Source organism: Ammospiza caudacuta, chromosome 18, assembly GCF_027887145.1.
Source record: "Ammospiza caudacuta isolate bAmmCau1 chromosome 18, bAmmCau1.pri, whole genome shotgun sequence".
Classification (NCBI taxonomy): domain Eukaryota; kingdom Metazoa; phylum Chordata; class Aves; order Passeriformes; family Passerellidae; genus Ammospiza; species Ammospiza caudacuta.
In genome coordinates, this window is record NC_080610.1 from 2,413,440 (window position 1) to 2,554,981 (window position 141,542).

At 53.2% G+C, this 141,542-nt stretch overlaps 1 protein-coding gene across 1 annotated transcript; it reads left to right on the forward strand.

Moving 5' to 3' along the window:
- Positions 1–7,773: 7,773 nt before the first annotated feature.
- RTN4R (reticulon 4 receptor) lies at positions 7,774–100,097 on the forward strand. The gene is made up of 2 exons (XM_058816870.1): positions 7,774–7,983; positions 98,128–100,097. Exons 1-2 carry the CDS (start codon positions 7,962–7,964, stop codon positions 99,552–99,554), a joined length of 1,449 nt encoding a protein of 482 aa, XP_058672853.1. The 5' UTR covers positions 7,774–7,961; the 3' UTR covers positions 99,555–100,097.
- The last annotated feature ends 41,445 nt before the right edge of the window (positions 100,098–141,542 follow it).

The following is a 141,542-nucleotide window of genomic DNA, read 5'->3' on the forward strand; positions in this document are numbered from 1 at the left end:
GCAGTGCTGCCCAAAGGCTCCTGGAGCTCTGGCAGCCTCGGGGCCGTGCCCATTCCCTGGGCAGCCTGGGCAGTGCCAGCACCCTCTGGGGGAAGAACCTTGCCCTGAGCTCAGCCTGAGCTGCCCTGGCCCAGCTCCAGCCATGGCCTGGGTGCTGTCCCTGTCCCAGAGCAGAGCTCACTGCCTGCCCCTCCTCCTGCCCAGGAAATTCCTCCTGTGGGCACCTGGGCTCCTTCTCTCTGTGGCACTTCCTGTGGGAGCTGAGGAGCTCTGGAGAATGATCCCAGAACAAGGTTCCACCTGCCACTACTTCACATCAACTGCTCATCATACAGTTATGTGTAAAATACCTGGTTTATATTGTATTTATATTTTATTTAATTTATATGTTTTATATTTGTATTTATATTTATATTTTATTTAATTTATATATTTTATATTTTATACATGTGTTTATATTTGTATTTTATTTAATTTATATAATTTTATATTTCATATATGTATTTATATTTATATTTAATTTAATTTAATTTATATTTTATATATTTATATTTATATTTTATTTACTTTATATATTTTTGTATTTATTTATATTGTTTTCTGTGCAGGTACGATGGTTCAGTCTTGGTATCTGTTCTGCTCCAAGAGTCCCTCTGCCAGCACAGAACTTCCCTGCCCACAGCAGTGCATCAGTGCAGGCACTGAAAATGGAGCAGGAGCTGCCCTGGGTGCCTGGACAAATCCTGTCAGCACAGATTTTCCCTGAGTGCTGCCCCGGCCCAGGAGCCCTGCTGATGTAGAGCCTTCCAGTGCCCCCCAGAGCCTCCTCAGTGTCCTCCAGTGCCCCCCAGTGCCCTCCCAGTGCTCCCAGTGCCCCCCAGAGCCTCCCAGTGCCCTCCAGTCCTTCTCAGAGTCCCCCAATGCCTCCCAGTGCTCCCCAGAGCCTCCCAGTGGTCCCTAGTGCCTCCCAGTGCCCCCCAGTGCTCCCCAGTGCCCTCCCAGTGCTCCCAGTGCCCCCCAGAGCCTCCCAGTGCCTCCCAGTGCCCCCAGTGCTTCCCAGTGCCCCCCAGTGCTTCCCAGTGCCCCCAGTGTGTCCCAGTGCCCCCAGTGTGTCTCAGTGTCCCCCAGTGTGTCCCAGTGCCCCCAGTGTGTCCCAGTGCCCCCCAGTGTGTCCCAGTGCCCCCAGTGCCCCCCAGTGCCCCCCAGCACCTCCCAGTGCCCCCCAGGCTGCAGGGGCCATGCTCCAGCTGCTGGAAATGCCCAGGACAGAGCCATGGCCTTGTACCCTTCACAAAGTCAGCAGGTAGAAGGTGTCAAACACAAACTCTGTCAGCAGGGCAGTGGTGGTGGCTCTAGAGAGCCTCTTTAGCTCTATAGTTGGGTGTGCCCTGTGCTGTGCCCATGCCTGGCCCCAGCGCAGGGGACACTCCTTTGGAAGGTGTTCCTGTGTCTGTGCAGGTGACTCTGCAGGCCCCAGCACAGGGGACACTCCTTTGGAAGGTGTTTCCGTGTCTGTGCAGGTGTCTCTGCAGGCCCCAGAGCAGGGGACAATGCTTTGGAAGGTGTTTCTGTGTCTCTGCAGGCCCCAGCGCAGGGGACACTCCTTTGGAAGGTGTTTCCGTGTCTGTGCAGGTGACTCTGCAGGCCCCAAAGCAGGGGACACTCCTTTGGAAGGTGTTTCCGTGTCTGTGCAGGTGACTCTGCAGGCCCCAAAGCAGGGGACACTCCTTTGGAAGGTGTTCCTGTGTCTGTGCAGGTGTCTCTGCAGGCCCCATAGCAGGGGACAATGCTTTGGAAGGTGTTCCTGTGCCTCTGCAGGTGACTGTGCCACAGGGGTGTCACACTGCAGCAGGTGACATCCCCAGCTGCTGCCTGCCCACATCTCCCCCTGCCTCCTGGGAGCACAGCAGCGCCAGAACGTGGCAGAGACTCAAGGCAGAGTGCCAGGATGGTCTGGGCTGGAAGGGACCTTAAAAGAGCATCTTGTCCCCCTTACACTAGAAAAACACTCCTGGTCTTTTGGTGCCCTTTTCTGCATCTGGCTTCTCTCAGAGGTGTTTTCAGGTGCTCCCAGCCCCATCAGACACAGGACAGCTGCAGCCACAAGGCCATGAGGGAGAAAGGTGAAAAGCCTGTTCTGGAGCAGAGCAAGATACACTGTATTCAATACTGGGATTCAGGAGTCAATTCCTTTAGGCTCTGCTAAAAAAGAAAGAGGTGAGTGTGTCGCAGACATCTTTTCATTAAAAATCTTTCTTGGGATTTTTTCTTTCTGAGAAGCTGAGACGCCTCAGGAAAAAAATGTAAACAATGATTATCTGCTGCTGTGGAATGCAACAGGTGCATCTGTGATTGGTCTCATGTGGTTGTTTGTAATTAATGGCCAATCACACTCAGCTGGCTCTCTGTCCAAGCCACAAGCCTTTGGTGATTCATTCTTTTCCATTCTTAGTTAGCCTTCTGATGAGAATTTTTTCTTCTATTCTTTTTAGTATAGTTTTAATGTAATATATATCATAAAATAATAAATGAAGACTTCTGTTACATGGAGTCAGATCTCCGTCTCTTCCCTCATCCTAAGACCCCTGTGAACACTGTCACAGTGGGTGTGAGCACAGCAAAGGGCAATGAATTCCCATTTCATGTGCCCTATTTCCCCACATCCACCTCCCTCAGTGCCCACAGGCCCAGGAATGTGCCCTAAATCGTTTGGGAGCCCTGTGCTCACAGCTGGAAAGAGCAGGGAGGGATGCCACTGTGCAAACAAGACTCCCAACGTGCAGGAAGAGAACTGATCCCAGTGTGATTAAGCATCAGGTAGAGATGAACATGTAATTATCCAGTCAAAGCAAGGAGGCTTCATCTCGAGGAGGCTGGCTGCTCTCCAGAGTCACTGCAACTGTGAGCGCCCAGCTCCCCCACAGATCTACTGCCTGGCACTCCCCTCCTGCACCACCTGCTGCGGGACACCCCCTTGCACACAGAGAAATGGGGAGCAGAGATGTCACACAGGGAAATGGGAAGCACAGGTGTCACACACAGCAATGGGAAGCACAGGTGTCACACACAGGGAATTGGGAAGCACAGGTGTCACACAGCAATGGAAAGCACAGGTGTCACACACACAGCAATGGGCAGCACAGGTGTCACACACACAGCAATGGGAAGCACAGGTGTCACACACACACAGCAATGGGAAGCACAGGTGTCACACACACACAGCAATGGGAAGCACAGGTGTCACACACAGCAATGGGCAGCACAGGTGTCACACAGCAATGGGAAGCACAGGTGTCACACACAGCAATGGGCAGCACAGGTGTCACACACACACAGCAATGGGCAGCACAGGTGTCACACACACAGCAATGGGAAGCACAGGTGTCACACACAGCAATGGGCAGCACAGGTGTCACACACACAGCAATGGGAAGCACAGGTGTCACACAGGGAAATGGGAAGCACAGGTGTCACACAGGGCAGTGGGAAGCACAGGTGTCACACACACACAGCAATGGGCAGCACAGGTGTCACACAGCAATGGAAAGCACAGGTGTCACACACACAGCAATGGGAAGCACAGGTGTCACACACACACAGCAATGGGAAGCACAGGTGTCACACACACAGCAATGGGAAGCACAGGTGTCACACACACACAGCAATGGGAAGCACAGGTGTCACACACAGCAATGGGCAGCACAGGTGTCACACAGCAATGGGAAGCACAGGTGTCACACACACACAGCAATGGGAAGCACAGGTGTCACACACACACAGCAATGGGAAGCACAGGTGTCACACACACACAGCAATGGGAAGCACAGGTGTCACACACAGCAATGGGCAGCACAGGTGTCACACACACAGCAATGGGAAGCACAGGTGTCACACAGGGAAATGGGAAGCACAGGTGTCACACAGGGCAGTGGGAAGCACAGGTGTCACACACACACAGCAATGGGCAGCACAGGTGTCACACAGCAATGGAAAGCACAGGTGTCACACAGGGCAATGGGAAGCACAGGTGTCACACACACACAGGGAATTGGGAAGCACAGGTGTCACACACACAGCAATGGGAAGCACAGGTGTCACACAGGGCAATGGGAAGCACAGGTGTCACACAGACAGCAATGGGAAGCACAGGTGTCACACACAGGGAATTGGGAAGCACAGGTGTCACACACACACAGAGCAATGGGAAGCACAGGTGTCACACACAGCAATGGGAAGCACAGGTGTCACACACAGGGAATTGGGAAGCACAGGTGTCACACACACACAGCAATGGGCAGCACAGGTGTCACACACACACACAGAGCAATGGGAAGCACAGGTGTCACACACAGCAATGGGCAGCACAGGTGTCACACACACAGCAATGGGAAGCACAGGTGTCACACACACACAGCAATGGGAAGCACAGGTGTCACACACACACAGCAATGGGCAGCACAGGTGTCACACACACAGCAGTGGGAAGCACAGGTGTCACACACACACAGCAATGGGTAGCACAGATGACACAGAAACATGAAGCACAGGTGTCCAGCACGGGCACACAGCAGCAGAAGCAGTTTCTCAGTTTCTGTGCCTTGTCCCACAGCCTGGGGCAGGACAGGCCCGAGCACACCCTGGAGCATCCCTGCATGCCAATGTCACAGCCCCAGCTGCCTCCCAGTGACCTCTGTGCCACAGCTGCTGGGGCAAACAGCCCGAGGAGGGGCAGGATCTGCAGCAAGAGCAGCCCCAGCCCTGTACAGATGTGTTCTCTCCATTTCCAGATTAACCTTTCAGAAATGTCAGCCAAACAACCGCTGCCTCCCTCGTACAACCAGGAATTTTTGGGCCTGTGACTAGAGCTTCAATTAACTCCTTCAGTGCTCCTGCTCACCTTCCAGCCCTCTCCCAGGAAATTCCAGCTCCAGGGCCCTTTCTTCTGCTGCTATTTTGATGCCCTGCACGTTGTGACCTCTCTCTCCTGCTGCACCACTTGGGATGGTGGAGTCAGAGGGCACTGCTGGAACAGGAGTGCTTGCAGGTGTGTTCAAAAGGGAGGAGCAGAACATTCCTAACCTGGGCTGCCACTGCAGCAAGAGCAGGGCAGGGTGGGATCAGCCTCCCTCCCATGAGATGTCCATAAACAGCAGAGTGTGCTGCACCACATTGCACAGGAATGCTCCTGCTCTCTTCCCAGAGCTCACCTCTCCTGGCATTCCCAGAAAACCCTGCTGCTCCTGCCATGGGCTGGCCCAGGCACCCAAGAATGACCCAGTGTTCCAGCTGTGGGCACTCTGCCCCTCTGGCAGCATGTTCATCCAGAGCTCTCCTGTTCATTCAGTACGTACAGGGCTCCTGGAAAATCCAGGATGGGCAGGAGGCAGCTGGGAGTTACCAAGAGCAAACAGAGGGAAGGGGGCAGGCAAGGCAGGAGGGGCAGAGGGGATCAGGGCATGCCTGAGCTGGGCTGGAGGTGTGGGAAGGAAGAGGATTAGGGAATCACCTCTGCACCTTGGCACTCTGGAGGAGCAGAAAGAGAGTGGCCAGAGGGAGCCCCTGCCCTCCCCAGGTGCCACCTGCCCTCTGCAGGCGCTGCAGGAAGGGGCTGCAGGCCCTGGGCTGCACAGAATCACATCTGCACTTAGAGGGGGTCTGGACAGCTCTCCTGGGTCATTTTCAGATGGGGTTTCAAGGACCTATTGAAGATAACCCTGCCCACAGCAGGGATTGGAGCCCAATGAGCCTTTAGGTCCCTTCTAACCCAGCCCCTGCTGTGACTCTGATCCCAGCACCTCGGGCCAGCTGAGGCTGTTGGCACAAACAAGGCCCACACTGAGTAAATCACCGCCAGCTGCCCCAAGTGTCCAGCTGGGTGCCTTTGGTGGAGTTTCTTTGTTCCACAGATGATTGTGGGCTGGGTCAGTGGGAGCACCCTCAGCCTCTGGTTTTGCACACAGGAGAAACTGAACCCTGGCTCAACTTGCAGTGATGCCTACATGGGAAGGTGGAAAGTGGGCAGGCCTTGGAGGGATGTGGTTGTGACGACAACCCCAAGGGCGAGCTGGAGAGATGGCCAATATTGGGGTGACAAACCCAGTGAGGAATGAAGGCTCAGTAGCATTTCTATACCCAGTGTACACAGGTAAAAACAATTACACACATTATAGAACCTCAGAATGGATTGGGCTGGAAGGGACCTTAAAGCCCCCTCAGTGCCCCCCCTGCCATGGCAGGGACACCTCCCACTGTCCCAGGCTGCTCCAGCCCCAATGTCCAGTCTGGCCTCGGGCACTGCCAGGGATCCAGGGGCAGCCACAGCTGCTCTGGGCACCCTGTGCCAGGGCCTGCCCACCCTGCCAGGGAACAATTCCCAATTCCCAATATCCCATCCAGCCCTGCCCTCTGGCACTGGGAGCCATTCCCTGTGTCCTGTCCCTCCAGTTCTTGATGAAAAGTCCCTCCCTGGCTTCCTTGCAGCCCCTTCAGACCCTGGCAGGTGCTGTGAGGTCTCCACACAACCTTCTCTGATCAATCCCAGCTCCCAGCCCGGCTCCCAGGGGAGGGGCTCCAGCCCAGAGCTGCTCCCAGAGCTCCCTGTCCCATATGTGGGGGCGCCAGGGCTGAATGCAGAGTCCCAGGTGGGGTTTCACATGGATACAGACACAGGCACACATTGTCCACGGATCTGGTGGCAGCTGAAGCTCTGCCTAGCAGGGACAGAGCCACCACCTCCCCATACCGTGGATGTTCAGCTTTCCCCGGTGCAATCCTTCCCTCCTCCTTTCCTCGCTGAGCAAATGAGTTCACTTAATAAAAATCCATCTTTCTGCTGCCCAGATGGGCCGGCTGCAGATGGGATCTGCCCGTGCAGGAACCAGGGAAGGGGCCGGGGGGCTCAGCAGGGTGGGAATCCAGCTACAGCGAAACCCTCGGGCTCTGTGGGTAAACTGAGGCGAGCCGCTGTCCTTGCTGCCCGCGGGAGAGGGATCCCCTAGGGCAGGGACGGCGAGAGGGCTCAGCCACAGGGAGGAGTTCTCAAAGGGCTCTCTGACATCCTTCCCTCGGGAGAGCAGCGGCTCCGCTCCCGCCGCAGCCGAATCTGGTGAGGAAGAGGAGGCAGCGCACGTTCGGATGTCTCTCACCGCCTCCCCGTGCGCAGATCCAGAGCAGGGGCAAACACCCGCCGAGGTCTCCGCTGCCTCCCGAGGGGCTCCGAGCCGCGGTGCCCGGGCGGTGCGGGCGCGGCTGCGGCGGGAGCCGGGGAGGAGGAGGAGGAGGAGGAGGAGGAGGAGGAGGAGGAGGAGGAGGGAGCGGGCCCGGTGCCCGCCGAGCCCGGCCGTCCCTCTCCGCCGCTTCCTTTAGGTGGCACCGCTCCTCCAGGAATGAGCGCCCGGCCCCGCGCAGCCCTGCCCGGGCCGCGGCCGCACCGCGGGGGCTCCGCCGCGCTCCGCACCGTCGGAGCGGCCCCTCCTCCCCTCGCCAGCCCGTGCCCGGCTCCCCCGTCCTCCCGCTCACTCCTCCAGCCAGTAAATCCGATCTAGGCTGATTCCTCTCACGTCAAACCACATGATCCCATAAAACATTCATCGCCTCTCCATCCCCGCTCGCTCGCCGCTCGCTCCCGGGATCCAGCGCAGCCGGCTCCGCTCCCCGCCGGGATCCGCCGCAGCCCCGGCCCCGTGCGTGCGGCGGGCGGGCGGGCGGAGCGAGCAGGAGGCAGCGAGGCAGGCGAGGCGAGGCGAGGCAGGGAGGGGGAGCCTCGCCTGGATGCTGACTCCAGCTCGGGGGCTGCTCATTCCCCCGATGAGCGAGGGCACCGGGAGCGCCCCCCCCTCCCCGTGCGCCGCCGCTCCCCGCTCGGGCTGAAGTTTGGCTCCGGGATCTGCCCCGCTTTCCCAAGGATTGTACCGCTGCCGCTCCACTTTGCGCCTCCGGACGTGCCTTCCCCGACCCCTAAGATGAAGAGGGCGATAGCTGAAGGTACGTGCGCCCCGGTGTCCCTCCGCCGCCGCGGCTCCCCCGGGCAGGGCACGGCGGCCGCGGCCCCAACTCCGCCCGGCGCCGGGAACTTCCCTCGCCGCAACTTTTTTCCCCCGTGGGGTCCTCGGGAGCGGCCAAGGTGCCACGAGGAGAAGAGGGGCCGGGAGAGGCGGCGGGGAGGGCGCGGGGGGAGCGGGAGCGCCGCGGCTGCGGGAGCGGAGCGGAGGCGAGGCCGGAGGGGGAGCGAGCCCCGGGCACGGCTCGGCTCCAGCCGCGAGCACGGCAGCGGCAGGGAACGAGGACAGAGGGATGGTGGAAAGGGAGCAGCGGGCTAAGCCCCCTCCAGCCGCCGCCTAGCCTGCCTTGGCTCAGATCGGCCTTGGGGTGACCGGGGGAAGTTGGTGCCTCCGGGGGTAGCGCGTCCGCACCCCGCATCCCGCACCCCGCACCCCGCGGCGGAGAGGCCGGGACGGGCGGCAGAGGGGATGGGGCAGCCCGGCTTGCCCCGCTCGCAGCCCCGACCCCGCTGCCCGAGCCCGTCCCGCTCCTGGAGCCGCCGCACGGGGAAGTTCCCGGAGGCTCCGGGGGCTCCGCAGGGTTCCGGGGTGCGGCGGGGGCTCCCCGCAGAGCTCAGGGTCCCGCCGGCCGCTTTGTGCTCGGAGCCAGAAGCTGGGAAGGGCTGGGGGTGCGGGGCTGGACCCCCTTTCCTTTCGCCAGGAGACAGGCACGGAGCTCGCAGCCTGGCACGGCCGGACTCTGCCCGAACCTTTCCCATGCTCTTCGGCGATAACCTTCGCTTCCCGGCCCCGTGTGCGGGCTGGGGCTGGGCAGGGCTGGCACAGGGGCCGGGGCTGCGGCGGCTCCCGGAGCTCCCCGGTCCCGCCGTGCTGTGGCCGCTTGGGCTCCGGGGGCACCGGGAAGCGGCCCCAGTTTGGAGGGACACGGTGCCGGGCTCAGCCCGCTGGAGCAGCAGCGTGTGCCGCCCAGGTGTGTTCGCTGGGAGCCAGCCCAGGTTTGCAGTTTGGAACGGGAGGGATCAGCCCATGGTGGAGCTCCCGGGCTGGCCAGGGGAGGTTCGGGCGTGCGGAGCCTCTGCCCGCTCTGACTCTGCTCCGTGCCGTGCCCGGCTCGCTTCCCGCTCCCGTCAGCGACACAGATACCATTCTCTTTCCCTTTCTATTTTGGAGGGCACTCTGGCTGATTTATTTGTGACGATCAAAGGACACATCCGAGCTGTGATCCATCCCGCACGCTGCCTCCTCGAGAGGCTTTGTGTCGATGTGAAACGCGAAATGGCCAATTTATTGCTGTTTGGGGAGCACCTCGGGAGCGGGCTCGGCTCTGGCATCCTCCCCCCGGCCCGCAGGGGATGCTGAGAGCGGAGCCTCCATTTGCCCGGGCTGCCGTGGGTGTGAGCCCGGGGCTCGGTGCCCTGCTCGGCCGGTGCGGGCTGTGCCCATGGCTCGGTGCCCGCTCGGCCGGTGCCAGGCTGTGCCCGGTGCTCGGTGCCTGCTCGGCCGGTGCGGGCTGTGCCCGGGGCTCGATGCCCCGCTGTGCCCGTGCCAGGCTGTGCCCGGGGCTCTCTGTCAGAGCCGGGCAGGGCTGGGTGTGCCCGATCCCCTCGCTCCATCCCCGCTGCTGCAGCGCTGCTCTCCCCACGCACCCACACTCGCGGCTGCCGCCAGCGCCGTGTGGAACAACACAGGGGATAATGAAATATAAAAACTGTGTTACAACGGCTTTATTTATAGAACAAGGCTTGGAGGAGTTCGGGGTTGAATTATTTGCTTTTCTGCTGCAGTTTATGAATTGCTCCTGTGAGAGGCTGCCTTGCTGGCAGGTTTGGCTGGAAAGTCCTCACGAACCTGGGGGATTCTGTTTAGCTGAGTGTCCATCCTGCTGGATCTGGACTACATTTCCCACTGTGGGCTGCCAGGATGCTTCAAGTGCCTTGTAAGCCAGAAATAGCCACCAGGGGCAGTTGGACAGGCAGAGCTTTCCCTGTTCTCAGCACTTGCTGCCTTATTAACACGATTCATTTTTACTGAAAAAGGGCTTTCTATGCTTATTCTTTTTTTTTTTTTTTTTAACCCGAATACAAACCCGTGTAATATGAGAACCTACATCAACATCACCGATGGGAGAGCAGCTCCTTTTTTTTCCTCTTGAGAGAAGAGACCATTCATTGCATTATTCTGTATTTCCTGTCTTTATAATGTAAATTTTTTATCACGGACCCGCTGCATTTTCTGGGCTTTGTCCCCCCTTAGCCAGCCGACGGCAGAGAGCTCAGATGTGTATCCATGGGGCCATCAAGGGCTGTGTTTGGAGAGGTTTTCTAGGGAGGAATGTGCTTCAAGAGGAATTTTAGGGCAGAAAGGTGGAGGTGCTGTTGCACCACTTGGTGCCTGGGCATTGAACCGGTGCAGACATCACTGTTCCCTGCTGGATCTGGGATGTTTTCCCAGACAAAGCTGGGCCAGAGGAGGAGTTAATGAGAAGCAGTGAGAAGTGTGGAGGGCTGTGGGCAGCACGTGAATTCCCTCAATGCTCAGGAGCTCCAGGCTGGGCTTGGGAAACCTCCCGGGAGCCTGGTGTGTCCATAAAGGAGTGAAAGGAGAGGGAGTGGCTGGTGGGAAGGAGCAAGGGGACATTTGGCGCACAGCATCTCTCTCTGCTCTGCCCTGCTCCCTGCCCTGCTCTGCAAGGGCAGGAGAGTGGCTGTGGCTCCATCCGCTCATCTTGTGGAGCTGGAAGCTGGCAAGGGCCACGGGGATGCCCAACTGAGATCCCACATTCCCTTTGCCCGCTGCCACAGGCCCTGGGTAATCTTCTTCTGACCCCAGCAATGACTTGGGCCTCAGCTTTCCAAAGGAACAACCAGAATCCAGCAGCACAGATGGGAATTTTCCACCTTTCATCTCAGAAGCAGTGAGGAGCCTGTGAGCTGGGGGCAGGGCAGGGGAGGATGCTCTGAGGCTGCTGCACACACAGCCTTACTCAGCCCTGCTCAGCCTTGCTCAGTCCTGCTGCCTGAGGGTACTGGGGCCCCTTCCCTTCCCTTCCCTTCCCTTCCCTTCCCTTCCCTTCCCTTCCCTTCCCTTCCCTTCCCTTCCCTTCCCTTCCCTTCCCTTCCCTTCCCTTCCCTTCCCTTCCCTTCCCTTCCCTTCCCTTCCCTTCCCTTCCCTTCCCTTCCCTTCCCTTCCCTTCCCTTCCCTTCCCTTCCCTTCCCTTCCCTTCCCCCAGGATCCACCTGCAGGGCCAGGGAGGAGCTGCTCCCTCCAGGCTCAGGTGTTTGTTTGTCCTCTTCCCCTTGGATTTGCGATGCTCTCTGCCGCTGTCACCTTCAGTGAGACACATCTCCGAGTGCCAGGCGCCTCTTTGGATGTTCCTCAAGAGGTTTTTTCTTCTTGCAGGAGGCACAGCCCCCGTGGAACAAGGAGCACCCACCCTGCAGCACTGCACAGGGGCTGGCACAGGCAGCAGCTCAGCCTGGGGCCTGCCAGGGCTGGGACTGAATTTCTGGGAGTGTTTGTCCCTCCTGGGACTTTCTGGGAATGCTTGTCCCTCGTGGCCATGTGGGCAGCTCTGTGCTGCGTCCCAGACCAGCCGGAGCTGTTTGGGATTTGTGATGAGCAGGGTGTCAGGGCTCCTCCATCACAGCGCTGTGGGAGGGAGCAGTGAGGCTGATGAGACACAAATTCCACCTTCTCCTCCCCTTTCCTGCTGTGGCTGCAACTCCTGGAGGTTTCCAGAGGCTGAGGGAAAAGGGGACAATTGTACTGGAAAGTCTTAATCAGCTGAAAGAGGCTGAGGGTGGATCCTGCTGTGCTTGCGTGGAGGTGCTGGGGGAATTTGTGCAGAGTTTGCTCAAATGTGCAAACTCACCCCAGCCTGAGCTGTGTGTGCCTGGCACTGCTGGGACACAGGGAATGGGCTCTGGGGGGGCTGCTCACCCTCTGTGGGGTGTTCAGAGGGGTGTGGGGGCTCAGGGCAGGTGACAAAGCTGGTTCCCTGGGGCTGGGGGCAGCTCTCGGCCAGGCCCTGCCTGTGGGCAGAGCACAGCTGTGGTAGGGGACAGGCAGGGCACAGCTGTGGTGTGGCACAGGTAGAGCACAGCTGTGGTGTGGCATAGGAGAGCACAGCTGTGGTGTGGCACAGGAGAGCACAGCTGTGGTGTGGCACAGACAGAGCAGGGCACAGCTGTGGTGTGGCACAGACAGAGCAGGGCACAGCTGTGGTGTGGGACAGAGAGCACAGCTGTGGTGTGGCACAGACAGAGCACAGCTGTGGTGTGGGACAGAGAGCACATCTGTGGGGTGGCACAGCCCCTGCCCTGCCTGCTTTGCTCTGGGAGTTCTCCTGGAAGGCCTCTGCAGTCTGCTCTTGTTTCTCCCTTCCTGGTACCCTTGCCCAGGTCACTGAGCCTTTCTGTGATGTTGTCTCAGCTCTTCCAGCCCTGTCCTCAGAGTGATGCTGAGTTCTGTCCCAGGGGACCCAGGGGACGCTAAACTGAGCCCAGAGCTGAGTGTGGAGCTGGGCAGTCCCTGATCACCCCCTCAGCAGTGCCACAGAGGCAGTGACAGACTGATGATCCCCTGAGGGCTGCTGTTGCATCCACAGCAGGTTTGTGTCTCTGGGCTGGCCCACCTTCCTCCCACCCTTCACTCTGCAGATTTCACAGCGTTTATTGTCCCTCTCCTGGAACCGGGAGATCAGCAGAGCACTTGAGTTTTATTTGGAATCCTCCCTGGTTGTCAAGGAAAGCAGAAACACTCCACAAGCACATGCAAAGCATCCAGGAGACTGGAAACAAAGCAACACAAACACTCCAGTGCTGGGGTTTTAGTTCAGTTTCTGGAGAGCTCAGCAGTTTGAGGCATTACCCTGATGGCTCTCAAGGAGCAGAGCTGGCTCCTGTCTGCAGGGCTCAGGCAAGCCAGGCTCACAATGTCTGCTTTCATGAAATCATGGGATATTTTGGATATTATAATCTGGATACACCTGGAGGGATCTAAAGAACCTCTTGCTCAAAGCCCAGCTGGTTTCACAGCCAGATCTGGCTGCTCAGGGGCTTGGATGTCTTCCCAAGGATGGAGATGCCCTGTCCCCCTCCACAGCCTGTCTGCAGCCCAAGCCCTTTTTCACCTAGCTTGGGTCACACCATGGGTGCTCCCTGTCCCTTTGGTGGCCTGGAGGTGCCTGGCTCTGTCCCTGGCTCTGTCCCTGGCTGGGGCAGGAGTGATGGGGAACTTCGTCCTAGGTCCCTGTGAGGTCAGAGCAGGGGCTGCAGAGGTGCCAAAGAGGGGTAAAAGCAGGGGTGACAGCCAGGTGCCATGGCAGGGACACTCAGGGTGGCAGTGGGACACTCAGAATGGCAGCAGGGACACTCAGGATGGCAGTGAGACACTCAGGGTGGCAGTGGGACACTCAGGTGGCCAGCAGGGACAATCAGGTGGCAGCAGGGACAATCAGGGTGGCAGCAGAGACACTCAGGATGGCAGTGGGACACTCAGGGGGCCAGCAGGGACACTCAGGATGGCAGTGAGACACTCAGAATGGCAATGGGACACTCAGGGGGCCAGCAGGGACACTCAGGATGGCAGTGGGACACCCAGGGTGGCAGTGGGACACTCAGAACAGCAGCAGGGACACTCAGGGTGGCAGTGGGACACTCAGGGGGCCAGCAGGGACACTCAGGGTGACAATGGGACACTCAGGGTGGCAGTGGGACACCCAGGGTGGCAGTGGGACACCCAGGGTGGCAGCAGACCCTTGCAGACATTGTCCTGTGCCCGTGTTTGCTGTGTGGCTGCTCCTGGAGGAGCCCCTGGCCTGGTTCCAGCCCCCCAGGCTGCAGTCCCTCATCAATGGTAATTACACACAGCTGCCCTGGGGCTCTGCAGCCCTCAGATGCCCCCTGTGCTGACACCCTGCAGGGACAGGGACCTCTCTGGGGACACACAGAGCTGGCCAGACCCCAGAGCCCTGCAGGTGCTGCGGGAGGCTCCAGAGCAGGGCCATTGCACCCCAGCTCAGCTCTGTGGGGATTGCTCTGTCCGGGCTTTGGAAAGCCCCAGTGATGGAGCCTTGCTGGCCTTTCCCATGACTGGAGCTGATGGAAAATCTCTCCTGATGTCTGACCTGAAGCTCCCAGGCTGCAGCTCGTGGCTGTGGCTCCTTGCTGTGTCACCTGGCACACCAAGGTGTGCTTTGCTCTGCCATCCTTTCAGCTGCCAGCTGGAATTAAATCTCCCTTCACCTTCTCTCTGCCCAGCCCAACCATCATAATTCCCTCTGCCTGACCCTGCAGGACATACTGGGACCTATATGGGGAATTAGGAATTGTTCCCTGGCAGGGTGGGCAGGCCCTGGTACAGCTGGGGCTGCCCCTGGATCCCTGGCAGTGCCCAAGGCTGGGTTGGACATTGGGGCTTGGAGCAGCCTGGCACAAGGGCTGGACATCAGCTCCTTCTTCCTTCCAGGAGCTGCATCCTGAGAGCTTCCAAATCCTTTTGGTGCTTGTTGGCTGGAGCTGACTCCCAGGAACCTCCTTGTCCAGCATTTCTGTCCTTGACCCGTGCTCTGAGAGCCTTTAATGTCAGCTGTGCCCTGATCCCACCGCAGCTGCAATTCCGCAGGGGAGCAGAGGGATCCAGGGCAGAGGGAGGCTCAGGGCCTGGATGGGAGTGAGTTTCCATCCCAGCTTTTCTCCTGCCTGGTTGGAGTTTCCATCCCATCCCAGCTTTTCTCCTGCCTGGATGGAGTTTCCATCCCATCCCAGCTTTTCTCCTGCCTGGATGGAGTTTCCATCCCAGCTTTTCTCCTGCCTGGATGGAGTTTCCAGCCCAGCCCATCTTTTCCCGGTCCCGCTGGAGCTGGCCCCGTTCCCTCCCTGGCTCTGGGAGCCCTGGTGCCTCTCCAGCGCTCTGTGCTTTGTTTTCTCTCTCCGTGCTGCACCTTCTGCTGGAAACAAAGGGATGTTTGCATTCCAGAGGGACGCTTCCCTTTCCTCCCTGAGTGCAGGGGATAATTACAGTGCCTCGCACTAATTGATCCCTTATTAGTGCTAATTGTGATTTACGTGGTGCTTTAGGAAGGGGCATTTCTGTGGCAGGAGTGATGCTCTAATGTCACACTTGTGATGTGTCACCTCATCTCCCGTGAGCTGCTCGTGGGGGAAGCGGGTTCACTTTTATTTTTTTGTTAAAAACCAATCTTTTGCAAGAACCATCTGGCTGCTAAATTCTCCTCCCGGAGCTGTGCGGTTTGCAGGGAGTTCATTTGCGTCTGTAGCTACTAAAGAGGAAGTAAAAGTGACTGATTAGTCTGAGACTGGGACCATTCACATCAAAGTGACAGATTTTGCGAGCTGGATTTGGGGAAGTGTTTAAAACCGGTGTGTTTTCATTAAATTTTGAAGGCTGTGGGCAGAAGTGTGCTCTGGGCACTGCAGCTCAGGCTCAGCCCTGCACCCTGGGTTCTCCTGTCACTGTGAATTGTGGGGCTGCTCAAATTTCCCTCTGCTTGTTTGGTGACTTTAAATATTGATTTTAATTGTGCCTCTTTCTTAAGGCTGTGGGTGATGGTGGGAGCCATGGACAATGATCCCTGAGCACAACACAGCCACGTGCTCTGGGAGAGGGGAGCTCAGCCTGGCTCTCAGCACAGGGGAGAGAGAAAGGAAAATCCTGTGGAGCCCCCAAATTCAGCTTTCCCTGCTCCCATGGGGGTTTGCAGGGATGTGCCAGGAGCTGCTGGCCAGGCTGGGCTCTCAGGAGCCCTTTGGGGGTGCTGGGGTAAGGCTGGCAGGGCTCCACGCTCTCCTCTGTGCAGAGGGGTTGTTGGAAAGCCTCAGAGCAAATCCAGAGTTTGGGAATGTGGGATTTACCTGTGCACAGACAAATGGGCAGTGGGAGCCGGCAGGACCTGTGGGACTTGCACTGCAAGGATCTGGAGGGACAGGACAGAGAAATGGATTCAAACCGAGAGAGAGTGGGTGTAGAGTGGATATCAGGGGAGATCCTTCCCTGCTCAGGGTGCCCAGAGCAGCTGGGGCTGCCCCTGGATCCCTGGCAGTGCCCAAGGCCAGGCTGGACACTGGGGCTGGAGCAGCCTGGGACAGTGGGAGGTGTCCCTGCCATGGCAGGGGTGGCACTGGATGGGCTGTGATGTCCCTTTCCACGCAGCCATTCTGGGATTGCACATCCCTGGGGCACTGGCATGTTTTCAGAGCAGTGGGAGCTGTGCTGTCCCTCTCCCCGTGCCCAGGCTCCTTCCCAAGCACAGATCCTGATGGATCTGGCCCTGATCAATGCTCTGTGGCCGTGCAAACACGGTTAGCATTGGCTTTACACTAGAGGGCTGTCTGTCCCTTTCCCTTTGAGAGCAGCCCTTGTGCCGGGATCCCAGTTTGATCCCGGGGTGGGGAGGCTGCAGGCTGGGGTGTGGGCTCAGCTCTTCTCTCTGTGCTGCTCTGCCCGGGCCCTCTGGAGCTGTTTCTGGTCAAGTGGAGATCTCTGGCTCTGCCCCTGTCCAGAAGCAGCAGTTTCCACACAGGATTCCTTCCCCTCCTGTTCGTCCAGGCCCCTTTTGCTGTCAGCAGTCGGGCACTCTGTAGTACAGGGGTGCTCTGGGTTCCCAGGAGTGTGCTGGCATCTCCTGTCTCTGCCCTGGTGAGGATCTGCAGCCCTGAACATCTGCACAGCCAGCTTGGGGTCACAGACAGGAACTGCTCTGGAAACGGCTCTGGGGGCTGGAGGAGCCTTCAGTGTCCCAGGGCTGAAAGAGATTTGGTGTGGGAATCTACAAAATTAGAGAGTTTTGGGAAAGTTGCAAAAGGCAGGCCTCAGAGACAGTAGAAGTGTGATTAGAGCTAAGCAGCAGCCATGAGATAGGTCAGCAGAAAAATTCCTTAAACTGTAGAAAAGCAAGGACAAATAGAACAATGGTCTGTGTATTAATGCTTGGCTAGAATAACTCCCTAAGCTACAGAAAAGTTTATCTAGCAAGATATTAAGAAGGTTGAAGCTTAATAATGGAGCTCTGTGCATTGTGTTTAAGGCTCACAAGCAGGTGTTGTATTTGAAATAAGCAAGCATTGTTTAACCAAAGGTGCTTATAGTGGTTGGATAGAATGACTGTCAATACTGTCAATGCTTTTGATTTGTGTGATTAGTCAAGAAACTTATAAAGTGAGTTGTAATATTAAATTCTTTGTCTGCTGCTTAAGATGTGAGCTGGTGGCACCTTCCCATTGTCATCACCATGTAATGAGACTGATGCTGGAGAATAAAACAGCTCAAGGCACGTTCCCAGCAGTCCTGTCCCATTTATGATTTGTAAATAGCCCCCTAACAGTGTCATTTGGTAGCTTTTGTGTCGTTATAGGACACAAAATAAAATTATGTGGACACAACATTCTCCACGGTAGAAAAGAGAGCGTTTAATTTCTGACTCCAACATTTATAGATTTTCAAAAGTGACAGTGGATTGGAGGGTGACAGTGCCACCTCTCCAATGACACTGGACAGACCAACAGTCCATCAACTTTCTCCTCCATAAAGGAATGCAAAACAATGAGTTATTTACAGAAAGTGTGTGAGAAAGTTTGTTACAAGAATATAAACATCAGAAGCTTAGAAAATCTTAAAAAAAACCAGGGTGACACTCAAGTGCAGAGGGTGGTTCTCGGGCACAAGTTGGTTTAGGAGCTCCAGGCACTTCTCTCCCTCCCTCAGTTTGTCCCTGATGTGTCCTGAGGGGTGAATGATGGTGGTGCTGAGGTCTGAGGAGTGGCACTGACCCCAGGGATGGTGGTGGGACACTGCTGGCTGTGGGGACCAGGGGTTGGACTGCTCTGCATCCACCACCCATGGCTGGGGCAGCAGCAGTGGCAGCACAGCAGCAGTGGCAGCACAGCAGCAGTGGCAGCACAGCAGCAGTGGCAGTAGAGCAGCAGTGTCCCTGCAGTCCCCAGGGCTCAGGACAGGATGTCCTCAGGGTCCCTTTGGTGCTCAGGGTCACTGCTGCAGGCAGCATCCCCTGCTGTCCCTGCCCTGCACCCAGGGCACAGCTGGGAGCTGTGGGCAGGCAGGAGGGCAGAGCTGGCCCTGCTGGCACAGAGCCCTGCCAGCTGGGCAGCTCAGAACCACAGAAACATGGAATGGGCTGGGTTGGGAGGGACCCTGAGCCCACCCAGTGTCACCCTGCCATGGCAGGGACACCTCCCACTGTCCCAGGCTGCTCCCAGCCCCAGTGTCCAGCCTGGCCTTGGGCACTGCCAGGGATCCAGGGGCAGCTGCCCATGCTGGGCTCATGGGCTGCACCTCTCAGCCCACCCTGCTCCCCCCACTGACACAGCCCTGGGCAGAGCTGCTGCATCCCCCCTTGGCTGGCTCCATTTCAGGCCACAAAATGGATCTTAGCCCTCCTGGGGGGGGAAGCAAAGGGATTGTGTCCCCCCAGCCTCTCTGGACATGGCAGGGGGATCAGGCTCAGCCCTGCATGATTGGTGTTCCAGGCTTGATGTTCCAGGCTTGATGTTCCTGGTTTGAACCTTGATTTCTGACATCAAGGGTGAAGGGAGAGGAGGCTCCAGCTGGGCTTGGAGGCAGAGCCTAGCTGAGGGGCGCAGCTTCATCTTCAGGTGACCTCAAAGACCACACCCTTGGGTTTGATGCCACCCACAAGCCCAAGGAGCCATTTCTCCCCCTTTCTCCCAAGCTTTTACCAAGACCAAGCTTCTGCAATGACACAAACTTTGCTGCTGAGGCACTGGGGGCAATGTGGGGTCTGGAGATCAGGCAGTGCTTGTTTAAACATCATTTCCACTATTCCTGTTTTCCTGAGCCTGTGTCTCTGCTGGGTGCAGAGAGGTCCCAAAGCCCTGGGAAGGGGCTCTGGGAGGGGCTGGGGGTGCTGCTGGCCCAGGATTGTGTTCAGTCCCTGTCCCCTTCTCTGCCAGCCAGGGAGAGACATTTGTTCCAGTGGCACCATAAATGACCCCGAGCTGCCTTGGGGAGCCTTTCCCTGCCCATGGTGTTTCATGGGAAATGCTTTGCTTTCTCTGTGTTTATTTTTGGCTTTCCTGGAGTTTCTCAAGGCTTACAGGTAATCCTGAGCTTTGGGATGGCCAGCTGGGCTGCAGGGATAGAGTCTGCCTGAGAATACCGGGTTTGCCATTTCCTGGGTGTGCTGGGAGCTTGGAAAAGTTTAACCTGGGGACACCTGGGGCAGGTGCAGAGTGCTTTGCATGGAGACACAGCTGGGCCAGGGGAATGTCCCTGCCCATGGCAGGGGTGGCACTGGATGAGCGTTAAGGTCCCTCCCAAGCCAAACCATTCCAGGAGTCTGTGATCCTGTTTTTATGGTCACGAGGATCCCCCAGCCCAGTCTGTGCCTGCTCCAGCCCTGCCCCTCCCAGCTTCAGGTGTTGGAAAAGAAATGAAATTTAGCAAAATATTTAATTATAGTGAGTTGTGTGTGAACTGGTTTGTTAAAAAGTAGTTTTGTAGCCGTTGAAAAGTGTGTTGAGTTTTGTGTGTGTAACCTAGCAGGTAGTCTTAGGGATTTAATAAATAATTAAACTAGTGCAGGAAAGTAAGAATGCTAACCTGTCTGGAGGCAGCATACAATGCTCTTAGAATAAGATAAGCAGAGGATTAATGATCTTGTTTGTGAACCAAGGAATGTATCACAAGGGGTCTGTGACCAGGCAAGGGGAACGGGGAAACTGTTTCTTAGAGACTTTGTTGTGAATTGCATGTATAAGAGGGAAGCACCCATATGCGAATTCGGGGGCTCGGATTTTGGGACATGAGTCCCCCAGTTCCCCGGGCCCTTAATAAAGCACCCACAAAACTTATCTGAGTTTTGTGTCATTTATCAATCGGGCAACACAGGTGCCACCCAAGGCAGCTCCTGGGTGCTGAGCTGTGGTTTCCTGGTTTCACCTGCATTTCTGGCTGTTCTAACCTGCATTTCTGGCTGTTCTAACCTGCATTTCTGAGTTCTAACCTGCTCCTCTCCTCCTGAAATCAAGGTTTCACTGTGGCCCATGTGAGCCCATGACTCCCTTGCTGTGACATTTGTGTCCAGCCCTGCTCCTGAAGCCCCCCCTGAGGCTGGGGTGGGAGCCCTGCTGTGACAGCCCCCAAAGCTCTGTGGGATGTCTGGGTGTGTTGCACCCCTCTGCAGGTGTGGGATGTGCTGGCCCTGGGGTCACCCCTTGGGACAGGGGCACGGCCAGCCCTGCTGTCCAGACCATGGTTTAGTGACAGAGGGGCCAGCAGCCCCCCAGCACCTCCACTGTGTGTGACAGAGCATGAGGCCCCCCTGATAATCCCTGCCAGCTCATCCCAGCCTGTGTGCCTGCTGAGGAGGGGACACCAGGCTCTGAGTGCCCCTGCTTGGGGTGAATGTCCCCAGGGGTCACCTGCTGCCCTGTGGCACTGCAGGGACAGTGAAGCAGCTGCTCCAAACCAGGGGCTGCAGCTGAAAAAGCCCTGAGAGCCCTCCCTGCTCAGGGCTGGTGTTTGCTGTGCTCTCAAACCCAGAGAGATCCAGAGTGAAAGGTGAGCCCAGCACCTGGCATGGGCACAGAGAGGATGATATTGGTATCACCAATATTGCAGACAGGACGTGTCTGAGCTTGTCTGGCCCTTGCTGCTGAACCAAATCACACCAATTGTGGTGTTTCACCCCACAGACACTTTTGGCTGGCTGGATGTGTGGTGTTTTACCTCACAGACACTTTGGGCTGGCTGGGTGTGTGGTGTTTCACCCCACAGACACTTTTGGCTGGCTGGGTGTGTGGTGTTTCACCCCACAGACACTTTGGGCTGGCTGGGTGTGTGGTGTTTCACCCCACAGACACTTTGGGCTGGCTGGGTGTGTGGTGTTTCACCCCACAGACACTTTGGGCTGGCTGGGTGTGTGATGTTTCACCCCACAGACACTTTGGGCTGGCTGGGTGCTGCATTGGGCCCGTGGGGACAAGTCCAGGCCTGCAGGAGCTCTGGTGGTGCTGGGATGGAGCTTCCCCCCATAACAGGGGCTGCTCCTCAGGTTTCCCTCTGGCAGAGAAGCTTTAAGGCAATGGTGAAGGAAAGGAGTCAGTTCTGATGGAGGGTTTGGATGCAGAGCTTTATTCTGGCCCTCAGGCCTCTGAATGCAGCACCAGCTCCAACAGAACTCCCTGAGCCTGTGGTTGCTGCTCCTTTAACCCCAGGGAGAGGGGAGGGAAGGGGTAGGGAGCCACCAAGCAGGGACAGGAGGGGAGGGACAAAGGGACAAAGGACACCTGGATGACCCAATGTCCCCCAGGGGTAGAGGGCATCCTGTCAATCTGCCAATCACTGGATGCCCTTCTGGAATGCCAGGACTGACAGTCCAGTGCTGGGAGGGGAAAGGAGAGGTGACTGACACACCTGGGAGGGAATCTTAGGGGAGAGACCCGGGACTCTGAGGTAAACCCTGAGATCACACTGCAGCGGGAAGGGATGGTGGAGCCAGGGCTCTAATGGCACGAGAATTGTCACCGTGCTGGGAGCCAGAACCTGCTGGGTGTGCAGAGAGGACAAGGAGTGAGCAGGGATTGCCAGGGCACCCAGAGCTCCTGGGACAGAACCCTAGCCAGCTGTGGGGCCACCCTGCCAGGGCAGATGCCCTGGTGCCCTGGGAGGAGCAGGGATGGGCACAGCCCCTGGCCAGGCCAGCACAGCCCCTGGGGACCAGCGTGGAAAAAAATCACAGAGCAGGGACATGCCAGGCTGGGGGACACTGGGATTGAGTGTGTGACACTGGGGCTGGCTGTGGGACACTGCACATGTAGGGCTGGGGGTGTGACGCTGGGACTGGCTGTGTGACACTGTTCCTCCCCCTGTGAGCTACCCCAGGGGCTCTCCCTGTGCTCTGGGAGCCTCAGGCTGAGCCTCAGTGCTGTCCTTGCTAAGCCAGGACCAGCCCTGCCCTCCTGGATCAGTCACTCGAGTGTGTGACCACCCCAGGCGTGCCATGGGAGCTCTGTGCTCATCTGGGCCATTTGGAGCTCTGCTGGGCAGGTTTCTGTGGCTTTGGGGCCTCCCTGGAGTGCTGCAGTCCCAAGGGCACCATTGGAGCAGGTGTTGTGTTAGGCAATGCAGAGGTGGCTCCATGGCCTCCACAAGGTGCATTCAGGCTGTCCCTCCTTGGGGACAAGGAGGTGGTGGTGGCTCCATGGCCTCCACAAGGTGCATCCATGCTGTCCCTCCCAGGAACAAGGAGGTGCTGCTGGTTTCCTCCTCCCTGCCCTGGGCTGCTCTGCAGAGGCAGGGCCACAGTGCTGTCCCTCACTGCCTGTGGCCCTTTGCTTTGCTCCCTCCCAGCACCAAAGGCCACGGTGGAAAGTCACAGAACCATGGGATCATTAGGGGTGGAAAAGATCTCCAAGATTATCAAATCCAACCTCTGATCAACATCCCCGGCCACCAAACCATATTATGAAGTGCTAGGTCTGCTCACTTTTTTAAACACCTCCAGGGATGAGCACCTCCAGTTGATAAAAAATCTCCAAACCACATTCCAAAGCAGCAAAACACAGGAGAAGCAATCAGATAATTATTGTTTTCATTGACTCCAGCTGTGACTCCAGCCTGTTCCAGGGCCTGACCGCCCTTTGAGTGAGGAAATTGTCCCTGATTTCCAGCCTGGAGCTCGCTTGGAGTGCAGCCTGAGGCCGTTTCCCCTCTCCCACCTGCCCAGGGAGGTGCCTGGTGCCCCCTGAGCAGGTCCATGAGCCCTGCTGGCACAGGCTGGCACAGCTCCTCCTGCCTGCCTGGCTCTCTGGAGCAGCACAGGGAATATGCAAATTTAACCTTTGCATTTTCTGTGCTGTTCTTTTCCTGGGAAATGTCACGGGGGGCACCAAGCTGGGATTGCCTGGCACTGGGGGAAAGAGCAGCAGTGGTGTGTGCCTGGCTCCTGGGGAGGATCCAGCGTGGGGCTGGCATCTCCAGGGAGGGCTCTGGGGGCTGCCCTGCCCTGCCTTGATGGCTGCAGGGATGGGGACTTGGTTTGGAAAGACAGGATTCTGTTAAGGAAGGCAGGAGCCTCCCCTGAAATGGAGAATGTAAACCCTCCCCACCCCTCCCAATTGCTATAAATTTTAAATTAAGGGGCTCTCAGGCAAAAATATGGGAGCTGGAAATAACAGCTCTTTAATAGAGAAGTAAAAAAATAAAAGGATAAAATAAACAATGCAGTACACCAGAACAACAGTGACAGAGTCAGAACCCAACCTGGCACCCTGTGGGTCAGGGTGTTGGTGGCAGTGCCATTGGAATTGTGGCTCAGCCCTCCTGCAGTGTCAGGGGTGGTTCTGCTGGAGCAGGGATCCTGTAGAGAAGGATGTATTCTTCCTCTGAAGATCCAGTGGGAGAAGAGGCAGCTGCTGTTCCTCTGGGGAATGCAGTGCAGAAGCCGTGCTGGTGTCTCAGAACCTCTGGATTATATCTGGGTAGGAATGCTTGGCTCCTCCCCCTGGGCTCACATCTCCCAGTGGGATGCTGTAGTTCTTATCAGCCAATGGGTGACTGGAGCCAGAGGGAGGTTGTGTCCCCCGTGTCCCCAAGGCTGGGGGAGCTGCCAGCTGTTCCACATCTCCTGCTGCTGCTGGGCGAGGCTTGGGAGGCAGTGCTGTGCTCCAGGGATGGATCCAGAGGCTGCTGCTGTGGCAAGAGGGAGCTTCCTGTTTGCCTGGAGAGAGGAGGGCAATCCCAGCTGGCAGAGGCTGATGGCACTGTCCCAGCTCAGCCCAGACTGAGGTGAAGGGCTGGGATTATTCCTGGAAAGCACCTGTAGGATAAACAAGAGGGGGTTGCAGTGGGGGCAGGACTGACTGACTGCAGGAGGGAGAGGAATTTCAGCACCAGAATAAACAAAGCCTTTATTAACACCCCTGAAGGTGCTGCCATATTGGCTTTGTGGCTTTTGGCAGCCCCTGCTGGGGTGGATGTGCTGATCTCTGCACCGTTCTCATGGAATAATTCCATCATTCCACTGAGGAGCAGCTGAGGGAGCTGGGCAGGGGCTCAGCCTGGAGCAAAGGAGGCTCAGGGGGCCCTTGTGGCTCTGCACAGCTCCTGACAGGAGGGGACAGCCGGGGGGGTCGGGCTGTGCTCCAGGGAACAGGGACAGGAGCAGAGGGAACGGCCTCAGGCTGGGCCAGGGGAAGGACAGGGTGGATTTTGGGAACATTTCTAATCACTGAAAGGGTGGTCAGGCCCTGGCACAGCTGTCCAGGGCATGGTGGATCCCCATCACTGGAAAAGCTCAGGAAGCTGTGTGGGTGTGGGACATGGCTCAGTGCTGAACGTGCTGCTGCTGCCTCAAGGGTTGGAGTCAAGAATCTCAGGGGTTTTGTCCAACCCAGACAATTCTGTGATTCCCATGGGCTGTGCCAGCTCCAGCTCTGGGTTCTGTGATTCCCATGGATCCACATGGGAAAGCTGCTGCTCCCACAGGGCATGAGCACCTTCCAGAGCCTTGGATCTGCCAGATCATGGAATATCCTGAGCTGGAGAGGACCCACAGGGATCACGGGTAGCTCTGGAGGGAAGGGCCCGTCCTGGGGCTGAACCTCGGTGCTGTCAGCACCACCTGAGCCCAGCCATGGGGCTGAGGGGCTGGGAGATCTCCCCAGGCTCTGTCCTGGGGCTGGGAGCAGGGCAGGGATGATGGGTTTTCATTGCTGGGCAGCGCCAGAGCACCTGGCCGTGGGACACTGGGACAGGCTCCTGGGGACAAGAGGGACAGAGCAGGGACAGCCCAGGGTCAGGAGGCTCTGCAGGGTGTGGAGTTATTTACAGCCAGGGGAACGGCCCCAAAGGCACCTGGGGACTGGAGCATCACAGCAGGGGCTGATGGGGGAACATTCCCTGCCCAGCACTCAGAAGAGCAAGGCCTGGGATAGCCACAGGATTTTCTGGTGATAGCCATGGGATTTTCTGGTGACAGCCATGAGATTTTCTGGTGACAGCCATAGGATTTTCTGGTGATAGCCATGGGATTTTCTGGTGATAGCCGCAGGATTTTCTGGTGATAGCCGCAGGATTTTCCTGGGCCTATCCACAGGAAACAGGGAGAACCAGGCCAGCTTTTTGATGCCTGAGAGAAGAGCCTCATTCCAAAGATGAGAGCAAAATTTATCCCTTTTTTTGTGTGAACCATTTTAAGGAGCATCTTTAGGCTGTGTGGCAGGTGGGAATGGCCAAGGCCTGGTTTATTTATTCTTCACTCACAGGGTGGGCAGGCCCTGGCACAGGGTGCCCAGAGCAGCTGTGGCTGCCCCTGGATCCCTGGCAGTGCCCAAGGCCAAGCTGGATATTGGGACACTCTGGGACAGTGGGAGGTGTCCCTGCCTTGGCAGGGGTGGGAAGGGATGAGCTTTAAGATCCCTCCCAACCCAAACCAGGCTGGGATTCTGTGATTCTGAGCTCTGGGGCAGAGCTGCTGCTTCCCAAATCCCTTCAGGAGCAAAGGTGGGCTGCTGGTGCAGATGTGGAGCTGCCCCTGGCAAGGGAGGCAGCAGAGGGTTCAGAGGCACTGCCTGCTCTCCCAGCCGGGGATAAGCATGTCCTGGTGTAATTGCCTGGCTTATTTGGAAAAAAACCCTCTGTAGTTCCTAGAAATTCAATATTGAAAGCACTGAGTAGGACCCTCTGTGGATTAATTTTGAGGAGAGAAGAAGAATGAGGAATTTAATGCTCACTCTAATGAATGTCAATCTTCTCTCTTAATGAATAGGAATCACAGTTTGCTGCACATTGTTGGGAAATGAAAAGCATCCTAAGTTCCATTCACTTCCTTTTTTTTCCCCTTCCCCTTTCTTTCTTTTCTCCCCTCTTTGAGTGAGATAATGCTGTGCACAGCAGATGTGAACATTCATTTGTGAGCACCAAGGATTTTTATCTCTCCCTGTACAAGGCAAGGCTCTCCTTCAGCTGAGCTTTGTAAAATTTCCTGTACAATCCAAACACTGCTTCAGAGCTGGATCCTTCACAGCCAGCTGGGGTGGGGTTTTCCCCTTTTTCTTGGGAAATCATCCTGAGAATGCAGAACAGAGCTGGTGCTTGATGTGTTTGCTGCTCTCAGCCCTGGCTTTGCTGGTTGCAGTGGCAGAGCTGAGGCTCTGGTGCTGCTGTCACCCTGCAAGGGACACAAAAGGACACCCACACCCCATGGCGTCCCTTCCCTTGGCAGAGGGATGCCCAGGGGTGATGCCAGGGGTTGCTGCAGCAGCAGCTCTGGCTTTGGGAAGGTGCTGGGGCTGGCACAGGGCAGGGCAGGGGCTCCAGCCAGGACAGGGGAACTCGCAGCACTGCCCAGCCCTGGGCCCCAGCTCCTGCCTCTGGTGGGGATGGATGGATGGATGGATGGATGGATGGATGGATGGATGGATGGATGGATGGATGGATGGCCCAGGGCCTCTGCAGCAGCATCACAGCACCCCCATTGCAGCAGGGTTGGGGGTTCTGGGAGCAGCAGAGCCCTCTGAATGCCTGAAGCCCCCTGGTTCCTGTCCTGCTCCATGGCAGCTCCAGCCCTGGGGAGAGCCATGGGCCAAGGGAGCTCCTGGGACTGCTGAGGGGTCAGGGGATCTCCTGGAACTGCTGAGGGTTCAAGGCATCTCCTTGAAATGCTGAGCTCCTGGCTGAGAGCTCAGCCCAGCCAGCCCGGCCATCTGCCCTTCTCCATGACTCTGTTTGGATCAGGGGTCACCTCAGACCCTGGGGACAGTCTGGGGTCACCCCAGCACAGGCCCTGGCACTGGAGAAAGCAGCAGCAGCTGCTGGGGCTGCCAGGAGAAGGCTCCATGGCTTCTGGGGCTTTGGGTGTACATGGAGGCTTTGGAGTGTGTGTCAAGGTTTCAGGTGTACATGGGTGACTTGGGGTGTATGTCAAGGTTTGGGGTGTACATGGAGACTTTGGGGTGAATGTGGAGGTTTGGAGTGTACATGAGGGCTTTGGGTTGTATGTCAAGGTTTGGGTGCCCATGGGGGGTTTGGGGTGTATGTGGAGGTTTTGGGGTCTGTGTGAGGTTTGGGGTCTCTGTGGGGGCTCTGAGAGGTGTGAGTGGAGGTTTGGGGTGTGTGTGAGGGCTTTGGGATGTATGTTGTGTATGTGGAGGTTGGGGGTGTCTGTGGAGTTTTTGGGGTGGTTGTAGGGGTTTGGGGTACATCTGGGGCCTTTGGGGTTCATGTGGGATGTTTGGGGTGTGCGTGGAGGCTCTGGGGGGGTCTGTGGGGTGTGGAGCACACACTGAGGCCCCTCCTGCTGTCCCCAGCACCCAGGCTCAGACACGGAGGGGATGAGTGGCTGTGGGAGAGGGAAGGGAACTCTGAGGAGCAGTGGGGCTGAGCTGAGGCCTGGCCCCATCCATCCCTCAGGAGTGGAGCCCAGGCAGCCCCTGGGAGTGAAGTGAGCAGTGAGCAGAGCCTGCAGCACCCGAGGCAGGCTGGGATCAGTGTGAGAAACACCAATCACTTGTTTTTCAAAATATTAAAAGTTTAATGATAAAATGGTTATAAAAATAGCAATATAATTAGAGTAATGATAATTTGGACAATTTGGATTGGGACAATACAAGACAACAGAAACAAAGAGTTACGGACATCTGGGTACCTTTTCTGGGCAACATAAGCCCGAAAAAGACCCACATTAACAGAGGATTAACCCTTAAAAACAACAGCCTGTTGCATATTCATACATCTTATCCATGATGCATAAATTCCATTCAAACACAGGATTCTGTCTGGGCAGTGTCAGCTTCTTCCTCTGAATCCTGATGGCTCTTCATGGCTCAGCGAGGAAGAAGTTCGTTTCTCCTGATAATGGGGCAATAAATTCTCTTTCTCTGAAAGATTCAGGTGTCCTGTGGCTGCTATCTCACTATGAGTCCTTTCTTTAAAAAAGAGTATTTTACATAGCATAGTTTCTATTTTAACATTATGTTATAACCTAAAACTATATTTAACACACTACTTAAGAGAATTAACACAGCATCACTTTCTAACACAACACATATAATATTAATTTCAATATTTGTGAAATACAATCATAAAATACACATTTTTCACAACCAGGATGCAGATGAGCAGCAGGGCAGGGATGCCTGTGGCCGTGCTGTGGGATGTGGAGGGGAAGGGGCAGCCTGGCAGGCAGGGCTGCTCTGGCAGGGGCTTTCCCTGCTCTGTTCCCCTGTGCAGGTGGCTCCAGCTGAGCGGATGCTGGCTCACAGCCAGGGGAGTTTAGAGTTGCACTGTTTTAAAATATTTATTAATGTGAAGATGTCGTTAGCACTTAAGCCGAGGCAATACCGTAGAAGTCTTTTTGCTGGAGTGGAAGTTAGTGATGCTGAAAAGCCATTAAGCTGTAAATATAAACTATATTAAGTGCTCAGGAGCAACCTTAAATATCCCTCAGCTGGTGGCTGTGCCTGTGCAAGGCTGAGTGTCTGAGAGAGGATTATTCACAGAGATCTCTCTGCATAGGGCCTGCCTCTGCCCAGGGCCTGAGGGGATTTGCAGGTGAGATTTCCAGCTCAGGGATTGCTGTTCAGTGCCTGATATCCCCCAGAACCACAGGATGCCACGGGCAGGGACAAGAAGAGAGAGTGTTCAACCCTGCCTAGCCTGGCCTTGGGCACTGCCAGGGATCCAGGGGCAGCCACAGCTGCTCTGGGCACCCTGTGCCAGGGCCTGCCCACCCTGCCAGGGAACAATTCCCAATTCCCAATATCCCATCCAGCCCTGCCCTCTGGCACTGGGAGCCATTCCCTGTGTCCTGTCCCTCCATCCCAGGCCAGACAGACACACTGAGCCCAGAGGAGGAGGCGGTGGCTGAGACCCTGGGGTGGCTGCTGTCCCTGGACAAGGCTCCAGGAATAGCAACAGAATTAGGAATTTTTGCTGCTTGTAAATCATAAAGTCATTCAGCCCCTGCTGAGGCTCCTGCCTATCCCCTTGGGCTCCCTGCCCAGCCAGGATCAGCCCTGATCCCCTGTCCTGCCAGATCAGGAGCTGGGATTTTCTCAGAAAGGGCTGCCAGAGCTCAGGAGTTGGTGACTGCAGTGGCCCTGAGCCCTCTCTCCATCCCTGTGCTCACAGGGACAGAGCTGATGGGGGTGGGAAGTGCTGGGGTCTCTGGGGTCTGGCTCTGCCCCCCAGTGTGTGCTCAGCATCCCCCAGAGCTGGGCAGCCCCTGAGCCCTCCTGTGCCCAGGTCCTGCTGCTGTGCCAGCCCCGCTCTGCTGCCCAGCTGTGCCCAACCCTCCCAGTGTGGGTTCAGGGGAGCCCATGGATGCTCCCAGGGCTGGAGCCAGGCTGGGAGAGCTGGGGGTGCTCACCTGGAGAGGAGAAGGCTCCAGGGAGAGCTCAGAGCCCCTTGCAGGGCCTGAAGGGGCTCCAGGAGAGCTGCAGAGGGACTGGGGACAAGGGATGGAGGGACAGGACACAGGGAATGGCTCCCAGTGCCAGAGGGCAGGGATGGATGGGATATTGGGAATTGGGAATTGTTCCCTGGCAGGGTGGGCAGGCCCTGGCACAGGGTGCCCAGAGCAGCTGGGGCTGCCCCTGGATCCCTGGCAGTGCCCGAGGCCAGGCTGGACACTGGGGCTGGGACACCCTGGGACAGTGGGAGGTGTCCCTGCCATGGCAGGGGTGGCACTGGATGAGCTGTAAGGTCTCTTCCAACTATTCCATAATTAAGAATTAACAATTCCATGATTCTGTGATTCCATGGATTTTGTTAACCCCAGGAGCAGCCTGGCCATGCAGACCCTGCCTCCCTCTGCTGCTGGACCCTCCCTTTGTACTCCAGCCCAAGGCTGGCACTTGATTCAGTAAACTCCCTGCACCCAAGAGAGCTCACATTTCAATCTTTAAATCCAACCTGAATAAAGATTGCAGAAGTGAGGAGCCCCCACTCGGGCTGCTGAGAGCTCACAGTGATATGGATTTCTTAGGCAATTAAATTGCACATAATAGAGTAACTGGATTGTACAAATTTAAAGAGCACCTGGAATATGCAGGCATATTCTGAAATTTCTAATCTCATATTTCAGCTCTAGCCCATTAATCTGTCATATTTAAGGCCTTTATTTCTTTTCTGTTCACCCTGCTGCAGAGTTGGGATATTGCTGGGAAATGCAGCTCTCCCATGTCTGCCTGGATCTCCTGGGCCTGAGCACCTTTCCCTGCTCACATCCTGGGCTCCATCCTGGTTTTCTGAGTGGAGCAGGGCTGGGACAGTGCAGGAGCAGGGACAGCCCTTCCTGGGGACAGGAGCTGCAGCCCCACGTCCCTGTCCCCATGCCCAGCCTGCCAACCCTGACTCTTCCCTTCTCCCCCTCCAGCAGCCCCCAATGCTGTGTGGCCCTGCAGTGTGCAATCCCCTTCCCTCTGGGCCCTGCTGGCCCAGCTCAGCTCCCTGCTGGCCCTGAGCTGCTCTCCTGGCTAGTTGGGCACCAGGGGGGTCCCATGGAGAGGGAATTGTAAAGGGAAATAATCCCCCAGACAACTGTGGGGAGCTCAGAGCCCGTGCAGGATCCAGGAGCCTCAGCAGCCACAGCTGCTGCTTACACTGATTATTTGGGGTCTGAGATGCAGCCCAGCAGAGCTGGCAGTGGATGCCCCATGCATTTGTGGGGTCACAGAGGTATCTGGGGGATTTCTTCCCTTTAGAAATCCCAAGAGCAGCCCAGCTCTCCCCACAGACATCCCTCAGGGATTGCCCTGGGGTGCACCGCTGGGACAGTCCCTGGGGTGGGGCATTTTCTGGGGTCCCCTGTGGCAGGAAGGAATGAATCTGACTCCATGTTCTTAAAGGTATTATTATATTATATTATATTATATTATATTATATTATATTATATTATATTATATTATATTATATTATATTATATATCATATCATATAATATATCATATCATATCATATCATATCATATCATATCATATCATATCATATCATTATTATGCTATACTAAAACTATATTAAAGAATAGAGAAAGGACACATAGAGAAGGCTTAACAAGATACTAATGAAAACTTGTGACCCTCTCCAGCATCCTGACAGAGCCTGACCATGATTGGTCATTAAGTTAAAACAATTCACATGAAACCAATCAAACAATGACCAGGTGATAAACAATGTTGCAAACACATTCCAAAGCAGCAAAACACAGGAGAAGCAATCAGATAATTATTGTTTTCATTTTTGTCTGAGGCTTCTCAGCTTCCCAGGAGAAGAAATCCTGGCAAAGGGATTTTCAGAAATGATGACAGTAACACCTGGTGTGGCCCTGTGCTCACCTGCAGCCAGCGCTGGGGCTCTGCTCAGTGCAGGCTTTGTTCCAGCAGAGTGCAGGGCTCAGGGCAGGGCCGTGTCCCTGGAGGCTGCTCAGGGTGGCACAGACAGGAATTGCAGCTCTTGCTCACCCCAAAGCTCAGGCTGTGTGTGTGTGCCAGTGGGGCAGCCCCAGCCCCGTGGCACCTGTGGCACCTGTGGCACCTGTGGCACTGAGCTGTCTCTGGGCTGCCCTGGGGGTTGTTGTGGGGCAGCCCTGGCAGCCTCCACCCCCTGACCCTGCCCCAGCCCTTTCCACAGGGACTGTGCCTGCAGGAACACTGGGATGGGATCTGCCTTGGGGACTCCATCTGCTTGTAAATCATACAGTCATGAACTACTTTGGACTGGGATGGACACCAAATCCAACCAGTGCCAGCCCTGCCATAGCAGGGACACCTCCCACTCTCCCAGGCTGCTCCAGCCCCAATGTCCAGCCTGGCCTTGGGCACTGCCAGGGATCCAGGGGCAGCCACAGCTGCTCTGGGCACCCTGTGCCAGGGCCTGCCCACTCTCCCAGTATTTCCCCAATATCCCACTGTCAGGAAAATGAATCCACAAACACCAACCACAGGTTTTATGTTGAAAAAGGAGTCATTGGAGGCCTGTAACTTTATTTGAATAGAGGGAGAGGCAATGGGGCATCTCCATGGGTCTCTCACATTGCTCATGGGCACAGCCTCCTTTTTATCCCAGTTTCCCGGCTGCATTTCCCTCTCTTTCCCCACTGGTTGAGGTACCTGCAAGGTACAGACTTCCCAAATGGCCTGGTACAGATCCCCTTCTAATGGGCATCCCCCTCCTCCTTTTCCTCTGTTCTTTTTCTCTAAGTCGAGGGATTTAGCACAGCCTTGGGTGAGCAACAGTCTGTGTCAATTAGTGGAACTCCTCTGGAATTTATGGTTCCTCCCACTGCTTCCTTCACCTCTCATTATCTGATTTTATCTACCAGCAGGTGTTTTAAAGACACCTCATTCCTTTCACCATCCATCCCTGCCCTCTGGCACTGGGAGCCATTCCCTGTGTCCTGTCCCTCCATCCCTTGTCCCCAGTCCCTCTCCAGCTCTCCTGGAGCCCCTTCAGGCCCTGCAAGGGGCTCTGAGCTCTCCCTGGAGCCTTCTCCTCTCCAGGTGAGCACCCCCAGCTCTCCCAGCCTGGCTCCAGCCCTTGCAGCATCCCTGGTGCCTCCTCTGGGCTCTCCCCAGCAGCTCCAGGTCCCTCCTGTGCTGGGCCCAGGGCTGGGGCAGCTCTGCAGGTGGGGTCTCACCTGGGCAGGGAACAATCCCCCTGGGGGGGTTAAACAGGAGCCCCTGGAGCTCAGCTGCCCCCCAAACACATCCCAGGCTGCAGGAGAGCCCTGGCCCTGCCCTGCCAGCTCCTCCTGGGAAATCCATTGGGGTACCCTGAGTTCAGGCATCCCCAAAAGGGTCTTGGTCCTTTTTGCCTCTCTGGGGCAGGAGGTAGGTGGAGCTGGGAGCTTGGGCTGTCCCTGGGCTGGCTCTGGAAGCTCTGGGTGCCAAGGACAAGGGGGCAGTGGCTCAGGGGGCTGTGCCACACATCCCATCCTCCTGGGAGCCAAGGACAGGGGCTCAGGGGGCTGTGCCACTGTGAAAAATGCATGCATTTTATGATTGGCTTTTCTCAAATATTAAAATGAATATTAAATGAATGAATATAACAAATAATAAAATGAATATATGTTGTGTTAGAAAGTAATGCTGTATTAATTCTCTTAAGTACTGTGTTAAATTTAGTTTTAGGTTATAAAAAATGTTAAAATAGAAACTATGCTATGTAGGATACTTTTTTTAAAGAAAGGTACTGTTAGGATTCAGAGGAAGAAGCTGACACTGACCAGACAGAATCCTGTGTTTGAATGGAATTTATGCATCATGTATGAGGTGTATGAATATGCAACGGGCTGTTGCTTTTAAGGGTTAATCCTTTGTTAACGTGGGTCCTTTTTGAGTTTATGCTGCCCAGAAAAGGTACCTGGACTGTCCATAACTCTTTGTATTTATTGTGTCATATTGTCCTAATTCAATTTGTCTCAATTATTATTACTCTAATTGCATTGCTATTTTTGTAACCATTTTATTACTATTAAACTTTTAACATTTTTAAAACAAGAGATTGGCGTTTTTCACAGCTGCACATCCCACCCTCCTGGCAGCCAAGGACAGAGGGGCACTGGTTCACTGTGCCACACATCCCACCCTCCTGTGTCATCCTGGTTTTTTAATATTTTCTAAGTCTTCTGATGTTTACATTCTTGTAACGAACTTTTTCACACACTTTCTGTAAATAACTCATTGTTTTGCATTCCTTTATGGAGGAGGAGAAATTTGATGGTTTGTCCACTGTCATTGGAGAGGTGGCACTGTCACTCTCCAGTCCATTGTCCCTCTTGGAAATCTAAAAATCTAAAAAATAATCTATATTAATCTAAAAAATCTATCTAAAATAATCTATCTAAATCTAAAACATAAAAACGTTGGAGTCAGGAAATAAACTTTCCTTTTTTCCTTCACCTTGAGACCAGCAGTGTGCGCTTGTGCAGTTTCATGTCCTGCAGTGACACTCCAGGGGCACCCCAGACCCTCTGGGGCTCAGGATCTTTGCAGCCCTGTCTCACACAGCATCTGCAGCCTCAGCTGGAGCAGCAGAGCCCTGGGAGCTCCTCTGAAACCCAGCCCGAGGGAAAGAGGCAAAATCCTGACCTGCTTTTGCTTGCTGCGCGCAGCCCAGGCTGCTTTCAACTCCTGGCCTCGATTAGTGAAAGCTAAATTGTTTTCCTGTGGAATTGTTTGAGAGTAAAGAGAGGTCTGGGGTGTTAATTCGCTCTTTGTTTTCGCTCAGGGAACCACGGGGGGTTGGAGGCTCGGTGAGCGAGGCAGGCAGGTTTGTGTTGGTTTGTGTTGGTTTGTTTGCAAAACAAAGTTTAGGGATCGACTGTGCCGAGCAGAACGAGCCAGGATGGAAGGAAAGATGTGAGCGCTCTCTCAGGAGAGCTTTAAAAGCCTGCACATCTCGCAGGCGCTTTAGAAATTCAGAGCTGACCCTGCTTGCTTTGTTTAAAAAAAAAATTAAAATATAAATAAAATTCTGCCGCACAACCCCGCCCCCGTGGCTTTCTTTGTGAGGAACTTCTGACAGACTCGGAAATGCTCTGCCTGCTGAATAAATTATAAACCCCATCCTCGGGCACAGGCTGCACAGCCAACAGCAAATTAAATCCTCTTCATGGCAATATCGAATGGAGTTGTTTGCTTTGGTTTGAGGAGGGTGCATTCAGAGTATTTACCTTGTGCATTCCGAGTATTTCCCTTTGCTCAGCTGCTCGGGAGGGGATTCTCGGCCTGGGGAGGGCTGGCTGGGGCAGGGTCGGTGATGCTCTCAGAGAGGGCTCAGGAGCTTCGGAGCCGGGGGAGCCAGGGCTGGGCTGGCAGGGGCAGCCCTGGGTGATATAAACATGGGCAGGAGCCTTTTCTCCTTTTTAATGCCTTCATTAAAAATGATCAGCTCTGGGGGGAGAACCGACGGGTCCGTGCTTACGCCACCACTGCTCCCAGGAATGGCACAGAGGAGGAGGAAGATGCAGCTTTGTGCACTGGTCTGTGGGCAGAGCTGGGATTTCCATCCTCACGAGAGCATCAGGAGATTCCCTTCTTCTTCGTTCAACATTCAAGGTCCTCTGTCCAGCTGACATCTTTGAGGTTAGGGTGAGGGGTACAAAGGGTCTTAGTGGGTACTGGATTCTGTTCCTCACGTCTAGACGTCACTTTGATCTGTCAGTTCCGTGTTGGTTCATTGTTTTTAGGGGTTTTTGCTAGGTTTGCTGAGGGGTTTCTCCATTTGCATGCCAACTCTGATGTCCCCTCCTCTTCACTGTCAGGGTGCCATCCTCCAGGATGCAGCAGGTGCCACTCGACAAAAGGGGGAATTCTTAACCATCAACAACAGGTAGTTAATGAAAACGATCGGTTATTACAATAGCAAACAGTTAGAACACCACCCTGGCAGCAACTGGCCCAACCTGTGAACTCTGCAACCTTTTTTAAAAAACGAGGAACTGTTCTACTCATAACACTGGGCATCCCTTGGGGTGGGGCCGGGTGCTGCTGGGCCTCCTCGGGGCAGGGATCGGCTGTAGGGGCCAGAGATGTCACACAGAGCCCTGGTGTCACACCAGCCTTGGTGTCACACAGACCCCTGGTGTCACACAAACTCCTGGTGTCACACAAACCCCTGGTGTCACACAGACCCTGGTGTCACACCAGCCCTGGTGTCACACAGACCCTGGTGTCACACAGACCCTGGTGTCACACCAGCCCTGGTGTCACACAGACCCCTGGTGTCACAACAACGCTGGTGTCACCTCCCTTGATGGCCAGAGCTGTCACACAGACCCTGGTGTCACACAAACCCCTGGTGGCTGCTGCAGCCAGAAATGGCTCAGCAAAGATCTGGGAAGGTCTCTCCAGAGTGGTCCCCAGGGAGCCTCACTGGGGAGCCCAGCCCTGTCTCAGGGAGGGACAGGAGGTCCCTGGGGTGCCACACTCAGAAGGGGGTGCTGCTGTCTCTGCTGTCCCTGCTGTCCCTGCTGTCCCTGCTCTCCTTGTCCCTGAGCCCACTCAGCATCCCACACATCCCAAACCCACGTGGCAGGTGATGCTCCAGGGCTGCTGAGCACCTCTGAGCTGGGGGTAAGCTCCTTCTGGGCACCCAAAGAGGGGAGAAGTGGGTGCAGATCTGTTGTGATTCCCCACAGGTGACAGGAGAGGCAGAAGCCAGAGGTTTGCACATTAAATCATGCCAGGATTTACCAGCACTTGGTGCAGCAGAGCAGTCCCAGCTCCATCCCCTGCTGCTCCCTGCACCCAGGATGTGCCAGTGCAGCTGCTCTGGCCCCAGCCTGGTGCCAGGGGAGTTCACAGGGAGCACAAAAGAGAACAGAGCCCCCCTGGATGTGCTCCACGAGCAGGGGCTGTCAGAAATATTACAGATTGATCTGTATTTTATCTGGAAGGGAGGATGGCTCCTTAACATCATTAAGTGGTGACCTTTAAAGCTCATCTTGTGCTGCCAGCTGGGCAGGCAGGGGATGGAGCGGAGACGGATGGCGGCAGTGGGGAATCAAATACATTGTTTGCTGAGATCACTGCGGGTGTGTTTGCACTGGTGTGGGGGTCCCTGGGCCACTGCTCGCTGTCTCTTTCTTCTTTACAGCAGAATAAATCCAGTTTGGTGGCCAAGATGAATTTTCAGGGCCATATGTCATGTTTTACAAGGGGCTGACAGCTCAAATTGGGGCAGAATAATGGTGCCCAGCCTGGAGTCACCTCGATGGCTTTATTAGATTCCTCATCCCCCAGCAGATGAGCAGGCTGGCTTGGGGGCTGCTTTCTGCTGGGAACCTGATCCTGTTTAGTTCCAGCTTGAGTGTTGGTGTGTGGGAAATGCTGCCAGGCCAGGTGCCAGCTCCAGGGCCAGGCTGGGTGGCTCACACTGGGGTGCTCCAGGTGTGGGGCCTGTCCCCTGCACCTCTGGGACAGGGAGGGGACATCCCTCACAGCCTGGGACTGTGAAGGGCTCGGTCCTACAGGGGTCTGTGGGATTGCCTTGTACCCTGTGAGCTCCTGTGTGGGGTCTGGGGGATTGCTGGATCCCCTTCCCCAGGGACTGTGGTCACAGTTGTTATTCCTGCCATAGTCTGGAGCTGCATCCAGGAGGGTGAATCCCAGTTTGGGTTCATTTCCAGGAGGGTAAATTCCAGTTTGGGTCCATTTCCTCAAGGGTGAATCCCAGTTTCAGTCCATTTCCAGGAGAGTGAATCCCAGTTTGGGTCCATTTCCAGGAGGGTAAATCCCAGTTTGGTGCATTTCCAGGAGGGTGAATCCCAGTTTGGTGCATTTCCAGGAGGGTAAATCCCAGTTTGGGTTCATTTCCAGGAGAGTGAATCCCAGTTTGGGTCCATTTCCAGGAGGGTAAATCCCAGTTTGGTGCATTTCCAGGAGGGTGAATCCCAGTTTGGTGCATTTCCAGGAGGGTAAATCCCAGTTTGGGTTCATTTCCAGGAGAGTGAATCCCAGTTTGGGTCCATTTCCAGGAGGGTAAATCCCAGTTTGGTGCATTTCCAGGAGGGTAAATCCCAGTTTGGAGCTGGATCCAGGAGGGTAAATCCCAGTTTGGGTGCATTTCCATTGGTGTGGTTCTCATCCTTGGGGCTCCCAGCCCAGCCTGGGATGGTGTTTGGGATGAGGGGTGGAGGAGAGGATGGAGAGGACAGAGGGGGCCCAGGCAGCCTTGGGGCAGGAGGAGGAGGAAGAGGAGGAGGAGGAGGTGCTGCATCCTTTCCATGGCCCTTTCCTTGCCCTCTGAGAGGTCAGAGAGGACTCAGAGCTTGTTCTGTGCACTCAGTGAGAACAACCCAGGGGCACAGGGGCAGAGCAGCTGCATCCTGAGGGGTGACAGGCCCTGAGGAGACAGGAATAGCTCAGACACCAGCCCTGGTCCCCTCTGGGGACACAAACTGGGGGTTTCCCCAGCACTGAGCTGCTGGCACAGCTCCTCTGTCCCCTGTTTGTCCCTTGTCCCAGGGCCATGCTCCCAAGGGAGGTGACGACAGAGTTCCCATGTCTCCAGTGAGGATGTGCCTGACTTTGGGATGTCTTTGCAGACTCAGACAGCTCTTAAAGCAGAAGGTTACCCTAATTTATGGTGCCTGGATTTATGGGAGGTATATATCAGGCACAGGTAATAGCTTTGCTGTGCCCATCTCCTGGGGGGACATCCTGGAGCCTCTAGGAGCAGGGACAGCACTGGGAACACTCACTAGTGGCACTGCTTTAACCCCTTCAGCACTGGGAGCAGTCACCAGTGGCACTGCTGTAACTCCCTCAGCCCAGCAGCAGGGAAGGGGCAGTCCTGGCACTGCCCACACTGCCCAGAGTGCCCAGCCTGTGCAGTGGGACCCAAAGCCCTTTGCCTTCTGGCAGTGAATGGCAAACTTAAGAAGGGGAGATTTCCCAAAGCTCAACCCACCCAAGCCGTGCAGGACCTTCCTGCAGTGCCCTGTGCCCACCCCTCTGCATGGGAACAGGGGCAGTTTGTCCTTCCAGTCCCTCCCTGCTCATGCCCAGGGCTGCTGCTGCAGTTCCTGGGCTCTCTGTGCCTCCTGGCCCTGGCACCTGCCCCAAGTATCCCTTCAGGCAGTGCCACCTCCTGCTGCTCCTGCCCATGGAAATGCCCCCAGTGCCCCTTGGCTGGTGGAACAGGCAGAGCACTGCAGGGGCAGATTGGCTCCTCTGTCACTTCCCATTCCCAAAGCCCCGGGGAGCAGCCCTTGGGAGGGTGGGGATGGAGCTGTGGGGATATCTCTGTCCTGTCCCTGCCCCGAGTTGCTGTGCCCCATTGTTCCCACACTGAGGGATGGCCCAGGGGCTGCCCAGGCTGGGGATGGCCCTGGCAGGAGAGCTGAGCTGGGGGTGCTGGAGCCATCTGTGGAACAGGATCCTGCGGCAGCCAGCAGGTCAGGAGCCCAGCTGGAGCTCCTCTGGGAGCTGGGGATCCTAGCACTGCTAGAAACCTCAGCCGGAGCTGGTGGGAGCTGCTGGACTGAAATGGGGAATGGAAACCTCAGCAGGACCTGCTGGGAGCTGCTGGGCTGGAATGGGATCCCAGCACTGCTGGAAACCTCAGCAGGACCCAGTGGGAGCTGCTGGGCTGGAATGGGATCCCAGCACTGCTGGAAACCTCAGCAGGACCCAGTGGGAGCTGCTGGCTGAGGCTGGAGCAGCCCAGGGCTGGCAAAGGCTCTGCTGGGCTCAGTGCTGGGAGTGCTGGGACCAAGCTGGGCTGGAGCGGGCTGCATTCCCTGCAGGATAAATCCCTCCATGACTCATTCCCGGCGCTGCAGGCAGGGCCTGGAGCAGCTGAGGTGCAGAGGCACCGGGAGGTGTGGGGAGAGGGAAGGAAAGGTGAGAGCATGGGCGGGAGCAGGCGGGTCCCGGGCACCGGCTGCTGCACCCCCAGCCCACAAACCTTCCTCACATCCCAGACAGCAGAAATGGCTGGGGCATCTCTGCTTCCGAGCCTTTGCTCCCACTGATATCCTGAACAGCCTGAAATCAGCAGGAATTCCTTGGATTTCTCCTCAGACCCACCAGAGCAGGCTGAGCCCTTTCCCATCCCGCCCCCTCCTGCTGGAGCTGCACTTTCAGAGCTGCTTTGCTTTGGCTGTAGGAGGAGGGGGGATGAAAATCTGCTATTCCTGGGGTCCAGGCTCTCCTGTCCTTCCTCCTCCTCCTCCTTCCCTGCAGTCCCTGTGTGGAAATGGCTGTGCCCACTCAAGGAGTTGGCTGTGCTGCTTGAAGATGTTCTGCTTCTTTAACGGAGCCTCAGCAGTTACAAAAACTTGTCTTTAAAAATTCATGCTGTTCTGTATCATGTTAAATATTTATTCTAAAGGAACAATGCGTTCCCCCCTCCCCCCTTCTGCTATGATACCTATTTTGCATATGAGCTGATTAATTATTAAGCATCTACATTTTATTTTGACAAACAGAAGATGTGCTCCAGTCAGTTGGATGCTGTTGTGTTCTGCTGAGCTGTGAATTCACCTTCCCTCTCCAGGCACAGAGATCCTCCCTGCCTGTGTCCTGGGGCTCCCCCACACCAGGGACCTGGACCATGGAGGAAACTGCAGGATCGCCTTTCCCTGCCCACCCAGCAGAGAACCAGGCTGGCTCCTCAGCCCCAGGTGTGTTTTTACCTGCCCTGTCCCAGGCTGTGCCCAGATGAAGGTGATGAACCTTTCCTGATGGGAACATCCCCTGGGCTGGGGCAGGAGAAGGTTCAGCACACACCAGGGTGTGCCAGGGCAGCAGGGAGAGCCTGGTGCCAGCTCCCACCCCTGGGGACCAGGGAATGGAGGAGAATGGGATGTGCTGGGCCCGAGGCAGCTGGATCCCAGCTGTCCCAGCACAGAGCTGCTCCATGACAAACGTGGATGGTGGCACAAGGTCCAGGGGACATTTCCTGCAGGGGAGCTTGGAGCTCCTCTGAGGGAGCCAGGACCTAAATTCCCTGAGTGGTTGCCGGGGTGGAAGGGCAGAGCTGTGTCCTTGGAATAGAGAGCTGCCCTGGGGACACAAACGGGCCTGTCCTCCCTGAGCTCTGGGGACACAAACGGGCCTGTCCTCCCTGAGCCTGGGACACAAACGGGCCTGTCCTCCCTGAGCCCTGGGGACACAAACGGGCCTGTCCTCCCTGAGCCCTGGGGACACAAACGGGCCTGTCCTCCCTGAGCCTGGGACACAAACGGGCCTGTCCTCCCTGAGCCCTGGGGACACAAACAGGTCTGGGCACTGCCCTGCAGGTCCAGCTCTGGGGCTGGAGCCTCCTCCCAGCAATTCTGTGGGAGAGGGAAGCACACAGTCTGCAGCCCGGCTCACTGGAGCCCAGGTGTGTGTCCTCCCAGCAGGAATGGGCAGAGGTGGGATAGGTGGATCTTGGATTTTTGGTTGATAATTGCTGCTCTGAGATGTGCAGGATGTCTCTGTTTCGGCCCACACATCTGAAGAACGAGTCTGAGCTCTTCAGTTTTTGGTCTTGAGGTTGTTTATTAATTCTTATCTATAAAATTTTCTTTCTGCCCAGCCGAGATCTGCTCAGCAGGGCAGCCAAAGGCACTCTGACCACCCCCCCCCGAGGCGGTGTTGTCCTTTTATACTACAAACTACGTATAACATATTTACACTTAATTCCCAATAGCCATCACCTATGTTAGACAGTGCACTTCTACTCTAAACCAATCCCAAAGTGCCAGCATCACAGAAAATGGAGAACAAGAAGAAGAAGAAGAAGAAGAAGAAGAAAGGCTAGACACACCCAAGTTCCTCCTCTTGTCCCCATAACCCCCATACCAAAAATCCTAAAATCTACATTTTCACCCTGTGATCATTTTGTTATTGTACTATTCAAACTTCTGTGGCTTTCAGGTCCTCATACAAAGCTGGTAACTTGCTCCAGGGGTCATAATCAAATCCCCAGGTGTTCTGGGGTGTGTGCCAGGGTCTCCAAGCCCCTGGCAACTTTGGACACCCTGAGGGATGCACTGAGTTCTGACAGGTGCAGAAGAAGAGCTCTGGCATGCAGGGGCCTGTCCTGCTGCAGGGGCACCCCATGGCACCGCTGCTCTGACCCTGCAAACTGGGAACAAGGGATAGCAAAGAGCTGATCCCAGGGCAAACCCCACTCCAGGATTATCAGGGATTAATCCTGCTTAGAAAACAGGATTAGTGTTCAGGAGAGATGCTCAAAAACCAGCATTTGTATTCCTCGTGAGATTCTAGTATTAGCCCCTCTTCTCCCCGCCCCAGATTTCCCAAGGAAGAACAAAAATAACTCTGAAGTTTTCCCATGGAAATGTGATCTCAGCTGCTTTGCAAACACGGGAGCATCTCTCTCTCTCTGTGCTTCCCAAGCAGGCTTTGCACCAATAAAAACGCAGCCACGGGATCCATTTTGGACTTGATGATCAGGAAAGCAGGAAAATGAAGCAAATTGGGCTGAGGTGTTTGTTTGGGGAGCTGTGCCCGAAGAGATGTGATTCCCTCAGCCTGTGCCCTTCAAAGAGTCTGTCAAAAACCCCTCCTCGGGCTCCACCCTTGTGAAAAGAACGGGCAAGGTGGAGATGTCCAAAGCATTTGGAGCAGATTCTCAGGGAACCTTTGTCTCGGGATGAGTTTGGGAGCTCTGTCACAGGGAGCAGGGACTGCCCGGGGGCTGCGGGCAGGGGGATGGCTGGGCAGTGAATGCTCTCATTAACAGCTGGGCAATGAATCCTCTCATTAACAACTGGGCAATGAATCCTCTCATTAACAGCTTCATTAGCGAGCGGTGGGACTGCGGGGGGGGGGCAGGAGCTGAGAGGTGGCATGGGCCTGAAGAGTGGCACTGGGCTGAAAGCTGGCATGGGGCTGAAAGATGGCACAGACTTGAAAGGTGGCACGGGCTGGAGCCGAGAGGTGGCATAGACTTGGAAGGTGGCACAGGGCTGAAAGGTGGCACAGACCTGAGAGGTGGCACAGACCTGAAAGGTGGCACGGAGCTGAAAGGTAGCAAAGAACTGAAAGGTGGCACAGACTTGAAAGGTGGCACGGGGCTGAAGGGTGGCACAGGGCTGAGAGGTGGCACGGGGCTGAGAGGTGGCATGGGGCTGAGAGGTGTCACAGGGTTGAAAGGTGGCACAGATTGAAAGGTGGCACAGGGCTGAGAGGTGTCACAGGGCTGAGAGGTGGCACAGATTGATAGGTGTCACAGGGCTGAGAGGTGTCACAAGGCTGAGAGGTGTCACAGGGCTGAGAGGTGTCACACAGCTCCGCGGTTCTGGAGCCCTAGGAGAGGCTGCAAACCCAGGACAACAGGATCAGGATCGCACTCGGCTCAGTACCAATGGCCCGGGGCAAACTGGCCACGGGACTCGGTGCTCTGTGTGCTCCTGTGCAGGGCTGCTTTGATCCACAGCTGCACAGACTCCCCCGGGGTCACTCTGCCACTGCTGCACTGGAATTCCAGCAAACCCTTGGGAACCTGGGCATGCAGAAGGCACCAAGGCTGAGCAGGGCCCTTGTCCCGTCACTCCACAAGGAGCTGTGGGCAGGGCTGGGTTTGCGGCCTGCCCCACCCCTGCTTTTGGGAATGAGAGGGATGATGGATGTTGGGAGTCCAACCTTGAAAAGGCCGTTTTGGGGAGTGAGGCACTGGCTGGAATAGAAACAGAGCTGTGACATCCCCTAGAGGACCAGAGCAGGGAGCTGCAGGTGCTGGGCCCAGCCTGGGCCTGGTCGCCCCTGAGGGGCTCTGCTGGGCCAGGGATGGAGCAGGTTCAGCAGTGGAGTGTCCCAGGGGGGTGACAGGACAAGGGACAATGGATTTGAGCATCCAGGGGGCAGGGCTGGATGGGATATTGGGAATTGGGAATTGTTCTGTGGCAGGGTGGGCAGGCCCTGGCACAGGGTGCCCAGAGCAGATGTGGCTGCCCCTGGATCCCTGGCAGTGCCCAAGGCCAGGCTGGACACTGGGGCTGGGAGCAGCCTGGGAGAGTGGGAGGTGTCCCTGCCATGGCTGGGGTGGGATGGGTGGGCTTTGAGGTCCCTTCCACCCAAACCATTCTGGGATTTGGTGCCATGGGGGAATGGGAAGGTCCTTCCAAAGGCAGGCCTGGCCTCCCCTCTCCTGCCTGGGCATTGCAGGCCCTGTCAGAGGGCAGGGCTGCCTGGTGCCCACTGACCAGGCAGGAGCAGGGCCAGCAGTGGGGCTCAGCAGGCACAGCTGAGGGGCAGGAATGCAGGAATGCAGGAATGCAGGCAGGGTTTGGACAATGCCCTAGAAGGCTCATGGAGCAGCTGCTGCTTCCCCCTGCCTTTGTGGCTGGGGCTGATCTCCCAGCTGGAACCTGGGCTTGCTTTGCTACCTCTGCTGGATTAAAGAGTCTGAGTGTCCACTGGTTTCCTCCCCTGGAAGTGCTCAAGGGCTGTTTTCAGGTCACCTTTTAGCTTTTCTTCAATGCACACTCAGATCAGGTGTCTTTACTTCACACTGTTTTCCTGGCTCTTGACCTCATTTTAGGCTCTTCACAACTGGTCTGAATCTTGTGCCTTTCTCTGAACTGCCTTGGGACAGATTTCCACTGGAGCAATGTTCTAACCCTGCCTTCCTCTGGTGCATGGTGGGCCAGTTCCCTTCTGTACCTGCAGGTGGGATTAGTGGTGGAGCTCAGTCCCAGCTCTGTGCCTTGAGCTGGCATTGCCTGCAAGCTGTATTTCCTATGAGCAGTTGCTGGTTTTGGACAAACCATGGCAGACTTGTGGATGGGTGGGGCAGGAAGAGCTGGATCTGCTATTTGGGCATGGAAAATGAAGCTTTATTTTGCTTTATTCTCCTCTTTGGGAACTGAATCTTGGCTCAAGGCTTATCCAGGAACATCCAGTGCAGGATGGCTGAGATTCATGCCCACCCCTGCCCCAGGAGTGACTGCCAGTGTCCCTGAGCCCAAAGCCATGAGCTGCATCCCAGCTGTTTGTGGCAGCTGGAAGGAGCTGCATCCTGAGGCTTCCCAGGGGAAGGGAGGGAAATGTCATTGCCCTGGAGGAGCCAGAGGTGCTGGTTCAGCTGGAGAGAGAAGACATTCCAGGGGCTTTGCCCACTCCAGACATTCCAGAGCCTTTGCCCACCCCAGAGAGCTGGGGACCATGGCCAAAGCAGGAACTGCTTGTGCAGCCCAGGCTGGTGGGATGGTGATCCCTGGGAACAGGAGCCAGCCCCTCTTCTCTGGCCCAGGACCCTTTCCTGAGGCTGCCAGCACTGCCTGGGGCACACCTGAGACATTGGGGGGCTTTCCTTGGGGCTTCCAGGATAGCCAGGATAGCCCTGAATGCCAGAATACCTGAGCTGAGCTGGGCTGGGCTGGGCTGGGCTGGGCTGGGCTGGGCTGGGCTGGGCTGGGCTGGGCTGAGCTGGGCTGGGCTGGGCTGGGCTGAGCTGGGCTGAGCTGGGCTGAGCTGGGCTGGGCTGGGCTGGGCTGAGCTGGGCTGAGCTGGGCTGGGCTGAGCTGGGCTGGGCTGGGCTGGGCTGGGCTGGGCTGGGCTGGGCTGAGCTGGGCTGGGCTGGGCTGGGCTGGGCTGAGCTGGGCTGGGCTGGGCTGGGCTGGGCTGGGCTGGGCTGAGCTGGGCTGAGCTGGGCTGAGCTGGGCTGGGCTGGGCTGGGCTGGGCTGGGCTGGGCTGGGTTGGGCTGGGCTGGAGGTCCTGGCTGCAGGGAGGGTGCAGAGCTGTGCTGGTGTCTGAAAGGACACAAAGACCTGGCAGCAGGGCAGGACAGTCTGATTTTAGTCAGAATGGTCTCAAATCCTCCAAATCCTCCATCCCAGGAGGGACAGTACCCCCTAACCTGTGCTCCAGCCCAGGGTGCCTGGGCCTTGTCCTGCTGTGCTGAGCTGTTGGGATCTGTGTCCTTGGTCGCTCTGAGCTTCGCTTCCCCTGTTCCCTGTTCCTCTCCATGGATGCTCTGTCCCCAGCAGCGAGGAGAATTCCCTTGGCTGCAGGGAGCTCCACATCTGATGGTGGAGATGGTCACACCACATCTCCTGATGGTAGAGATGGTCACACCATGTCTCCCTCAGCCAGGGGCCTGTCCTGCCCCAGGGGACACGGACAGGCAGGGACACTCAGGTGTGCACAAAGCTCCAAGCAGGCACTGCTTGCTTCCGTCCTTTCCCATGTCTGGCCATGTTTCCCACAGGAATCCCGTCCCCCATGGGTCCTGTGACATCCATTTCAGGTTTCCCATGGCTTTGGGGCCAGGGAAGCTCTCCTGGATGCAGTGTAGGGAGGGTGATGGCTCCATCCTCCCCCAAGGCCTGCTCCAGGCCTTCTCCTGGGGAAGCCCCCTCTGGAAATAGCAGGCTGAGTGTTTCCAGCTTCCAGAGTGCTTCAGCAAAGAATCACATCAAGGGCTCTTAATGCTCGACCTTTCCCATCTCCCTGCAGCTCCTGAGTGCCAGGCTCAGGCTGGGAAGTGCCTGGGGACACTTCTGCCCCCACCCAGCCTGTGCTTGGCAGAGAGCAAAGCTGCAGCTGGACCCAGGGACTGCCCTGCCACCCCCAGCTGCTGCTGCTGGGGACACCTGGGCCACCCTCTGCAGCGCTGCGGGAAGGGGCTGGACCTGCACACACGGCTCTGCCAGGGCACTGCCCTGGAGAGAGAGACTGCTGGGTTGTACTGGCTCAGACTGGGTTGTGCAGGGCCATACTGTGTTATACTGGGTTGTACTGGGTTGTGCTGGGCCATACACGATCATACTGGGTCATACTGGGTTGTGCTGGGTCATACTGGGTTATACTGGGTTGTGCTGGGTCATACTGGATTATACTGGGTTGTGTAGGGTCATACTGGGTTATATGGGGTTATACTGGGTTGTACTGGGTTGTGCAGGGTTCTGCTGGGTCATACTTGGTTGTATTGGGTTGTGCTGGGTCATACAGGATTATACTGGGTCATACTGGCTTGTGCTAAGTCGTGCTGGGTTGTGCAGGGTCATAGTGGGTTCTACTGGGTTCTACTGGTTCATACTGGATTATACTGGGTTGTGCTGGGTCATACTGGGTCTTACTGGGTCATACTGGGTTGTATTGGGTCATAGTGGATTATACTGGGTTGTGCAGGGTCATACTGGGTCATATTGGTTTGTGCAGGGTCATACTGGGTCATACTGGGTTATACTGGGTTGTGCGGGGTCATACTGGGTCATACTGGGTTATACTGGATTGTGCAGGGTCATACTGGGTCATACTGGGTTATACTGGATTGTGCAGGGTCATACTGGGTCATACTGGGTTATACTGGGTTGTGCAGGGTCATACTGGGTCATACTGGGTTATACTGGTTGTCCTGGGCCATACTGGGTTATATGGGGTTATACAGGGTTGTACTGGGTTATGCAGGGTTCTGCTGGGTCATACTGGGTTTCCCTTGGTCATACTGGGTTGTGCTGCTGGTTTGGGTCTCTAGGTTTGCTGGTTTGGGTTTCCAGGTTTCCCTGGATGAAGTCAGGGAGCCCAGTGATCCCATTGGCACTGGGAGCTGGAGGAGGCTCCTGGGATCCCTGCAGGGAACTCCACAACTCCTGACAGGAGAGGGGTCGGGCTGTGCTCCAGGGAACAGGGACAGGAGCAGAGGGAACGGCCTCAGGCTGGGCCAGGGCAGGGGCAGGGTGGACATCAGGAGGAATTTATCCATGGAAAGGGGGGTCAGGCCTTGGCAGAGGCTGCCCAGGGAGGTTTGGAGTGCCCATCCCTGGAGGTGTCACCTGGACATGGCACTCTGCTCTGGGCACAAGGTGGGATCAGCACAGATTTAACTCGGTGAGCCTGGAGCTCTTTTCCAGCCTGAATGGTTCCATGATCCTGTGATTCTGGTTCCACCCTGCAGGAGCAGCTCCCAGCAGAGGCAGGGGCTGTGGGACAGCAGCCCCAGCTCAGGTTCCACCCTGGAGCTGCAGGGCTTTGGAGTGGCTCAGGCACTGAGACAGGAGTGCAGGAGCTCCTGTCGCCAGGCAGGGCTTGCTGCCAGCAGCTGGAGCTGAAATCACTGTTTGAGGAGCAGGAGGGACCTGCTGGGACAAGGTGGGGTCTGGGGCAGCTGGAGCAGAGGACAGAGCTGGCATTTCCCTCCTGCCCAGCTGTGAGAGAGAGTTCAGTCCAGGGAGCTCTGCTGTGTCTGCTTTGGGGAGCTCAGAGGGACAGCTCTGTCCTAGGGCTGTGCAGGAATGGGACAGGCTGCTGTGGCTGCATTCCCTGCTCACCCTGGCACACCCAGGGGCTGGGACAGTGCCCAGGCCATGGCTCCATCCCTGCAGGACTGGGCATGGGCATGGGATTGGGAATGGGAAAGGGAATGGGGATGGGAAAGGGAATGGGCATGGGAATGGGAATTGGGATGGGAATGAGGATGGGAATGGAAATTGGGATGGGAATGGGCATAGCAATGGGAATGGGCATGGCAATGGCCACGGGAATGGGCACAGTAATCGGCATGGGAATGGGATGGGCATGGGCATGGGAAGGGTTGGAGCTGCTGGTCTTAGAGGGCTTTTCCAAGCAGACTCCCTGAGTGCGTGCCCAGAGGAGGAACATCTCCCCAAAGGCACACACCTTGCCCTGGCCGCTGCTCCTGGCCCTGCTGGGGGATCTGGTGATCCAAACCAGCTGCAAAATTCAGCTTTGCACAGAATTCCCTGGGTGGGTGGAGTGGCAGTGGCTGAGCTGTGGCCCAGGGCTGTTGTGTGCAGAGAAACCAGGGTAAGCACAAAGCAACTGGGGAAAAAAATTAAAAATAAATACATGTTTAAAAAGTTTTTAAAATTTAAATGAGTTTTATTTCTTTTCATGTTGAAGGCTGCATTTTCTTTCCCTCATTTTCTTCTCCTCTTAGAGGCTGGTACTGCTGAAGTGGTTGTTTTGTGCTTGTTCCTTTAATTAGTTTCTTAGCAGCTTCCCAGCTTTCCTATGGAGACTTGTGCTTCTTCTGAAGTTGATTTCTTAAGGTTAGGCTTAAAAAAGCTTATCCATACGGAAAGACATGAAGTGAAAAGGAAAGCCAGGCTGTGGGAATGATGCAGACAGGTTTGCTGGCTTCAGTGTCCAGTTCTGATGCACTGGGAGAGATCCAGGAGCTGGGATTTGACCTTACAGGTCACAAAGATTGATCATCATCAATCATCAATCACCACAGAAATGGGCAGAGGACTGAAGCACTTTTCCTATTAGGAAGGGCTGAGATTGGAATTACTCAGCCTGGAGAGGAGAAGGCTCCAGGCAGAGCTCAGAGCCCCTTGCAGGGCCTGAAGGGGCTCCAGGAGAGCTGGAGAGGGACTGGGGACAAGGGATGGAGGGACAGGACACAGGGAATGGCTCCCAGTGCCAGAGGGCAGGGATGGATGGGATATTGGGAATTGGGAATTGTTCCCTGTGAGGGTGGGCAGGCCCTGGCACAGGGTGCCCAGAGCAGCTGGGGCTGCCCCTGGATCCCTGGCAGTGCCCAAGGCCAGGCTGGGCACTGGGGCTGGGAGCACCCTGGGACAGTGGGAGGTGTCCCTGCCATGGCAGGGGTGGCACTGGATGAGCTTTAATGTTCCTTCCCACCCAACCCATTCCATGATTTTATATCCAATCAGAGTTTCCAGGTTGAACTCTTTGGGACATGGGCATGTCAAGCATTGAAATTCTTCAGCAAAGCCCTCCCTGTTCCCTTTGGCTGGAGCACAGGGCTGATTTTATCCTGCTCCCTTTGGAAATGTCAGCCCCTGTGCTCAGGAATTTTACAGCCACCTTGTGCCTTGCAAGCCAAGATCACTTTTTAATGCTAACAAGGAATCAATTTGTTTTGAATGTGCAAAGATTTTATGCCACTAAGAGAGAAGGGTTTTTAATATGGATATAACAAGCCTTATGCTATGTCCATGGTTTGAATAATCCATGGATTTCTCATTGTCCTGCCTCAGAAAAGATGCTGGAGTAAAGGAAAAGCTGCTCAGAAGGGCAGCCAGGGTGCTCAGAGGGCTGGGGTGGGCACAGACCCACAAAGAGGTTTTACACCTTTTTGTGTCCAGGGCAGGGCAAGGGGCGCTGAGGAACTGGTCACAGCTGTGACCCTGGTGGTACTCGGGGAACAGGTGAGGCTGGAGCCTCCCCACACATCCATCAGTGCGCAGGGCTTTGCCCCAGGATGCTGTGGGAGCCAAAGGACAGAGTGAGCTTGGAGAGAGGAAAGGCAAAGTGGCTCTCTGGGATCCACTGTGGCCATGGAGCAGGTGGTGCTTGTGGATAATCCCAAATGTGGAGTCTCCAAAGCTCTGCCTGTTCCCTGTGCCTGTGCCTCACCTGCTCAGCCCCATGTGGAGCCTCTGCTGTGCCAGGGCAGGATGAAAGCCCCATGATCTTTGTAGTGCTTCAATATTCCAGTGCTTGTACAAAAAAGGAGTTTTAAAAGGGTTCACAGAGCAGCCCAGACCCAGATTCCAAGCTGCTTGGGCACTGCAGAAACAGGGATTTAACTTTCAGAAGCTGCAGATTTCATCCTGGCTCACGTCTGTCTTTTTTTTTTTTTTTTCTTCTTCTTCTTTTTTTTTTAATGGTTTTCTAAAATTACCAAAAAGCACCCACAGATGGTGGAGTTCTGATTGGTTTATTGTGTGTGAGTGTGAAAATCCACAGCATGCTGGTGCTCCCTGCTTGGTCTCCAGAGACACACAGGCTCTGCAGCTGATTGGTGAAATGAATATCACAGAATTGTGGGATGGTTTGGGTGGGAAGGGACCTTAAAGCCCACCCAGTGCCACCCCTGCCATGGCAGGGACACCTCCCACTGTCCCAGGCTGCTCCCAGCCCCAGTGTCCAGCCTGGCCTTGGGCACTGCCAGGGATCCAGGGGCAGCCACAACTGCTCTGGGCACCCTGTGCCAGTCATGGCTCACACGAGCAGCACAAATCTCCTAAATCATTGCAGGTGTTCTGAAACAGCCAGAACTCATTTAAATGGGAGCTCCAAATAACTTCATTGGCTTAGCCAGCTCTCCGTGCTCTGCTCTCTCAGCTGGAAGCTTTGCTGGGAGTGGGATGAGAACAAGAGCTCCCCTTCCCCAAACTTGCTCTGAGCCAGGGCCTGGCTGTCACCCACCAAGGACATTTCTGTGCTTAGGATACCTGATGGCACCAATCCACAAATGCAGGGTGGTGCTGTATTGTGGGGTGCTCCGTGGCAGGAAGGAATGATGGATCTGACTCCATGTTCTCAGAAAGCTAATTTATTATTTTATGCTACTATATGATATAAAAGAACACTAAACTATACTAAAGAATACAGAAAGAATACAGACAGATAATAATAAAAGATAACAATAAAAACTTGTGACTCTTTCCAGAGTCTGACACAGCTTGGCACTGACTGGCCAATAAGTAAAAACAATTCACATGAAACCAATGAAACAATCACCTGTGGGTAAACAATCTCCAAACTACATTCTAAAGCAGCAAAACACAGGAGAAGCAAATCAGATAATTATTGTTTTCCTTTTTCTCTGAGACTTCTTAGCTTCCCAGGAGCAAAATCCCGGCAAAAGGGATTTTTCCAGACAATATGACAGGGTAGTGACAAATCTGTCCCAGATTTCCATCCCCTCTCTATGTGAGCTGGGGTCAGAGTCGCTCTGGCTGGGCAACGTGGCACCTTCAGCAAGATGCTGTCACTGCTGTCCTGCTGTCTGTCATTGCTGTCCTGCTCTGCTCTGGGACAGGATCCCTCCCTCCCTGGAGCTGGTGCAGGGCTGTGTTTGGGGTTTGGTGTGAGGATAACGCTGAGAACACTCTGAGCTGGTGGTTGTTGCAAGGTGTGCTCACTGCAAACCCAGGAGTTCTCAGGTTGCCAGGCCCTGGCAGTGAGCTGGGATGGAACCTGGCCAGGAGAGCTGACCCACAGTGGCCACAGGGACATTCCACACCACAGAAGGTCCTGCTTGGGGTAGGAACCAAGGCAGGGGTGGAATCTCCATCCCTGCACATGTGGTGATGGAGGAACTGAGCTCAGTGCTGGCCTGGGCAGTGTCTGGGTAATGAGGGCAGTTCTTGGGCTCCATGGCCTTGGGGGTCTTTTCCAGCCTTAACTCTGTGACTGTTCAGTGCTCAAAGGGGCTCCAGGAGAGCCGGAGAGGGACTGGGGACAAGGGATGGAGGGACAGGACACAGGGAATGGCTCCCACTGCCAGAGGGCAGGGCTGGGTGGGATATTGGGAATTGGGAATTGTTCCCTGGCAGGGTGGGCAGGCCCTGGCACAGGGTGCCCAGAGCAGCTGTGGCTGCCCCTGGATCCCTGGCAGTGCCCAAGGCCAGGCTGGACACTGGGGCTGGGAGCAGCCTGGGACAGTGGGAGGTGTCCCTGCCATGGCACTGGATGATTTGTAGGGTCCCTTCCCACCCCAATCATTCCATGATTGCGTGGCTCTGTGACTCTCATGCATGCCCTTGGGAGGGAGAGCTCAGAGCTCATGTGCAGGATCCAGAGATGTCCTGGGGCCTCTGCAATCCCATCCATGCCCATCCCAGACACCATCTCAAGGAGCTTTTTATTCTGCTGCTGGAGCTTCCTTACACTGGCATCCTGCTGCCCCTGGAGCAGCTGAGGCCTGCTGAGGAAATGCTCTTCAGTGGATTTGAGAAGGAATCTCTTGGATAAGGAGAAGAGACCCTCAAGTGCTGATTTTCTGCCCAGTTGCCTCTTCTTGCAAGAGGCAGTTGAACTGCAGTGGGAAGAAGGTTTTGCAGCACTTTGCAGCTCACACACTGTGTCCCCACTCATTTGAGCTCATTTTTCTCCTCCTTCCCTTTCCACAGGAACCTTTTCACTCCTTCACAAAGAACCTGCAATAAGAGCATTTCCGAAATCATTGTTTATTCAATATTTATGACAACCTTGGAATGCAAATTAAGTTGTAACAAACGAGCCCACAGGTGGGTGCTTTGCTCCTACACAATTCCTGAATTACCCTCCTGGAGCCCTGATTTTCCATGGTTTCCTTGCAATGCTGGGTTGGTGCCTGGGAGCACTGTACTTCATTCACCACTCTCTGTGAATTTCCTTCCATCCCTGCCCTCCAGTCCAACAGCAGGAGTGGGAGGTGTCCCCCTGAGCTGGACTTAACACATCTGGAGCAGGAAGACAATGGAATCATGGAATGCTTTGGGTAGGAAGGTGTAGGAGTGTCGGGGGTAGGATGGTGGGGATGGATGGAGACCAGAGATCTCTGAGGCCAGGTCAGGAACTTGGGGTTCATTGCAAAGGGCCTGGGTGCAGGGCCCTGCTGGGAGCTGCCAAACACAGCTGGGGCAGGGCTGAGAGAAGAGAGGGGGAGAGAGGATGAGAGGGTGAGAGAGTACAAGGGGTAAGAGGGTGAGGTTCCCGTTACAATACAATAAATCTTCTTCTCGGTTGAATATTCTAATTCTCACTAACCAATCTAATACAATATACAAATCCTATAGCATTTACATACAGCCTGTAAGAATCATTACATTACCACACTGTGTTACATTTTAAACCCTAAAAACTCCTCTTTGGGCCCCTTCTGCCAAGCTGTAGTGTCTGCTCTGATCCTTGGGCCTGTCTGCAAGCAGAGGGTGTTGTTCCATCAAAAGGGGATCACCTTCAGCTGGCCATGCCATTGTTTTCCAGTTGTTCAGTAACTGAGGTATCTCAAAGCTTGCTTTCATTTCCATCTCACTTATAGTTTCTATATTCTCCAAATCTTTTGCCAGACAATCATATTGATAAGGCTTTCCTGTTCCATCTTCCTCAACAGGAAGGAACCTTAAAGCTCATCCAGTGCCATCTGTGCCATGGCAGGGACACCTCCCACTGTCCCAGGCTGCTCCAGCCCCAGTGCCCAGCCTGGCCTTGGGCACTGCCAGGGATCCAGGGGCAGCCACAGCTGCTCTGGGCACCCTGTGCCAGGGCCTGCCCACCCTGCCAGGGAACAATTCCCAATTCCCAATATCCCACCCATCCCTGCCCTCTGGCACTGGGAGCCATTCCCTGTGTCCTGTCCCTCCATCCCTTGTCCCCAGTCCCTCTCCAGCTCTCCTGGAGCCCCTTCAGGCCCTGCAAGGGGCTCTGAGCTCTCCCTGGAGCCTTCTCCTCTCCAGGTGAGCACCCCCAGCTCTCCCAGCCTGACTCCAGCCCTGGGAGCACTGGGATGTCCTGCTGGGCTCTCCCAGGTTTTGGACTCGACATCTCCAGCAGCTTGGGGTGCCCAGGGTGTGGTAACCACTGTGCCACAGCCAGGGAAATCTGTTATTTGCATCCAGAGGTTCAAGATATCTGTGGAAGCTGTCCCAGTGAGTTCTTGGTCTGGACATCCCCTGTGTAAGCCCAGGCCCAGCAAAGCCAGGTGTGGGTGCTCTGCCTTCCCTTCACCTCCCCAGTGTCCTGTGACACCTCTGAGGAGCCCAGCTGGATTCTCTTCCTCCCCTCCTTGTGCACACACACACAAACTCTTCCTCTGGGGCTTCCCAGGGATCCCTTCCCATGGCCCTCCCTGGTGCCCAGGCTGTGCCCTCCTGCCCAGCTCTGCCACAGGGTGCCCTGCCCCATGCTGGGCTCACAGCTCTGCTGGGAGATGCTCCCCTGCTCTGTCCCGGCATTCTCCAAAGCAAAGACTCAAACAGCAGCACCAAAATCAAGAAGAAAATCCTGTATTTGCAGCACCAAAACTTTGCTGCCTTCTGGGTTTCTCTCCCCTGGAAGCTGCAGCATGAACGAAATCATCAAGATTTAATTCAGCCTGTGGCTTGAGCTTGATCTCTGCACTTGTCCTGCAGCCCTTTCCCTTCTCCATCTGCCTCCCTGCCTGCATCTCAGCATGGCTCAAATCCAGTCAGCTGGATGGAATGGAGCTGTGTCCACCCAGGAGCCAGCCCTTGCTCTCTTTTATTCCTTGCACTGTTTTTTATTGCTGGGGTGTAGTGGAGAGGGAGCGGCTGTGATATCCCTGTCGCCAGCCCCACTCTGTGCCTGCCATCCCTGGTTCCCAGCTCTTCCCTGGAGGTTGGGTTTGCAGTTTGGGTGTCAGGAACAAGAGCTCTGAGCTCCTCCCTGTGCCCTTGCTCCAGCTGGGATAAGGTTTTGTCCCTCCGTGTGCTTACAGCGATCCCAGAGGCATTCCTGACACCTGCAGAGGAGCTGGGGCACTCCCAGCCCTTCCTGCAGCTCTGGAGGATGAGGCAGGGCTGGGGCTCGGGCTGGGGCTGCCACCCCTCCTGCTGTCAGAGATTTATCCCTTCCCTTTGCTCCTGAACAAAACCCTTCCAGGCTGCCTGAAGTAAATGATATAAACATGGAATCTCCTGAGCCGGAAGGGCCCCACCATCATCATCCAGCTTGGCCCTGGCCCTGCCCAGACCCCCCAACAATCCCAGCCTGGATTCCCTGTCCCTGCTCGAGTCCCTTCCTGGCAGTGTTTGCCCTGGGGGTGCAGGGAAGTGCCTGGAGGAGAGGAGGGGAAGGTGAAGGGAGACGATTTAAAGGGCCTGGAGAGCCAGGACAAGGGGGAAGGGATCCACACTGATAAAAAGAGGGGTTAGATGGGATATTGGGAATAAGGAATTGTTCCCTGGGAGAGTGGGCAGGCCCTGGCAGCTGTGGCTGCCCCTGGATCCCTGGCAGTGCCCAAGGCCAGGCTGGACATTGGGGCTGGAGCAGCCTGGGACAGTGGAAGGTGTCCCTGCCCATGGTAGGGGTGGAATGGATGAGCTTTAAGGTCCCTTCCCACCCAAACCATTCTGGGATTCTGTGCTGACTCCTTGAGCTGCCCTGTGGGTGGTGGGGCAGCCTTGGCAGCAGGGACAGTGCTCCCTGGGCCACTGCAGATGCCAAGGGGGTCATTCCCTCGGTGCTGGTGGATCCCAGTGTTGAGAAGGCCCCGTCCCTGTGTCCAGGCAGCCAAACCCCCCTGCTGGCCCTGCCCCATGTCCTTGGATGGGCCCTGAGCAGGGCACAGCATCCGTGGCTCCCGGGAGAGCAGCATCAGTGCCAGGCGAATATTAATCCTAACAGGAGGAGGCAGAACCATTGTTTACCCTGCTTTTGTTAATCAGTTTGTTTCCCTTCGTGATCCCAAAATGAAATTAAAAGGCTCTGTTTACATTGCTGAATTATCATCTGCTCCAGCAGGTAAAGCACTTTGGTGGAGAATTAATGGAGCCGCGGACAGATTTGTGTCAGAAATATGTGCATATTTTCCCAGCGAAGGATTTGTTTAACTGAGCTAGAATCTCATGGCTTTGTGTTTAAATAAAACATCAGCCACCAGCCACCCACAAAAGCTGCTGGAGGCTGTGGACCTGGAACGAGTTCACCTTTAAAACAGCTGAGCTGGAGCCTTTTCTCCTGCTGCATTCCGAGGTGATGCTCCAGGAGCAAAGGCACCCTTGGAGTGCAGCTGAAGGATTTGTAATCTTCTCCAAGGAAATATCCAACCCTGATACCAAGGAAACACAAGGGAATGTGCACAGAGCTCATCCTGCAGCTCTTCTGCTGAATTGTGCTGGGGGCAAGGTGGGCATTTCTGTCAAATTCTCTCCTCTCATCCCACAGAAAAATGCAGCACAGGGTTGGGCCCTTGCACCTGCCTCAGAAGGCTGAAAAATATCCAATTCTTCTCATTTTTGCTCCAGCTGCACTAAATTTATAAGCCAGCACAAGGAAGACAAGATCTAAAAACCAATTTAGCAAAAAATAGCCTTTGCAACTAAAAATTAATGCTTGGAAAGGCCTAAATGAAGCTTGAAAATAGCTTTTTTTTCCCCTCTCCAGCCGATGATTCACGTGCCTATTTGCAAACAATTCAAATGCAGTAAATTGAGAGGAAATATAAATCAGGTTCCTAAGTGAAGCTGCATAAATCCAATAAATGATTGATGAGAAGATCCTGTTTTAAGGCGCTGCTGTCTGTCTCCAGTGCTGAGGCAGAAAATGATGGGGCCTCCTCCTCTTTGGCCCTGACCAGTGGAGCAGGGTGCAGTGAGCCCTGATGACCCCCAAGCTGCCCAGGCAGAGCTGCAGAATGAGGGTGTGCCCACCCCATGGATCCCTATGGGCTCTCCCAGGGGAGAAGGAGCAGGGAATGGGCTCCAGAGCTGCCAGGGCAGCCCTGCAAAGGCTTCAGTGCCCCCCCAGAAATGTGGCACTGTGCCTTGGTTTGAAAAGACAGGTGTCTGCTAAGGAGGGCAGGAGCCTCCCCTGAAATGGAAAATGCAAACCCCTTCCCTCCAAATTGTTATAATTTTGAAATTAAGGGACTCTCAGGCAAAGATATGGGAGCAGGAATAGCAGTTCTTTATCCAGGGCTGCTGCAGATGGGCCTGGGCTCCCTCTGGCCATGCAGGGCAGCAGAAAGCTGCTCCTCTGGCAATGCAGGGGGCAAAGGCTGCTGTGCTGTGCCAGGCTCAGATTGGATCCAGGCAGGAATGCTTGGCTCCTCCCCTGGGCACAGCATCTCCCCATGGGATGCTGGGACTGGATCAGCCCTGCAGGGACACTCAGTGGCCATGGACAGCAGAGATCTCCTGGAGGGAGGGTTGGTGTGGGAGAGATAAAGAAAAAACTGCCCATGAACAGCAGAGACCTGCCCCAGCTCTGACAGATGGGGACAGAACACAGACATTGCCTTGCAATCCAGGACAAACTGACTTCTCACAAGGGCATGGAGTGGTGGGGCAGGGGGGAGTGGCTGTAACTGGGATGGAGTAGACTTAGATGGGATATTGGGATATTGGGCAGGAATTGTTCCCTGGAGGGTGGGCAGGCCCTGGCACAGGGTGCCCAGAGCAGCTGTGGCTGCCCCTGGATCCCTGGCAGTGCCCAAGGCCAGGCTGGACATTGGGGCTGGGAGCAGCCTGGGAGAGTGGGAGGTGTCCCTGCCATGGCAGGGGTGGCACTGGGTGGGCTTTAGGGTCCCTCCCACCCAAACCATTCCCTGGATCTGTGGTTCCATGGAGCTGATGCAATGGGTCAGGAGCAGCCCTGTTCTGCAGAGGAGCTGCTGGTTCTGCAGTAGGACCATGCTGAGTCCCTCCACTCTCCTGGCAGGTCCTGGGGAGCAGCTCTGGTCCCTCTGTGCTCTCGGGGACACCGGGCTGTGTGTATCCCCTCCTGGCACAGGGGAGATCCCAGCTCCCTGCCCAAGGACAGCAGGAGGGTGGCTGGAGCTGGTGCATTCCCAGAGATGATGGCTGTGGCAGTTGAATGGCAGTGCAGAGACCTGAAAACCCTTCCAAACATTCATCCAGGAGCTGCTCCAGTCCAGTCAGGGCTCCTGCAGTCTGTCCTAGGGCTGGTGGCATGCTGTGGTATCCGAACCTCTGGTTGGAGCTCAGGGGATAAGCAGTGTCCATCTCTCAGGGTGCATCTGGAGGTGCAGGGAACAGCCAGGGCATGGCACTGGTCAGCAGGCAGGGGCTGTGGCCATGTCACCTTTCTCACAGGAAGTTCTTGGTCATGGAATCCCAGAATCACTGAGGCTGAAAAATCCTCCCAGCAAGTGCAAGCTGTGCCAAATCCCCATCTTGTCCCCAGCCCTGAGCTCTGAGTGTCCTGTCCAGGCCTTCCTTGGACACCTTCAGGAATGGGGACTCCAAACCTCCCTGGGCAGCTGTGCCAGTGCCTGACTGCCCCCTCCATGAAGGAATTATCCCAAAATCCCCCCTGCCCCTGCCCTGGCCCAGCCTGAGGCCGTTCCCTCTGCTCCTGTCCCTGTTCCCTGGAGCACAGCCCGACCCCCCCGGCTGTCCCCTCCTGTCAGGAGCTGTGCAGAGCCACAAGGGCCCCCTGAGCCTCCTTTGCTCCAGGCTGAGCCCCTGCCCAGCTCCCTCAGCCTCTCCTGGGGCTCCAGCCCCTTCCCAGCTCCGTTCCCTGCCCTGGACACGCTCCAGTCCCTCCAGCTCCTTCTTCAATTGCAGGGCCCAGAACTGTCCCCAACCCTCAGGGCCCTCAGCAGTGCCCCAGGATCCCCATTCCCCTGTGCCAGCAGCTGTGGTGAGCACAGCTGGAGCCGAGGGGTTTGTGTCCCTGGCCGGAGCTCCTGCAGGAGGGGCAGGGCTGTCAGTGGATCTTGCTCCTCCAAACCCCTCCAAAACCCCTCCAAAACCCCTCCCAAGCCCATCCCGTGAGCGGGTGCTGCTGTGAGCCCAGCCTGCAGGGAGATGGATCTGCAGCAGCAGCAGCAGCTGTTGGAAAAGCCCCCAGGGCAGAGTCTGGAAATGGAGATTCCAGCTGCCAGCACCCTGCCCCCAGCACGGAGCTGAGCCCAGAGCATCATCCCCAGTGCCCTCGGGTGCCCTGGCACCCATCCTGCTGGCATTGAACGGTCCCAGAGGGCTGGCAGAGCAGGATGGGTCACAGCAGCCCTCAGGGCACGGCAGGAGCTGCTGTTTTTTCCATCCCCACTGAGATGGGAGCATTGGGAATGGGACCAAGCTCAGAGGAGTCGCTCTGCAGCTGTGTGGAGCAGGATCATTGTCTTGGTTTGGAAGGACAGGAGTCTGCTAAGGAAGGCAGGAGCCTCCCCTGAAATGGAGAATGTAAACCCTCCCCACCCCTCCCAATTGCTATAAATTTTAAATTAAGGGGCTCTCAGGCAAAATTATGGGAGCTGGAAATAACAGTTCTTTAATAGGGAAGGAAAAAAATAAAAGGATAAAATAAACAATGCAGTACACCAGAACAACAGTGACAGAGTCAGAACCCAACCTGACACCCTGTGGGTCAGGGTGTTGGTGGCAGTGCCATTGGAATTGTGGCTCAGCCCTCCTGCAGTGTCAGGGGTGGCTCTGCTGGAGCAGGGATCCTGTAGAGAAGGATGTATTCTTCCTCTGAAGATCCAGTGGGAGAAGAGGCAGCTGCTGTTCCTCTGGGGAATCCAGTGCAGAAGCCGTGCTGGTGTCTCAGAACCTCTGGATTATATCTGGGTAGGAATGCTTGGCTCCTCCCTCTGGGCTCACATCTCCCAATGGGATGCTGTAGTTCTTACCAGCCATGAAGGGACATTCAATAGCTGTTATCAGCAATGTCCCCTCCCGAGGGAGGTGTGAATGTGGTCACTCAAAGAGAGAGATAAGGCAAACTGCCCACTTGACAAAGGTAATCTGCCATACAGATGGTAATGGAAAACATCTTACCTTGCAATTTTCAACAATCATTTTGGGGTGTCGCCTTTTCCATGTCTTCCCAAACCCTCTGAGGGACCATGGGAACCATGAGGGGCAGGGCTGTCCCCCACCAGTGCAGAGCAGATCACTGTACAGAACTTTCACCTCACTGCCCTCATCCTGCCCCACCAGTGCAGAGCAGATTTTATTTAATTATTTTATCATTTACTAGGAACTAGAATTTAAATTCCATTTTACGCATCCATTTTTTTATCTTGACTTTTTTTTTTTGTCAAATAATTAAACCATATATCCCTACATTATCCAAATCACTTGTCATCAATACACTTTCAATTAACCTTCCTCTATATTTCCTAATATCAAAAACAACAATCAACCATCATCATCACTCCACAACCACCTCTAAACAGACATAGGATTAACCCCAGAACTAACTCCCCAAAAGACCCAAACAAAAATACAAACCATGATGATAAATCATCAACCAATCACCCACCATTTTTTACATTCTTGTAGCTTATAAAAAGCATGACACTGAAGATGTCAAGATGGCTCCCACACACACCCAAGGACAAAAGACCTTTCACCTCACTGCCCTCATCCTGCCCCACCAGCAGCATCCCAAAAACGTGAGGGGTGAGGATGAGCTGTTTAGGAGGTATCAGTGCAGCCAGCAGTGCAATGCCAAGGTGCTGGGAAGAGCCTGAACACAATCCAGAGCCTTGGCATTGCGAGGCTCAAGCACTTTTTCAGTGTGTGACAGGCCAAGGCAGCTGCCACCAGCTCCTGCTCCCAGCCTGGCATACATCAGCAGCAGAGGAACAAGGTGACTTGTCTCCACTCTAGGTTGTCCCTCTTTGGAGCTGGCACTGACACAGTTTTCATGAAAAATTTATTTTGCAAGAAAATGGGTTTTCAATCAAAGCAAGCGTTTCTGGATGAAATATTATTTACATTGACATTTCCCCATTTTTTCTCAATGATACACTTCCCTTCCTTCCTTCTCCCACTTTCTTCCAAAGAGACGAGCCCAAAAATAATTCAGAGGCAGTGTTAATTTTTCAGTGAAAGTGTCTGGCTTTAGGTAACAGAGGACTGCATATTTTGAGAGAAAATCAAATATTTTCCCTCCAAAGTGAAGAAAAGTGAGTTTTCAGAAATGAAACTATCAGCTGGTAATGGAGTGGGGGCATCAGAACGATTTGGGGAAGGGTTTGCAGAGGGGAATGGGGGATGCAGGGTCCCAGAGCAGCCCTGGGCACAGGGAGAGGACAGCAGTGCCCCTGCCCTCGGGTCCCTCCTCCTCCTTGTGACCCAGAGCCCATGATGTGACAATTTCATAGACTGCAGCAGATATAGTCTGATGCATTTCCTTTAATTTTTATTTTTTTTTAACAGAAAAGGGGGAGGTGTTGTATTGCACTAAATAGTTTATTGAGTTGTTGTTTTACCCATCTCCTGCTCCTGCCCAGTCCCTGGTTTGAGCCTAAGGAGGCTGGATGGGGCACCTAATTGAGGCACCTAATTAAGGCACCTAATTAATCCACTCTGGTGGCACGGGAGGGCGGAGGCACCGTGCTGGTCCCTGGGGACAGCAGCTCCCACATTCCCACAGGTCCCACGAGGGCTGGCTGCTGCTGGGGCCATGCCAGCCCCTGGTGCCCTGGATTCAGCTTCCTCTGCCCCATTCCTGCCTGGCACATCCAAGTGCTCAGCTTTCCAAAAGTGTTCCACAGGCAAAGGCTTCGCTCCTCCAAGCCAGTGGATCATCCCTGGCTGTGCCTGGAGCCAGAGAGCAGCACCTGCAGGTTCTGCACCCTCTGGGTGCTGGGCTCCTCTGTGTGGGGCTCAGGGCCAGCCTGGGGGACTCCAGGGTGTCACAGACATCTTTTATGGAAAATCCTTTCCTTAGGATTTTTCTTCCTGAGAAGCTGAGAGGGCTCAGGAACAAAACGTAAACAATGATTATCTGCTGCTGCGGAATGCAACAGGTGCATCTGTGATTGGTCTCATGTGGTTGTTTGTAATTAATGGCCAATCACAGTCAGCTGGCTTGGACAGAGAGCCCGAGCCACAAACCTTTGTTATCCTTCTTTCTATTCTATTCTTAGCCAGCCTTCTGATGAAATCCTTTCTTCTATTCTTTTAGTATAGTTTTAATGTAATATATATCATAAAATAATAAATCAAACCTTCTGAAACATGGAGTCAGATCCTCATCTCTTCCCTCATCCAAGAACCCCTGTGAACACCGTCACACCACGGGCACTTGGAATGTTGAGCTGGAGCAGAGGACACTGAGCTCAGAGCTCACCAGGGGCTGCAGCTCCTCCTGAGGGCAGCTCCAATCTCTGCTCTGGGACAGGGACAGCACCCAGGCCATGGCTGGGGCTGGGCCAGGGCAGCTCAGGCTGAGCTCAGGGCAAGGTTCTTCCCCCAGAGGGTGCTGGCACTGCCCAGGCTGCCCAGGGAATGGGCACGGCCCCGAGGCTGCCAGAGCTCCAGGAGCCTTTGGGCAGCACTGCCAGGGATGGACAGGGTGGGGTTGTTGGGGGTCTGGGCAGGGACAGGGGCTGGATCAGTGATCCCTGGGGGTCCCTCCAGCTCAGGAGATTCCATCATTGTGTGACCCCATAACCTGTGATCCCACAGCAGCCCTGAGCTGGGTGTGTTTCCCCCCTCCCTGAGCCAGAGGGGAACAAAGGTGCTGCAGCCAGAGAGGCTCTGAGGCCATGGCCAGGCAGAGCAGCTGGAGCTGGAGGCACTGCCCCATTCCTGCTCGGGGATGCTCCCAGCTGCCCTGCTGAGGAGCAGAGCCAGCTCCAGAGGGGCCTGGGGGAGGCTCCCTGTGCCAGCTGTGCCTGGCAGCTGGCTGGGCATGCGGCCTTGGGAAATTCTTGCTATTTTTCAGCTCTTGCTCTTTTGCAGGGCTAGCAGAATTTGTCAGTGTGGAGACATTTGTCAATTTGCATAATTAAAGCACTGCAAACTCATCCAGATTCACAGATCCCTGCGCTGGCTCCCTGGAGACTCCCCACTCCTCTGCCATGAATTATTTATGGGCAGTGCTGTTCTAACAGGGCCCTTTGTCTGCGCCTCTGCTCCACATTTCAGAGCTCCCAGGTGGGGATGAGGAGGCTCCCCCGAGGCAGAGTTGGGGAAGGGAACAGCTCCGTGTCCCACAGCCCTGTCCTTCCTCTCTTCCTGATGGGATCCACGGCAATTCCTGAAGCTGCAGGGCTCCTGTGCAGAGGGAGCTGAAGGTGTTGGGTCCAACACTGGGTTCCACGACCCTGGAGCTCTGTTCCAGCAGCAGGGATGCTGTGAGTGAGCAGCAGGGATGCTGTGAGTGAGGTTCCTGTGCAGATGGAGGTGTCTGCAGCAGGGCAGCCTCAGGCTGTCCCCACACTGCTTCAGGCCTTGGGTGCATTGTCAGCTCAGGGTGCCTGGCACCTCTGTCCCATGTCCCAGCCTGTCCCTGCATGGGACTGAGGGCTGGGAATGTCCCTCCATGTCCCCTGAGCTGGCACTGCTGGGGCACCTCCAGGGCTGGGGCAGCTCTGGGACCCTCCTGACAGGAGAGACCTGGAGGGGCTGGAGCGTGTCCAGGGCAGGGAACGGAGCTGGGAAGGGGCTGGAGCCCCAGGAGAGGCTGAGGGAGCTGGGCAGGGGCTCAGCCTGGAGCAAAGGAGGCTCAGGGGGCCCTTGTGGCTCTGCACAGCTCCTGACAGGAGGGGACAGCCGGGGGGGTCGGGCTGTGCTCCAGGGAACAGGGACAGGAGCAGAGGGAACGGCCTCAGGCTGGGCCAGGGCAGGGGCAGGGTGGACATCAGGAGGAATTTCTGCATGGAAAGGGGGTCAGGCCTTGGCACAGCTGCCCAGGGCAGTGCTGGATCCACATTCCTGGAGGTTTCCAGCAGCCACGTGGATGTGGCACTTGGGGACAGGGGTCAGTGGTGGCCATGGCAGTGCTGAGCTGACAGTTGGACTCAATGGTCTCACAGGGCTTTTCCAACATTAACACCCCTGGCATTCCATGGTTCTGGAAGGAAAGGGACAGTCTGAGTGCTCACTCTGACCCTGTGTGCTCCCAATCTCAGGGGCTGCTTTGCCTCTGGTGAGAGCAGCCAGTGATGATTTTGTCTTTCCAGCAACCACAATTCCCTGGGTCAGGCCCAGGAAAAAATGGAGATAACATGAGGGAGAAGCCAGAGGGAGGGAGAAAGGCAGGAGCAAGTGGTGAGTACACAGAAACCTTGCCTGTGTTTGCAGGCTCTCCCTGCTGGAGTTGAGTGTGTGCTTGTAAATCCCACAGCAGAGGAATACAAATATTTGTGCTGCAGAAACACTTCCCATGAACTCCTGGAGCTCCCCTGCTCAGCTCCTTCCAGCCTTTCACAGGCCTGCTGTACTTCCTGGGCTGTGGGACATGGAGATGCTTTTGCAGGGACAGGAAAGGAGGAAATGGTTTTGAATATATATAGGAGAGATTTAAATTAGATGTTAGGAAGGAATTGTTCCCTGGCAGGGTGGGCAGGCCCTGGCACAGGGTGCCCAGAGCAGCTGGGGCTGCCCCTGGATCCCTGGCAGTGCCCAAGGCCAGGCTGGACACTGGGGCTGGGAGCAGCCTGGGACAGTGGGAGGTGTCACTGCCATGGCAGAGGTGGCACTGGATGGGCTTTGAGGTCCCACCCGACCCAAACCATCCCATGATTTTTCTGTTTCCCTGGATCTCTCAGTGGTGCCTGCAGAGCAGTGTGGGGCTGAAGCAAGAATGAAATCAGAACTCAGACCCAGGGTAAATCTGGGTGTCACTGCTGAGTGCAGCTTTCCTGGGCAGGGTGCAGCTCCTGGGATGGAGCAGGGGAGCAGGGGATGGTGCTGGCACATGGAGGGCTCCAGGGACACCAGAGTGGCACTTCCAACCCAACAGCCCAGACTGCCCTGTCACTCTGGGGCTGGAGCTGCTCCTGCTGAGGGAGTTGGCGGCTTCAAACAGCCCTAAGAAGGTGCAGTGTGCCCAAACCCCAGGTGCTGTGCAGTTCTCATCCCTCCCTGCCCAGGAATAAGGATTCAGTAGCAGCAGCGCCTGTCCTGTGAGCTCCTGGGCAGTGCCAGCCCCATGGGCAGGAATGGCCCATCCCTGAAGGTGTCCAAGGGCTTGGAGCAGCCTGGGACAGTGGGAGGTGTCCCTGCCATGGCACAGAGGTGACATGAATGGGCTTTAAGGTCCCCTCTGGTAGGAAAATTAATCCGCACACACCAGAGGTTTATGTCCAAAAAGGAGACAGAGGAATCCTTTTATTTTATTCCAATAAAAGGAGAAGCCATGGGGCATTCCCCTGGGCTCTGTCAAGTTTTTGGGGGACACAGCCTCCTTTTTATCCCAATTTCCAGCCACATTTTCCTTCTCCCTTTCCCCCTTGGCTGAGGTACTTGAGAGGTTCAGACTCCCCAATACACCTGATACCAGAGATTTCCCTCTAATGTAACCCTCCTTTTAATTTTTAATTCTTACAGAATTTAGGGCTTTTTCTTCCCCATTGTTTCTTTCGTCTTTCAATGTCTAATTTCATTTATCAGCAAACCTACAGTTTATTTGTAAAAGCAAATCTCTTTTTCCATTCATCAATCAGTGGAATCCTTTCCTTTGTTTCTTTTATCTCTCAGTGCTGGTTTTATCCACCATCAGACCCACAGCTTGTTTGTAAAGACAAATCCGCCATTCCTCTCACCTCCCACCCAAACCGGTCTGGGACTGGCCAAACTGGGAGCACTGGGAGCTGGCATTGGCTGGGAGATTCATGTTGTTTTTTTGCCAGGAGCCCCTGTGGCCGTGGCAGGGGGCTGAGAGCTCTTCTGGGAGTGCTGGGGAGGTTTCCCTGCATGGAGAGCTGCAGGCTGGCCTCTGGGGGCTGCAGTGTTTATTTTGGCCAGCCCAGCGCCGGCTGTGCTCATCACAAGGTGTGATCACGCCTGCAGAGAGGCCCCCAAGAATCATTTTCAGCTCCCATCCCCTCGGTTCCAGCAGACAAGGCGAGAAATGGTACAATGCAGTTGGGGGCTATTGTGAAAAGCCTCTGCAAAGGATTTCTCACAGTGTGATGGAAGCTGGAATACTCATCTGGGCTCCTCTGCTTCTTTATTTTTATTTATTTATTTATTTATTTATTTATTTGGTTTTCCCAGAGCCTGCTGTTGCTGATGTATTATTTATACAGCAGGAAATTAGACTCTGAGGACTCAAGTATTCTTCAAATAAGCTTCCTAATTCTGTCAATTAAGAATGCACAGGCTGCTGGGGTTCTGGCAGGGGATGAGCTGTGCAGGAGTGAGAGCTGCCCCTGGTCATTGCTCTGATGTGCTGCTGCAGAGGTTTTCAGCTGGAGGAAAAAATCTCTTGGTCCCAAAATCAAAGGTGTGAGGTGCTGGGAGCGTTCTGTGGAGCAGCTCTGGCTGGTCCCAGGGGCACAGACAGCTCCCTGTGCTCTGGCAGGGGAATGCTGAAGTGCTGAGTGTGTGCTCACTCCCTGTTCTGCTCTGCAGTGAAATCTGGGGCTTTTCCTTGCTGGTAACAAACAGCCAGGGCTGGGAGCCTGTCAGGGATGAGTTTGGGGTCATTTACTCCCTAATTAATGCAGTAATTCTTCATGTGCTCCCGGTGTAGCTCTAGAGCAAATTAGTTAATGCGTAATTAATACATAAAAGAGCATCTTCTCTCCTTCACTGCCTTTCTTTGACCAACCACTTCTAAATGAGATTGGAATTCTCCTTGTGCAGCAGGGCTGGGCACAGGGCTGCAGGATGGGCTGTTCCCACTCCCTCAGGAAGGAGAGGGCCAGAGGGAGCAGGGAGAGCCTGTGTCCAACACCCAGCTGGGAGTGCTCCCTTCTGTAGGAGCATCAGGGGGGCTTGGACGGTGGGGATGGATGGGAGATGAGACATCTCTGGAGCCAGGTCAGGAACTTGGGGTTCATTGCAAAGGGCCTGGGTGCAGGGCCCTGCTGGGAGCTGCCAAACACAGCTGGGGCAGGGCTGAGAGAAGAGAGGGGGAGAGAGGATGAGAGGGTGAGAGAGTAAAAGGGTAAGAGAGCGAGGTTCCTGTTACAATACAATAAATCTCCTTCTGTGTTGAATATTCTGATTCTCACTAACCAATCTAGTACAAGATACAAATCCTATAGCATTTCCATACAGCCTATAAGAATCATTACATTACCACACTGTGTTACATTTTAAACCCTAAAAACTCCTCTTTGGGCCCTTCTGCCAAGCTGTAGGGTCTGCTCTGACTCATGGAGCTGTCTGCAAGCAGAGGGTGTTGTTCCATCAAAAGGGGATCACCTTCAGCTGGCCACACCATTGTTTTCCAGTTGTTCAGTAACTGAGGGATCTCAAAGCTTGCTTTCATTTAAATTTTGCTTACAGTTTCTATATTCTCAAAATCTTTTGCCAGACAATCATATTGATAAGGCTTTCCTGTTCCATCTTCCCCAAGAACCTTCCCCTGCAGAGTGCTCAGCCCAGCTGTGCCCCAGCATTCCAGAGCCAGGGAAAAGCCGCGGGGTCTCTGGGCCCAGGGAGTCTCTCCAGCACATCCCAGTGCTCTGGGGCATTCCTGCACAGGAACCCAGCACAGGCAGAACTGGATGCTTGTCCTGCCCTGGGCAGCTGTGAGAAAGGTGATGCCTCTGAGGTGTCCCCTCCTGCCTGTCCTGACCCAGACATGTCCCTGCCACCCAGGCATTGCCTGGCTCTGCCTGAGGGAAGGAGCTTTATGGCTGCAGCACAGTTTTTCTTTTTTATCATTGCTGTGGATTTAATGTCCACTGCAAATACAGATCTCTGCATCTGGAGGAGGGGTGGAGGCTGCTCTGCTCAGGAAGCCCTCAGGAGGACAGGGACACAGCCTCAGGTGCTGCCAGGGGACACGACTATCACAGCTGCCCCAGGGCAGGGTGGGCTGGGTGATTCCCGTGCTCCTGGGGTGTTGGGGTCTCTAGCTGCTCAGAGTGACCCTAAGATTGTTCAAAGTCTCTTTTCCCAGCTCAGCACTTGAAGAAGGAGTCAGGGCTCTTCATTTCTCCGTCTCAAGGTTCTTCATTGTTTCTTATCTATAAAAAATTTTCTCCTGCCCTGCTGAGGTCCATCCAGCAGGACAGTTCCAGGCACTCTGCCTGCCCCCAGGCTGTGTTATGTCTTTATACTAAAAACTACATGTACAATGTTTACAATTACTTTCCAATACCTATCACCTGTGTTAGACAGTGAGCTTCTACTCTAAACCAATCTGTAAGTGCCACCATCACAGCAGAAGATGGAGGCCAAGAAGAAGAAGGAGAAAGGCTGGACACACCCAGTTCCCTCCATCTTGCCTCCTGAACCCCCATACCAAAAACCATAAAATCTACTTTTTCACCCCATTATAACTTCACTAATATTCTACCTATCTGTTGTGGCTTGCTGATCTTCATACAAGGTTGGTAATTTGCTCCATGGGTCACAATCAAACCCACAGGTGTTTTGGGCTCTGTGCCAGGGTCTCTGAGCCCCCTGGCAGGGGTCCTGGCTGCTCAGAACAGCCAGAGGGATGTCCTGGGTGCTGACAACCTTTTGAGGCCCTGGCAATGCCCAGCCCCTCCCTGGGGGTTTTCCAGGGCCTGGGACTCCTGTCTCCCACAGGACTCGGTGCTTTTGCCCTTCTCCATCTCCCTTCAGTCCTCCCACTCCTGCCAGGATGTGCTGGTGCCTTCACTGCCTCTTCCCCTGTGCCTGGTGGGGCAGGAGCAGCCCATCCTTCCGCTGGGCATCTCCTCTGGGAGAGCAGCAAATCCATAAACTGGGGGCAAAGCTCAGCTCAGCACCACAAAGGCTTCAGGGCCTGGGTAGAGCAGCAGACAAAAGCTGCCAGCGGGCTCTGGCTGCCAGCTCTCCCTGCTGAGAGGAGCTCATGGAATCTGAGCCACACGTGGCATCGGAGCTCTGCGTGCCCTTCATGCTTGTGGGGGAATAAAGGCTTTTCTTGTGGGTTCTGTGAGCTCAGCCTCTCCCTGTGCACAGTTTGCTATGGAAACCAGGCCCTGCTCTGCTAGCTCAGCCTCAGCACAGCCAGGGCTCCAGGGTGGGAGACACAAACACAGAGAGACCCTGAGCCCCTACTGCACCTTGCCAGGGCACACCTGGGGCAGCCCCCTGACTCTCTGGCCTGGCTCCCAATTTGGGAGGGCAGGAGTGGAGAGGGGGACTGGGCACAGGGAGGGCAGAATGTTGTAATGTGTTTTTATACTTTGTAATACTTTGAAGAAGTTTTGTTTTGTATCCCCATATTTTTCCCAAATGGTTTATCCCAGACTGTACCCCCCTCCCCGTGCCTGTGTAATCCCTCTCCCTGGATGAGATCACCCTCAAACCCCCACCCAGGCTCTCTGTCAATCACTCAGCATCCCATCCCCTCCATCTAGAAGCTTCAGTCCAGGTCGTTGAGTGATCAGCCAGAGGCCAGGGGTCAGCCCCCCAAGCTTTGCCCCATACTCTGTCCTAAATGTCCATTCCCCAGTACCCATCCCTTAGGGTCACTCATTGGTTAGTAAAATGTTATCTCCTTTGGGTTTCCACCTCCCTTTAAATGTAACCTTGGCACATCTTCCAGGGCTCTCAGCAGGAGCTCCCTGAGGTGTAGGGGCTCTCCAGAGCCCCTGAATAAACCCTTGGTGTGAAAAACGCCAGTCTCTTGTTTTATAAAATTTTAAAAGTTTAACAGTAATAAAATGGTTATAAAAATAGTAATACAATTAGAGTAATAATAATTTGGACAATTTGGATTAAGACTATATGAGACAACAAATACAAAGAGTTATGGACATCTGGGTACCTTTTTCTGGGTAGCATGACCCTGAAAGAGGACCTCCATTAACAAAGGATTAACCCTTAAAAACAACAGCCTGTTGCATGTTCATACACTTAATACATGATGCAGAAGTTCAATTCAAACACAGGATTCTGTCTGGTCATCCTCAGCTTCTTCTTCTGAATCCTAACAGCACATTCGAGGCAGGAAGAAGTTTGTTTCTTCTGCTAAGAGGCAAAAAATTCTTTTTCTCTGAAAGATTCAGGTGTCCTGTGGCTGCTATCTCACTGCAAGTCCTTTCTTTAAAAAAAGTATGCTACATAGCATAGTTTCTATTTTAACTATTTTTATAACCTAAAACTATATTTAACACACTACTTAAGAGAATTAATACAGCATTACTTTCTAACACAACACATATAATATTCATTTTAATGTTTGCAAAAAGCCAATTACAAAATATATGCATTTTTCACACTTGGATTAATCCCTGCTAAGAGTCAGCCCTTTATCTTCTACGGATGTCTCTGGTGTCTCTCCTGCTGCAAAGGTGACCAATCTAAGTGCCCTCAGTACCCTCGGGGCATGGGACAGTGTCTCCCTGCTGTTATGTTTGCCCAATTATCCCATCATAAAAAAACCAAACAATATTTAAGTTAGCAGCAAGTTTAATTGAATAGTTTAGGAAATATATAAAATTGGATACACTTGAAATATTGACAATATAATTCGATTAAAATAAGGGATAATTTGGTTCCAATAATAGCGCATAAGCAAAAGATAACCGCGAGGTACGGAGTGCAGGGCTCTGGGACCCTTGCCACCTCACGTACGAGCTTGCCAAGTGAAAATCACCCCTTATATGCCATGTGTCAATGTCATCTCCTCCCATTTTTATTCATCATACTTCTACCTCCACCCTCATCACCACCTTTACCGCGATGCTCGTTTTGGTGGTCGCACCACTTTTTGGGGGTCGTTTTGGATGAAGGCCTCTCCTCTTCATCTTTGTCCTTTAAATCACCTTTGGGTTACACATGTGCATCAAGCCAGTACGATGTAAGCCAGAACTAACATATTACTACATTTAAGCATCAAAGCAATAAATCTCTTGTAGCTGGCATTTTCCTGGGACCCAACCAGATTTTCCCATCTTTCTGTTAATTTTTAGTAACTGTTATCTCTTGCTTTTTCCTGTCCTTGAACATCTGCAGTAAGGGGGTAGGGGTGGAACCCCTCCTCTCTCTTTCTTTCTAGGCATTACAACTTTTAATTGTTTTATTATTTCCAAATATTAATTACTGTATCAATATTGATTACTGTTTCAATTTTGTCAGCACAAATCATACCTATTTACCACACCGCTGTCTGTGGTGTTGGGGTTGCCCCCATGGTGTCTGCCGACTCAGGACTGGCCAAGGGTTCTTAGAGGCTGCCAGAGGGACAGAGACAGCAGAACAGCAGAATTCTCCCCATTCTGCTCATTTCTAAATGAATCCTTTTCTCCTCATTATTTCTCTTCTCAGTGTTTTCCAACCCCTCCAGCCAGGGATGCACAGAAATATCAGGCAGTGCTTTCAAGAGGCAGCACACTTACAAACTGGGAGATGTGTCATTAAAAGTTTGGGTTATTCCTGCTTTTCTGCTTTTGCCAGGAGCGTGGCAGGGACCTGCCAGGCAGCTCCTGGGAATGTCAGAGGCTGTGTCTGAGAGGAGCTGGCCAGCCCTGGGGATCGTTTTCCTGTCATTGTCAGACACCTTGGCATGGCAGGAGTGTCCTGCAGGGCTCAGGAACGGGGGAACCCAGGAATGGGGGAACCCAGGAATGGGGGAAAAAAAGGCTTTGCCTGCCCAGCCTCTGCTGCCAGGGCTGTCCCCAGTGGGGCAGCTCTCTGCAGAGCCAGGAGGGACAAGGGGAGGCTCTGTAAAACAGGGGGCAGAGGCTCTCTAAAACAGGGGGCAAGTCCTCCTCCCCTCAGGGCCTCACTGGGGGCTCTTGCAGGGGTGTCTGAAAAACACTTTCACTCTCCTGGGAACATTTAAAAAATGTAATAAAGGACAATAGGAGACAAGGACCACAGAGGAAAGGTTTTATGGCACTCAGCCAAGAGCACCCTGTTATCTTCAGGGTACCCCTTAAATACCTTTAATTACATCAGCCTGTTGCATATTCATAGACCCTCATGCGTAGTAAGCTTTTCCCCAAACCTATTCACATGTTCCAAGAACTATTCAGCCTGGCTCCTCCTTGGATCCACCTTTTTAGAGTGTGCACATTCCTTGGCTGTGGTTTTAGTCCTATTTTACCACCTCCAGTTTTCTGGGCCTTGCTCCACACTGCCTTCAGCCAGTGAGTGCTGATGGTTGGCAGATCTGTCCAGGAGTGCTCATCCTGTGTTCACTGGGTGTTATCCCATCCCATTGTAACACAGCACACTGATATCAGCTATTGCATTGCTATGTATAGACTTAATTAACAGCAGAAATAAAAACTATATCAGAGTAACTTTAACACCACACATATAAATCCACTTTAATATTTGCAAAAAGCCAATATTTTAATATGTATCTATAACAGATGTCACTGCAAAAAAAAAAAAAAAAAGAGGGATCAGTCCCATGAGGATGTGTACATCCAACCTCCTTGTCCAGTGACGTTTATTTGATCGTTTGAAAGTCCCTGCAGGTCACCTTGGCCCCCAGTGGAGTCCAGGGCTGGTGTTCCCTCCTGAGCAGCAGTGTCCCAGAGCCTGGAGCCCAGAGTGATGCCCTCCCCAAATCTGAGTGGTGAAATGCAGCTACAAACACCCCCTGACCTCTGGCATCTGTGGGGCACAGCAAATCCGTGCCTGAACCACAGCTGGCCCTTGAAAAGGGGGAGAAGAATTCATCCTTGCCTGGCTCAGCTGCAGGAGCCGCTCTGGGCAGCCCCGGCTCTCCAGCCAGTGCCACATTTCAGCAGGAACGCCTGAGCTGCCTCTGCGGCCACTCCAGCTCTGTAAATCAGCTCCCCCCGCCCGCCTGCCTCCCCAGGAGTGCTTAAATCAACCCTAAATGAGCTCTTTTAAGGAAATGCGGGCAATCAGCGCTGAGTTATTGCGAGGCACAAGGGCTTTCTTAAAAGCGACGAGCACTTATTGGTCATCTGCACTCCAGAAGGCACAGCCCTGTAAATCAGAGCCCCGGGCCAGCCTGGAGCTCAGCCTGTGCCGGAGGATTGTCCTCCCTGCCTGCTGGCTTTTCAAACCATCCTCTGTCCTTCCAAACCATTTCCTCTTCCTTCAAACCATCCCCTGTCCTTCCACACCATCCCCAGTCCTACAACATCCTCTGTCCTTCCAAACCATTCCCTGCCCTTCCACACCATCCTCTGCCCTTACACACCATCCTTTGTCCTTCAAACCATCCCCTGTCCTTCCACACCATCCCATGTTCTTCCACACCACCTCCTGTCCTTCCACACCATCCTCTGTCCTTCCACACCATCCCATGTCCTTCCACACCATTCTCTGTCCTTCCACACCATTCTCTGTCCTTCCACACCATCCTCTGTCCTTCCACACCACCTCCTGTCCTTCCACACCACCTCCTGTCCTTCCACACCATCCCATGTCCTTCCACACCATCCCATGTCCTTCCACACCATCCCATGTCCTTCCACACCACCTCCTGTCCTTCCACACCATTCTCTGTCCTTCCACACCATCCCATGTCCTTCCACATCATCCCCTGTCCTTCCACAGCATCCTCTTCAGTGCTCAGGCTCTGGTTTTGAGCCCTTCTCCTGCTCTTTCCACACTGCCCCGCTTGGAGCCCACAGGAAATCAGAAAACCACAGAAAATGTGCCCTGTTCCTGAGGAACGGGTGTTGCTCTCTGCAGGGCTGGTGTGATTTGGGAGCCTGTCCCTGAGCCTTTCCTCATCCACCCCGTTTGCCAACAGCTGCCAACCTCAGGAACAGGGAAGGAGATTCCCAGAGAACACAGTTTGGGATATTTCACGCTCCTCCTTCTCTCTGAGGTTCAGCTACAGTTCATGTTTCATCTTTTTTGCCAGAAAAATAAAACAGCATCATGAAGTTGTGAGGAGCCCCTGAATGCAGAAGTTGCACCTCAAACAGTGCTCAGTGCCCTGAGATCATGGCAAACCCTGAAATGTGCTGAGAGCTGCAGCGTGGGAGAGCCTCACATCCCCTGCCTTGGGCTGAGCTCAGGGGGGGTCCTGCCCCCTGCCTGCCTCTCCTGCTGAGCCCGAGGAGCAGGGATGCTCCAGGGATGCTCCAGGGATGCTCCATGCTGTGTTTAACAGGAACACAGACACTCCCCACAGCCTGATCCCACCATTTCCCTGCCGGAGCTGGCAATGAGGGACAGCTCTGTCACCTCCCTGGGGGAGTCATCCCCCCGTGGGTCAGCTCTGCCAAGGAAACCAAAGGCCATGGAGCTCCTTCTCTGGATTCTCCTGCTCTAAAAGCATTTCAGAGTTCCCTCTTGTCTGTAATGTCAGGGCAGTGGTTCTCAGGAGTTCACAGTTTATTGCAGCCCCGAGACACATGCAAAGTCTCTGTTTCAGTCCATGCGTCTGAAGAATGAGTTGGAGTTCTTAATTTCTCGGTCTCAGAGTTGCTTAGTGTATCTTATCTAGAAAAATTTTTCTCCTGTCCAGCTGAGGTCCACTCAGCAGGACAGTTCCAGGCACTCTGCCTGCCCCAGGGCAGTGTTATCTCTTTATACCACAAACTATGTATAACATGTTTACAATTACTTTCCAGTACCTATCACCTATGTTAGACAGTGAGCTTCTACTCTAAACCAATCCCAAAGTGCCAACATCACAGCAGAAGATGGAGGTAGAGAAGGAGAAGAAGAAGAAAGGCTGGACACACCCAAGTCCCTCCATCTTGTACCCAAAACCCCTGTTCTAAAAACCCCAAAATCTACTTTTTCACCTAGTGATAATTTTATTGTTGCACTACTTAAACTTCTGTGGCTTTCAGGCTGGTAATTTGCTCCACGGGTTATAATCAAACACACAGCTGTTCTGGGCTGTGTGCCAGGGTCTCCGACCCCCCTGGCAGGGTCCTGGCAACTCTGGACACCCAGAGGGATGTGCTGAGTTCTGACAAGTAGTGATAAATGTCACCTGTCCCCCAGGATACCATACCTGCAGCCAGCTGTGGGTTTCTGGCAGGCTGGGGCAGTTTTGGGGTGCAGAAAGGGGAGCAGGAACTGGAGTTCAGCACAGGGAGAGGCTGCAGGAGCAGTGGGAGGGCAGAGCTGAGTGGCAGCTGTCAGGAAAACAATGTCTGGGCGTGAGAAACCCTCAGTGACCTCGCTCTCTCCAGGGCCTGGAACTTCACTGAAGTAATTCTTATTTTTCCACACTGAGTGTGCCCTCTTGGGTACCCAAACCTGGTCATGGTCACCCAACCAAACCCAGCTCCTCGGCCCTGCAAGGGGCTCTGAGCTCTCCCTGGAGCCTTCTCCTCTCCAGGTGAGCACCCCCAGCTCTCCCAGCCTGGTTCCAGCCCTTACAGCATCTCTGGTGCCTCTCTGGACTGGCTCCAGGGCTTGGAACCCTCCTGCTGTTGGGCCCAGGGCTGGAGCAGTGCTCCAGGTGGGCCAGGGCTGAGCAGAGAATGTGAACTCCAAAGAACTGGTGACAGCTTGGTGACAGGTGACACCTTCCTGAGATTGACATCAGGCTCAGAATGGGGGAGCCAAGGCAGAAGCTGCAGATCCGTGGTCCAGCAGCCACCCCAAGAGATGGACAGGTGGGAAGGGAGAAGGGAGGGAAGTGCCGATCTGCAGCTCTTCCTGCCCATTCCAGATGCATCCAGCAGGGCAGGGATCCCGAGGGAGCAAGCAGAGCACAGCAGGAGCTTGCAGGAGGGGAAGGAACCCTTTCCCTGCCCTTCTCAGAGGAGCATTTCTGGTTTTTAGTTCCCAGCTGTGTCATGTCAGATACAGGAACAGTCCTCAGAGCAGGGCCTGGAATAAACCTTCTCCTTCTGCTCCCTATCCTGCTCTCAGGTTCATGTCCTGCCTCATTTGCTGCAAGCTCTGGTTGTATTTGTCATGGCAGAACTGTTTCAATTTCCAGTCCTCCTTGACAAGGCTGCTGACCCAGCCCATTTGCTGCTCTCAGATCCCCTTGGATGTGGCTGAGAGCTGGACAGGTCCATGCTCAGTGCCCTCCCTTTCTCTGGAGCCTCCCACCAAGCCCTGAGATGCTCAGGGATGTACAGGCATGGCTTTGAGCTCGGCGATTTGCCTGGGCAGTGCAGGTGGACACAGAGTGTCACAGGACACCAGGAACCTCTCCTCATGCTGTAATGCTCCTGCATCAACATTATCACTGTGAATTGGTGTAGGGGCTGTCTTTTGAAGAAACTGGTGATTTTTAACCTGCCTGTGGGGTCTGACAGCTCTGCTCCCAGGATTTGTGTGCCTTGGAGAGCACCTGAGGGATGGCTCTTCTCACCCAGCAGTTGTGGGAGTGTGTGAGAGTGTGTGTGCAGAGCTGTGGTGCTGGGCCAGAGCTGCAGCTGATCGTCCAAGAAGGGCTTGATTGTTAAAAAATCATGATTTACACTGTCACAATCCATCCTTACGAATGGGTTTCGTGATGGTTTATGGATTGATCTCAGAGTGCAAAAACCCGACACGGCACTGGGGTTTGCAGTAATAATCAAAACAAATGCACCTTTATTGAGTGACCACAGCAAAATGTGATAGAGGGATTAAGGGAGAGAAAAAGATAGAGAAAGAGAGAGAAAAGAGAGAGAGAAAGAGGGGGATAGAGCTACCAAACGTAGAGACAAAGTCCTTTGGTCCAGTCCAGTCAAGGATCCGCCTGTTACATTGGGGAGATCTCAGTGGTGCAGTTCATCTAGACTCTTTTTCCATGGGGTAAAGGGGGCAAATTAATTTTGCAACCAAATCAAAGGTAGTTTTTTGTATCTTCAGGGGGAAAGAATGGTATTTGGAAAGGGTATACACAGTCCATGTTTGTCAGTAAGCAAGAGCCATTGTTTTCGTGGTCCAATGCTCACACCTGCAACATCCATCTCGCTTTGGTCAGCTTGCCTCCCCCACACACCTGCCCCGGGCTGGGGGTCTCAGTCCCAGTCCTTGGGAGGAGCAGAGGGGCCTTTGCACATGGGGGTTCCATGTCTCAGTCCTTGATGGGGAGGCTCCTTACATCTCAGTCTGTCTGTCATGGTGGCTGTAAAACAGGTGAGGGTCTGTGTGGGAGACCACCTGAAACTCAGGAGAAGTCCAGGCAGGACGAGAGGTGGGACAGCTCCCAAGGCTGTTGTTGCAAAAAGGGCACGGTGCCCCCTTCTTAGCATACAGCAAACAACAGCTGTGAAAACAATAACTTAGCAATGCTCTCAGATCTCGGGGACTTGTTGGCATGTGCCTTTTTCCTTCAGAGCCAGAGATTTTAGACAGGGGGGTCTTCTCTTCAGTGGTCCCCCAATGACGATCGTGAGGCAGATGGGGGATATTTCGAGCAGACTCTCACAAACCCAGGGGCTTTGCTTTCCACCCTTTTAATTCACCTTCCCATTTTCCTAGCATCTGTCCTGTGCTGCTGTTAACAGTGTCTGAAATGTTCAGATCTCTTCATAAACCGGACTCCCTCCATTTACACCTTCATTTTTGCCTGGGGACGGAGCCCAGCAGCATCTGGGGCTGTTTGTGCTGTGCTTGGCAGTGCCCAGCTCAGCCCCTCCCCTGGCACTGCTGAGCAGGAACAGGAGTGAAGGTGACACACACACTCTGGGTCTCTCAGAAGGATAATCTGAGTTTATGAGAAACCAGTTCCTTTTCATACTCCTTTCCTGATTGGTCATTTAATCAACACCCCACACACCACTGGCTAATTAAGGAGACACCTTTGGTAAACATCTTATGAGAAACAACTGTTCAAAACACCAGCTGCAAGATTGTTTTAATTCTTTCTCTGAGCTTTCTCAAAATTCCACAGGACAATTCCTGGGCCAGGTTGGGCACTGGGGCTTGGAGCAGCCTGGGACAGAAGAAGGTTCCCTGCCGTAACAGGGATGGAATTCCATGATCTGAAAGGTCCCTTCCCACCCAGAACATTCTGGGATTCTGGGATTTGCCTGTAAAATCATCCCTCAGACCAGCACAGCACCACAGGGCAGCCTGTTATTGGTTCTTTGGCCTCCTTTTTGTCATCGCTATCCAAGGGAAAGGAAGGAAAGGAATTTGGTGCTCCACAAAAAGAAATATTTCAGGAGGAAAAGCTTGGGGAAAAGGGGTCAGCAAAATGTCACCTTTCCAAGGCAGAAACATGGGCAGAGTGTGTCTGAGGCCCAAGTTCTGCTCTACCCAGAGTCCTGCCCTGGAATGCTCCAACTGAAACCAGCTGCAGTCCAAGTGCTCTCTGCAGTGAAAGACTGAATGACTTAAACCCTTTTCCAAAGGCAGGGAAGGTTTATCTGGCTTTCTCTCTCTGTCAATACCCACATTCCCCAGCCCTGTCAGCCCAGCCTGGGGCTGGCACTGGGCTGGCACCAGCCCTGGCACCTCTCTCCAGCCCAGGTGTCTGCAGCTGATGCAAACCTCCTGTCAAAAACGCCAATCACTTGTTTTTCAAATTTTAAAAGTTTAATGATAATAAAATGGTTATAAAAATAGCAATATAATTAGAGTAATAAAAATGTGAACAGTTTGAATTAGGACAATATGAGACAACAGAAACAAAGAGTTATGGACAGTCCAGGTACCTCTTTCTGGGCAAAAATTATCCCGAAAAAGTACCCACGTTAACAGAGGATTAACCCTTAAAAGCAACAGCCTGTTGCATATTCATACACCTTATCCATGATGCATAAATTCCATTCAAACACAGGATTCTGTCTGGGCAGTGTCAGCTTCTTCCTCCTAATCCTGACGGGGTCTCCAGGGCTGAGCAAGGCAGGAAGAAGTTCGTTTCTCCTGATAATGGAGCAATAAATTCTCTTTTTCTGAAAGATTCAGGTGTCCTGTGGCTGCTATCTCAGTCTGAGTCCTCTCTTTAAATAAAGCATCTTACATAGCATAGTCTCTATTTTAACATTTTGTTATAACCGAAAACTGTATTTAACACACTACTTAAGAGAATTAATACATCATCATTTTCAAACATAACACATATAATATTCATTTTAATATTTGTGAAAAGTCAATGATAAATAGGCATTTTTCACACTTCCCTCTCAGTCTGAAGTTGTTTTCTCTGCCTGTAATGTCAGAGTGGCCACAGAGGCCGTGCTCGGAAATGTCACACTGTTTGTGCTTCCTCCAGGGGACACCGGGGCAGGGACTGCAGTGAAGGTCAGCTCCCACCATCCCTTTAAAGGCTGGGCCTTCATGCAAATGCTGGTAATGATCTCAGAGCTGTGGCCCCTTCCCTCCCCTTGCTGTCATTCCACACAGTCCCAGGCACAGGGTGAGGGATGGAAAACCCATCCTGGACTCCAGCTCCACACCTCGGGTGGGCAGGAAAATGCAGAAGAGGCAGAGGTGGGGCTGTGCCCTTCCAATGGTGTCCCACTCCCTGGGAAGCAGGTGGGACCCTCTGCTCCATCAAAGTCCTTTAAAGTGCCAAACATTGTCAGAATCTCCAAAATCAGTTACAGGGTCCCAGTGTGGGTGAGGCTGGAGGGAGCCCAGAGGGTCCCTGGTGTCCCCTGGTGCTCCCTGGGGCCATGCCAAGCCCAGGGCACAGCAGGGTGTGCTCACAGCTCTGCCATGGCCCCAGCGAGGAGCCCCCAGAGCCTCTCTGGGCTCTGCTCAGGGCTGGCACTGCCCAGGGCAGCAGTTCTGCCTCCTGGGCAGGGGCAGCTCCTGGGCTCAGGCCCTGCCCGTGGCTCTGGGGCCATGGCTGGGCCTGGAGCAGAGCCTGGGGCTGCCCTGAGCCTGCACACAGGGACAGACTGGGGGACACACGGACACACAGACAGGGACAGACTGGGGGACACACGGACAGGGACAGACTGGGGGACACAGGGACACACAGACAGGGACAGACTGGGGGACACACGGACACACAGACAGGGACAGACTGGGGGACACACGGACAGGGACAGACTGGGGGACACACGGACAGGGACAGATTGGGGGACACACGGACACACAGACAGGGACACACTGGGGGACACATGGACAGGGACAGACTGGGGACACAGGGACACACAGACAGGGACAGACTGGGGGACACACGGACAGGGACAGACTGGGGGACACACGGACACACAGACAGGGACAGACTGGAGGACACACGGACAGGGACAGATTGGGGGACACACAGACAGGGACACAGGGACAGACTGGGGGACACACGGACAGACAGGGACAGACTGGGGGACACAGGGACACACAGACAGGGACAGACTGGGGGACACACGGACAGACAGACAGGGACAGACAGGCCCTGGCTCAGCTCCAGGAGCTCCATCCCAGCCCAAACTTGGCCCTTTGCTCTGTCCCTCTCACCCTGGCGGGTTTCACCTCTCAGATTGGGGGTTTATAAAAAGCTCACATGTCACAAATGCAGATTTCCTGCCTTTTGTCTTTAATTTCACTGTGGTGCTGAGCTGCACGTGCTGGGTGAGATCTGATCAGTGGTGACACAAAGTGTATTCAAACAAGTGCTGGGAGCTGACAGCCTCTTATTTATATATGGGTTTATTTTTTTAATCAGAGCCCTACACCACTGATTTATTAATTTCTGCACGTCTGAGATGCACCAAGGCTTACAAGCATCTCAACAGAAACCTTTTGTGTCCCTGCTTGCCAGGGCTTTTCAATTCTCTCTTTCTCATTTAGATTTTCTTCTCAGTCTCCTGTAAATGCCACTCAGCCATGGGCTTTGCTTCTATTGTGATTGTCAGCAATGGTTGAATTCCCACCCCCGGGCAGGAGGGATCCCTTCCCTCTCCAATTGTGGGGCTGCTCCTCCCAACATCCAGGGATTATTTTGACAGCTTAGAGAAATTGCTTTGATTTTGTGCATTAATGCTGCTCTCAAGCCTTAACACCTTTTTTTTTTTTTTTTTTATCTCAAAGCTTGCTTTATTGCCTCCTCTCTGCTCTTCAGGAGCTGTTTTAAGTAGTCAGACTTCCACATTTGTCTTGAATATCTTCTCCCTCTTGTTTGAAGTCCCTGCCTTTGGGAAAGGATTTAAGTCATTCAGTCTTTCACTGCAGAGAGCACTTGGACTGCAGCTGGTTTCAGTTGGAGCATTCCAGGGAAGTTCTGACTCTGGGTAGAGCAGAACTTGGGACAGACACACTCTGCCCACATTTCTGCCTTAGAAAGGTGACATTTTGTTGTCCCCTTTTTCCCCAAGCTTTTTCTCCTGAAATATTTCTTTTTGTGGAGCACCAAATTCCTTTCCTTCCTTTCCCTTGGATAGCGATGACAAAAAGGCCAAACAATGCTGACCTGTGGTGTTGTGCTGTTCTGAGGGATGATTTTACAGGCAAATCCCAGAATCCCAGAATGTTCTGGGTGGGAAGGGACCTTTCAGATCATGGAATTCCACTCCTGCCATGGCAGGGAACCTTCCTCTGTCTCAGGCTGCTCCAAGCCCCAGTGCCAGCCTGGCCTTGGGCACTGCCACTTGCTGAGTCCCATTGTGACACAGACTTCAAGCTGGGACTATTTTGCCCATAATTTCCTGGGATTTTTTTGTTTCCCAGCTCTTTGCAAGCTGCCAGGGGTTGTCCTGGTGTGCCTTTGCTGTGTCCATGTGGTACCATCCCACACGGGCTTCCCTGTCATGGCACAGCTCAGTTAGGAGGGAAATTTGAACTGGAGAGGTCACACAACATTTCTCTTCTCATTTCTCTTCTCTTCTCTTCTCTTCTCTTCTCTTCTCTTCTCTTCTCTTCTCTTCTCTTCTCTTCTCTTCTCTTCTCTTCTCTTCTCTTCTCTTCTCTTCTCTTCTCTTCTCTTTTCTCTTCTCTTCTCTTCCCTTCCCTTCCCTTCCCTTCCAAGTCCTGGAGTTCCTTCTCCTCCAGCTCAGTTAATTCACTGTCCCATCCTGCTCCATCCTGTATTTCCAGGATCCTCCAGCTCTTTGGACATACAATTAGGACATTTCCACCTGTGCTGCTCCAGGTTTCCCTGTGGACAAAGCTCTTTCTGTCCCCCTTTCTCTGAGTTTCTTGCTGTTGTGGTTGAGGAGGAACATCAGCCCCTAAGAGCGGCTGGAGCAGGGATCAATAACAATTGGATTCTTTCTGATCAGCTGCAGGAGCCCCAGGCAAGGAGTAACATTTGGCAAAACAAGCTCAGAGCAAATATTCCCTTCCAGTCCCCAGCTCTTCCCTCTCTCATTATCAGGCATCACCTCCCAGCTCCTGGCAGCTCCTCACACACAGCTCTCTTATCTGCAGCCTTCCCCTTCCTGATGAGCTGGAAGGAGGCTCATTTTCCCCACAAGGAGCAGTTCTCCAGCCTAGAACAACCTGCCAGCTCTTGCCACAGCCCTCCCTGTCATTTCTGCATCCCCACATTTCCTGCCCTTCTCATTAGAACTCTCATTAAGGAGAGCTCTAAGGCCCTGGTGGCCTGTCCCAGCTCGTGTCCTCCTCTCCATCCATCACCACTGAACCCTGGGGTGGCTCTCCCAGGCAGAGCAGGGATTCCTCCATGGGGTGATGTGGACCAGGATGGGTGCTGATGGTCTGGCCACAGAAAGAGTGAGATAAACTTCCCCAGGCATTGCTGTGGGAACTGTGAGAGAAAACTGCTCACTTTCAACATTTAAAGAGGTTTATTAAACCTTAACAAAAATACAACAAAGGGCTGCATAAGGAAAAAGCTGCAGCACTGGTAGCTGCCCTTGTGGATACCACATGGCCAGTTCATCTTCAAGCTGGATGCTCAGTGTTTTATACCCCTGGGGGCTGCATCAGCCGGCCCTGGCCCCTCCCAAGGTCTGTCACTCAGCTCTTCTGTGCCATTTATCAGTGCAGACTGCTTTGTACCTGGATTGGAGCTCAGGTGTTGCCATGCTGCACCCCCTGAGCACCCCCAAGCTTTTCCATTCCACCTGCCCCATGCAAGGGACACCTGTGCAGCTTCTTTGTACCTGTCCTGGACAGCAATACAGGGGGGAAAGGGAACTATGGGGAGAACAGAGGACAGCTAAACTACAATAACATAACTACACATCAATAAAGCTTTCCTTATTATTCACACAATAGTCATCCCTTAATTGTGAGAGCCAATCATCTCATTATCCATCTATAACAAAACTTTTGAGAAAGTTCAGAGAAAAAATGAAAACAATCCTTAATCTTTACAGCTAGTGTTTTAAACATGTTGTTTATTTGTAAGATGCATACAAAAAAAGTGTTATTCCTAATTAACCAGTAGTATAAGAAGTATTAATTAAGAACCAGTCAAGTCCAGCTTTGTCAGGACTATCTATTAAAAAATGTGCAATATCTAATAAACTCAACATTTTACATTCTAAAAACATAAGAATTTCTGTCACTTCATCCATCCATCCATCCATCCTTAATACAAGAAGAACAGAGCAGTGGTCCCTCATTCCAGCAGAGCTGTCAGGAAGGAGCTGCTGGTCCTGATCATGGTGTGGTCCTGCCTGTGGGGTGAGGGTGCAGGGCTGTCCCTCAGGCCAGGCTCTGGAAGGATAAAACAAAGAGATCTCCCTCCCTTGTCCTCCTTAGGAATGGTGGCACAGCCCAGGACACCTCTGCAAGCCTCTCCATGCCCAGCTGGCCAAGCAGAGCCTGAGTGCTCCACCAGCATCTGGGGATGGAAATGTGCACCAAGAGAATTCATGGCCAGAAAAGTGCCTGGGATTTCATCTAAATTTCACACCTAAACTTCCCAGGGAGCTGGGATGACTTGAAGAGAGGCAGTGGCAGCTGCAGTTCAGGTTCTGGCAGCTCCTAGGGACATTTGGGGACATTTGCCACTGCCAGAGGCCCCTTGTCCCAAGGATAGGTTGCTGCTGCTGCTTCACTCATGGAACCACAGAACAGTCTGGGTTGGAAGGAACCTTTTAAATGCCATCCAGTGCCACCTCTGCCATAGCAGGGACACCTCCCACTGTCCCAGGCTGCTCCAGCCCCAGTGTCCAGCCTGGCCTTGGGCACTGCCAGGGATCCAGGGGCAGCCACAGCTGCTCTGGGCACCTGTGCCAGGGCCTGCCCACCCTGCCAGGGAACAATTCCCAATTCCCAAGATCCCATCCAGCCCTGCCCTCTGGCACTGGGAGCCATTCCCTGTGTCCTGTCCCTCCATCCCTTGTCCCCAGTCCCTCTCCAGCTCTCCTGGAGCCCCTTCAGGCCCTGCAAGGGGCTCTGAGCTCTCCCTGGAGCCTTCTCCTCTCCAGGTGAGCACCCCCAGCTCTCCCAGCCTGGCTCCAGCCCTTGCAGCATCTCTGGTGCCTCCTCTGGGCTCTCCCCAGCAGCTCCAGGTCCCTCCTGTGCTGGGCCCAGGGCTGGGGCAGCTCTGCAGGTGGGGTCTCACCTGGGTGGGACAGAGGGACAGAATCCCCTCCCTTGGTCCCCACTCTGTGGGATCAGGCCAGGACATGCACAGAACAGAGCAGGATTTGTCCCTGGTTCCTCTGTCACCCTGATTTGCTGTCACCCTCCTGCAGAGCCCCGTGTGGGTCTGAGCAGGCTGTGCACAGGGGAACAGGGTTTGGGCTGTGTTCCCATAAAAAGGGCTGTGTAAGGGGGTGTCACCCCAAATTATAGCTAAAGAGGAGAGCAGGAAGGAAGAGATCACGTGTGGTAAGGCAGAACCAGCAGCATCACATCCTGGGAGGAACCATTTCCACCAGCAGTGATTTGGGATTTGGGCTCTGGAGCTGAGGGGAGATTGGCTGAGTTTGCTCTGAAAAAGTCCTCCAGGGAGGGAAGGCAGAGACAGAGGCATCAGGAGTAGTGACAATTTGGAATTCCAGCTTCAATCCAAAGCATTCCCGCTTTTCCTGTGAGAGGTCCCATGGTGCCCCCTATGAGGCTGGGGGGGATTTGCTGGACACTTTTTGTGGAGCTTTGGGTTGAGAGGTGGGAATGCTGAGCAGGGCTGGAAGCAAGGCTGGCACAGGAACACTTTGGGGAGGATGTCTGGAGAGTTCCAGCTGGAGCCAGCAGGGTTTGTGCTCCTTGTCCTTGCTCCTGTCAGAAGCTGCACAAATCATTTCCCCAGGGAAAGGAGAGCTGGCTTTCACTTTGCCAGGAAAAAATAGAGCAGGAGAACATGAGGAGATTTTTTTTTTTTTTTCTGTCTTCAAACCCACAAGATTTACTCTTCTTTTTCCTTGACTTGCATAATATGAGAAATCCCCCACAAAAACCCTTGTGAATATGCTGGGCTGAGGCTTTTCCAGCTGGAAGAGATGGGATATTCTGCTTGGAAGTGAATGTATTACCCATGAGGTGCTATTTGGGTGCCTGATGTTATTGCTCCTGCAGGTTTGAGCTTTCCAGTTGCATTTCTGTGATTCTGCTGTAATTTCTATTCATAATTTGACCAATTTCTTCCTTTTTTTCACTTGACTTCATTCCTTTGACGAGATTATTCATATTTCCCCCACATCAGCAGTTGGTCATTGGTCTCTTCTTCGTGCTGCAGGAGGTGAATTAAACAAAGATGGCAAATGAAATGGAAAGAAATTCACTTAGTCCCATGAAATATTAACAGGCATTTATGGGAAGGGAGCCCTATTGCTGTGGAAGGGCTCTGGAGGGTGGGAATTCTCTGTCCTGGACACTTGCAGGGCCTGGCTATGGGATGGCGATTGTCTTCAAAGGTGGTTTGGTTCTTTCAATTGAGTGTGGTGTTGTGAAGATCCCCAGGATGAAGTGAGAGATGAGAATTTGACTCCAAGTTCTCAAAAGGCTGATTTATTATTTTGTAATATAATATAATATAATATAATATAATATAATATAATATAATATAATATAATATAATATTATATTATATTATATTATATTATATTATAATATTATATATTTACATATTATATTATATTATTATATAATATTACAATATTATCATATAATATCATATCTATCATATGCTATACTAAAACTACACTAAAGAAAGAGAAAGGAGACATCAGAAGGCTGGACAAGAATGAATAATAAAAACTCATGACTGACCAGAGTCCCGACACAGCTGGACTGTGATTGGTCATTAATTAAATCAATTCCCATGCTGAGTAAACAATTCTCCAAACCACATTCCAAAGCAACAAAACAGGGAGAAGCTGAGGCTTCTCATCATCCCAGGAGAGGAAATCCTGGCAAAGGGATTTTTCAGGAAATATCATGGTGACAATTGAGGAATGAGCCCCAGGGGCTGAGCTCAGGGCCAGGCTGAGCCTGTGAGCCTGGGGTGGCAGGGGAAGGACAGGGGGCCCTGCCAGGGCTGGAGGGGTGACAAGAACACCCAGTTCTGGGGACAAACAGCTCCCATGGGAAGGAGAAAATCCTGTTTATTCAAGGAAATCTTTTCTTTCCTCTGCAATGATCCTGAATGCTCCAACAACCGTGGAGAGGGATGTCCAGCCAGCATGAGAGCCCATCCTCCAGGATGGTTTATGGACAATAGCCACAGGGATGGTTTATGGACAATAATCCCACAGGGATGGATGCTCCAGCCCTTCCTCAGGAGTGTGGGTGGGAGCATGGCCAGAACTTGCTGACAAGATCCTGGCTCTAATTCCTTATAAACCTGAAAACAAGAGGATTCCCAGAGGCAGGGAAGGCCAGGGAAGGTTGGAAGCAGCAAGTGTGAAAGCCCCAGAGGTGAGGAGAGGCTGCTCAGCTCAGGAGCTGTGCTGTGGAGAAAGAGGAGATGTTAACAGAGCTAAGGATCAAAGGCACAGAAATCCAGATAAAAATACCTGGAAAAGCACTGGAAAAATACCTGGAAAAGCACTGGACCAGGCTGTCCAGGGAGTCACCGTCCCTGGGAGTGCTCCAGAGACATGTCCCCGTGGCATTTGGGAACCAAATCCCTGTGGTTCAACAGCACTGGGTTGCCACTTGGACTTGGAAAACTTAGAGGGCTTTTCCAACCTGATTGATTCTACCATTCCGTGAAACACCAATAATTTCCACTGCTATATTTCCCAGAATTATTTTCTAAACCCTGTTGTCTCCTTTTTTCTCTCTCTGATGTTGTTTTTGAAGGTATTGCTGTCACAATTATTTATTGATGGCATCGCCTCGATGTCAGCAAGCCCCAGGCTTGGACCGATGTCCTGGTGGATGAGATGTGCACAAACCTCCCCAGCCTCTGCTCATGGATCTGGATTATCATTACAAATTCAGATTTATGTCAGGAGCTCGATTTCCATGGCGGGGAATATCCTGTCTCTGGAATCAATGGGCAGTTATTAAATGGATTAAGAAACAGGCAGCTTAAAGCCCTCAAAATGCGATTGTTGGTGGAGGATCAGTGCAGAACAAGCTGCTTGCACAGGAGCTTTGCAGGATTCAGCTTCCACCCTGCTGTATTTCCCTGTTTTCATGAATGATCCAGAACATATCTATAAATTGCTGCCCGTGCAGCTGGCTGGGATTTTGCCCTGATGGATAAAGCTGAAGGCAGGGCTCCAATGCAGAGCAACTGCAGCTGCCTGGGAGAGGGACAGCAGGAAAAAGGGGATTGAAATCCAGCAGGTGCTCACCTGGGAGCAGGGAATGGGGGCATCTCTAGCACCTGGGAGCTGCAGGGCCAAAAACTGATTGAAGGCCCCATTGGAGAGCAGGTTATTATGGACACTTAATGCCCTGCAGTGGGGAAATGGATGGACACAGGGAACAGGGGAGGCTGCAGTGGAACAGGAGATTTATCCAGGAGAGAAAAAGCAGGAGGGGGCTGTTATTTCTCTGCCTGCAATGAGACTTTGGGCATGGAAGTCTGGTGTGAATTTCTGGTGGAAGAGATCTGTGGGATCTCAGGGTGAGTGCGAGGTGAGGGCAGCTCAGCCCAGCACCAGGGGCTCAAACCCTGCTGGGATCCTTTCCCCATTGCTCACATCCTGATTCCCAGGAAAACAGGGAGCTGTGTAATTAGCAGCCTGTTGTGTCCTTGCTCAGCTTGGCACATTTCAGAGCAATATGTTTATTTCTAGAGGTGTGGGTGTTGTGCTCCTCACCTGAGGAGCGTGGCTGAGAGAGCTGCACTCACCTGAGACAAACACACCAAAACCAGTCCCAGCTTGATCTGGGAATGAAAGGACGAGCCAGGGGTGTGTGCCAGGAGCTGAGAGAGATGCTGGGAGAAAGGGGTAAGGAGGGTGTGGCATTCACATTTTCTCTGAAAAATCCCTTCACCCAGGGTTTTTCTCCTGGGAAGCTGAGAAGCCTCAGAGAAAAAGAAAACAATAATTATCTCATTTGCTTCTCCTGTGTTTTGCTCATGTGGAATGTGTTTGGAGATTGTTTACCCACTGGTGATTGTTCCATTGGATTCTGCTGTGAGTTGTTTTCACTCTTTGGCCAATTGAGGCCAAGCTGTGTCAGGACTCTGGAAAGAGTCAGGAGTTTACATTGCTATCTTTTTAGCACTAAGTATCCCTTCTGTATTCTGCAGTATAGTTTGGTATAGCATTCTTTTATATAATATAGTATCATAAAATAATAAATTAGCCTTCTGAGAACATGGAGTCAGATGCATCCTTCCTTCTTTCCTTCCTTTCCTTCCTTTCCTTCCTTTCTTTCCTTTCCTTCCTTTCCTCCCCTCCCTCCCCTGAAGGGAACACAAATACAATAGAAGGGAGAAGGGGAGTGTGGCCAGGCTGGAGGGACTGGGTATCCCAGGGGGGATCAGGGATGTCCTGAACCTGCTGAAGGCCACATTGATGTGGAGACCTCACAGATCCCAGCTCTGCTCCTCTCCTGCTCCAGGTGACAAACCTGAGGATATCTGGAGAGCTCTGGTCCTCCAGGCCCAGCAAGGGGAGCAACAAGCTGTGAGCAGGGAAGAGAAATCTGCTCTCCAGTGCCCTGTATCTGCTCTCTCCCGTGCTTGTTCCACTGTTCTCTGGGAGCTGGCTGTGTCCAAGGTTGGGTTGGAATGTTCTCCCCCTCCCTGTCCTGCCTGGGGCTGTTTGCTCACTCTGCATCCACACACGACCAAACTGAGGCCATGGGGGATGTTTGGAACAATTTTCCCTTCTAGGCTCTTTCCTGAGCTTCATTCCTGCATTCCACATGATGCAGCTGCTGGGTCTGCAAGCAAAAACTGAGATAATGTTATTTGAGAGGAAAACCAAGGAAAATGCTGCCTTGGGCAAGGGGCTCTTCCAGAAGCTGTGGGGGTGGGATTTGCAGCTGGCAGGGGGTGCAGTCCCAGATGGCTGGGGGGGAGCAGGTGTAAATTCCATCTGGAGCTTCACCTCTCCCATCCCTGAGTCACTCACACACAGAGCAGCCACCAACGCCAGCTTTGGAGCTGCAGGAACCTCTCCTTCTTCCTGAAAAGGTTTGGAAGAGGTACTCTGTGCCCCATGGGAGACCTTAATCATCTCAGGAACCTGCATTTCCTTCCTTTGGACACCTGTTTGTCCCTGATTTTTTACAGAAATGGCACAGATAATCCTGAATTCTGGAGGAGCTGCTTGTGATTCACAGTGAATATTTTGTCACTTCATTCTTCCCAGCGCGGGGATGGAAGGGTGGCAGGATCACACATGATCCTGCTCGTGCAGTGTGCTGGATGCATCCCAACTGGAGAGGATGGCAATGAGGACTGGGATGATTTAGGGTGCCCTCAGCAGAGAGTTGGAACCAGGAACAGGTTTTCTGGTCTCGTTCTTAGGGATCTGCTGGGTTTGGCTTTACTGGGCTGGGTGTGGGTTTTGGCCATGAGACTCTTGGGAAAAGGCAGCATGACAGGGACAGATCTGGGGAAGAAATCCTTCCATGGGAGGGTGGGCAGGCCCTGGCACAGGGTGCCCAGAGCAGCTGTGGCTGCCCCTGGATCCCTGGCAGTGCCCAAGGCCAGGCTGGACACTGGGGCTGGGAGCACCTGGGACAGTGGGAGGTGTCCCTGCCATGGCAGGGGTGGGATGGGATGGGATTTAAGGTCCCTTCCCAGCCAGACCATCCCATAATCCTGTGACAACTGTGACAATACCATGGCCATTGGTGGCTGTCACTTGGAGAAAGTGCAGCTGTGACAGTTCATGTAACCCTGGGATGGTTTGGGTGGGAAGACACCTTAAAGATGAACTCATTCATCTTCACATATATATATCGTGTTGTGAATTGTAGGATGGATCATGATACAAACAGTGCAATGGGGAAGAAGGTAAGAGAGTAGAAGTCTATTTTTAGGCTGATGGGGATTTTGAAGCTTATGATGAACTTTCATTCCCAGAAAGAGGTGAGGCTTTCTGTTCCGGAATGGATGTAAATTGTTTTTGGGATTAGGCTGATTAAGAAGGAAGTTTTGACTGTGTTTATGATTTTGCTGGGGGTATTTTTGAGGTTGTAGGATAGAAGAAATTCCGTGGGAATTTCTGGTTCTGGGAGAACCTCTTGTTCTGCCAGGCTGTGAGGAAGGACCCCTCTCTCCTCCTCCTCCTCGTCTCCCTGTGCTCAATGTGGCTGGGCCCAGCCTGGCAGGTGTCCAGTGCAGCCCGGGGAGGTGGATCAGGATCACAGCAGCCACTCAGAGCTGCGCTCCAGGATTAATTCAGTGGGATTTGGAGAGCTCAGCAGATGCCTGCAGCCCTTCAGGGATCTCTCCCTGCTCTGCTGCCTTCCTGCCCATTCCCTTCCCCTTTTGGTGTCTCAAGTTTTCCAAATGCACATTCAAGGCCGTGTGCTTTCACCTTCTCTTTGGGCTTTTTCTGCTTCCCATCCAGCTCCCACAGCCTCGGGTCCCTTTGGCACAGCTGGCCCCTGCTCTGTCCCCCTCCTGGAGATTCTGCCCTCTGTGGAATTTGGTACCTGGCAAAAGTCAAACTCACCTGCTCTGAGCCCAATCCCTACAAACCCCCCGTGCTCCCTGTCCTGCTGCTGTGCTGTCCCACTGCTGGAGAGGGCACCAGGACAAGGCTTTGCATCAGGAGTGTGTTCAGGAGAGCTGGACATGTCCATGGGTGTTCCAGCTCCAGACATCATCACATCCTGACAAGGGCCACACTCCTGCTTGCACTGGGGAAACCAGTTCTGGGGAAGGGAATGGGAATACTGGGAGTTTGGGTGGGCAGCAGCATCTGAGACCTGCAGTGTCTGCACAGAAAGGAGCAGGGTTGATCTGTGCCAAGCCCAAACCCACCTAAGAGCCCTTTTCCACAGGAATGCTCCATGCTTTACTTTAAGCTCATCATTTTCTCCCTTTAAAAGGTCAGGAGCTTTCCCCTTCCAGTTGTGCCACAAATGGAAAGAGGCCAGGTGGCAACCATGCAGATTTGTTTTGTATGACATGAGAACAGCTGAAAATTCTGCTTGTGCTGATGGGCCTGGCAGAGAGAGCCCCACCAGGTGAGGAGCAGAGCACTCACTGCAAAATGGGCTGGTGTAGCCATTGCATTTCCCAGTGCCTCTCCATAGGAATAACTAGGTCAGGTTTTCAGTGCTTAAGAACCTCAAAGATTATTCCTGATTTCATTAAAATAATTTTAAATACCGTCTTTGACCTGTGTGGGTTGGCCAAGTCCTTATTTATTGTTCCCTGTAAGGGAGGGGAGGTGCTAAAATGGAATTGCCAGAGAAGCTGTGGAACATCTCTAAAAGTCCATCTGAAGCCCTGTATACATTTGTTTAAACCTCTGCAGCTGTCCATCTAAATCTGTGCAAAATTCCATCTGAATCTCTGCAATTGTCCATCCAAAGCTCTGCAAAGTCCATCTAAATATCTGAAAAATTCCACCTGAACCTCTGCAAAACTCCTCCTGAACCTCTGCAAAATTCCACCTGAAGCTCTGCAAAATTCCACCTCAACCTCTGCAAAACTCCGTCTGAACCTCTGCAAAACTCCATCTGAAGCGCTGCAAAATTCCACCTGAACCTCTCCAAAATTCCATGTGAACCTCTGCAAAACTCCGTCTGAACCTCTGCAAAACTCCATCTGAAGCGCTGCAAAATTCCACCTGAACCTCTGCAAAATTCCACGTGAACCTCTCCAAAATTCCACCTGAACCTCTCCAAAATTCCACATGAACCTCTCCAAAATTCCACCTGAACCTCTGCAAAATTTCACCCGAACTTCTGCAAAACTCCATCTGAACCTTGGCAAAACTCCATCTGAACCTCTGCAATTGTCCACCTGAACCTCTGTCATTTTCCATTTGAACACCTGGAAAATTCCATCTAAACCTCTGCCATGATCCCTCTGAACCTCTGCAAAACTCCATCTGATCCTCTGAAATTTTCCATCTGAACTTCTGCAGAATTCCCTGTAAATCTCTGCCCAATCCCTCTGCACCTCTGCCATGGTCCGAGCTGACCCTGCACCCCAAGTATTGCACTGTGGAGTACAGCAAAAACATCTGGAGCAGCATTCCCACAGGGACCTGGGACTTGGAAGAATCCCCAAGAGGGGAAAGAAGGTTTTCTGTGTGGTGGGGAGCCAGGGAAGCTCTGCCTCAGCCACTGTTTGCCCAGGGCTTGGGGAAAGTGCCAGGGAAACACTCCCACCATTCAGAGCTGCATTCCCACCCCTGTCTGCTCCTGGATCCCACCTCAGCCCAGCCCAAATGTCCCTGGCCTGGCTCCCTGCAGCTCTCCTCACCTTCTTTTATTGGAATCAGGACTTTTCCCATTCCCTGGTCTCCCAGGGCACTGCTGGGCTGTAATAATTGATAATTGTTATTGTTAACCAGGGACCTGGTGACTCCCTTGGTATTTCCCTCAGAAGGGTTCTGTGACCTTTTCTCTGAGCAGCTCTCACACCTCCGTGCCTTGCAGCAAGCCTTGGGAATTCAGCAGCATGGAAACCCTCTGGCTACAGAAGGAACTTTAATTTTTGTGCTTCTTGTTGGGTTCTCATTCAAATCGGCTGAAATACAAAGTGCTCACTCTGCCCTTCTCCTTCCTCTCCCTGCTGCTGCCCAGGGAAATGCTGGCAAAGCACCAAAAGCAAAACTCTGACCAAATGTTCTTAGGCTAAAGCCAGGCTGCTGCCAAAATTTTGGGAGTGAGGGAGAGCCAGTGGCAGGGATGGGGAGCCCCACAAGTGGAGCTGCTTTGGCACATTCCAGGGAAGGATGGAGCTGTCCAGGGAAGGCTGTGCTGCCCTGAGCTCCTGGAATGAGCCGTGGAGCTCAGCCCCAGCTATGCTGAAGAACCAGTGCTCCAACCCCCCTGGAGCTTTGGGAGGATGCTGTGGAAGAATTGCACAAGATAGAACTCGTTTTTACCTGCTTCCCTTCAAAATATCCCTGCAATATTAAATCTAGAAACCACATGAAGGGAGTGCGATTTAAGATGGGAAGATGAAGACCTGAAGTGAGGAGCTGGCACATGCACTGCCTGAGATGCATTACAGAAATGACCTTTCAGTCCTGACCACAGCTGGGGTTTCTCCTGCTCAAACCCTGTGCAGGATGTGCTGGAGGGGCTGTGCTGCCAAAGGCAAGGAAAAGCTCCTCAGTCCCAAAGGTCAATGGGTCTGGATGCAGTCCCAGAGGATGTGGGATCAGGGACAAGCCAGGGGTGGGATTCAGGTGCCTAAATCACTGCCCCTCTGCTGCTCCCATCCCAGCAGCTCCAGGCAGGGCTGGCACAGGTCTTACATGGAGCTGCACCAATCCTGCTTGCAGCAGTCTTGCTGCCTCAGGCCTCTAGCCGTGCTCAAAAGGGAATCAGCTCCCTATTTTCAGGCTGCTGGGATTCATCCCCAGTGTTCTGGTGTGAGCTGTGACCCCTGGACCTGGAGCATCCCCAGCAGAACCCCAGAGCTCACCCACTGCAGTGACCTGGCTGTCTGTCCCACCTGAGAGGGGTGTCTGACACCCCAGGACCTTTTTCAGCCCCAAAATGCTGTGCTGCATCTGCCTGGGGTGGCAGGACCTGCTGTGCCCCACAGCTGTGACTCTGGTGCCTGTCCCAGGTGTTCCACGGAGGCAAAGCTTCACCCCCATCCTCTCTTCTAGAGGAAATTCCAGACCACTCCGAGCCGATTGTCCTTCCTCACTGACCTCTCCATCCACCTCCATTGAAATGCATCAAAGCGCTGCCCTCTTCCCCGTGGCACAGGCACAGCCCCACCTTTGGCACGGGACAGAGCAGGAGGCACCAGGAGCAACCAAGGGCAAGATTTCAAACGATGCCCATGGAATTTCAAACGATGCCCATGGATTTTCAAACGATGCCCACTCCGAGTGGGGAATTCGGCAGCTTCAGCGTGTCCCTGCTAATAAACAAAGGCGAAACGCTGTGTGCATCAGCAAAAGGCTTTGTATTGTGAAATGTTGCCTTTATGTCCGAGCAGGAGAGAATTCTGATGATTATTGACCCCGCACTGCAGGAAAGGCACATTAGAATATCTCCGAATCAATGGCAGAGCGGAGCAGCGGGGAGAGGCCGGGCTCTGCAAAGGGCATCGCATTGCAGCTCGCTCTGGCCTCCTGAAAAAAGTTTGTAAAGCATCTGTTGGAGGCCCCCGGAGCCTTTTCTTTCTAATTGCCACGTTTGACAAGGCGATGGCCCGGGGGAGCAGTGGAGAGCAGATAATGGACCCACTTTAATTGCTTCCAGTTCCATGAGTCAGAACGCTCGGGAATGGCAAAGGGGAAGCTGCAGCTTCACTGAAGGAGCTTTCTGGCTTTCAAGAAAGCTCTGGAGGAACAAATGCTAAACTCAAAGCCGAAGTCTTGGAGGGACTGAAGGTTTCCAGGTTCTGGAGTTTCTTTCATGTTTTGCTTTTGATAGGAACTCTCGAGTTAAGTTTTAATCATTTGCTGGAAGAGGGAGGGATGGTTTCTCAGCTAAGAGAGGAGGGGACAGGTGTCATTCCAAGAGCCTTTTCCTCAGGGATGGGCACTGAGATGGGAGCTGAGGTGGGAGGGTCCAGCTGGAGGTGGAGGATCAACATGCATTGGTGATGATGCAGATACAGCAGTCAGGATGGAATTTATCTGGAAGGTGAAGGGAGGATGCTGTTCCCCACTGGGAGCTGGGAATGGGCAGACAGGGAACCTGCTGACCTCTCTCCTCCCTGACACCCCTGAATCACAGAACCCTGGAATGCTTTGGGTTGGGAAGGACCTTTAAGCTTATCTTGTTCCACCCCCTGAGACCTTCCACTACCCCAGGTTGCCCCAAGCCCCGTCCAACCTGGCCTTGAATGTCTCCGGTCCTTCTGGCCTCAGGGCAGGGGGGTTTCCTGGAAAAGTAAGGAGCTCAGGGCCAGAGTTGAACCCAGTGCTCCAGGAAAACAAATTAAAATATCCCTGTGCAAGGTCTGGGTGGCTGATGGCACTTGGTGTCCACTGGGGTCTGGGACACACTGAGAGCAGGCACAGCTGCTGGTTGGACATCAGTCACTGCAGAAGGGTTTGGGGGAGCAGGGAAAGCTGTGGCAGGGTCCCTGGGGTCTCTGTCACTGCACACCCAGCCTGGCTGGGGACAGAAGGGTCAACTTGGCTTCCCATGGCTTCACCCACTCCTGTCCTTCCCCCTGGCCCTGCCCTGGCTGGGACTGACAGGCTGGGCAGTGCCATGGGTCAGCCATGACACGGCTGGGCTGCACGCTGGGAAAGCCACTGGAAAAAGGCTTTGGGGGATGATTGACAGGAGCTGTCTCGCTGGAAGGAGCTAATCCGAGCAGCTCATGAACACCAGGTCCCTAATTAAAGCGCACAGCCTGGCCCTGCTGTAATTAATTTCCCAGCAGCTCTCAGTGCCACTGAGTCAGCGCTGCTGGCAGCCTCGGGGCATGGGGGCGGGACAGGGGGGCAGAGCCTGGCAGCAGGATGTGCCCCTGTCCTCCTGGAGCCAAACCTGGCAGCAGGATGTGCCCCTGCCCTCCTGGAGCCAAACCTGGCAGCAGGATGTGCCCCTGTCCTCCTGGGCACAGTCAGGAGCTGGGCAGGACCCTGCTGCCTGGCCAGGAGCTCCCCAGGGGAAGGGAGACCCTGTGGGTCACCTGTGCCCACCCAGCTGTGGGACAGCTGGCACAGGGCAGGGTGATGCTCATGGCTCATGCCAGCAGCTCTCTCCCCATGTACACAGGGATTTACATGGATGTACCGTGTCCTCAGGTGGAGCTGGGACAGGGATGGTGTCATTGTGCCTCCTTTCTGTTGGCAGTGGGTTTTTGCATTCCCTCTGCTGTTTCCCATCCTAAGGGCTGTGGGATGCACTCAGGCTGTGGCTGGGTTGTCCCCAGGCCGTGGCAGGGAGGAGCAGCCTGGGGACAGCTGGATGCTGCCCCACGTCCCAGTCCTGTTTTGCTGCACTGGGAGGTGTTGCATGAGGAGGTGACTCCAGTGCCACCCCTGGCCCCATCACCCAAATCACAGAGCTGCCAAGGGAGGCTCCAGCAAGTCCCATTTCTCTGCCCACGGGGTTTCATTATCAGCTGCAGAGGGATGGCCAGAGAGTGGCCAGCACTGTTTTAATTTCCCAGGAGGCTGCTCTTGGTGTGCCATGGCTGCAGCAGGGAGTCTCAGCTGTCTCCTTTTACTGTGCTTCATGCAATGGGACGTGACACGTCAAAACATGACAAGGCAGCCAAAATGTGTCACAACACTGCACTCAAACTCTGCCTTGCAGGGTTGCTCAGCAGCTGATAGCATCAGGCTCCAATTATCTCTGCATGCTGAGCTGGGGTTTTTTTCCCTTGTGGAATATGATATATGGGAGTCTCCTGCTTGTATTGGACTATTGGATCACATCAGATTTATTAACCACACATGGTGAATTGTTCTGACCAGACTGACACCCAAAGCTGGGATTCTGGCCTGTTCTTGCAGGAATGAGACTTTCCCACCTCGGCTTTTCCAATTGTTATTCCTTCAGTGAAGATTTGGTGAGGTTTCTGTGTGATTAAAATCTGTTATTGTTGGTGTTTGTCATGGTTTCATTGGCCACGTCAGCACCTGCCAGCTCTAAGGGAGGTGCAGCCACTGCCTTCAGATTCCCCCTGGAATTTGCAAGGCTGGATTTGGCTCCAGTCTCCCCAGTTCATCCCATTCTGCTCCTCTGGGCTTTCCTGTCTGGCTTTTTGCACTCTGCTTTTCCACCTTACTTTGTAATGAGGCGTCAACATTCTGGAACAATATTTAGAGTTTTTCAAAGGATAAACCCTCCCACAAGAGAAGCAAAGCTGCTCTTGGCCCGGGGCTGGAGATTCCCAGCAGTGGGGAGGACATTTCCTTTGGCCAGAGGTGCTGTGATGAGCTGGGAAGGAATCACAGTGTCCCTGCTCACATGTGGCATTCCCAAATGGAACCTCCCGCTGCTCTGGCTGCTCTCCATTCATTTTATCTCCCGTTTGCAGGAATCAGACTAATTACTGGCTGCTAATTGCTGGGAAAGCACTGCTGGCACTGCCTCCCTTCCCACCAGCAGCAGGGAACAGCCTGGCTCTCCTCAGGTCTCTAGCAGGACCTTCAGGAACCCTCGAGGTGACTCTGGAGAACCATGCTCTGTCCATCCCCTCCCTCCCCCCAGGCTCATTCCCAGCTCCCAGCTGGGGAATTTGGTGAACCAAGATGCTTCCCTGGGATTCCCACCTCCTGGGGAAGTGGCTGGGCATCACCAGGAATAAAATTGTTCCTCTCTGGGGTTTTCCAGCCCCATGGGGCTGCCAGCATGCTTGGGACACATGGAATCTGTTCCTGCTTTGCACACTTGGTGGGATCCCTGAAGGAAGCCTTGCACGTGACTTTCTCCTACAACAGCACAATGGAAAATCCTGCTGTTTCCTCTTCTTCCTCGGTGGCTGCACAGGTTCAAAGGAAAAAAATATGGGAAGAGAGGAAGGAGGAATATGTGGCTTAAAGTTTTGAGCAGGAGAAGGAAAGGATCCTTTTGGCCCTGAGACTTCTCCAGGCAGGTCTGACCTGAAAGTTATTCTGGGAATGTCTCACAGTTATTTCTCCCAGGAGATCAAATCAGTCCAAAATTATTTGTGGAAAGTCAGAGTCATGTTTTGAGAGCAGTGTGGGGAGACCTGCTTGTTTGGAAGAGTTGTTCCGTGACCCTGCAAAGTGAGGAGCTGGTGGCACTGCTGGGATGGGATTTGGGGTTCCCTGGTACATCCCAGGTGCTTTTCCAGGGGCTGAGCTGTGCCAGGTGTGCCCATGGCAGAGGGAAATGCCCCAGAATTTGGTCCCTTTGCTCACAGGTAAGATCTTGGGAACAGGGCTGGTGTTGGATGTGCAAATCCAAAGCGCTGATCCCACTCTTTCACCTCCTGAGGGTGCAGGGCAGAGGAGGCACTGGGACTCCATCTCTGCAAGTGTACATTGATTTAAGCTCTTGAGCTGAGTGACAGAATCCCATTTTTAATCCTACATTTTAATCACTGGCTGCCCTGGCATCTGTTTGTGGTTGGTGGTGCCACACTCAGAGTCGGAGTTTCAGGCTCCTCTGCCAGGAGAAGCGCTCTCCATGACCCTGCCTAATCCCCACCCTATTTCTGTCCTTCCTCAGGAAGCAAACTGCTGATTTTGGTGCTTTGCTTGAACATCCCATCAGAAGTGGAGTCCTGCCCCGGGGCGTGCGTATGCTACAGTGAACCCAAGATCACCATCAGCTGCCAGCAGCAGGGGCTGACAGCCATCCCCACGGAGATCCCCATCCAGAGCCAGCGCATCTTCCTGCACAACAACCGGATCACCCTGGTGAGGGCCACCAGCTTCACCTCCTGCCGCAACATGACCATCCTGTGGATCCACTCCAACAACATCAGCCTCATCGAGCCCGGGGCCTTCTACGGGCTCACCAAGCTGGAGGAGCTGGACCTCAGCGACAACACGAACCTGAAATCCATCAACCCCGTCACCTTCCGGGGGCTCGTGCACCTCCACACCCTCCACCTGGATCGCTGCGGGCTCCTGGAGCTCTCCACGGGGCTTTTCCGAGGGTTGTTCTCCTTGCAGTACCTCTACCTTCAGGATAATAACCTCCAGATCCTGCTGGACGACACCTTCATCGACCTGGCCAACCTCACGTACCTGTTTTTGCACGGGAACAAGATCAAGAGCCTGTCGGAGAACGTCTTCCGCGGGCTGATCAACCTGGACCGGCTGCTGCTGCACCAGAACAGGGTGAGCCTGGTGCACCGGCGCGCCTTCCACGACCTGGGGAAGGTGATGACCTTGTACCTGTTCAACAACAACCTGACCGTGCTCACGGGGGATACCATGGCCCCCCTGGTGTCCCTGCAGTACCTGCGCCTCAACGGCAACCAGTGGATCTGCGACTGCCAGGCCCGCTCGCTCTGGAATTGGTTTAAGCAGTTCAAGGGCTCCTCCTCGGAGCTGGAGTGCCACCTGCCCCCTCGCCTGGCGGGGCGGGACCTGAAGCGGCTGCAGAGCTCGGAGCTGGACAGCTGCGTGGACTCCTTCAACCAGATCCGCACCAGCGTCTTCAGCACCAAAACCAGGTCGGGCAAGCTCCCAACGGGGCTGCCCCCGCTGGGCTCCCACGACGGCTCCTCCAAGTGCTGCCAGCCAGAGATGGACAAGTCCTTCATTTACGAGGCCAAGGGCAAGGCAGGGCCCTCCTCCCACAGCAGCCGCTCGTCCAACAACCACCTCAAGGAGAAGGAGAACATGTCCAGGCCCAAGTACATGGAGACGGACCGTTCCAAAAACGGCAGCAACAAGCAGATAAACGATTCCCCCTTTGGGACCTTCCCCAGCATTGTAGACCCTCCTTTGACCAAGTTGAGACCCGAATTTCTAGAGCCCATTGAACCTTCCACAGTCCCAACCAAAAAGAGGCAGGGCTGCTCTAAAAAGAACAGATCAAAGGCCCAGTGCCGCCTGACCCAGCAGGGGAACAGCTCCACGTTACAGCTCAGCCTAAGCCTTTTGATCCCCCCCTTGGTGTGGAGCTTACTGTTATTCTGCTAAAATTAACTCTTTTCCCGGGTTGATGACACTTTAATACTCGACTTTTGCTGACCTCCATAAATGTTGCAAACAAAAGCAGGACTCCCATCCACCCTGAGAAAGCTTTGTTACACAAAACTTAACTGGATGCCTTTATTAAAACAAACAAACAAACAAAAACAAAACAAAACAGAAAAGACAAATACTGAGATGTACATAATTTATTTGTCCTGAAACCTGTGAATTATACCTTTGGTCTTCGGAACTGCACTTGCCCACAAAACAGCTTTTGCTACAGCAGATGGTAAAGAAATGTGGTTTATTTACAGGAAAAAAAAAAAAAAAAGAAGTGTAAGAAATGCTCTGAAAAGAATGTCTAAAGTCTGTTTGTAACTCACCATCTCACTGAACAATGTTGCAGGTTCCCATTTGCAGAGGTAATGGATTTGATGCTGTTTTAATCCTATGTTGATGACTCTTGCAGTTTTTCCGTCTCCATTCCATCCTTCACACCACGTTTACGGGCAGCATTTGTTAAAGAATGCTGCCTGCCCCTTCACAAGATTGCAGTATATATAGATATGCATTTTATTTTACTTGTGTACAAGTATACAAAAAAAACCTATAAAATAAAGATTTCTTTTTCCTAAGTGGTTGTCATCTGCGAGGGGTGAAGGACTGGGAGCAGCTGAAAAGCTGAAGGTTTAAAAGGATATGGAGTGTGATCTGAGCGTTTAACACCACAGTGATAAATAAGGCATTTTTGGGTGGTTATGCAACCTATAACTGGTGCCAGCAAAGGGTTTGATTGTGTGAAACATGCCCTGCTCATGCTCCTGTTTCCCTGCAAACTGTCCCACCTCCTCCCAGCATCATTTGGGTTCCAGAATGATCAGAAGAGCAGGAAATGCTGGCCCAGCCCCTCAGAGCTGGGGTAGAGGAATGTCAGAAACAATCCCAGGATTTGGGCAGGGCCGTTTTTCTCCTGCTCTGCACAGATGGGCTCAGCTCTGTGGTAGGTCCTGAGTGGGGCAGCACTGGGATTTAGGGAATAGGGGGGTTTTCTCCAGAAACACAGAGCCTGGCAGCTCAGGTGCCCATTCCTGGAGTCACTATGCCACTGGCTTCATCTCCAGCGTGACCTTGTGATGCTGAGAAAATAAACCATTGCTGTCCATGTGCAGTGGATGCCACCCCATGGGACCCAGTGAGCCATAAAGTGGAGCTGGCTGTGCCCCCCTGGCACTGCAGCCACCCCCTGGGCCAGGCTAGGGAGGGTTGGGCACAGAGCTTATCAGGAGGCTGCTTTTCCTTATCAAAGCATAGAGATTGTCCTGTGCCCCTCTGTCCTGCTGGGGTTTGGAGGTCTCTGAAGGCAGGAGCAGCCTGTCACACACAGCTGCCAGGGGCTGGGGGCCAGAGAAGGGCAGTGCCACAGTGCCAAGGGAACTCCAGGATTATGTGTGGAAGTCAGACTGGGGGGCTCAGGTTGCACCATCCCTTGGGGTTCCCAGCACTGGGACTGGTGCTGAGCTTCCCAGACGGAGTGAGGCACTGCCAGCCAGGAGTGAAGGCCATCAGCAGGGCCATGGCTTCCTTCCAGCCTTGTCCTAGGCCTGGTGGCTCAGCAGGAGGGAGCAGAGACCATGGGGAGGAGCAGGAGGATGCTTGGATGGCTGATCTCCCACCTGGGGATGCTGTGGAGCAGGGCCTGTGCCCCACTCCGGGGTGCTGCTGGCTCTTCCCTCCTCTGCCACAGCCAGTTCCCACCTGGGTGAGTGACAGGGAGTGCCCAAAGTGCTGCAGTTGTGATCTGTCTCCAAATCCATCCCTGGGGCTGCCAAATACGTGTGGCACAGACGCATGGGAGCGAACATGTCCCTCATGTCACCGTGATGGGGACAGGCTGGTCTCTGCCAGCTGGGCAGGAGCTGCTGTGCAGGACAGCCCTGGGATCCCAGCAGGTCCCATTCCTGCCAGCCCAGCTCCACGATCCAGCCTCTGCAGAGGCTCCAGGTGTGTTTGGGTGCAAATTCATGGTCCTGCCAGAAGGATGGAGCAGGAAATCACTGCCTGTGCTGGGATAGTTCTGGGTGAGCTGGCCAGCCCTGCCAGCCCTGCTGTGTGTGCCCAGTTTGGGGTGCACTTGCCCACACTCACAGGCCACTGAGTGGGACCTCCCCAGCCCCTTCCTGCCATTCCTGCTCGGATCTGTCCAGCATGCCAGCATGGAAGGATTTCCCAAAGTCTGCACTCTCTGTCTCATCCCAAAAAGCAACATTGAGTCTCTTGAAGGATTCAAACCTACACTGGAATCTGAAGCTCAGGAGCAGAGAGCAGCTTGGTCAGCAGTGCCCCAAAGCCCATGGAAAAGTTGGAAGATCTGCTGGATGCTGTGACATGGAACATCCTGTTTGGGTCAGAGGCTCAGTGTGACTCCCTTGTACAGCAATTAGTGAGTCTTGTGGTCCAAATTCCTGCTCCTTGGGCATGAGGAAGCCAGACCAGGTGGCAAAAAATCAGGATGAATCTGGAAGGAAAAAATTGAGAAAAAAAGAGACCATTGTGGCTTTCCCCCAGCAGCTGAAGGGCAGAGCTGTGAGCTGGGCTTGCCTGGCCCAAAGCAGGGTCCTGGGGAGTTGGGCTCCCTGTGGACAATGCAAAGCAGACAAGGAATTCCTGTCACTCATTGTGAATGGAGCAGGAGCTGCTCTCTCCCAACCCAGTGACACCATTCCTGCTTTCTAGAGCTCGGCTCTGCTGTGCTTTCAGTGGCTCCTAGGACTATACATTGGCCACAAGCCCAGGAGAGTCCCTCTTGCTAATTTCCTAGATTTCCTGCTGTCCAGATGCCAATTCTGTGTTTACAGCCATTCGAATGACAAATATTGGAGAAGGGGACGCAGTGGGCTGGAGGAATTCCCAGAGAAGCTTGGTGTTCCAGAGGCTGAGCTCTGGTATTGGTGAGGTAGGAAAGGAGCTCAAATGAAGGGAATTTCACCCCTGCTTTGTGCCTTGCTGGGGTTGGCACAATTCTTTCAGGTATTCCCAGACTTATTTTACATTCAGATGTCGCTGAGTTGAGTCGGATTCACCCAGCAGGGCTCAGGACCTTGCTGGCTGTTCCCCATCTCAGGATCCTTCCTCTCCCTTCCTTTCTCACTGTGCAAGTCACACTCAATTTTCTGCTCCTGTCACTGATGCCAGCAATGAAATCAGAGGCAAAGGCAGCAGCAAGGAGCCAGGAGGGGTAAGGGATGGGATCCCTGGGAAGAATGGGCTCCTCATCATCAGCACTCAGCACCTACTGTCCCCTGGCACTGTCCCCAGCAGACCCCTGGCACTGCTGAAGAGGCAGCCACAGCACAGGCCCTCAGGCAGTGCTGGGAACACACCGTGTTCATCCTTAATTCTCCAGAATTTGTCTCTGTGGATTGCTGGCTGGTAGTTCCAAGCAGGAGGAGAACCAGAAGAGAAACCCTTCAGGTCTTCAGGTGCATCTGGAAGGACAATCCAAGCTGGCAAGGAGATGATTGTGCCCCTCCTTGTCATGGTCACATGGAAGGGTGTTTGTCCTCTGCCCCTTCCTCCCCCTTCCCATCCTCCTGCACAGGGAATGTGGCTGTTCCTCTGCCTGTGGATGGGGAAGTGGATTCCAAATGCCTGTGCAGGTGGGATTTGTCCTATCCTGAATGGGGTCCCTGGCACACATGTGTGGTGACCCCATCTCTGCTGCCAAGCTACAGCACCTGATGTGGACAGGTTTTATGGAGAGGAATTTCATCCAACCGGTTCTGAAAGATTTTCTTTTCTTTTGCTAATGGATGACTGTGATTCACCAGGATGAGACCTTCATGGAGGGATGCTGTGGCTCTGATGTAATTTCCATCAGCAAGACCTTTCCCATCAAAGCTGGAGGCAAGAGAGGGATAACACAACGTGGAAGAAACCCCCTGATGGCCTGGTTCAGCAGATGTCCTGGCCATGGATTAGGAAAATATCCTGGCCATGGATCAGGAAGGACTGAGCTGGTCTGACACCTGTGGCTCAGGCAGTTTGAGTACAAGCTGTGTTCTCCTGAGGATCCCTCCCTGTTCCTGTCCAGTGCCCCTCAAAGCCTTTGGAATATGAACACCCTAAGTGTGGGCAGTGACAGAGCCCCATGGGGCTGGGGCCTGCAGGTGCTGAGTCAGCCCGGCTGGAACACCCAGCTCTGCTGGAACCCCCAGCAGGGCACTGGGAGAGACCAGGAGAACAGGGGCAGCCAGAGGGATCACGGGCAGGCAACTGGGGCACAGCCTCTGTCCACTGCCCACAGCACTCCCCAGGAGTGTTCCCAGCATTTTGCTCCATGCAGAATGACAGAATCACGGAATATGCTGAGCTGGATAGGACAAGGATCATGGAATCCCCCTCAGCCCTGCCCAGACTCCCCAACAACCCCACCCTGTCCATCCCTGGCAGTGCTGCCCAAAGGCTCCTGGAGCTCTGGCAGCCTCGGGGCTGTGCCCATTCCCTGGGCAGCCTGGGCAGTGCCAGCACCCTCTGGGGGAAGAACCTTGCCCTGAGCTCAGCATGACCTGCCCTGGCCCAGCTCCAGCCATGCCCTGGGTCCTGTCCTGCTCGGGGGTGTCTCTTACCTTTGTACTTGAGCAATCCACAGCTGCCTCAAATGTGTTTGTTCCCCACTTCCCTCTCTTCCCCTGGATGTGGAAGGAGCTGCCTTTGCCTCTCCTGCCCTTCCCCTGGGACGGGGAGCTCCCATTTCTGAGCTGTTCCCCCCAACAGCAGCACTGGGGCTCAGCTCAACTTTCTGAGCTGAAATCAGCTCCTTAGCAAAGCTCACCTGAGTCCTGCTTAGCTGCAAAAGGGTCTGGAGACCCTTTTCCCAGGCTTTTCTCAACTGAGGCTGGAGTCTCCCACTCCTCCTTGGAGTTGGGGAACCAAAGGGAAAACCCCAAATCCCACAAGGATGAGGAGAGCACTGAGAGCTGTGTCAGGGAGCTCCTGTCCTCACCTGTCCATGGGGACACCTGGACTTCAGGCAGGAGGAATCTCTGCTCCATCCTTCCCCAAAAGAAGGTCCTGGGGCAGATTCCCAGCTGGCTGTGACTCCCCAGGGATGAGATCTCTGCTCCTAAAGAGATTCCCCATAACCCTGTGAGCAAGCTGTGTTTCCACATCTCTGCTCTGACACGGAGCAGATTATTCGAGCTGCTGAGTTTTGCTCCAAACAAACATGATGCATAGAAATAATAAAGGCTGGAAGGGTTTTTAATTCCAAGCTGTGTTTCTGGATTAGTTCCCCATCATTAAGCAGTCAGGGAGTAGAGTTTTTGCTGTTCTGACTCCTTATCAAATTCAGGAAAGGGTAAAAAATCCCAGAGTCATTGAGAGCTGGGGGTGGGCAGCAGAGCAGAGAGCAGGCAGGAGAGACAGGAGTTTTTTTAGGGATGATATCGGACCATGGTGCATCATTGCTGGTGGGAAGCTCTGGAGACAGCAGGAATTCTGCCTACAACCATGGTGAGGGCAAGGAATCTGTGAAAGCCTTTCTTATAAATCCAAAGTCAAACATTTGAGTCTAGCTCGGGCCAGAAACTCTAATTAGAGCCCCCTTGATTTGTGCCATAAGTAGGACACTGCAGGGGGAACTGCTGAGGCAGGTGAGACTTATTGGAATTGCATCCCAGGGTATCTATAAATAGGGATAACAGAGCCTGGGCAAAAAGAGGCACAATGAGAATAACGGTGCACCCTGCCCACTCACTGAAGGATGAGGCACTTCAGATCTCACAGTGACCCACCTTCCGTGCCGGTGCAGAGACTTGTTCTAGGTCAGCAGGTACCAAAACGGCCCAGCTGTCATCAAGCACAAAAACAGGGCCGTTTTTTGGGATGAAATCATCGCTTTTGATAGCCTGCTGCACTCCACATGGCAGCGACACGGGCGCTGCTCGCATGACTCACGGGCTGGGCTCCTGCGCAGCCTCTTGCGGGTGGGCGGCTCCATCTGCCCGGATTTACTGGAGTCAGGGTCCATCTTCGGGGGTTTACTGGAGTCAGGGTCCATCTTCAGGGGTTTACTGGTGTCATGGTCCATCTGCATGGTTTTACTGGATTCAGGATCCTCCTGCAGGGCCTTATTCGTGTCAGTGTCCATCTGCATGGATTTACTGGCATCAGGGTCCTCCTGCAGGGGTTTACTGGTGTCAGGGTCCATCTGCACGGATTTACTGGTCCCAGTGTCCACCTGCAGGGCCTTACTGGTGTGAGAGTCCATCTGCCCAGATTTACTGGAGTCAGAGTCCTCCTGCAGGGCCTCACTGGTGTCAGGGTGCTCCTGCAGGCCTTACTGGTGTCAGGTTCCACCCTCAGGGGTTTATTTGTACCAGGACCCACCCTCAAGGGTTTATTTGTGCCCGGTTCCATCCCCAGGGGTTTATTTGTGTCTGGTTCCAGCCTCAGGGGTTGATGTGTACCAGGACCCACCCTCAGAGGTTGATGTGTGCCTGGTTCCACCCTCAGGGGTTTATGTGTACCAGGACCTATTCTCAGGGGTTTATTTGTGCCAGGTTCCACCCTCAGGGGTTTATTTGTGTCAGGTTCCACCCTCAGGGGTTTATTTGTGTCAGGTTCCACCCTCAGGGGTTGATGTGTGCCAGGACCCACCCGCAGTGGTTGCCTCTGGGGCTGGCTGTGGGCAGTGCTTTGTTGACTGCTCAGCTCCTCTCTGCTGCTGGGGTTGGGGCTGGGTTCCACCTGCATTTGTTGTTCTGTGGCTGGTCTGGAGTGTTATCCCTGGAATTTCAACGAAGGAAGGAACAACTGCAGAGTCTGGTGTGAGGAAGGAGGGCCAGACTTTTCCGTGGGAGTGGGGAGCTCACGGTTTTGAAGCAATGAGGCTGCACCTCTGGGGTGGTGCTGGTTGCTGGGGTTTAAACTGGAATTCCTGCAGCTCCCTGCTGAGCTGGGCCGTCCTGCTCTGCTTTCTGCTCCAGCCTGTGCAGTGCAGGTTAACCCAGCACCTCTGCAGAAGGAGAAGGACTTCCAAGCACGGGCAGCAGGAGCACAGCAGTGATACAGGGAACCTTTCCACGTGTCAGGAGCACCTTTCACCAGGTGCCCTGACAGGCTGGGTGTGATGGTGTTCGCAACGGTCTTAGGATGAGGGAAGAGATGAGGATCTGACTCCATGTTTCAGAAGGCTTGATTTATTATTTTATTATATATATTACATTAAAACTATACTAAAAGAATAGAAGAAAGGATTTCATCAGAAGGCTCGCTAAGAATAGAAAAAGAAAAAATTATGACAAAGGCTTGTGGCTCAGGCTCTGTGTCTGAGCCAGATGACTGTGATTGGCCATTAATTAGAAACAACCGCATGAGACCAATCACAGATGCACCTGTTGCATTCCACAGCAGCAGATAATCATTGTTTACATTTTGTTCCTGAGGCCTTTCAGCTTCTCAGGAGGAAAAATCCTAAGGAAAGGATTTTCCATAAGAGATGTCTGCTGACAGGCTGGGACCCCCCTGCTGCCCTGGGCAGGGGCTGTGCTGGGCTCTCCTGTGCCCGTGGCTGCCAGGGGGTGCCCAGCACCTTCTTCCCACAGCACCCACTATGGGCAGTGCCCCCAGACCCTCTGAGCCCTGGGGCACAGCCAGAGAGATGCTGCAGCCCCAGCAGTGTCACCTGAGCTTGGTGACACCACAGGTACATCCTTCAGTCTCTTCCCAGGGCTGGCTGGGTGTGTGGGCTGGCTCTGCAGACACATCCAGGCAGCAGGAGAAGGGCAGGATGCTGGGCTGCTCGCTGCTGTCACCAGAGCCCAGCCCTGGAGTGGCTGCCTGAGGACTCGCATTGAGCTCCACGCTGCTAAATAAGGGCAGAGCTGCTCTTTTCTCCCCGGTGTTTCCAGTCAAACCACAACAACAATGGAATATTTATGAGCTGTTTGCAGAAATGTCAAGAAGAGCCAGCAGTTGTACGAACACCCTCTCGGAGCAGTGGGCTGGGAGAGTTACCCTTTGTGATTCTTGCTTTGAATGCTGCGTGGAATGGTTACAAACCCCTGTGACATCCCTGTGTCCTCACAGCCAGACAGGAATCAATCACCATCACTCCACCAGGAGCATCCCCAGCCAGAACCAGGGCCTGGGGGCTCTGCCTGCCCAGGAGGTGCAGGAGGCTGGGCAGCAGCAGCTCCTCACCCCCGCCAGGCGCTCACACCACTTCCAGGCTCACTTCAAGGCTCCAGCACTAAATGTTCCCATTGGCTTTGGGCAGTAAAAGCTGGAATTCTAACGAGGTTTCAGAGCCAGACTGTTACATTCTGTATTTCACTAAATGCCTTTTCTTTGCTCTTCTCCTGCCTTGCTGCCAGACTGACCTTGCTGGGATGTGGGGATGAAGAAGAAGCAACTTGAAGTCTGGGAATGCATTCCCACACACACCCTGATCTCTGTGAATTTGGGGTGGGAGTGGAAAAAACCCAGGACATTTAACTTTTCTCTCTATGTTTTAATTTGTGTGTCACTTTTAGGAATTTTCCAAAAATTCCAGCTTTTCTCTGTATATTTTAATTTGTGTGTCACTTTTAGGAATTTTCCAAAAATTCCAGCTTTTCTCTGTATATTTTAATTTGTGTGTCACTTTTAGGAATTTTCCAAAAATTCCAGCTTTTCTCTGTATGTTTTAATTTGTGTGTCACTTTTAGGAATTTTCCAGCAATTCCAGCTTACCAGAGGTGTTGAATCCCAGCTTTCTCCACGCTCCATGAGGGTAAGTTCTAAATTGTTGGTTTGGTAGGACCTGAGAGGTGCTTTGACCACATTGCTCTTGGACAACTCTTGTCAGCTGGAGGGGTCAGGAATATTTAGGTGACGTCAGATAACCCTTCAGTTTTTTATTTGTTCTCTCCCTTGGAATATATTCTTTATTTCCAGCAGATCTGTGGGCTTTAATCAACCTATGAGATTATTTCCAGCCACTGGGGGAAGCAGAGCCATCCCAGAAGGAATGGAGGTTTTGTAGAACCACAGAATATCCTGAGTTGAAAGGTGCCCACAAGGATCATCAGCCCAACTCCTGGCCCTGCACAGACACCCCAACAAGCCCAGCCTGGGCCTGGCTTTCTGGGAGATAATATTTGGGAGAAAAAATGGCCAGAGGGTTCAGGGAAGGAACAAAGTGACCTTCAGCAGCCTCACTTTCCCTTGTGTTGGTGGTGCAGCTCCCACCTTGCCAGGACCCTGCCCTGACTCTGGGTGCTCCTGGTCCTGGCCAGCCTGGTTTGGTGTCTCCACACAAACCCTGGGCCCAGGAGCTCCAGTTTTGTCCAGCCTGGTGTCTCCAGGCCATACTGGGGAGTGCAGCTCTGCACTGGCCATTCCTCTGTCCCTCCTCGCTGCTCCATGGATGGGTTTCATGGCTTCTCCTTGGAACTCTGTGGGCTCCTGGCTGGACCTGGCTACTCTTGGGTTTGCTGTTGATATTCTCTGCCCCAAGATGTGCAGGATGTCTCTGTTTCGGCCCGCGCAACTGAAGAACGAGTCTGGACTCTTCACTTTTTGGTCTTGAGGTTGTTTAGGGTTAATTAATTAATTCTTATCTATAAAATTTTCTTTCTGCCCAGCTGAGGTCTGCTCAGCAGGGTAGCCACAGGCACTCTGACCGTCCCCAAGGAGGTGTTGTCCTTTTATACTACAAAGTACGTATAACATATTTACACTTACCCAATACCGATCACCTATGTTAGACAGTGCACTTCTACTCTACACCAATCCCAAAGTGCCAACATCATTGCAGAAAATGGATGGCAGAAAATGGAGAACAAGAAGAAGAAGAAGAAGAAGAAGAAGAAAGGCTGGACACACCCTGATTCCTCCATCTTGTCCCCAAAACCTCCATACCAAAAATCCTAAAATCTACATTTTCACCCTGTGATCATTTTGTTATTACACCATTCAAACCTCTGTGGCTTTCAGGTCCTCATACAAAGCTGGCAACTCACTGCAGGGGTCAAAATCAAATCTCCAGGTGTTCTGGGCAGCATGCCAGGTTTTCTGAGCCCCCCGGCAGGGTTCTCGGCAACTCTGAACACCCAGAGGGATGCACTGAGTTCTGACAGGCCACCATCCCTTGATTTGCTCCCTCACCCAGGGCCTGTGGGAAAAGCTGTGGCTGAAGGGGCCTTTTTCAGTCATGACATTCTAATCCTGGCCTTCCCTGAGGGAGCAGCTGCTCCTGCTGCTCCCTGACACATCTCAAACCTCACAGACTCCAGCTCAAAATGGGTGAGCAGGACAAAAAGCCACTGAGGTGGCCAAAAACCGGTCTGAAGCGGCCTTAGCTTTCTCCAGAGCTGCTAAATTCTGCTGCTTGCAAAACCTTTTCTGGTGCTGGAACAATGCATGTGTGTATAAGGAGAATCTAGGCAAGATTTCTACTTTCCAGTTATTTTTGGTTTGCTTGGAAAAAAAATGGGGAGGAGAGTGGGCTCCAAACCATGTTCCAAAGGCTGGAAAAGAAGCATCTGGTGTGCCCAGGGGTTGTCATAGTGAAGATGAGTGACACATAATAATGATGAATCCAGAAACTTTCACCTTGATTTCCCAGCCTGGTGGAGCTTTGAAGTGAGCCTCTAATATTATGTTAGCAGTTTATTGTGTGTGCTTCATTAAAAATACATCACAGGCCTCTCGGAGCTGGAAGGGACGCAAATTAGGTCAGCGAGTCCAGGCTCCTGCTGCTCTGCCAGGGCTCTGATCCTGCTAATGACTCCAGCCCAGCCCTGGCAGGTGCTCGTGTGCTGCCAATTCCAGCTCTGGGCTGACAGGGAAAACACGATTTCACTCTTTAAAGCGTTCAGTTCTTGTTAAAAGGGGTTTGTTTCATGTTCCCTGCCCAGCGGTGTTTGAGTGTGAGGAGGCAGCTCTGCCCCAGCCCTGAATCCCCCCCTGAGCCTGGGCTGAGCCCTGGGGTGGGCAGCAGGGCAGGGGGGATTCTGCTCCTCTGCCCCACCTGCAGAGCTGCCCCAGCCCTGGGCCCAGCACAGGAGGGACCTGGAGCTGCTGGAGAGAGCCCAGAGGAGGCACCAGGGATGCTGCAAGGGCTGGAGCCAGGCTGGGAGAGCTGGGGGTGCTCACCTGGAGAGGAGAAGGCTCCAGGGAGAGCTGAGATGTCTTGCAGCTCCCTCTGTGCTGTCAGCCAGGCAGAAGCAGGTTCTGGATTCAGCTCTGGAGCAGGGCAGGTGTTGGGGTGTGACATGGAGCTGCTCTCTGGTGGACATCTCCTCCAGGCTGGAAGCACTTGGGTGGAGGAGTGAATCCAGGAATGTGGCTGTGGCAGTCCTTCCTAGTGGCTTGGCCCCAGCCCTGCTGTTCCCTTGGTCACTCCTGTGGGATATAGTGCAGGTTTAGGTGCCTCAGCACCACCAAGGGAACAAGAATCCCTTTGTTCTGAGTTCTGTGATACCAGAGATGAAGGGTTTGCCTCCAGCTCTTCATCACTCTGAGCTGGAGGACATGAGGGACTGAGAAACCCTAGGGCTTGCTGCCACCACCCTGTTCTTCTGGGCTGACTCTGGAGGGGTGAAACTCTTTGGTCAGTGGCACAACAGCATCACCCATTTCATTTCTGGGCTGCTGGTGCTGTGACTGAGCCCAGGGTTAGGTGGGATATTGGCAAAAAATTCCTCCCTGGCAGTGTGGGCAGGCCCTGGCACAGGGTGCCCAGAGCAGCTGGGGCTGCCCCTGGATCCCTGGCAGTGCCCAAGGCCAGGCTGGATGGGGCTGGGAGCAGCCTGGGACAGTGGCAGGTGTCCCTGCAATGGCTGGGGTGGCACTGGGTGGGCTTTAAGACCTTTTCCAACCCAAACTAGTCTGGCATTCTGGGATTCTGTGATCCACCAACTCCATCAGCTCTCCTGTGGGCATCTCAAGGGAATCCAGGCAGCAAGGCCTGCACCTGGAGCTGTGGGTCCTCCTGATGTGGGTCTGGATCTCAGCAACCTTGGAGATGTATCTGAGATGTGACTCAGGGCAGGACAACCTGACCCAGAGTTCTCTGCCCCTGGAATAAGGTGTGCCATGGGTCAGTGTGGGGCTGGCACCTGTGGGGAGAAACAGAGCAGGTCTGCAGGAAAGGCACCAGCGGGGTTTGCCCTGAGGGACCAACACAGCCCAGAGTAATTGTGCTCTGCTCTGAGGGCCATGAGCAGGGCCTGATCCTGTGGGGAGCTCAGAGCCCCGGAGAGCCCAGGGACCCCTCACTCTCACCTGCCCAGCAGGACCAGGGCCTGATCCTGTGGGGAGTTCAGAACCCCAGAGAGCTCAAGGACCCCTCACTCTCACCTGCCCAGCAGGACCAGGGCCTGATCCTGTGGGGAGTTCAGAACCCCAGAGAGCTCAAGGACCCCTCACTCTCACCTGCCCAGCAGGACCAGGGCCTGATCCTGTGGGGAATTCAGAGCCCCGGAGAGCTCAGGGACCCCTCACTCTCACCTGCCCAGCAGGACCAGGGCCTGATCCTGTGGGGAATTCAGAGCCCCGGAGAGCTCAGGGACTCCTCACTCTCACCTGCGTGGCAGGCCCCAGCACCCCGAGGTGTCCGGCCTGGGCTCTGGGGCAGAGGACACTCATTCCAGCTTGAGGATGTGCTGTTTTCCACGCTGGCTCCCCGGGGGAAGGAGAGCACAGCCCTTCATTAGCCGTAATGAGTGTCTGTCTGTCTTGGGCTGGGACCACGGGCTGAGCAGCCCGGCCTGACCTAGAAAAACCCCTTAATGCGGTGTTGGTTCTGCAAGGGGCAAGGCTCTTATCTAATCACCAGCCCCATCCTTCAGCAGCACAGCCGCTGCAGCCCAGTTAACTCAATTAGGAAATCACCACGCCGAGCTATTTACAGGCTGGGTGTAATGGCTGTGGCGACAGGAGACAATAACAGGGAAACAAAGGGCACAAAGGGCTGTGATGGGATAACCGGCATCCCCTGCACCCCCAGGCCGTGGCCAAACCCTGCTGCTCCATGGGGCTCTCTCCTCCCCACCGAGGGGCTCTTTCTTTGCCATCTCTCAGCCTCAGAGAAACTCTCACATTTCCAAAGCATTTCAGCTGGAGAGGGGGCGTGGTGGGTTTTTCTTTTTTTTCTTTTTTTTTAAATTTTTTTTCCTTTCCCCAAGAACCTTATTTTAAGGCTTTCCTCCCCCTCTGCCCTGCTCCAGGTCTGCTTTGCCTTGTGTTGCCCACTGGAGATATCAGAGCTGCCCCCGAGGGGATGGAGCCCAGGTGCTGTGCTGGACATCCCTGGAGGTTCCTCAGGGAACGGGGTCAGCCCCTGGAAGGTTTGGGAAGCTGCTCTTTTAGTGCTCCCAGGACCTTTCCTTCCCACCTGCAAGAGAGAAACGCAGGCAAAGCAGGGTCACCAGAGCCCTGGCGACAGGAGTGCCACAGAGACAGGCAGGGCTGCTCCTCCCCACCCCATTCCCTCCAGGAAGGGCTCAGCCCTGTGTTGGAGATGCATCTGAGGGTCTGGGGGACTGAAATGCCCCAGGTGGCCTCAAAGGGTGAGAGCAGAAGTGGGATTTGGGCACAAACTGCTCTGTTTACATCCGGGGCTCACATAATCATCAGAATTTAAATCCTGAATTTAGCAACAACCAGCATCTTTCCCAAATATATAAATTCACTTATGCGTGGTTTCTCCTTTGTGTTTCCTCTCATATCTCACCACCAGAGGAATATATCAGGTCTGAGTGGATTTTGGAGACATTCCCCCCTCAGGGTAAACAGCTGGAGCTGGAAAGCCTGACCTTGTGGTGGGATGAGGCAGGAATTCCAGGGCTGCCCCATGTGGGGTCAGACTCCTGGCACACATTCCTTCAGATGAGGAACGAAATGATCTCATCCTTTCCCCTGTGGCCTCACCTCACTCAACCTCGAGAGCACCGGGGGTGGAAGAGCAGCTCTGTTCTGCTTCCCACAGGCACCGTTTCATGTGTGGCCTCTTTCCCCCAGCCCTGCTCTGGATACAGCACTAAAAATGGGCTGCTGCTCACTGCCCAGTGCTTCCCAGCCAGCCAGGAAGGTGTGTCAATGCTGGGAAATAGGGAGGTTATTTTATCAGCATTGTAGGCAGCGTTTTTTTCCAGGTGCTTGGAGAGCTGGGTTGGGGTTGGTGACCTCTCAGCTGCCCAAAATGCACCTGGGTCGTTGGGTTGTTAAAGCAGCAAAGTGCCAGGAAGCTGCTCCCAAACTCCTCCTTTTCAGCAAACAAAATATGTGTGATTGGACTGCTCTGAGGATGACACACAAGTTAAAAAAAACCTAAACAAAAGCCACAAGAATAACAAAAACCCCCTCAAAATTGTGCCATTTCTGTTCTTTTCATCCCAAACATTCAGCTAACAGGCAGCATTTATAAAATCATGGAATGGTCTGTGTTGGGAGGGGCCTTTAAAGGACACTTGCTCCCATTTGCTCCCATTTGTCCTTTTAAAGGACATTTGCTCCCACCCCCTGCCATGGCAGGGACACCTTCCACTGTCCCAGGCTGCTCCAAGCCCCATCCAGCCTGGCCTTGGACACTGCCAGGGATCCAGGGGCAGCCACAGCTGCTCTGGGCAAATTTCCCTGTGTCTCTGATGAGAGTGTTTTGGGGTGCAGGTTCATTCCCTGAATTTGTACCCCACGCCAACCCTCAGCATTCCCATGGCCACATCAGTGTCTTGAAGCTTTTCCAGCATTTTTTTGCTCCCAGTGCCACCTCCCAGGGCAGTTTGGAAGTCTCAGTGCTCCTGCCTCAGTCTCAGCAGGGAGCCGAGCCACCCAACATCCCAGTAATCCTTGAGGCCAGAAGAATTGGACCCAATGGAAATATCAGCATTTTTCCAAATTTAATTTTTTTGCCTCAGGAGGATTGGAAAGACAAAAACTGTATGTTCAACAGAAAAAAAGAGCTGTGGGATTGATTCTATTTCAGGTTTGACATTGGAAGCAGCAGCTCAGTAACAGCGGCCTGCAGTGAGGTGCCAGTCCCTGAGAGAGGTGGGTGGAAGCTACGTCCTGTCCCCCAGGGCAGCCCTGGGAGCTCTGCCAAGGGTGAGGAGCACAGGCCTGGTCCCTGTGAGGGTCTCTGCCCCTGTGAGAGCGATCCCAGGAGTGTCAGGCAGCAAAGGGGACACTGGAGGCCAAGGGAGGTCCCAGGGTGTCCCCTTTGCTTCTTCTCACGATGCCCGTTGGGCTCGGTGTGAAATCCCCCAACTCCCTTCTCCTCTGGGGTCAGCTCCCAGCTGTAGCACCGTGCCAGGCTCCTCCCATGGGCATGCAGAGGGCAGTCCCACCTGTCCCTGTGCCCTCAGCAGCACCCTGGCCTTCCCTCCCCTTTGGCCAGAGCCCTGCTTTCCCACACGATGGGGCAAAGACGGCGTTTGTGCCTCAGTGTCCCCGTGGTGCCATATCCCACACTGACCCCTGGTCCTGGGGTGCAAACTCACTCCCCCAGCACCACCTCAGCATTGCCATGGCCACATGGTGCCCATGGGTGCTGTAGAATCATGGAAACAATCACAGAGTCACCGAGTTTGGAGAAGACCTCCAAGACCATCAAGTCCAACCTTCAACCATGCCCAGCAGTCCCCAGGTACCACCTCTGCTCATTTTTGAACACTTCCAGGGGTGGTGACTCCACCACTGCCCTGCCAGCCTGTGCCAATGCCTGACCACCCTTTCAGGGAAGAAATTTTCCGAATATCCAACCTGAACCTCCTCTGAAAGCTGGAAGCTTCACAAACATTTTTGTGCCCAGAGTCACCACGCGTGGAAGCTTGGAAGGCTCAGTGCACCCACATCAGTCTCAGGGAACTGAGTCACACAAAGACTAAAATGTCTCCAAAACATCTCAGTTCCTTTCAGGAGCTTCTTTTTTTCAGCCTCGAGAAATGTTTTGCATGAGAACAGCCTGGGTGCCTCCTGCCTGAAATTAATGGGCTTTTGGTCAAGATGGAGCTGAGGGAAAAAATCCCCCCCAAAAAATGGGCTTTTGCCCAAAATGCCTGCGGACATCTGTAAATCTGATAAGAGTCTGGATTCCTTTTCCTCAGGTTTTTGCAGGAAATATTTGCAACAGGAACATGCTAATGGATTTCTCAAAAGGGAATGGAATTAAGTTGGAGGAGAGGAGATTTAAATTGGATATTGGGCATTAGGAATTGTTCCCTGGCAGGGTGGGCAGACCCTGGCACAGGGTGCCCAGAGCAGCTGTGGCTGCCCCTGGATCCCTGGCAGTGCCCAAGGCCAGGCTGGACACTGGGGCTGGGAGCAGCCTGGGACAGTGGGAGGTGTCCCTGCCATGGCAGGGTGGCACTGAGGGAGCTTTAAGGCCTTTTCCAACCCAAACCATGCCATAATTCCATGAATCCACAGCACTGTAACTGTCACTGAAAAAAACCAAAAGACAACAGCTTTAAAAAATGAAAATTTTAGTGGAAAACTGCAATCCCTGGGTGATTTCCTTTCCCAACGCTAAGGGGAAATGTTGAAAAAAGTGGAATTTTGCTGTGAAGGAGTGGGAGCTGTTGCTGTTCCTCAGGCAGCTGGAGCATGAGCTCATAGAGGCAAAATAGAAGTGGAGCCTGTGCTCTGGGGGCGAAGGCGTCTAGGGAACAGGAGCAGATTGTTGCACCAGGGAAAGGCATTAGGATTCAACAAGTGCAAACTGACAGTCACGAGGAAGGAGCAGGGAGGGAGAAGATCAGGTTAATTAGCAGCCCGGAGGAATTGGAGGCCACGAGCTCAGCAGAACTTTGTGGAGGAATTAATTAAGGGTTTGTTTGGAGCTGAGCTTGACGATAAAGAAAAAACCTAAAAATCCCCTGTTGCATCCTGACACTGGAGCTGGTCCTGGAGCGCTGCCAGGCATTGGCACAGCCCCTGTTTACACCTCCAGAGCCGGTGGACAGCAGGGAGAATTAATTGCAGAGAGGCAGACAGGGCTGTCAGAGCTGCCGCATCCCTGCTCCCTGCTGGGTGGGCAGGATGGGGACAGGGAGGATGGCAGGATGGGGAGGGATCCTTCCAGGGAGGCTGGCATGTGCCAGGCATCACACGGGGACAGGGACAGCCCCACCCTGGGGACAGGGCACAATCCACTCCCTGTTCCTCATGGATAATCCACTCACCGTGCTGCAGAAAGCACAGGGCCAGGGCAAGGACTTGCAGAAAGACTGTGCTGCTGCTGGAGCACCACAAGAAGTGCATCAGGAGAAGCAGTGGGAATGCAGCTCGAGTCCTCAGGGCAGAGGGAATTCCTGGCTCGACTTGGAACAGAGAATCCCCAAATGGTTTGGGTCAGAAGGGGTCATAAATCTCATCCAGTTCCAGCCCTGTCTCAGGGCAGGGACACCTTCCACTATCCCAGGTTACTCCAAGCCTGGCCTAGGACACTTCCAGAACCTCAGTTTTTGCTTCTGAGCTGCTGTGATGTTCAAGGACCTTTGTGTGCGTGTGTGACTAAAGCAGGACACAGTGACACAATACTGGACTCCAGGCCACTGAAGTCCCTCTCAGCTTGGAGCTGACAGATATAACCATGAAAGGGACCTGACATAATCCTCTGTTTTTAAACACTAATATTTGGGCATTACCTAATCCATGTGAAATGGGTTGGGAAGCGACAACAAACTCCTGAACAGGAGCAATCAACACAGAACTGTCACTGAATGGGGACATTTCTGCTGAGATCGCAAGGAAACCCTGAAGCCTTTGTACTTTTCAACTTTTCTATCAATTATCTAAAAATAAATGCGAATTTGCAGATAAGATCGGGCCTGGCAGGATGGATGTACAGATAAAAGCAGGCAGCTCTGCAGCCTGAGATAATTCCCGGTAGTGGAGTGGGGCTGCTCCATTAAAATGTGTTTTCTCACCAGCAGATGAGTGTTGGATGGTTTGGGGCAGGCACCTGGAGCTGCTGCAGGCTCCAACTCTGGCAGGGAGCAGGGGAGGGGACAGTGCTGGATGTCACTGCCAGGCCAGCACCTTGGGGTGGGATTTCACAGCATCCAGGACAGGGGAACAAAGGTGATTTGGGCTTTGTACAAGGTAGAAAGCTGCTTTTCCTTTGACACTCTCTGCTTAGTGAGTTCCAGTGTCTTGGTTTGGAAAGATAGGAGTCTGGTAAGGAAGGCAGGAGCCTCTCCTGAAATGGAGAATGTAAACCCTCTCCACCCCTCTGAATTGCTATAAATTTTAAATTAAGGGGCTCTCAGGCAAAAATATGGGAGCAGGAAATAAAAGTTCTTTAATAGGGAAGGGAAAAATAAAAGGATAAAATGAAAAATGCAGTAAACTAGAACAACAGTGACAGAGTCAGAACCCAACCTGGCACCCTGTGGGTCAGGGTGTTGGTGGCAGTGCCATTGGAATTGTGGCTCAGCCCTCCTGCAGTGTCAGGGGTGGTTCTGTTGGAGCAGGGATCCTGTAGAGAAGGATGTATTCTTCCTCTGAAGATCCAGTGGAAGGAGAGGCAACTGCTGTTCCTCTGGGGAATCCAGTGCAGAAGCCGTGCTGGTGTCTCAAAACCTCTGGATTATACCCGGGTAGGAATGCTTGGCTCCTCCCTCTGGGCTCACATCTCCCAATGGGATGCTGTAGTTCTTATCAGCCATGCAGGGACATTCAATAGCTGTTATCAGCAATGTACCCTCCCAGGGAGGTGTGAATGTGGTCACTCAAAGAGAGAAATAAGGCAAACTGCCCACTTGACAAAGGGAATCTGCCATACAGATGGTAATGGAAAACATCTTGCATTGCAATCTGCAGCATCCAGGAATATTGATGCTGTGGGGTTAACTGGTGCTGTAACTGGTGTTACTGGTGTTACTGGTGTTACTGGTGGGCAGTGTGCCGTCAGCTCACAGCCAAACTGGAGCTCTGCTTTGGACAGCTCCCTGTGCCCTCGGGGTGATGCAGCTCCCCTCAGGCAGGAATCACAGGGAGATGCCATCCCCAAATTCCTGCAGGATATCCCTGAAGGGGTGCTGGGTGCTGGGCCGTGTGCCAGGGAACACTCAGTGCCCCACAGGGATCACTGGAGGCGTTTCTACCAGGCTTGGATGCAGCAGGACAGCTCTCCCAGAGCCCAGGCAGAAGTGACACACAGCCCTCGGTGGGGCCCAGCTCTGGGGTCCCTCTAGGCCAGCAGAGAAAGAGTCAAATACAACTTTTCATCTTCTTTTATCTTCCCAAGGCATGTGTGCCAGGTTGGACCCCAGTGTGGGATCCCTGAGGAGAAGCAGGAGTCGGGAATGCTCCATCCTGGTGGTGTGGATGCAGATGACCCTAAAAATGTCCCTCAGTGCCTCATAGAATCATGGGAAGGCTTTGGCTCCAAGGGACCTGAACAAGGCTTTGGGATGATCTATTTTGTCTCAGCTCTGTTGCATTTAAATAATTTCAATTTTACACCTGAGTAGGAACAGCCCTGGCTGAAGCTGTGTCCCAGGGGCTCCTGCAATTCTGTATTTCAAACCTGTTCCTGCTCCGTTGCAGGTTACAAATGTCCTGTGAGGGCATTTCTGTGACATCAGGCACAGCTTGTCCAGCTTTGAGGCCAGAGCTGGACCTTTCCTGTGCCTGATCATCACAGAGATAGAAGGAAACTGCCATTTCCATGGATGCAGGGCTCCAGCACAGGCAGGTGCCTGGAAAATAAACAGCAAAGTTCCCCTGGAAGAGGAATTTTAGTAGGAATATCACGTTTTGCAGGATCTGTCCATGCAGCCTTAGGGGTTACAGAGGAGGGGCAGGGTCTGGCTGCAGCCACTGCCCCGGGAGCTGCTCCATCAAACCAGGCTGGGAATCCTTCCCCAGCCTGCCCAGAGAAATAAATAAAGGGAGCTGAGGCCAGAGGAGAGGAAGGTGGAAATGCTCTGGTTTCAGCTCTGCAAGGAGGATTTTCTCAGTCATCTGTGGAGAACTAATGAAACATGTAAAGAGGGAGCTGGAATGTTACAGGGATCCTGAGATCAGAGGGAAGATAAGCAGATGTAAACATCTCCAATTCCTACAATGGGGAGATTCTTTTTCTGGAGGTGCTGAAGGGAAAAAAAGAATTTTACCAGCAGCCCTAGAGCTGATTTGGGGTGACACAGCAGCCCTGAGCCTCCTGAGAGAGGGGGATTTATTTAGAAGACAACCACAGGCAAATATGTTCTTTTTTCTTCCCTTGCTTTTTGATGAGGAATATTGCTGGAATCAGCTCAGGGGAGAGAGGCTTTGATCATCCTTTTGGAGAGTGAAAAAGCTGCTTTGAATTCTGCTGCAAAGCAGCTCCCAGGAGGGGCTGTGGGAGGGATGCTCACCCTGGGGCACAGCCCTGGGCAGGTGTGGGGCTGTCTGGGGAGAGGGAGCAGCCCCTGTCCCCATCCTGCCCTTCAGACACACCTGCAGGGGCAGAGGAGCCTTGAGAGCACAGAATGCTGGAATTGTTTGGAATGGGAGGAACCTGAAAGCTCATCCTGATCCACCCCCATGGCAGGGACACCTCCCACTGTCCCAGGCTGCTCCCAGCCCCAGTGTCCAGCCTGGCCTTGGGCACTGCCAGGGATCCAGGGGCAGCCACAGCTGCTCTGGGCACCCTGTGCCAGGGCCTGCCCACCCTGCCAGGGAACAATTCCCAATTCCCAATATCCCATCCAGCCCTGCCCTCTGGCACTGGGAGCCATTCCCTGTGTCCTGTCCCTCCATCCCTTGTCCCCAGTCCCTCTCCAGCTCTCCTGGAGCCCCTTCAGGCCCTGCAAGGGGCTCTGAGCTCTCCCTGGAGCCTTCTCCTCTCCAGGTGAGCACCCCCAGCTCTCCCAGTGTGGCTCACCCTCAAAGGGCTGCAAACAAGGAGCTAAAGGTGCCACACAAATCTGAACTGCTCCCTGAGAGGAGTCCAGAGCACCAGGCACCAGAAGACAACACAGACCAACCACCTTAGGCTCTATTTTAAGATAAAACCATCCAGAATCCAATCCTGGTGTCGAGGAACCCAAGATCCAAGTGGCCAAGGCTTCCTTGGTGGCAAAACCAGTGCCCAGATGAGCTCCTCAAAATGGGAGGGAAGGAAAAAAAGGGGGTCAGGAACAGATCCCTGGCCAGAGCTGTTAAATCCATCTCTGCTTTGCATGGAGAAGTTGAGGCATCAGGTGACCGCTCTGGCTTTTGTCTCTGCCCGGACACGCGTAGGATGGCCCTGGGACAGCCCGCGCTTCAAAGAACGAGTCTGGACTCTTCAGATTTTCAGTCTTCAATACTGTTTATTATTTCTTATCTACAAAATTTTCTTCCAGCCTGACAGAGGTCTGACCGGCAAGGCAGCCAAGGGCACTCTGACCTCCCACTGGGCGGTCGTCTCTTTTTATACTAAAAACTACGTACATCATATTTACCTTTATTTCCCAATACCTTTCACCCGTATTAGCAAGTGCACCTTCACCAAGGACCAATCCCAAAGTGCCAACATCACCACAGAGAATGGATGACAAGAGGAAGAAGAAAGACAAGACACGCCCTGATCCCTCCATCTTGTCTCCATAACCCGCCCTGTACCAAAATCCTAAAACCTGTATTTTCACCCTGTGAATAATTAATTCTTACACCATTTATCCCCAAGTGATTCTCTTGTCCTCAAACAGGTGGCACATCCTGTGCAGGGTCAAAATCCAACCACCAAGCACTTCTGGCAACATTCCAGGATTTCCGAGCCCCCCAAGGGTTGTCTCAGTAACTCTGGACATCCGGAGTGATGTGCTGAGTTCCCACAATCAGGACATGTCCCAGAAGAACAGAACTTTGGTTTGAAGTGGGTCATAAATCCCCTTCCCCCAGGAAAATGCCCTTGGGATTTTTAGGGTGGCTGAGGACAGAGAGGAACCAGATCCAATACTGTGGGAATGTAAAAAACTCAGTGTTTGCGGATTTGCCTGCTTTGTCCTGCTCTCAGAAACAAGTGTTTGTTTAGATGGTGCTAATCAGAGGAGCATGAAAAAATTCCCAAAATAAATGTCTTTCTTAATAGAAGAGCCAGTGTTTCTCTGAAGGAAATTGCTTTGAGGAACTGACACTAATTTTCTTTTTTTTTTTCATTCTCTGCTTCTATTTTAAGCAAACAAAAACAAAACTTCACAAGACTTAAAGTGCACTTTGTTGAGTGGGTTTTTTTTCTTCTCTTTGGCCACTGAAAACCCCATGAGGATGGTGATAACTCAGCTTCTCTCATGTGGATATTGGCTCTCACCTGATAAAATCAGCCTTTTTCCAAAGGCTTTATGAAATCATGAATATTAAAACCAAAACTTCACTTGTTAAACACGAGGAGCTCTGCTCTGCTTGCCCATGGTTTTGAAGTGGTCAAAGTTCCAATGAGAGGGAAACTCCGCATGGGAAAATGAAACCCTCCTGTGAAAGGAATTGTAAAGAGATTTCTTTGCTTCCTGAAAATGCTGTAATTGAAAAAAAAAAAAACAAAAACAAAACAAAAACAAAAAACCCCAAAAAACAATCAGAGGCCACCTCGGTTCTCTTATCAGTTTTAGTGTTATTATTTCTCTGTGCCATTTTCCAGGATTTTTCTCCGACTTCTGGTGGAGACAAACCAAGTAAAATTTATTCCCAACACCTGCACAATGTGGCAAACTGATCCTGATAGTCATCCCAGATAATTGCTATGGAATGCTTTCTTTTGGGGAAAAGCCTGCTCTGGCACCATTGCTGTGGGCATTAAATGACATTTATCTCCCCCCCCCATGCGATTAAACCCTGGGAAGGGTGGTCTGGGATAACCCTGGGGGTAGAGCTGGGCAATCCCATGGCTCAGCCTGGAGCAAAGGAGGCTCAGGAGGGGCCTTGTGGCTCTGCACAGCTCCTGACAGGAGGGGACAGCCGGGGGGGGTTTGGGATCTTATACAGGGAACAGGGACAGGAGGAGAGGGAACGGCCTCAGGCTGGGCCAGGGGAGGCTCAGGGTGGGTTTTGGGATAATTCCTTCCCTGAGTGAGTGGTTAAACCTTGGCAGGGGCTGCCCAGGGGTGTGGTGGAGTCCCCATCCCTGGAGGTGTCCAAGGAAGGAGCAGATGTGGTTAAAGATTGGGCTTGGTGACCTTGGAGATCCTTCCCAGCCTTAATGACTCCATGATCCTGTGACTCCATTCCTTGTGGGGTCAGCACCAGCTGGGCTGTGCCACCAAGCTCTTCCTCACCTTCCCACCACAGCCTTTGCTGGAGTTGATCCAGAGCTGCTGCTCAGAGGTGCAGGAAGAGAAGCCAAGGACAGGCCAGGAGCCCAAACTGCAGCCCCAGGGATGCTCTGAGTGCAGCCCCAGGGATGCTCTGGGTGCAGCCCCACCCACTGAGTGACCCAAACCCAGCCCTTGCACCGCGATCCTCTGCGCCTGGCTGCTCCTCCAGGAGCTGTTGTGTGCCCCGGCTGTGTCCCCTGGCTCTTGTCCCCGGCTCTTGTCCGCGGCTCTGTCCCCTGGCTCTGTCCATGGCTCTGCCCCCTGGCTCTGTCCATGGTTCTGTCCCCGGTTCTGTCCATGGTTCTGTCCACGGTTCTGTCCCCGGCTCTGTCCGTGGCTCTGTCCCCAGCTCCGTCCCGGGTTCTGTCCGTAGCTCTGTTCCCGGCTCTGTCCCCAGCTCTATGCCTGGCTCTGTCCCCAGCTCTGTGCGTGGCTCTGTCCCCAGCTGTGGCCGGCTCTGTCCCCAGCTCTGTGCCCGCCTCTGTCCCTGACTCTGTCCTCCGTTCTGTCCCTGATTCTGTCTCCGGGTCTGTCCCCCCTGCTCTATCTCAGCTCTGTCCCTAGGTCTTTCCGTAGCTCTGTCCCCAGTCTGTCCATGGCTCTGTCCCCAGCTCTGTCCGTAGCTCTGTCCCCAGCTCTGTCCGTAGCTCTGTCCCCTTGGCTCTGTCCGTAGCTCTGTCCCCAGTTCTGTCCATATCTCTGTCCGTGGTTCTGTCCGTGGTTCTGTCCCCAGCTCTGTCCCCCTGGCTCTGTCCGTAGCTCTGTCCATAGCTCTATCCCCAGTTCTGTCCCCCGCCTCTGTCCCTGGTCCTGTCCCCGGCTCTGTCCATAGCTCTGTCCCCACATCGCCACCTCCCCGCCCTTGCACTTTGCCGCCGCCTTTGTTCTCCTTTCATCTCGCCTTTATCTCGGCAGCCCGGCAGCGCTGCCAGCCCCGCAATTAACAGCGGCAATTAAGAGCTGCCGAGGTAGGTGTTTCCCCTCCGAAGGGACCTGATGTTTTCCGTGCTGAGCAGGAGAGATTCCCACTGAGGGAGCTCATTTGTGCTGATTAGGAAGTGTTGTCCTTGCTGCAATCTGAGCTCAGGATAAAAAGTTGCAAAGTATCAAATTGGTTTTGTGGTGTTTTTTTTTTTTTTTTTTTTTTTTTTTTTTTTTTTTTTTAATCTACTGCCAGTCTCAAATCTCTGCCAAAATATGAAAGCACAGAAATTTCAGGTGATTGCTGCCCAGCCTGTGCTTTGCTTTTTGGAGCTGTGGAAATGAGATGAGCAATGAGGAAAAGCAGCAGTTACCCAGGCAAGGCCTCTCCCACATCCACTGGAAGGGAATGCTTGTTATGGAAAGGGACGATGCAGCCACTGCTGAGTAAATGCTGCCTCAAAAGGTGTCTGTGGAGCCTCTCAAACCCTTTAGTGAATGATCAAATGGAAAAAGCTGGGAAATAATGGGAAAAGATAATCTGGGCCCAAATGGAAAAAGCCATCTGCAAAAATCTAATCAAGCCACCAGTGACAGCGAGCCTTTGCAGGGACTTTTAGCTCGGAATTCAAACACTCCTGGTGTCCAGTAATGATGTTTTATGTCCTGTGCACTGAGTGCCAGTGTGGAATTAACCGGGAAAATATAGATTTTTATAAATAAGGCTGGCTTTCGGTACCTTGAAAATAAGTTTAGGTCACACCCTGCTTGTTCTCAAAGTGATCTAATGTTGAGAGGGAAACAAGAACAGCCTCCACCATTGTCTGGGAGCTGATGAGAAATGATTAATCCAGTCCTGGCTGGAATAGCTTCTTAGGCATCCCCAGGACAGCTGGATGGATGGGGCACTCCACAGAGACAGAGCCCTGTGCAAATAAAACAATGAGGAAATAAGGGAATGTTATTGATGGAGATTATTTCTCCCCTTACTCGATCATAACAGTTTTATATCTGTGTAAAAATGAATTTTGCTCGGTAATGTGATCTCTGGGAGTTGTATTTATCCTGTTTATTGCTATCAGGAACTTATTCCTTTGCATAAATTATTCATGGGAATTAGACGTGCTTGTGAGGCCTCATTTGTGTGGGGAGGGATGGGGAACAGGGAGGCAGCAGGAAATTTCCTGGGCTGGGTTCTTTGGAGGAAGAGCCCTTGGAAACCACTGGAAGTGGAAGAAGTGTGAGAAATAGCTACTCACTTTTCATAGTTTAGGAAGGTTTAATAAACCTTATCACAAATGCAACAGAAGACTGAATAAAGAAAAAAGGTTACAGCACTGGGAGCAAAAGATTTTCCTCTCTCTATGCTCAGCCTCCCCACAATGGAAGTTTTTCCCTTTTAACCCTTTAACCCCTCCCAAAGTTCTGTCCATCAACCCCTTCTTTGCTGTCCAGCGGTGGAGATCATTCCTCAGATCCTGACTAGAGCTCAGGTGTTCCATAGGGACAAGCCAGTCCTGCCAGGTGTCCCTTGATAACCATGTGAGGTGGTACAACATAACTATAAATCTGTAAAACTTTTCTTAACCTATATACATGAGATTTGTCTGTTAATTGTGAGAGTCAATCGTGGCATTATTCATCTATCACAAAAATCAACAGCAGACTGAATAGAGAAAATATCAGAGTGGAGAGCAGAGAATGTTTCCCACCCTGTGCTCACCCTCACAATGGAGGTTTCACCTTTAAACCCTTTAGTTCCCCCAAAGTTCTGTCCATTGACTCCTTCCCTGTCCTGTGGTGGAGTCACTGCCTAAAATCCTGATTTAACCCTTTAACCTCTCCCAAAGTTCTGTCCATCAACCCCTTCTTTACTGCCCAGTGGTGGAGATCATTCCTCAGATCCTGATTGGAGGTCAGGTGCTCCATAGTGACAAGCCAGCCCTCCCAGGTGTCCCTTGATAACCACATGAGGGGGTACAACATAACTATAAATCTGTAAAACCTTTCTTAACCTATATACATGATAATTGTCTGTTAATTTTGAGAGTCAATAATTGCATTACTCATCTATCACAGAAGCCAGGTGGGAATGGATCCCACCACCACCTTCTCCTGGGCACAGGAGCCCTGGGGCTGCTGGGGTGTCTGTGCAAGTCTGCAGAGCATCAGAGAGCAGGAGAGGAGGAGCTGCCCCCTTTAAAGTGGCACAGAGGTCACCCCCAGCCTCCAAAGGTGCAGCATTCCATGCAGACAGAGCATTTGGGGGATTTCAAGTCCTGCCGGAGCAGCTGCTCTCCCTCAACCATAAAAAGGGGCTGGAAGGCTGTTGGGGAAGATGAAACAGGAAAGCCTTATCAATATGATTGCCTGGCAAAAGATTTTGAGAATATAGAAACTATAAGTGAGATTGAAATGAAAGCAAGCTTTGAGATCCCTCAGTTACTGAACAACTGGAAAACAATGGCATGGCCAGCTGAAGGTGATCCCCTTTTGATGGAACAACACCCTCTGCTTGCAGACAGGCCCAAGGCTCAGAGCAGACCCTGCAGCTTGGCAGAAGGGGCCCAAAGAGGAGTTTTTAGGGTTCAAAATGTAACACAGTGTGGTAATGTAATGATTCTTATAGGCTGTATATAAATGCTATAGGATTTAGGTCTTAGATTGGTCAGTGAGAATTAGAATATTCAGTACAGAAGAAGATTTATTGTATTGTAACGGGAACCTCACCCTCTTACCCCTTGTACTCTCTCACCCTCTCATCCTCTCTGCCCCTCTCTTCTCTCAGCCCTGCCCCAGCTGTGTTTGGCAGCTCCCAGCAGGGCCCTGCACCCAGGCCCTTTGCAATGAACCCCAAGTTCCTGACCTGGCTGCAGACATCTCTGGTCTCTGTCTGTCCCCACTGTCCTACCTCCAACACTCCTACAGAAGGCCATGGGTGAGAGAGGGAGATGGGAGAAGATCAGCACTGGTGTCCCCTGTAGGGAGAAATGTGTGACAGCACACCAGCACTGCCACCACCACAGGTGCCAGGCAGGAGCAGCCTTTGGATGAGGGACTGAGAGCAGTGACAGATTTGTCTTTCCAAACAAGCTCTGGGTCTGCTGGCAGATAAAACTGGCACTGAGACACAAACAATGGGAAGGATTCCACTGATTGATGAATGGAAAAAAGCTATTTGCCTTTACAATTAAACTGTAGGTTTGCTGATCAATGAAATTGGATATTGAAAGAAGGAAGGAAACAACTGGGGAAAGCCCTAAATCCCATAAGAATTAAAAATTAAAAGAGAGGGTTGTACATTAGAAGGTGTATTGGGAAGTCTGTACCTCTCAAGTACCTCAGAAATGGGGAAAGAGAGAGGGAAATTGGGATAAAAAGGAGGCTGTGTCCTCTAAAAACTTGAGAGATCCCAGAGAAATGCCCCATGGCCTCTCCCTTTATTCTAATAAGGTTACACGACTCCCCGTCTCCTTTTTGGACATAAACCTCTGGTGTGTGTGGGTTAATGTTCCTGACAAGGACAAACCCCTGGGATTGTGCCTTCAGCCCACCACAGGGCAGGGGCTGCTCCTGCCTTGCCCACGGGGGCTCCTGCAAACCAATTCTCTTCTATTTTAAAGTGCATTGTTATGCTTAAAAGCAAATTTCTTCCCTAATGTGATGGGATTATGATTTCAGTATTGTCTCAGTGTGGTTCTGGTGTCAGGAGCTGGGTTTGCAGGGCTGCTCTGCAGGGATGGAGCTGCACCTCTGACCACAGATCTCTCCTCCCCTTGGTTGTTCCTGCAAAATCCTCTCCCAGGTAGCTGCGGTTTGTGTCCTCTTTCCAAGTGGTAATTCAGGAGGCCTGGATGATTTTGGGGAGAGTTTCTGGCGCTGCTGGGGTGACTCTGTGCCCACCTGAGCCCTGTGTGTGTCCAGCACAGCTGGGCCTGCAGGAATCAAACCCCAGGGGTGATGATCTCAGCAAAGCTGCTCAGCCTGTCTTGATATCCCACCTGGAGCAAAGCTGGGAATTCCTCTGGGATTCCTGCAGCTGCTGGGTGGATTTTCTGTGCAGCATTCACAGAAATGGTGCACACAGAGCTGAGGCTCCCAGGGCTTTTCTCCTTGGGAAAGAGCAGCTCCCTGTGAGCCCTTCAGGCACCAGGTTGCAACTTCAGGGCCTTGTGTCGGTTCTGAGCTTTCAGGGGGCTCATTCCCCCTCCAGGAGCCTGGGATGCTCTGAGGGAAGTGGCCAGGTGCTCTGGGACTTGCTCTTTTCCAATTGGCAAGGGAAGAATGGAATATCCTTGTGGGAATCCACAAAATCAGAGGGTTTTGGGAAAGCTGCAAAAAGGCAGGCCTCAGAGACAGCAGAACTGTGGTTGGAGCTAAGCAGCAGCCATGAGATTGGTCAGCAGAAAAATTATATAAGAAGTAGAAAAGTAAGGACAAATAGAACAATGGTCTATGTATGAATGCTTGTCTAGAATAATTCTCTAAGCTACAGAAAAGTTTATCTAGTGAGATATTAGGGAGTTTTAAGCTTAATAATGGAGCTCTGTTCATTGTGTTTAAGGCTCACAAGCAGGTGTTGTATTTGAAATAAGCAAGCATTGTTTAACCAAAGGTACCTGTGCTTATAGTGGTTGGATAGAACTACTGTCAATGTGCTTTTGCTTTGCATGATTGGTCAAAAAACTTTTAAAGTGAGTTGTAGCATTAAGTTCTTTGTCTGCTGCCTGGGATGTGAGCTGGTGGCATCTTCCCATTGTCATCACCATGTAGTGAGACTGATGCTGGAGAATCAAACAGCTCAAGGCAGTTCCAGCAGCCCTGTCCTGTTTGTGATTTGTACAGAGCCCCCGGCCGGCGATATATCCTGGCAAAAGCCATGATGGAAAACACAGAGCAGGGAGGAGAAAGGTGTGATATGAGTAAGTGGCAGCTTCCTCTCAATGCATACAGGAATCACTTAAAATCCTCCTCTCACTGGGGAAGAGGGTGAGGAGTCACTTCTTTCCCCATGGTGTCATTCCACAGGGAAGCAAATCCCCACAGAACTGCCCAACCCCAGCTGGGAGCTGCCCCCCACCCTCTGCACCTGAAATCCTTGGAAAATGTTGTTCCTTTTTGTTCCATTGAACTCACAATGTAATTTCTCCCTGTTTTCTGAATTTCTCATATGTTTCCAGCCCCAAACCTCTCAACTCCTTCCCAGCTGAGCTGGAGGAAACTACAGGAAAAACACTGAGAAATGCAGGTCAGCTGGGCAGGGTCAATTCCTTATGGAGCAGCTGAGGACGCTCGGAATGTTCAGCTGAGGGGTGATTTCACAGGGGCTGCAGCTCCAATCTCTGCCCTGGGACAGGGACAGGAATGGCTGAGATCAGAGCAAGGTTCTTCTCCCAGAGGCTGCCCAAGGGAATGGGCACGGCCCCGAGGCTGCCAGAGCTCCAGGAGCCTTTGGGCAGCACTGCCAGGGATGGACAGGGTGGGGTTGTTGGGGGTCTGGACTGGAACATCCTGTGGGTCCCAGCTCAGGATATTCTGTGATTCTGTGATTCCATGATCAATGTGCATCCCAACCCACCAGACATAAGAGCCTCAATCAAGGCACAGACAGCACAGATCAGATTGGTGATATGAGAAATTATAAAGCCATGACCCCACCAATGACTGGGAGATGAGCAGAGATAACAACTTAATGGGAGCTCGCTCTGAGATAAGGAAATGGGGATGGTGAACAGGAGCCAGGAATTTATTCATAGGGAAATGCCAAGTGGAGAGAAAGAGGTGCTGTGATTTCTGCATGCAACAATGGGGAGAGATAATCTGTGCCCCCAGAGTTGATATCCACATTGTTCAAACACGTTGTCATGCTGCAAAAGGGAGACAAAGCTTCACAAGATGAGTCAAGGCTTGGAAAAACCGAGTGTGCCAAACAGAAGCAGCTCCATCCTTCAGTTTATTAAAGTGAAGTTTGTGAATAATAGTACAGCACAAAAATCCCCCCAGAGGGTGCAGATTCCTGATAGCAAAACAATGTCTAATTTTGCAGATAAGCACAGATCAAGATCCAGGGGTAGGAAATTGCAGGCATGGGAGGCTGAGGCTGGCAATGACGCAGGGACTCCTGATAACAGGAGCTCTTTAAAAAGCTCAGGATCTGTTGTTAGAACCTCTGAAAAGCAGGCACACTCTGCACCACGGGGGCCAGGATGGAAGGGCTGGATCTTGCAGAGAAATCCAGAGCCCTGGGGCTACAAAGAGCCCAAAGTGAGAGCTTTTTTAGGCAGCAACCTGAGATGGCATTTTAGGAAATTTTGGATATTTCTGAATTACAGCCCGAGGCAGGGCCACCCACATGTTCCTGGGTGTTGCTTTGGTGGACCCCAATCCTTCAGTTTTCTCCAGGAAGGAGGGAATTCTGCCATAAATTCCCATTTCAGACCCCAATCCTTCAGTTTTCTCAAGGAAGGAAGGAATTCTGCCATGACTTCCCATTTCAGACCCCAATCCTTCAGTTTTCTCAAGAAGGAGGGAATTCTGCCATCAATTCCCATTTCAGACCCCAATCTGAAGGAGGGAATTCTGCCATGAATTCCCATTTCAGATACCACTCCTTCAGTTTTCTCAAGGAAGATGGGAATTCTGCCATGAATTCCCATTTCAGACTCCAATCCTTCAGTTTTCTCAAGGAAGGAGAGAATTCTGCCATAAATTCACATTTCAGACCCCAATCCTTCAGTTTTCTGAAGGAAGGAAGGAATTCTGCCATAAATTCCCACTTCAGACCCCAATCCTTCAGTTTTCTCAAGGAAGGAGGGAATTCTGTCACGAATTCCAATTTCAAGCAGAAGGAAATTGGAACAAGGAGCAAGGTCCTGCTGTGTGGGATGCCAGGCTGCTTCCCCAACTCTGAACCCCAAATATTCTCTGCTCACTGGGGCATCCAGAATTCCACAAACCAGAAGCAATTAGCTCCTGATCATGGATATAAAAATGAGAAGATGCTGCTGTCAGTCCCTCCTTCCAAGGTGTGATTTGGTTCCTCAGACAGTCCCTTTCCACGGAGATGGAAATGACACCAAAAACCCCAGGGGACACAGTGGAAAGCACTGGAAATCAATCCCAGGATGAGCAGTGAAAAGGAAAAGCCACCTTCCACCCAACCTGCCTGGAATTTGCATCCCCATCACTGCTGCACATGTGCCAGGACTTGAGCAAACACAGAGTTTCATCTGGAATCCCCCCGTGGATGGAGGGATGTGGGATTTGCCAGAAAAAAAGATGGGACCTGCAGCTGAAATCCTTGGAAAATGTTGTTCTTTTTCTTACATTGAACTAACAATGTAATTTCTCCCTGTTTTCTGAATTTCTCAGATTTATGTGCCCTTGTTGGGTGAAATCAACGGCAGCAACAGGCACAGAGCTGTCCTGCAGTGGAAAAAAATCCCCAGGATGTCGCTAAGAAACTGCAAATATTTAATTATCGATAGCTCTGGGCCAGGATCCACGGTGATTAGATGCCCTCTGTAATCAGTCTAATTGGGAACAGCCCTGAATGGAGGTGCTGGGCTCTCATTGAGGGCTGTTCTGCCTTTCCTGGAAACATCAATGCTGCCTCTGACGTGGGCTCTGCCTGCATCTCATTTCCCTTCCCTAACGCGGCTTTTCTGTGAAATCCGAACCACATCCATTCTCTGAATCACAGCCCCACCCGCCCTGGGCGAGGAGCTCAGAGAATAATTCACGAATAATTCACTTGTCTGTGCCATCCCTCGTGCTCCTGGGCCCTGGGGGGAGCTGGCAGCAGTTTGGGTGTGCTGGTGAGGCTCAGATCTTCCACCTCCTTCTGCTCTTTGCAGATGGGGGCAAGGCTGCCTTATGGGATTGTCAGGAGCAGGGATCTGCAAGGAATTGTTCCCTGGATTTGGCCATTGAGCCAGGAAATAATACAAGTGTGTAGCTGACCCAAAACTACAACTTGACAGAGATTTTGGTGAAGTGAAACTGCTCCTTTTGGGGTAAAATGCCAAATGAAACATTTTCTCTGACTACAATTGGCTTGTTTATGTCGGGGGAGTGGTTTTTGTTATGATTTGTAGGAAAGGGAGAATTTTAGTCCCCAGCTGCTCACCTGGCTTGTGCTGGAGCTGGGATGGGAGCCCAGAGGCTGCATGGACACAATTCACAATGAGATATGGGGAAGAGACACAGAATCCTGGAATGGTTTAGGTTGGAAAGGACCTGGAAGCTCATCCAGGCAGGGACACCTCCCACTGTCCCAGGCTGCTCCCAGCCCCAATGTCCAGCCTGGCCTTGGGCACTGCCAGGGATCCAGGGGCAGCCCCAGCTGCTCTGGGAACAGGGATGGGGAGCAGGGGAGCAAGGAGGATGGAGGGTTCTGTGAAATGTGACCCTCAGAGCAGGGGCAGGATGGGGCTCCCTCTGGAATCTGTGGGTGCCAGAGGGATCAGGCACCCAGTAGGATCCATCTGCACAGACACTGGGGCAGAATGGAGAAGTGTCCACCCCAGCAATGATCCAGAGTCCCACCATGGTCAGCAGTGTGGGATCCTTCCTGCCAGGAATCCCTCAATCCATCCGTGCTGCCAGCAGGGAGATCTCTAAGCAGCCACAGCAGTGATTTTCCTGCTGAAACCTGGATTTTTCTCATTTGGCTCCATGTGCTGAAGCTGTTGAAGGATAAATTTGGGCTGATAAACTTCTCCTTTCCTTGCTGCTCCCCCAGTTCCCAGTTCCTCCTGGAGGAACACTCTGGTGTGGGGCACAGTCACCCATCCTTGGGGGCTGCTCTGCACATGCAGGAGCTGCTCCTTGTCCAGTTCTGCTGCTCCAGCTTTGCACCTGCAGCTCCTCACAGCTCCAGAATCCACATCTGGAAGCAGATTTTCCCTCAGCTATTGCAATTCACGGATTTGGGTCCTGCTTTGTGGTGCTTCTCCAGCACTGGGAAGCACAGGGACGGGGTTGTGCCAATGTCACTGAACACTTTGGGCATCTGGGAATTGCTGAACTTGGAAAAGGAGGGAAGCAAGAAGCATTGAGCACAGCTGGAGGTCAGGAGAGAGGCAATCTTCTTTGGGAAGGCCAATACTTACACTGGCCTTGGTGTCCAGGTCAAAAACCTGCCCTGCCTTGGTCTCTGCAAGGGGAAGCTGGAGCTGAGAGAGGAGTGGGGAGCACAAAGCAAAGGCCCTGGACAGCTCCAGGCCCAAAACAATTCCACCTGGACTTTGGGAGGGGTTTGGGAGCTCCCACCTGGACTTTGGGAATTCTTACCTGGAACCAGAGTTTGGGAATTCCCACCTGGAGCCAGGGTTTGGGAATTCCCACCTGGAGTCGGGGTTTGGGAATTCTTTGTCTTTCCACACCCCTTGGTGGGTGATTCACCAAATCCCAGCCATGGCTGTTGGGTTTCCCAACTGGAAATCCTGCTTTGTCAGGAGGGCTGGGAGCATGAATGAAGTTTGTCTGCTCCTGGGAAAGAGAAATATTTACTTTATTCCCACAATAAATGTAGGATAAGCCCCAGGAGCTTTGCTCACCCAATCAGGCATTGCACACTGCCTTCCTTCTTTTTTTCATTGTTGGTTTTTTTTTCCTTTCCCATTGCCATCTGCCCAGGAAATGGAAACACTCTCCCGCCTTCCTGGGTGATGGAAATCTTCTAAGAAGAGCTGGGATTTGCTGTGTTCCACAGTCTGGGCTCTCTCCTTCCTTCCTGCCCAGGACCTGAGGGATGCAGGGGAGCAATGCCATGGCCCCAGTGCCCTTGGCCTTCTCCCATGGATTGGCTGTTCCTTCACTGACCAGCACATGGAAAAGTCCTCCTGGGAGTTTTGGAGTCCATCCCCTCGGCCCCCTTCTCCCAAACCTCGGGTTTCCCCCATTTCCCACTGGGATTTCCCTCCACACCTGTGGCTCTCCAAGGAGGGGCTCCATAGAAGGGCTCCCAGTGGAGCTCTGCTCCATCCATGGGCAGCATTGCAAGCACAGGGAGATGCTGAACATCTCTGGGGAGGGAGAACAACAACCCACACGTGGCTCATCCCCAGCAAATGCCAAAATGTCAAACACAACAATTTTCCAGGGCTTTTCTCAGGGAAAATCAGCTGGGAGAGGAGAAGGTCCCTTCCTGTGTCCTTCAGTTTCCAGCCCTGATGCAGATCTCATCTGGGTTTTGCAGATGAAAGGAAGAAGAAGGGAGGGAGAAGAGCCTCTGACTGATTTGCTGACTGAGTATTTATTAAAATAGACTGGAGCAATTAAAGACAAAAACTCCCCAAACTTGGGATGCAAATTGAGGAGCTGGAAAACACAAAAGGAGAGGATTTGGTGGCAACTCGAATTCTGTACAAGCCCAGATCTTTCACAGAATCATAGAATCAGTTCCAAGCTAAAGCCAAACTGAAATTTTCAGAAAAGCAGAAATGCAAAGAAGAATTTCTTATGGCTAAAGTGAAAATTAGTTTGACAAACCACATACATTTCAATTGAAAACTGGGACATCATCTCTTCTCTCTCTCCTTTTTTAATTAACCTCAAACTCTCAAAAGCACAATGATGGGAACCCAAGGAATGTGACATTGCCCAAGTGTCTCTAATAAATGCACAAGCTGCAAAACAAATATGGATTTGCAAAACATTTTGTTTTCCCCACATTTCCATTTTCCTTGACTAGAAGTATTCCTGCAAAATTTCAGCCAATTCCCTCTCTAATATTCGGCTGCCTTAATGCAATCATTTAATCCTGATTTAAAGGCTGTGAAATGAAGGATGAAGAGCTGATATTTCTCTGTAACCTTTTGAATTTCTATATTCTGACTCCGGTCCATTGGATCCATAACATCCAGATTGCAGGAGCAGAAGGGATTTTTTACATTTATTTTCATAATTTAATGTTTGTTTTAGAAAAAGGAGGGGAGGCAAAGCTGCCAGGGCTTAATCATGCAGCAATCTTGAATCTCACCACGACTGGGGGAGGCAAAGAAGCTTTGGCATCTTTGCTGCAGTGCTAATTTGCATTGGGGAGGATCTTTCCCCTCCACAGCTAAAAAAGATGAAGTGTGAAGTTCCAAAGTGACATTTTGGAGTTTGTGTGCAGCTCCTCCCGCAGCCAGGGCTGCACTCAGCACTCTGCTTGCTGCTTTTATTGGGGCAGGGTTGTGAATGCTGTGGGGGGAGAGCTCAGGAAGGGAATTCAGCCCACAGATAAATGCAGGTGGTTGGAAAGCCAGAGTGTGGGCACACAGGAGGTGGAAGGCACCCCCAGCCATGGGGTCCTCAGCAGAGCCCCCCTTGTGCCCAGACAAGGGCCCTTCCCTGGGCCAAAATCGAGAGGCAGAAAAAGCAGCTGGGTAAATCCCAGGGCAGCCAATGTTCTGTACCTGCAGCTGAGGCTGCTCCACTGCCCCTTCCCCACTGGGAGGATTTGTCCTTCTGCTCTGCCACAGAGCAAATCCTGCCCCTCCCTGGGGCAATCCACAAGAGGCCAGGAGAGAAGCTCTGGGAGAAGATTTGGGGTGGTGGTGGGTGAGAGGTGGACCTGCCTAGCCCTGAAACCCCCCCTGAGCCTGGGCAGCAGGGGAGGAGGTTCTGTCCCTCTGTCCAACCTGCAGAGCTGCCCCAGCCCTGGGCCCAGCACAGGAGGGACCTGGAGCTGCTGGAGAGAGCCCAGAGGAGGCACCAGGGATGCTGCAGGGCTGGAGCCAGGCTGGGAGAGCTGGGGGTGCTCATCTGGAGAGGAGAAGGCTCCAGGGAGAGCTCAGAGCCCCTTGCAGGGCCTGAAGGGGCTCCAGGAGAGCTGGAGAGGGACTGGGGACAAGGGATGGAGGGACAGGACACAGGGAATGGCTCCCAGTGCCAGAGGGCAGGGATGGATGGGATATTGGGAATTGGGAATTGTTCCCTGGCAGGATGGGCAGGCCCTGGCACAGGGTGCCCAGAGCAGCTGTGGCTGCCCCTGGATCCCTGGCAGTGCCCAAGGCCAGGCTGGACACTGGGGCTGGGAGCAGCCTGGGACAGTGGGAGGTGTCCCTGCCATGGCAGGGGTGGCACTGGATGGGCTTTAATGTCCCTTCCCACCCAAACCATTCCATGATTTTATAAAGGCCACTGGAGCACCCTGGTCCTTACTCCCCACGTGGTGCTGGGAGCAGCCATTGTGCCACCACCACTTCCAGAAGCTCCTGGCTCTGCCAGGAGCTGCATCCATGAGGGATTGTGTGAATGGATGTGGGGACATCCTCCCCTTGTCCTCCTCTGCAGCTTCACCCCCTCACCTTGGCAGCTTCCTGGAGTGGAGTGTCACAATGCCAGCATGGTGTCTGCTGGTCCAGGTGCTGCCCTTCCATTCCCAGTTCCTCAGGCTTCATTAGAGCTCTTCGTTAAGCATTAATGAGAAGCGGAGGAATGGCTGCCATGTGGTGCCAGCGTGGCGCAGCCCATGCAGCTCCCTGCTCATGACAGTCAAACATTTTTTTTGGGAATTTGGGCAGGGGACAGGGATTGTCTGGGGCAGAGCAGGAAATCAGAGCTGGGGTGGGCAGGGATTTCTGCTTGTCCCTCCTCAGAGCTCAGAAACAGCACAGAGCTCCTCTCAGGACATTTACTGGGGGGTCATGGAATTTTGGAACATCTATTACACATGGGCCGGGTAAGAAGGAGCTCAGAGTTTGGGGTTTTTTGTTGTTATTTTTTAAAGGCAGTCTGGTGGAGGGAAAAGGTTTTCCCAGTCTGGCAGATGGGAAGGGCTTTCCCAGCCTTTAAAGGACTTTGGCCATTTTTATGGTTATTGTGATGGAGAAGAGGATGGCATCCTGGATTTGGGGTTGTATATAATGGTTGGAAGCTGTATTCCCATCTCCCTCCCTCCTCCATGTCCCTCAGCCCAGCTGGCTCTGGGTGAGCCACACATTCTGAGCACCTGGGCGAGTGGAAACTGTCTCTGTGTTATGGACAAACAAGGCCAGACTTTCTTCAGAGAAAAAGGCTCTCATTTATTTAAGAAGAGCTACAGGAGATGGAAGGCCTGAGATAGGCTCAGACCCCCACAAAACAAGTCAAAACAAAATAAGAATGTGTCTACCCCACATACACACTGGGTTCTCCAGGAAGCAAGTTCCTCAAAAGAACCCCAAACTCAACTGAACTCCCATTTTTATAAACTGCCTTCGAGTCCAGGATTGGTAGGTTTTGGATCCACATGGTGATTGGCTTGTTTCTGGTGTTTCTGTTGGTCTTTATTGTCATTTATTCTTCACCAATCATTTCCTTGGGGCATCAAATGATTGGTTCAGTCTTTTCTCCAATCTCCTTCTGCAGCACTGGGTTTTTGCCCTGACTGTGTCTCTGGATGTTATTCTGCCCCTTTGGACCATCCCCCCGCTGTATCCTGGACCCTGTAGAACTTGCAAAGAACATTGACCAACCCCCTTAAAACAACAACTCCCCTCCCCAAGGTTACAATAATCAACTCAATCTTAACTCAATACAAACTGAATCTCATTTATAACACCAGCCCATGGCAGGGGCTTGGAATGGGATGGGCTTTGGGATCCCTTCCCACCCAAACCATTCCACAATTCCATGATTCTACTTTGAAAAGGTCTGGTTTGGGTTTGTAGCAACTCCAGGCCCTGATGGAAGGGTCCCAGGAGGGTGCCAAGGGGAGCAGGGAGCAGCAGGTGAAGAATTCCATTTCACCCCCCATGTTTTTTAATTCATGGGTTAAAACCACCAAATTAAAAGAAAATACCCAGCACTCCTTATACCCTTCCCAAAGCTCTGCCATGCATTCCATTTCCAAGAGCTGGAAGGAAATCCAGGCAGGTGCTGAGCTCTGCTCCTCCAGATGTGGCTGCAAGGGCCACACCAAGGGCCTGTTTGGTGGCTCCTGTCTTGGTTTGGAAAGCCAGGAGTCTGCTAAGGAAGGCAGGAGCCTCCCCTGAAATCGAGAATGTAAACCCTCCCCACCCCTCCGAATTGCTAGAAATTTTAGATTAAGGGGCTGTCAGGCAAAAAATATAGGATCAGGAAATAACAGTTCTTTAATAGGGAAGAAAATAAAAGGATAAAATGAAAAATGCAGTACACTAGAACAACAGTGACAGAGTCAGAACCCAGCCTGACACCCTGTGGGTCAGGGTGTTGGTGGCAGTGCCATTGGAATTGTGGCTCAGCCCTCCTGCAGTGTCAGGGGTGGTTCTGCTGGAGCAGGGATCCTGTAGAGAAGGATGTATTCTTCCTCTGAAGATCCAGTGGGAGAAGAGGCAGCTGCTGTTCCTCTGGGGAATCCAGTGGAGAAGCCATGCTGGTGTTCCAGAATCTCCAGATTATACCCAGGTAGGAATGCTTGGCTCCTCCCTCTGGGCTCACATCTCCCAATGGGATGCTGTAGTTCTTATCAGTCATGCAGGGACATTCAATAGCTGTTATCAGCAGGTGTCCCCTCCCAAGGGAGGAGTGACTGTGGAAAAGGTAAGGAATTTGCTCCCTTGACAAAAGGCAACTGTCATACAGATGGTAATAGAATCCATCTTGCCTTGCAATCTGGAACAGCTCCTCACTGGGACATCCTATCCCTTGGATGGGCATCGGGGAAAAACCACCATGGAGAAAAAGCAGGAAAAGGCAAAGCCTTCTCTCATCTCAGTTCTGCTCAGTCCTTCCCCAGAAGATCCTGGGAAGGAGAGGAGCTCAGGGAACCTGCTGAAACCCTCAGGAGCCAGAGGTGACCCAAGAGTGGTGGGGGGTTTGTTATGGAAAAGTGATAACAGAAAATCCTTGTTCCGTTGGTTCTTTTTGCACTGGAACATGGAGAGGATCCTTGGCCAAGGCTTTTGGGTGGTGGGAGAGACAAATCAGAGGAGCTGAGGAGCCAGAAGAGGGGATTTTAGACTGAATCCATCAAGGGAATAATGACAAACTGTCCATCCCAGCTGGAGTCCCAGCCTTGCCAAGGAGCCCAGATAGGGAATTGCTGAGCTCTCCCCTTGCTGGGGTTCTGGCCCTGCTGCCAGAGGGAAGGGAGGTGGCAGAGGAGATACCAAGGTCTGAAAGGAGCTTCCAGAGAAGCTGGGAACCACGGAGCAGTCTGACTGCTGCCCTGGGAACACTGGGGAGTGTTGGAACCCAGGACATGCCTCTGGCTGCCCTGGGTGATTCCAGACCCTGGCAGGGGCTCAGAGACCTGTACCTTCGATTTTAGCCCATGGAAACAATTACCAACTTTGTGTGAAGATTTACAAGCCACAAGAGTTTGAGTAGAATGTTAGTGAATTTGTCACAGGGTGAAAAAGTAGAATTTTGGGGATTTAGAATGGGGGTTCAAGAGGCAAGATGGAGAAATCTGGGCATGTCCTGTCCTTCTCCTTCTCCTTCTCCTTCTCCTTCTCCTTCTCCTTCTCCTTCTCCTTCTCCTTCTCCTTCTCCTTCTCCTTCTCCTTCTCCTTCTCCTTCTCCTTCTCCTTCTCCTTCTCCTTCTCCTTCTCCTTCTCCTTCTCCTTCTCCTTCTCCTTCTCCTTCTCCTTCTCCTTCTCCTTCTCCTCCTCCTCCTCCTTCTCCTTCTCCTTCTCCTTCTCCTTCTCCTTCTCCTTCTCCTTCTCCTCCTCCTCCTCCATCTTCTGCTGTGATGGTGACCCTTCTGGATTGGTTCAGAGTAGAGACAGACTGTCTAACATAGGTGATAGGTATTGGAAAATTATTGTAAATAAAGTACACGTAGTTCTTGGTATAAAAGGTTAACACCACCCCAAAGACAGGCAGGTTGGGTTGCCATAACCCAACCTGCTGGACAGATCTCAGCAGGTCAGAGAGAGAATGTAAAGAATAAGTAAAAATAAACAACTTTGAAAAGCAGAACCAATGAATCTTGACTTCTTCTCTGGTCGTGGGGCTGGAAAAAAAGACTTTCCAACACCTCGGGGTCATGTCGAGCACAGAAACCTGAGAGGGAAGAGCTGCAGTGCAGAATGGGTGAGCAGCAGGGAGAAATCCCTCAGACATCTGAGCCCTTTCAAGGAGCTGGCAAACACAGAGAGGAGGGTGATCCTGCATTTCCCCAAGGCCTCCTGCATGTTTCCTCATTTGGAGCTCCTCAGGAACCTTGGCATGGGTGAGAACATATCCCAGGTTAAGGAGGAGGAATAAAGAGCAGCAATAAATGAAAGTGGTTGCCAGGAGAGCTCCACAAAGGTCTCTGCTGGGATTTGGGATGTGTAATATTCCTAAACTACCTGAAAAGGAGGAAATGAAAAAGTATCAACATTTGCATGGGATGTGTGTTAGAGAGCAGCCAAATCTGAGGCTGATGGTGGGAAGGGGAGCAGGAATCAACAACATCCATGGGCTGGGAGTTTATTGCTCAGGGTAAAGGTTGATAAAGGCAAAAGAAAGTGGATGGAGAAATAATCATCAATCCTTCCCTGAGTAAAGGAATGAGGTCCAATCACCTGAGTACAGGAATGAGCTCCAAAAACTCCTGGTTGGGAAGGGGAAGAGCTGCACAAGGCTGTGAGGGCTTTGGTGGGCTCTGATCAGCAGCGGGAAGCAGAGGGAATGTGGAAGGGTGAGGAATGAGGAGCAGAGCAGCAGGAAGGGATCTGCACCCTGCAGGCCAAGAGCCTTCCTGGTTGTCCTATTTCAACAGGATTATGTGAGAATTCAGGAAAAAATCAGTTAGAAAAGGCCAGTGGGGATGAACAGAGACACAAATCCACTCTCAGAGGGCAGACAGTGCTCCAGCTTCCCAAGGAAGGGATTTCATGTCAGGATGGAGCTGAGCTGGGAATGTTCATTGGCACCAAGGTTTCTTGGGACAGAGCCAGCCCAAACTGCAAATGGTGATGTCAGAGTTTTCTTTTTAAGTTTTTTTACAGAATCATGGAATGCTTTGGGTTGGAAAAGGCCTTAAAACCCATCCCATCCCACCCCTGCCATGGCAGGGACACTTCCACTGTCCCAGGCTGCTCCCAGCCCCAATGTCCAGCCTGGCCTTGGGCACTGCCAGGGATCCAGGGGCAGCCCCAGCTGCTCTGGGCACCCTGTGCCAGGGCCTGCCCACCCTGCCAGGGAACAATTCCTTTGCCATATCCCACCTAACTCTGCACTTTTTCCATTCAGAGTCACTTTTTTTTTTGCTTTTGTTTCTTTTAGTTTTTTGTTGTGTTTATTTGGTTGGGTTTTGGGGGGTGTTGTTTGTTTCTCTGTTTCAGAGGGTTTTTGGTGTTGCTTCGGCAGAGTATCTGGAAGCTGTCTTGCTTGCCAGTCTGACAAATCCAAACCTTCCCAGAGACAGAATCACCAAAGTGGGATCCAGTTCCCTACCTGGAGATGGCTCCAGAACAGACACCTGTGTGTGGATCACCCAGGGCCACCCCTCAGAGCCAAGGAAAATCCTTGGCTTGAGCCAATGAATCTCCAGTTCTTCCTCCAAGCAGGATGAGGATGCAGCCTTGGATTCCCCGGGGACTGGGGCACCCTTTCTGACGCTTTCTCCTGCATGGATGTGGCTGTGCTGCTTGAAGGCAAATTCCAGTTTTTCTGGAATATTTTTTAGACATGTTCTCCCTTCAGCTCCACCCCCAGCAGCTCTTCCAGGTATCTTCATCTCCTGGGCCTGGTGCATCACCTGGCAGTTTTCCAAAGGCAGTTTCCCAAAGGCCAAGGCCAATCCTTCAGCTCAGAGGAACAACTTCCCAAACGCTTCTTTCCAAGCCCCAAGGCAGCTCTGGGAGCCAAAACAATCCAAGCCTGAGGGCTTGGGCAAACCCACCAGGGAGATGCTGAG

Bases quoted from the DNA above. Each gene is read 5' to 3' on its own strand.
- RTN4R (XM_058816870.1), top strand. From the start codon at position 7,962: ATGAAGAGGGCGATAGCTGAAG. The intron at 7,984-98,127 runs GTACGTGCGCCC...GTCCTTCCTCAG, and splicing joins GAAGAGGGCGATAGCTGAAG to GAAGCAAACTGCTGATTTTG.